This window comes from Oncorhynchus keta, chromosome 26 (assembly GCF_023373465.1).
Source record: "Oncorhynchus keta strain PuntledgeMale-10-30-2019 chromosome 26, Oket_V2, whole genome shotgun sequence".
In the NCBI taxonomy this organism is placed as follows: Eukaryota; Metazoa; Chordata; class Actinopteri; order Salmoniformes; family Salmonidae; genus Oncorhynchus; species Oncorhynchus keta.
This window is the reverse complement of record NC_068446.1, coordinates 42840514-42950513: the sequence shown is the minus strand read 5'-3', so window position 1 is coordinate 42950513 and position 110000 is coordinate 42840514. Positions and strand designations below refer to the sequence as shown.

The 110000-nt window shown below is 43.2% G+C and overlaps 2 protein-coding genes and 1 long non-coding RNA gene across 6 annotated transcripts in view; 1 reads left to right on the top strand and 2 right to left on the bottom strand.

The window, feature by feature from the left end:
• Positions 1 to 12639: 12639 nt before the first annotated feature.
• Positions 12640 to 88331, bottom strand: kcnc1b (potassium voltage-gated channel, Shaw-related subfamily, member 1b). 3 transcript variants are annotated; one of them, XM_052480968.1, is made up of 4 exons: positions 86536 to 88331; positions 59664 to 60648; positions 33412 to 33588; positions 12640 to 13645 (listed from the first exon to the last, which is right to left on the bottom strand). In XM_052480968.1, the coding sequence occupies exons 1-4, from the start codon at positions 87115 to 87117 to the stop codon at positions 13512 to 13514; spliced, it is 1878 nt and encodes a 625-aa protein (XP_052336928.1). In that variant the 5' UTR covers positions 87118 to 88331; the 3' UTR covers positions 12640 to 13511. The 3 variants fall into 3 exon arrangements, with proteins under 3 accessions (XP_052336928.1, XP_052336929.1, XP_052336927.1); XM_052480969.1 differs by lacking the exon at positions 12640 to 13645 and adding an exon at positions 16231 to 18967 and having other exon boundaries at positions 59805 to 60648; positions 86536 to 88329; XM_052480967.1 differs by lacking the exon at positions 12640 to 13645 and adding an exon at positions 16231 to 18967 and having other exon boundaries at positions 86536 to 88326.
• Positions 28872 to 31924, bottom strand: LOC127912141 (uncharacterized). 2 transcript variants are annotated; one of them, XR_008080993.1, is made up of 4 exons: positions 31793 to 31924; positions 31144 to 31743; positions 29597 to 29696; positions 28872 to 29048 (listed from the first exon to the last, which is right to left on the bottom strand). It is a non-coding gene; the product is annotated as an uncharacterized LOC127912141 (long non-coding RNA). The 2 variants fall into 2 exon arrangements; XR_008080994.1 differs by having other exon boundaries at positions 31394 to 31743.
• Positions 88332 to 104527: 16196 nt separating the features above from the next.
• The window catches only part of LOC118372665 (CD81 antigen-like), a 17382-nt gene continuing 11909 nt past the window's right edge, over positions 104528 to 110000 (top strand). The window contains exons 1-2 of the mRNA XM_052480975.1: positions 104528 to 104746; positions 107268 to 107382. Coding sequence (XP_052336935.1) covers positions 104681 to 104746; positions 107268 to 107382 — 181 coding nt within the window. The 5' untranslated portion in view covers positions 104528 to 104680. The remainder of the gene's footprint in view (positions 104747 to 107267; positions 107383 to 110000) is intronic.

Genomic DNA, 110000 nt, shown 5'->3' with positions numbered 1-110000 from the left:
AACAGGAGATCTACTCTCCACGAGAACAGGAGATCTACTCTCCACGTGAACAAGAGATCTACTCTCCACGTGAACAAGAGATCTACTCTCCACGAGAACAGGAGATCTACTCTCCACGTGAACAAGAGATCTACTCTCCACGTGAACAAGAGATCTACTCTCCACGTGAACAAGAGATCTACTCTCCACGTGAACAAGAGATCTACTCTCCACGTGAACAGGAGATCTACTCTCCACGTGAACAGGAGATCTACTCTCCACGTGAACAAGAGATCTACTCTCCACGTGAACAGGAGATCTACTCTCCACGTGAACAAGAGATCTACTCTCCACGTGAACAGGAGATCTACTCTCCACGAGAACAGAAGATATCTACTCTCCACGTGAACAGGAGATCTACTCTCCAAGTGAACAAGATATCTACTCTCCACGAGAACAGGAGATCTACTCTCCACGTGAACAAGAGATCTACTCTCCACGTGAACAGAAGATATTGGGATACATATGTATATGTGTACAGACTGCAGTGACCATGCAGGTTTTAGATTGCTGGCAGGTTGAATGTATCACACTGTTATTAGCTGCCTGCATATCTGTGTGAGATCTTGGTCTGGGAGACAGACAGCATATGTCTGTTCCCTCTGCTGGCACGGAACCCAGAGGCTTTTCATCCATCGGTCGGTAAAGATAGAGGGAGACGGAGAGATAAAGGAATTGAATAAAGGAAATCCCTCGATGAAAGAAACAGAGAGACCGAAACGGGGAGGACTGAGAAACGGAAACAGACCGAACATTTGGGATAGGTAGAAAGAAGGCTTGAAGATGTGATCTGCGTGTGTGTTACCCTCGATGAAAGCAGGAGACAAAGCTCCGCTTCTGTTGCCTTGGCGACGGGACTTATTAGGTAACTGAACTGTGTTGCCATGGCACGTGTCTCCACGGTGTGATGCAGCCCTGTCCTGACAACACCCACTACCAAACCAACACTCACTCACCAGCTCCCTGAGAGAGAACAGGGAAGGAGAGGACAGCTCTACAGTAGAGTGTCTGGAACTCTGTGTGTGTGTGTGTGTGTGTGTGTGTGTGTGTGTGTGTGTGTGTGTGTGTGTGTGTGTGTGTGTGTGTGTGTGTGTGTGTGTGTGTGTGTGTGTGTGTGTGTGTGTGTGTGTGTGTGTGTGTGTGTGTGTGAGTGTGAGTGTGTGTGTGTGTGTGTGTGTGTGTGTGTGTGTGTGTGTGTGTGTGTGTGTGTGTGTGAAGTGTTCGGGTGGAAACGGTGTTTCGTCATGTGTACGAATGATATCTCTAAAGACGTTTGCTCCAGTGTTTTTATACCCATTCGATGTCTGGTGGCAGTAAGATCTGTTTGGTTGTCCTGGCAGCAAGATCTGTTTGGTTGTCCTGGCAGTAAGATCTGTTTGGTTGTCCTGGCAGTAAGATCTGTTTGGTTGTCCTGGCAGTAAGATCTGTTTGGTTGTCCTGGCAGCAAGATCTGTTTGGTTGTCCTGGCAGTAAGATCTGTTTGGTTGTCCTGGCAGTAAGATCTGTTTGGTTGTCCTGGCAGTAAGATCTGTTTGGTTGTCCTGGCAGCAAGATCTGTTTGGTTGTCCTGGCAGTAAGATCTGTTTGGTTGTCCTGGCAGTAAGATCTGTTTGGTTGTCCTGGCAGCAAGATCTGTTTGGTTGTCCTGGCAGCAAGATCTGTTTGGTTGTCCTGGCAGCAAGATCTGTTTGGTTGTCCTGGCAGCAAGATCTGTTTGGTTGTCCTGGCAGCAAGATCTGTTTGGTTGTCCTGGCAGCAAGATCTGTTTGGTTGTCCTGGCAGTAAGATCTGTTTGGTTGTCCTGGCAGTAAGATCTGTTTGGTTGTCCTGGCAGTAAGATCTGTTTGGTTGTCCTGGCAGCAAGATCTGTTTGGTTGTCCTGGCAGCAAGATCTGTTTGGTTGTCCTGGCAGCAAGATCTGTTTGGTTGTCCTGGCAGTAAGATCTGTTTGGTTGTCCTGGCAGTAAGATCTGTTTGGTTGTCCTGGCAGCAAGATCTGTTTGGTTGTCCTGGCAGCAAGATCTGTTTGGTTGTCCTGGCAGCAAGATCTGTTTGGTTGTCCCGGCAGCAAGATCTGTTTGGTTGTCCTGGCAGCAAGATCTGTTTGGTTGTCCTGGCAGCAAGATCTGTTTGGTTGTCCTGGCAGCAAGATCTGTTTGGTTGTCCTGGCAGCAAGATCTGTTTGGTTGTCCTGGCAGCAAGATCTGTTTGGTTGTCCTGGCAGCAAGATCTGTTTGGTTGTCCTGGCAGCAAGATCTGTTTGGTTGTCCTGGCAGCAAGATCTGTTTGGTTGTCCTGGCAGCAAGATCTGTTTGGTTGTCCTGGCAGCAAGATCTGTTTGGTTGTCCTGGCAGCCAGATATTTTTGGTTGTCCTGGCAGCCAGATCTGTTTGGTTCTCCTGGCAGCCAGATCTGTTTGGTTCTCCTGGCAGCCAGATATGTTTGGTTCTCCTGGCAGCCAGATATGTTTGGTTCTCTTGGCAGCCAGATCTGTTAGGTTGTCCTGGCAGACAGATCTGTTAGGTTGTCCTGGCAGCCAGATCTGTTAGGTTGTCCTGGCAGCCAGATCTGTTTGGTTCTCCTGGCAGCCAGATCTGTTAGGTTGTCCTGGCAGCCACCTAGTGATGTATAACCAACTAGTGTTGTATAACCAACAACCAACTAGTGTTGTATAACCAACAACCAACTAGTGTTGTATAACCAACTAGTGTTGTATAACCAACTACCAACTAGTGTTGTATAACCAACTAGTGTTGCATAACCAACTAGTGTTGTATAACCAACTACCAACTAGTGTTGTATACCCAACTAGTGGTGTATAACCATCTAGTGATGTATAACCAACTACCAACTAGTGTTGTATAACCAACTAGTGATGTATAACCAACTAGTGTTGCATAACCAACTACCAACTAGTGTTGTATAACCAACTACCAACTAGTGTTGTATAACCAACTAGTGTTGTATAACCAACATAACCAACTAGTGTTGTATAACCAACTAGTGGTGTATAACCAACTAGTGGTGTATAACCAACTAGTGGTGTATAACCAACTACCAACTAATGTTGTATAACCAACTAGTGTTGTATAACCAACTAGTGTTGTATAACCAACTAGTGGTGTATAACCAACTAGTGTTGTATAACTAGTGTTGCATAACTAGTGTTGCCTACGGAGCTGTGAGGGGAACGGCACCTCAGTACCTCCAGGCTCTGATCAGGCCCTACACCCAAACAAGGGCACTGCGTTCATCCACCTCTGGCCTGCTCGCCTCCCTACCACTGAGGAAGTACAGTTCCCGCTCAGCCCAGTCAAAACTGTTCGCTGCTCTGGCCCCCCAATGGTGGAACAAACTCCCTCACGACGCCAGGACAGCGGAGTCAATCACCACCTTCCGGAGACACCTGAAACCCCACCTCTTTAAGGAATACCTAGGATAGGATAAGTAATCCTTCTCACCCCCCTTTAAGATTTAGATGCACTATTGTAAAGTGACTATTCTACTGGATGTCATAAGGTGAATGCACCAATTTGTAAGTCGCTCTGGATAAGAGCGTCTGCTAAATGACTTAAATGTAAATGTAAATGTAAATGTATAACCAACTAGTTCTGTATAACCAACTACCAACTAGTGGTGTATAACCAACTAGTGTTGTATAACCAACTACCAACTAGTGTTGTATAACCAACTAGTGATGTATAACCAACTAGTGTTGTATAACCAACTAGTGTTGTATAACCAACTGGTGTTGTATAACCAACTAGTGATGTATAACCAACTAGTGTTGTATAACCAACTACCAACTAGTGTTGTATAACCAACTAGTGTTGTATAATTAACTACCAACTAGTGGTGTATAACCAACTAGTGATATATAACCAACTAGTGTATAACCAACTACCAACTAGTGGTATATAACCAACTAGTGTTGTATAACCAACTACCAACTAGTGGTGTATAACCAACTACCAACTAGTGGTGTATAACAAACTCGTGTTGTATATCCAACTAGTGACGTATAACCAACTAGTGACATATAACCAACTAGTGTTGTATACCCAACTACCAACTAGTGGTGTATAACCAACTAGTGTTGTATAACTAACTAGTGTTGTATAACCAACTACCAACTAGTGTTATATAACCAACTAGTGTTGTATACCCAACTACCAACTAGTGTTGTATAACCAACAACCAACTAGTGTTGTATAGCCAACGACCAACTAGTGTTGTACAACCAACTAGTGTTGTATAACCAACTACCAACTAGTCCAACTGACCAGTCTGTTAGCTCCAACTGACCAGTCTGTTAGCTCCAACTGACCAGTCTGTTAGCTCCAACTGACCAGTCTCTGTTAGCTCCATCTGACCAGTCTGTTAGTTCCAACGGACTAGTCTGTTAGCTCCAACTGACCAGTCTGTTAGCTCCAACTGACCAGTCTCTGTTTGCTCCAACTGACCAGTCTCTGTTAGCTCCAACTGACCAGTCTGTTAGCTCCAACTGACCAGTCTCTGTTAGCTCCATCTGACCAGTCTGTTAGCTCCAACTGACCATTCTCTGTTAGCTCCAGCTGACCAGTCTGTTAGCTCCAACTGACCAGTCTCTGTTTGCTCCAACTGACAGGTCTCTGTTAGCTCCAACTGACCAGTCTGTTAGCTCCAACTGACCAGTCTCTGTTAGCTCCAACTGACCAGTCTCTGTTAGCTCCAACTGACCAGTCTGTTAGCTCCAACTGACCAGTCTCTGTTAGCTCCAACTGACCAGTCTCTGTTAGCTCCAACTGACCAGTCTCTGTTAGCTCAAACCTACCCGTCTTTGTTAGCTCCAACTGACCAGTCTGTTAGCTCCAACTGACCAGTCTCTGTTAGCTCCAACTGACCAGTCTCTGTTAGCTCCAACTGACCAGTCTGTTAGCTCCAACTGACCAGTCTGTTAGCTCCAACTGACCAGTCTCTGTTAGCTCCAACTGACCAGTCTGTTAGCTCCAACTGACCAGTCTGTTAGCTCCAACTGACCAGTCTGTTAGCTCCAACTGACCAGTCTGTTAGCTCCAACTGACCAGTCTCTGTTAGCTCCAACTGACCAGTCTGTTAGCTCCAACTGACCAGTCTGTTAGCTCCAACTGACCAGTCTGTTAGCTCCAACTGACCAGTCTGTTAGCTCCAACTGACCAGTCTCTGTTAGCTCCAACTGACCAGTCTGTTAGCTCCAACTGACCAGTCTGTTAGCTCCAACTGACCAGTCTCTGTTAGCTCCAACTGACCAGTCTGTTAGCTCCAACTGACCAGTCTGTTAGCTCCAACTGACCAGTCTCTGTTAGCTCCAACTGACCAGTCTGTTAGCTCCAACTGACCAGTCTGTTAGCTCCAACTGACCAGTCTGTTTGCTCCAACGGACCAGTCTGTTAGCTCCACCAGATCCGTTTATGTTGTCTTCTCTTAGCCTGGTCACACCAGATCAGTTTGTGCTGTCTTCTCTCAGCCTGGTCACACCAGATCAGTTTGTGTTGTCTTCTCTTAGCCTGGTCACACCAGATCAGTTTGTGCTGTCTTCTCTCAGCCTGGTCACACCAGATCAGTTTGTGCTGTCTTCTCTCAGCCTGGTCACACCAGATCAGTTTATGCTGTCTTCTCTCAGCCTGGTCACACCAGATCAGTTTGTGTTGTTTTCTCTTAGCCTGGTCACACCAGATCAGTTTGTGCCGTCTTCTCTCAGCCTGGTCACACCGAATCAGTTTGTGTTGTCTTCATCTTAGCCCGGTCACACCAGATCAGTTTGTGCTGTCTTCATCTTAGCCCGGTCACACCAGATCAGTTTGTGCTGTCTTCTCTCAGCCTGGTCACACCAGATCAGTTTGTGCTGTCTTCTCTTAGCCTGGTCACACCAGATCAGTTTGTGCTGTCTTCTCTCAGCCTGGTCACACCAGATCAGTTTGTGCTGTCTTCTCTCAGCCTGGTCACACCAGATCAGTTTGTGCTGTCTTCATCTTAGCCCGGTCACACCAGATCAGTTTGTGCTGTCTTCTCTCAGCCTGGTCACACCAGATCAGTTTGTGCTGTCTTCATCTTAGCCCGGTCACACCAGATCAGTTTGTGCTATCTCGCCAACCCCTATGGTCTGGGACCAGGCAAGTAATCTCCTGTCTTGTTATTTGACTGACTGACCACTATCTCCTCTCTCCTCTTCAGGCATTCGCCTGCTCTCCTGTGTGTGGAACGGACATGGAATGTGTCGGGACGGTTCTGAGGACAGACGTCAGACGTCAACCACAGTCCATTCCTGCCCTCGGGGCCTCTTCCGATTGGCTGTGGAGCTGGTCACTCAATGGCGTCGTGTGCTGTGAGGACAGGCGAATAGAAGTCTACAGAGGACGTGGAGATAGAACAAGCTACACTAGTATGAAACTAGCGCGTTTGAGCTAGCTTATCAGGCCTGTACCCTTGGCAACATGGCCGCTTCTGCCACAGATTCAAACCCAATGTCCTTTCTATTGTATTAGCTCTATGGCAGAGGAAAGCCAGCTGGGTCTGTGGCATGAGAGTAATATGCATTGATAAGGAATGAATCATGGTAATTCAGTCTCTGAGAGTAATATGCATTGATAAGGAATGAATCATGGTAATTCAGTCTCTGAGAGTAATATGCATTGATAAGGAATGAATCACGGTAATTCAGTCTCTGAGAGTAATATGCATTGATAAGGAATGAATCATGGTAATTCAGTCTCTGAGGGATGTAGTCTCTGTGAAAATCTGGGAGGAGGAAATTGTAAATGATGTGGGTTGAAGCTGAGCAAAATAAACAAAGCAGTAATAAAATCTGGGGGGGGGGCAGAGTAACACAAAACATGATGCACATTTTTTATTTAGTATGAACTGTAAATAATAATACCCTTTGTAACTTAAAAATATATATATATATATATCGATGGCACACTGCCTCAGTTCTAGGAGCCCATACACAGAAAGCAGCCTGAAGTAGGAGTGCTGATCTAGGATCAGTTTAGCCTTTTAGGTCAGAAATAATAATATTACATGGACTGGGGGGGGGGTGATCTGTTCCCAGATCAGCAGTCCTACTCTGACCAGGTCTGTATTGACACAGTAAAACGCCCTAATAAATATTGTTGTGGTGAGTGATGTATAGTCGGGGACAGAAGCCAACATTTTTCCCACGCCGGGCCAGAGCAGCCCGTCCCATTAATGGATATGATTTGATAAGTCCCTCCCTGGACAGATGGATAACAAGTCCATACGTCCCTCCCCTGACCCCCGTAACAAGTCCATACGTCCCTCCCCTGACCCCGTAACAAGTCCATACGTCCCTCCCCTGACCCCCGTAACAAGTCCATACGTCCCTCCCCTGACCCCCGTAACAAGTCCATACGTCCCTCCCCTGACCCCCGTAACATGTCCATACGTCCCTCCCCTGACCCCCGTAACAAGTCCATACGTCCCTCCCCTGACCCCCGTAACATGTCCATACGTCCCTGACCCCTGTCCATCGTCCCTCCCCCCCGTAACAAGTCCATAACGTCCCTCCCCCTGACCCCGTAACAAGTCCAAGTCCATAACATGTCCGTCCCTCCCCTGACCCCGTGACCCCCCGTAACATGTCCATATGTCCCTCCCTGACCCCGTCCCTCCCCTGACCCCCGTAACATGTCCATACGTCCCTCCCCTGACCCCCGTAACATGTCCATATGTCCCTCCCCTGACCCCCGTAACATGTCCATAGTCCATAACAAGTCCCTCCCCCCTGACCCCGTAACATGTCTGCATGTCAGATGAACAAGTCCAATACATGATGTCCGTATGACCCTATGACCCCCCCATCTCCCTCCCTCCCATGTCATGTCCATAAGTTCCTCCCTGAATGTCCATAAGTCCCTCCCTGACCCCCGTAGTCCTGTACGTCTAGACCCCAAGTCCAATACATGATGCGTATGACCCTATGACCCCCCCCTCCCCCTCCCATGTCTTCCCAGAACGTACTGTACGTCTAGCCCAAGTCCAATACATGATGCGTATGACCCTATGACCCCCCCTCTCCCCTCCCATGTCTTCCCAGAACGTACTGTACGTCTAGCCCAAGTCCAATACATGATGCGTAAGACCCTATTGCCCTATTGGGATATTATGTTTTGGTGATTTTGCCCAGCCCTACATCCATATCCACACACACACACACACACACACACACACACACACACACACACACACACACACACACACACACACACACACACACACACACACACACACACACACACACACACACACACACACACAATACCCCATAATGACAATGCAAAAACAGATTTGTAGAAATGTTTGCTAAAGAAATTATTATAAAAAAAACTATTATTCAGATCCTTTACCCAGTACTTTGTTGAAGTACCTTTAGCATTGATTACAGCCTTGAGTCTTCTTGGGTTTGACGCTACAAGCTTGGCACACCTGTATTTGGGGAGTTTTTCCCGTTCTTCTCTGCAAATCCTCTCAAGCTCTGTGAGGTTGGATGGGGAGCATCGGTGCACAGCTATTTACAGGTCTCTCCAGAGATGTTCTCTCGTGTTTAAGTCCAAGCTCTGGCTGGGCCACACAAGGACATTCAGAGACTTGTCCCGAAGCCACTCCTGTGTTTTCTTGGCTGTGTGCTTAGGGTTGTTGTCCTGTTGGAAGGTGAACCTTCACTCCAGTCTGAGGTCCTGAGTGCTCTGGAGCAGGTTTTCATCTCCCTGTACTTTTTCACCGTTCACCTTTCCCTCGATCTTGACTAGTCTCCCAGTCACTGCCGTTGAAAAACATCCCCACATCCCTATCCCTATGCTTCACCGTAGGGAAGGTGCCAGGTTTTCTCCAGACGTGACGCTTGGGATTTAGGCCAAAGAGTTTAATCTTAGTTTCATCAGACCAGAGAATCTTGTTTCTCATGGTCTGAGAGTCCTTTAGGTGCATTTTGTGCAAACTCCAAGTGGTCTGTCCTGTGCCGTTTACTGAGGAGTGGCCTGATTGGTGGAGTGCTGCAGAGATGGTTGTCCTTCTGGAAGGTTTTACCATCTCCACAGAGGAACTCTAAAGCTCTGTCAGAGTGACCATCGGGTTCTTGGTCACCTCCCTGACAAAAGCCCTTCTCCCCCTGATTGCTCAGTTTTGCCGAGTGGACAGCTCTAGGAAAAGCCTAGGTGGTTCCAAACTTCTTCCATTTAACAGTGATGGAGGCCACTGTGTTCTTGGGGATCTTCAATGCTGCAGAAATGTTTTGGTACCCTTCCCCAGATCTGTGCCTTGACACAATCCTGCCTCGCAGCTCTACAGAGAATTCCTTAGACCTCATGGCATGGTTTTTGCTCTGACATGCACTGTCAACTGTGGGACCTTATATAGACAGCTGTGTGCCTTTCCAAATTATGTCCAATCAATTGAATTTACCACAGGTGGACTCCAATCAAGTTGTAGAAACATCTCAAGGATGATCAATGGAAACAGGATGTACCTGAGCTCAATTTCGAGTCTCATAGCAAAGTGTCTGAATATGTATGTCAATCAGTTGTATTTCTGTTTTTTATTTGTAATAAATTAAAAAGAGTTTTCACTTTGTCATTATGGGGTATTGTGATGTCATTATGGGGTATTGTGATGTCATTATGGGGTATTGTGATGTCATTATGGGGTATTGTGTGTAGATTGATGAGGAAAACATTTATTTAATCAATTTTAGAATAAAGCTGTAGAGATCATACAGTTAGCAGAATATGCTACAATTTCATTGTGTAAGTTTATCTGTGCAAAGAAATGACGATTTGAGACTGGTAGGGAGCCTAAAAACATTGATGTCACTGACATATGAAATGATCAACATAATCGACCAAATTGACATAAAAAGAAGATGAACAAAGAACCTTCTTCAAAAAAAGAAATCAACACACTGAAAAATAATGATGTGTTTTTTTTATTTCATTTTTTCTCTCCACTATTTATTGTACAAGTCTGACTCTGAACTGGTCAGAACTGGTCTGAACTGGTCAGAAAACAATACACAGAAATCCTTAAACAACAAACCAGTTGAAACGATCACTGAAGGGAACGAACACCTTGTTTGTTTTTAATTAAATAACTATACGCACAAAATGTATGTTGTTCAAACCAAACACACACTGTTCCCGTGTCACAAAACAGCATTTAGTGGCCTGTTTGTGGTGTTAATGATTCTGTTATAAAGGATTACTGCTGGGTCGTATTCATTAGAGCATGCAACGGAAAACGTTTCAAAACATTTTACAACGGAAACACAAATGTGGTTTTATCATTGGACAATGTGAAGTCCCTCCACGTTTCACTCTGTCTACTTCCGTTTGCTTCCTAATGAACACGACCCTGTTGTTTGGTCCATGATGGACACCATAGTTCCCTCCCATTGTGCTCAGTGAGTTCCATTGGCAGCCATTGGTCCAGCTGTGTTCTGTCAGGAAGCACATCGACATCAGTAGGCAGTGTTTTTTTAGTTGGTTTCATAAAAAAATGTTGGTCCCTTAATTAACCACTGGATAACTAGTGTATTTAATATTACAAAGGATGTAAATTGGTTGATAACACTTTTACTTAAAGCCTGCAGGTATAATGCATTATGACGTGGTTATACAGCAATGTCTTATCATCTCATTGTGACCAAATAAGTCATTTAGAGTGGGGTTGTACATATTACACATATAGAAACACAAGATGTTATAAGCCTTATAATGAGACATTATAAAAGTGCATATATGCTTATAAAGAAGTAATAAAGTATTATCCCTGCAGACAGTAGGCGAAGTATTACCAAATGTATGTTTTTACAACCAAATGACTAGTACTTTTTTAAATTATTACTTTTTGTATGTTTATTAACCTTTGAATATCTATACATGTTGAGTTTGTTATACTGCCTTGCCTGCCTGTTATTATTTGTTTTGAATGTGACCCTAACAGTGGAACAGGTTGCTTCCGGAAGCTCTTCTATTATTACTGACCATCGACGTGACTGACAGCTGAACGACCACACTGACTGGTCATCGATGTTGGTGAAGACAACATGGACGATTCAATAAAACTTTTTCACTACGATGAGCGACAATATTCTGGCTATGATTTAAGGTTAGGTTGGTTTTTACCTATTAAGTGCCCTCAAATGCTAAAAGTAAATAAAAAAATTTAAAAAACATAAAAAAAATGTGTGTTGCACATGATTGTCTGTTGAAAATGTAGGGTGACTGTAGCTAATTTGGTATTTTCATCCTACAGACATGACATTGAATAAGATGTACTCGATGTTACTCAACTGCAATCTTATGTTGATACTTGATATGCATAAATGTGTGTGGCATTTTCTATCAGGAAGTTAGCCCTAAAGGGGGATTTGCTTAACCAGCAGATCTGGTCGTTGTAATGCCTTGGCTTAGTGATCAACAGAAGAGGAATTTGTGGTGTGTTTTTATTAATAATGATATTGAATGTTGTTGTGTTTGGTCTCCTATGTGGATATACAGTATTTCATATATTGTGTTTGGTCTCCTATGTGGATATACATTATTTCATATGTTGTGTTTGGTCTCTTATATACAGTATTTAGTTCCTAACTTTGATATATTCAATTATAATGAAAGGAATGTTGAAGTTCACAGGCGCAACCAGTGCAAAAGGCTATTATTGTTGTTAATAATATTTTCATTATTGTTATTGTTATTATTAATATTATCCTGATTGTTATTATTGTTATTATTAATTGTATTATTATTATCATTATTGTTATTATTCATATTCTCCCCATTATTGTTATCATTAATAGTATTATTATTATCATTAGCGGTATTGTTATTATTGATATTATTATTATCATTATGATTATTGTTATTATTCATATTAATATTATCCCCATTATTATTATGGTCATTATTAATATTATCATTAACATTATTATTGTTATTATTAATATTATTATTATCATTAGTGTTATTGCTATTATTAATATTATTATCATCATCATTGTTATTATTACCATTAGTGTTCATTGTTATTATTAATGTTATCATTATCATTATTGTTATTATTGATTGTATTATTATCATTATTATTAATATTATCATTATCATGATTGTTATTGTTATTCTTAATATTATCCCCATTCTTATTATGGTCATTGTTAATATTATTATTAACATTATTATTGTTATTATTAATATTACAATTATTATAATTCGTGTTATTGTTATTATTGATATTATCATTATCATTATTGTTATTCTTAATATTATCCCCATTCTTATTATGGTCATTGTTAATATTATTATTAACATTATTATTGGTATTATTAATATTATAATTATTATCATTAGCGGTATTGTTATTATTGATATTATTATTATCATTATTGTTATTGCTATTATTAATATTAATATTATTATCATTATCATTGTTATTATTATAATTATTGTTAATTGCTATTATTCATGTTATCATTGTCATTATTGTTATTATTAATAGTATTATTATTATTATTATTATTAATATTATTATTATCATTATTGTTAATAATTATTGTTAATAATATTATCCTCATATTATCCTCATTTTGGGAGGCAGCGTAGACTAGTGGTTAGAGCGTTGGACTAGTAACCACAAGGTTGCAAGATCGAATCTGACAAGGTACAAAATCTGTCATTCTGCCCGTGACCATCATTGAAAATAAGAATCTGTTCTTAACTGACTTGCCTAGGTAAATAAATATGAAGACTTGCTGATAATTTTTTGGGGAAGGGGTGATAGAAATACAATCTCATTAAAGAATCTCATTCTAGAATCTCATTCTAGTTCTATGGATATAAAAAGAATCTCATTCTAGAATCTCATTCTAGTTCTATGGATATAAAAAGAATCTCATTCTAGAATCTCATTCTAGTTCTATGGATATAAAAAGAATCTCATTCTAGAATCTCATTCTAGTTCTATGGAAACAAGTAATCGAAGTAAACACGTTCTTTAAAAAAAACAGAAGCAGCACACAAATATTTGATAATCACTCCCAAAAACATTTGAGAGTACGAGTAGTAGTACACAACTTCTGCACACAAAAGCGTATATACAGGCACATACACACCAAAGAATAGGCACAGGGCATCACAACACATTACAGCACAATAACCAGTCACAGATACTGAGCTACATGAGGCTTGACAACAACACTCCCTCTGTACCACACCGATGCTGAGTTAGGATGTGTCTTAAAACAAAATGGCACCCTATTCCCTATGTAGTGCACTGCTTTTGACCGAGGGCCTGCATACAGTAGGTGGGAATAATCCTGTTCAAAAGTAGTGCCCTACATAGGGAATGAGGTGCCATTTGGTTTGTGATGTACATGTTGCCAGTGTAACACCCATTTGTTAAAAACTGCTAATTTTATACACACAACAAACAAGGCTACTGTATTATCAGATGGGGGGCTGGTGTTGCGGTGAGGGGGTCTTATTATGGGACAGACATATCGTGGTGGGAACACCATGGTTCATTACACAAACTGAGTCTGATGCTGCTGGTCTGCTCCGAGGCTGTCGCTGGGTAGTCTCTACAAACATATCAAAAACAAAACAACACAGACAATTATTACAACAAATGACATATTTCTGATGGAGATGGTTGATAGGTAGACTTGGATATCTCTACTAGAACAGTGTAGAGGACAGGTAGACTAGGATATCTCTACTAGAACAGTGTAGAGGACAGGTAGACTAGGATCTCTACTAGAACAGTGTAGAGGACAGGTGGACTAGGATATCTCTACTAGAACAGTGTAGAGGACAGGTAGACTAGGATATCTCTACTAGAACAGTGTAGAGGACAGGTAGACTAGGATATCTCTACTAGAACAGTGTAGAGGACAGGTAGACTAGGATATCTCTACTAGAACAGTGTAGAGGACAGGTAGACTAGGATATCTCTACTAGAACAGTGTAGAGGACAGGTAGACTAGGATATCTCTACTAGAACAGTGTAGAGGACAGGTAGACTAGGATATCTCTACTAGAACAGTGTAGAGGACAGGTAGACTAGGATATCTCTACTAGAACAGTGTAGAGGACAGGTGGACTAGGATATCTCTACTAGAACAGTGTAGAGGACAGGTAGACTAGGATATCTCTACTAGAACAGTGTAGAGGACAGGTAGACTAGGATATCTCTACTAGAACAGTGTAGAGGACAGGTAGACTAGGATATCTCTACTAGAACAGGTAGACTAGGACAGGTAGAGGACAGGTAGGATATCTCTACTAGAACAGTGTAGAGGACAGGTAGACTAGGATATCTCTACTAGAACAGTGTAGAGGACAGGTAGACTAGGATATCTCTACTAGAACAGTGTAGAGGACAGGTTGACTAGGATATCTCTACTAGAACAGTGTAGAGGACAGGTACACTAGGATATCTCTACTAGAACAGTGTAGAGGACAGGTAGACTAGGATATCTCTACTAGAACAGTGTAGAGGACAGGTAGACTAGGATATCTCTACTAGAACAATGTAGAGGACAGGTACACTAGGATATCTCTACTAGAACAGTGTAGAGGACAGGTAGACTAGGATATCTCTACTAGAACAGTGTAGAGGACAGGTAGACTAGGATATCTCTACTAGAACAGTGTAGTGGACAGGTGGACTAGGATATCTCTACTAGAACAGTGTAGAGGACAGGTAGACTAGGATATCTCTACTAGAACAGTGTAGAGGACAGGTAGACTAGGATATCTCTACTAGAACAGTGTAGAGGACAGGTAGACTAGGATATCTCTACTAGAACAGTGTAGAGGACAGGTACACTAGGATATCTCTACTAGAACAGTGTAGAGGACAGGTAGACTAGGATATCTCTACTAGAACAGTGTAGAGGACAGGTAGACTAGGATATCTCTACTGGAACAGTGTAGAGGACAGGTCCACTAGGATATCTCTACTAGAACAGTGTAGAGGACAGGTAGACTAGGATATCTCTACTAGAACAGTGTAGAGGACAGGTAGACTAGGATATCTCTACTGGAACAGTGTAGAGGACAGGTAGACTAGGATATCTCTGCTAGAACAGTGTAGTGGACAGGTAGACTATGATATCTCTACTAGAACAGTGTAGAGGACAGGTAGACTAGGATATCTCTACTGGAACAGTGTAGAGGACAGGTAGACTAGGATATCTCTACTAGAACAGTGTAGAGGACAGGTAGACTAGGATATCTCTACTAGAACAGTGTAGAGGACAGGTAGACTAGGATCTCTACTAGAACAGTGTAGAGGACAGGTGGACTAGGATATCTCTACTAGAACAGTATAGAGGACAGGTAGACTAGGATATCTCTACTAGAACAGTGTAGAGGACAGGTAGACTAGGATATCTCTACTAGAACAGTGTAGAGGACAGGTAGACTAGGATATCTCTACTAGAACAGTATAGAGGACAGGTAGACTAGGATATCTCTACTAGAACAGTGTATAGGACAGGTGGACTATTATATCTCTACAGGAAGTGTGTAGAGGACAGGTGGACTATGATATCTCTACTAGAACAGTGTAGAGGACAGGTGGACTAGGATATCTCTACTAGAACAGTGTAGAGGACAGGGGACTAGGATATCTCTACTAGAACAGTGTAGAGGACAGGTAGACTAGGATATCTCTACTAGAACAGTGTATGGCGGCGGGTGGTGGAATGACAGTAAATAAAATGCGCCCTGCTTGTCATCATGGTAAAGGTGTCAGTTTGACCATGTATCTCACATGCTTGTCATCAAGGCAAAGGCATCAGACGGAGATGTACTGTTTGTTTCCGAAAGGCTGGATTGTTGAGAATGTTGATACTCATGCCCACATCATGCTGTTGTTGTGTCAGAGGTTCAGTCAGTAGTTGCCATGCTTTGTTTGGACAGCACTCTTTGACCCCACACCATAGGCTATACAACGGACTGGCTAAATGCTCACGAAAAGGTTACAAACATGAATGCATGTTTTGTCTGTTAAATAAAAAACACAGTCTAAAACACTGTTGTATACAAAATTTATTTCATGCAATGATTTTTTTTAACTTTACATTTGGTATTTGAATACTTTTCTTTTGCATAATGTAAAATACATGCTCCCCCCCCACCCCCCACCCAAAAAAAAAACATACTGTACTGTAACCTTAGATAATTGCATTACGTACGAACATATAGTTCACCTGTATCTCTTTTGATATTTAATCTTCACAAGGGTTTTAACAATTAACATCAAGCACCACCACAGAAGAGTCATGATCAGACAAAAGGAAATGGAAAGCCCAAATAAAGCGGTATATATCTTTTATTAGGATTTCATTTGTCTGATAAATAAGTCAACTCGAGACTTGATAAAGTGCTTTTTGTCTATGTTTTACTGCCTAAGTACAGGTGTAAACGATACATCATCATGTCTGCAGAATGTGTATCATTATGTATCGTTAAACTGCAAAACAGTTCATATTATCTCACTAGTAAATCTTAATGAAGTCTGGTATATTAAGTCAAGTGTTACTCTTTTGAAAGTAGGTTCCTATATAAAAAAATGATTTCCTAAAACCACACAGTAAGTAAACAATACATGAATTTGGGAAAGGCAAAACATGGCAGCTACACGAATAGTTCTGCTATGAGTCTCTTGCTATAGGATAAGCTGCTTCAGAATGTGTATAATAGAAGAAGAAGAAGCTTTTGAAAGAACGCAACATGTTTTTCTTACTTGTGACACAGTTAGCTTCTCGTTGAACATAATCTCATGCAACACATGCAAATGAAACGTAAAAGTTTAGTTTCTGTTGACAAAAACGCATCATCGTCACTAGTCTCAGAAAAATGATCTTTCTAGAATCATCATCATTCTAGATCTCTTCATCATTCTAGAATCATCATCATTCTAAATGTCTTGCTCATTCTAGAATCATCATCAGATCTCTACTCATTCCAGATGTGAAATCTACTCTCAGAGATATAAAGTCTTTGTCTCATCATACACATCATGTATTCAGAACTTCTTCACTTTGCAACAAGGAAATACTTCATGGGAGATACTCAACAACCCCCTGCATCCCAAATGGCACCCCATTCCCTATAAAGTGCACAACATTTGACCAGGGCCCATAGGGTCTCTGGTCTAAAGTAGTGCACTATGTAGGGAATAGGGTACCAGTAGTGCACTATGTAGGGAATAGGGTGCAAGTAGTGCACTATGTAGGGAATAGGGTGCAAGTAGTGCACTATGTAGGGAATAGGGTGCCAGTAGTGCACTATGTAGGGAATAGGGTGTCATTTGGGACACCAGCAAACAGCAGGCAGCTGTTCGCTCCCAATAAGTAAAACCATAGCTTCAGCATCATAAACATTTTAAAGCAGGGGTTAAATACATCTTATGAAATTGTCTTTATTTCACAAGTTTTGTTATAAAAAAGCAGATGAGAAAGTTGTTAATATAGAACAAAAAAAAGTATGAGAAATCAAAAACAACAGAGCAACAGGCAATGATAGAAAGGTCGAACAAATAGACAATAGGGGATAATATCCTGTAGAATCACATATCAGACTAGTATATCATCATCAATGCTTTACTGGAGCTATCTCTGCCTCTGAACTAGGCAATCCATGCAAAGAGGCCCATGTGACAATGTACTGGAGCTGCTGAGACTCCCATGCTAAGACCTTGTCTTGGGAGCAGTTGTACCATTATTTCAATTTGGAGATAAATTGGAGACGGGAAAAAAAAAGAAAAGCAGAAAAGGAACGCGGGAGTAAGGGCAAGAGTAAAACCAAAGAGAGGAGAGAGCAGTAGAGAGAAGGGAGAGCAGTAGAGAGAGGGGAGAGCAGTAGAGGGAGGGGAGAGCAGTAGAGAGAGGGGAGAGCAGTAGAGAGAGAAGAGAGCAGTAGAGAGAGGGGAGAGCAGTAGAGAGAGGAGAGAGCAGTAGAGAGAGGGGAGAGCAGTAGAGAGAGGGGAGAGCAGTAGAGAGAGGGGAGAGCAGTAGAGAGAGAAGAGAGCAGTAGAGAGGAGAGAGAGGGGAGATCAGTAGAGAGAGGGGAGAGCAGTAGAGAGGGGAGAGCAGTAGAGAGAGGAGAGAGCAGTAGAGAGAGGGGAGAGCAGTAGAGAGAGAAGAGAGCAGTAGAGAGAGGAGAGAGCAGTAGAGAGAGGAGAGAGCAGTAGAGAGAGGGGAGAGCAGTAGAGAGAGAAGAGAGCAGTAGAGAGGAGAGAGAGGGGAGAGCAGTAGAGAGAGGGGAGAGCAGTAGAGAGAGGGGAGAGCAGTAGAGAGAGGAGAGAGCAGTAGAGAGAGGAGAGAGCAGTAGAGAGAGGGGAGAGAAGTAGAGAGGGGAGAGCAGTAGAGAGAGGGGAGAGCAGTAGAGAGAGGGGAGAGCAGTAGAGAGAGGAGAGAGGAGTAGAGAGAGGAGAGAGAAGTAGAGAGAGGAGAGAGCAGTAGCGAGAGGTCAGGTCACATAGTGATAGGATTTGTCCAGAAACAACCCCTAGAGATCTGAGAGGATTGGAGAGGTGTAACTACGCAATAAAATATGGTGACAACTCCACCTTGCCCTCTGATAGGCTAGGTGGCGCTATCACCATATTGCCTACACCTATCCAATCCTCTCAGATCTCCACAAGTGTCTAGTGGGTTGTCCGCGGCTACCGTTAGGGGTTGATTCTGGACAGGACCAAAGTGTCCTGGTGAACCATGCTAGAGTTCAGAGAATGGATGGGATGGGGGAGTGGGAGTGCTGGATGAGACAGGATGGACTGCAGGGTAGCGCGGCAACGCAGGAGGACGACACTCCAGAGGTGTCATGGCCGCCCAGGCCACTCACGCTCATGCCAGACATGCTGTTTAGGGCGCTCCAAGGCTTGTCATAACCTTCAGTTGGAAAACAGAGAGTGTTTTGAGTACAGTACAGTGCAGCATGTTTTGAGTACAATGCACTGAAAGATTTGAGTACAGTACACTGAAGATTTTAAGTACAGTACACTGAAGGTTTTAAGTACAGTGCACTGAACATTTTGAGTACAGTACATTGCAGTGTTTTGAATACAGTACACTGCAGTGTTTTGAGTACAGCACATTGCAGTGTTTTGAGTACAGTACACTGAAAGTTGAGTACAGTGGACTGAAATTTTTGAGTATAGTACATTGCAGTGTTTTGAGTACAGTACACTGAAAGTTGAGTACAGTGGACTGAAATTTTTGAGTATAGTACATTGCAGTGTTTTGAGTACAGTACAATGCAGTGTTTTCAGTAGAGTACACTGAAAGTTGAGTACAGTGGACTGAAAGTTTAGAGTGTTGTACATTGCAGTGTTTTCACGACAGTACATTGTAGTGTTTTCACTCAAGTACAAGCCAATACATTTCTGAGAATGTGTCAACATTTCTTTGTATTTCTTACAACCTGTTGCTTTCTTGTTTTAGTTTTTCTCCAAACACAAAAGTCAACAGATTTCAGTTAGTCAGTGAGGTCAACGAAAGCATTATCGTCCATCGTGCACGACATGCATCAGATGGAGCAGGAGATAGTTCAGCTGAATGCATGCAAAGGTAGGTACTGGAATGGTTTAGAAGAGCAGACAACAAGTTGACAGACACCTACGCCACCTGAGTGGGGAATAATATCCTGGCAGCTACAATATATTGGAGAATATCCTGGAAGTTACAATATATTGGAGAAAATGTTGGCAACTACAATATATTGGAGAATATCCTGGCAGCTACAATATATTGGAGAATGTCTTGGCAGCTACAGTATATTGGAGAATATCCTGGAAGTTACAATATATTGGAGAATATGTTGGCAACTACAATATATTGGAGAATATCTTGGCAGCTACAATATATTGGAGAATATCTTGGCAGCTACAGTATATTGGAGAATATCTTGGCAGCTACAATATATTGGAGAATATCTTGGCAGCTACAATATATTGGAGAATATCTTGGCAGCTACAATATATTGGAGAATATACTGGCAGCTACAATATATTGGAGAATATCCTGGCAGCTACAATATATTGGAGAATGTCCTGGCAGCTACAATATATTGGAGAATATCCTGGCAGCTACAATATATTGGAGAATATCTTGGCAGCTACAGTATATTGGAGAATATCCTGGCAGCTACAATATATTGGAGAATATCTTGGCAGCTACAATATATTGGAGAATATCCTGGAAGTTACAATATATTGGAGAATATGTTGGCAACTACAATATATTGGAGAATATCTTGGCAGCTACAGTATATTGGAGAATATCTTGGCAGCTACAGTATATTGGAGAATATCTTGGCAGCTACAGTATATTGGAGAATATGTTGGCAGCTACAATATATTGGAGAATATCTTGGCAGCTACAATATATTGGAGAATATCTTGGCAGCTACAATATATTGGAGAATATGCTGGCAGCTACAATATATTGGAGAATATCCTGGCAGCTACAATATATTGGAGAATATCTTGGCAGCTACAGTATATTGGAGAATATCCTGGCAGCTACAATATATAGGATAATATCTTGGCAGCTACAATATATTGGAGAATATCCTGGCAGCTACAGTATATTGGAGAATATCTTGGCAGCTACAGTATATTGGAGAATATGTTGACAGTTACAATATATTGGAGAATATGTTGGCTGTCTGCTACAGTATATTGGAGAATATGTTGGCAGCTACAGTATATTGGAGAATATGTTGGAAGCTATAGTATATTGGAGAATATGTTGGCAGCTTCAATATAATGGGGAATATGTTGGCAGCTACAATATATTGGAGAATATCTTGGCAGCTACAATATATTGTAGAATATGTTGGCAGCTACAATATATTGGAGAATATCTTGGCAGCTACAATATATTGGAGAATATCTTGGCAGCTACAATATATTGGAGAATATCTTGGCAGCTACAATATATTGGAGAATATCTTGGCAGCTACAATATATTGGAGAATATCCTGGCAGCTACAATATATTGGAGAATATCTTGGCAGCTACAATATATTGGAGAATATCTTGGCAGCTACAATATATTGGAGAATATGTTGGCAGCTACAATATATTGGAGAATATCTTGGCAGCTACAATATATTGGAGAATATCTTGGCAGCTACAGTATATTGGAGAATATGTTGGTAGTCTGCCACAATATATTGAATAATATGTTGACAGTTACAATATATTGGAGAATATGTTGGTAGTCTGCTACAGTATATTGGAGAATATGTTGGTAGTCTGCTACAGTATATTGGAGAATATGTTGGCAGTCTGCTACAGTATATTGGAGAATATGTTGGTAGTCTGCCACAATATATTGAATAATATGTTGACAGTTACAATATATTGGAGAATATGTTGGTAGTCTGCTACAGTATATTGGAGAATATGTTGGCTGCTACAATATATTGGAGAATATACTGGCAGTCTGCTACAGTATATTGGAGAATATGTTGCCAATCATTTACAATATATTGGATAATATGTTGGCAGTCATATACAATATATTGGATCATGTGTTGGTAGCTACAGAATACTGGAGAATATGTTGGCAGCTACAGTATATTGGAGAATATGTTGGCTGCTACAGTATATTGGAGAATATGTTGGTAGTCTGCTACAGTATATTGGAGAATATGTTGGTAGTCTGCTACAGTATATTGGAGAATATGTTGACAGTTACAGTATATTGGAGAATATGTTGGTAGTCTGCTACAGTATATTGGAGAATATGTTGGTAGTCTGCTACAGTATATTGGAGAATATGTTGGTAGTCTGCTACAGTATATTGGAGAATATGTTGGTAGTCTGCTACAGTATATTGGAGAATATGTTGGTAGCCTGCTACAGTATATTGGAGAATATGTTGGTAGTCTGCTACAGTATATTGGAGAATATGTTGGCTGCTACAGTATATTGGAGAATATGTTGGTAGTCTGCTACAGTATATTGGAGAATATGTTGGTAGTCTGCTACAGTATATTGGAGAATATGTTGGTAGTCTGCTACAGTATATTGGAGAATATGTTGGCTGCTACAGTATATTGGAGAATATGTTGGTAGTCTGCTACAGTATATTGGAGAATATCTTGGTAGTCTGCTACAGTATATTGGAGAATATGTTGGCTGCTACAATATATTGGAGAATATCTTGGTAGTCTGCTACAGTATATTGGAGAATATGTTGGCAGTCTGCTACAGTATATTGGAGAATATGTTGGTAGTCTGCTACAGTATATTGGAGAATATGTTGGTAGTCTGCTACAGTATATTGGAGAATATGTTGGTAGTCTGCTACAGTATATTGGAGAATATGTTGGTAGTCTGCTACAGTATATTGGAGAATATGTTGGTAGTCTGCTACAGTATATTGGAGAATATGTTGGCTGCTACAATATATTGGAGAATATCTTGGCAGCTACAATATATTGGAGAAGATCTTGGCAGCTACAATATATTGGAGAATATGTTGGCAGCTACCATATATTGGAGAATATGTTGGCAGCCTGCTACAGTAAAGTATAGAATATGTTGGCATTTACAATACATTGGAGAATATGTTGGTAGTCTGCTACAGTATATTGGAGAATATGTTGGTAGTCTGCTACAGTATATTGGAGAATATGTTGGTAGTCTGCTACAGTATATTGGAGAATATGTTGGCAGTCTGCTACAGTATATTGGAGAATATGTTGCCTGCTACAGTATATTGGAGAATATGTTGGTAGTCTGCTACAGTATATTGGAGAATGTGTTGGCTGCTACAGTATATTGGAGAATATGTTGGCTGCTACAGTATATTGGAGAATATGTTGGCTGCTACAGTATATTGGAGAATATGTTGGTAGTCTGCTACAGTATATTAGAGAATATGTTGGCTGCTACAGTATATTGGAGAATATGTTGGCTGCTACAGTATATTGGAGAATATGTTGGTAGTCTGCTACAGTATATTGGAGAATATGTTGGCTGCTACAGTATATTGGAGAATATGTTGGTAGTCTGCTACAGTATATTGGAGAATATGTTGGTAGTCTGCTACAGTATATTGGAGAATATGTTGGCTGCTACAGTATATTGGAGAATATGTTGGTAGTCTGCTACAGTATATTGGAGAATATGTTGGTAGTCTGCTACAGTATATTGGAGAATATGTTGGCTGCTACAGTATATTGGAGAATATGTTGGTAGTCTGCTACAGTATATTGAAGAATATGTTGGTAGTCTGCTACAGTATATTGGAGAATATGTTGGTAGTCTGCTACAGTATATTGGAGAATATGTTGGTAGTCTGCTACAGTATATTGAGAATATGTTGGTAGTCTGCTACAGTATATTGGAGAATATGTTGGTAGTCTGCTACAGTATATTGGAGAATATGTTGGCAGCCTGCTACAGTATATTGGAGAATATGTTGGTAGTCTGCTACAGTATATTGGAGAATATGTTGGTAGTCTGCTACAGTATATTGGAGAATATGTTGGCTGCTACAGTATATTGAGAATATGTTGGTAGTCTGCTACAGTATATTGGAGAATATGTTGGCTGCTACAGTATATTGGAGAATGTGTTGGTAGTCTGCTACAGTATATTGGAGAATATGTTGGCAGCCTGCTACAGTATATTGAGAATATGTTGGCAGCCTGCTACAGTATATTGGAGAATATGTTGGTAGTCTGCTACAGTATATTGGAGAATATGTTGGCAGCCTGCTACAGTATATTGGAGAATATGTTGGTAGTCTGCTACAGTATATTGGAGAATATGTTGGTAGTCTGCTACAGTATATTGGAGAATATGTTGGTAGTCTGCTACAGTATATTGGAGAATATGTTGGTAGTCTGCTACAGTATATTGGAGAATATGTTGGCAGTCTGCTACAGTATATTGGAGAATATGTTGCCAATCATTTACAATATATTGGATAATATGTTGGCAGTCATATACAATATATTGGATCATGTGTTGGTAGCTACAGAATACTGGAGAATATGTTGGCAGCTACAGTATATTGGAGAATATGTTGGCTGCTACAGTATATTGGAGAATATGTTGCCAATCATTTACAATATATTGGATAATATGTTGGTAGTCATTTACAATATATTGAGAATATGTTGGCAGTCTGCTACAGTATATTGGAGAATATGTTGGTAGTCTGCTACAGTATATTGGAGAATATGTTGGTAGTCTGCTACAGTATATTGGAGAATATGTTGGTAGTCTGCTACAGTATATTGGAGAATATGTTGGTAGTCTGCTACAGTATATTGGAGAATATGTTGGTAGTCTGCTACAGTATATTGAGAATATGTTGGTAGTCTGCTACAGTATATTGGAGAATATGTTGGTAGTCTGCTACAGTATATTGGAGAATATGTTGGTAGTCTGCTACAGTATATTGGAGAATATGTTGGTAGTCTGCTACAGTATATTGGAGAATATGTTGGTAGTCTGCTACAGTATATTGGAGAATATGTTGGTAGTCTGCCACAATATATTGAATAATATGTTGACAGTTACAATATATTGGAGAATATGTTGGTAGTCTGCTACAGTATATTGGAGAATATGTTGGTAGTCTGCTACAGTATATTGGAGAATATGTTGGTAGTCTGCTACAGTATATTGGAGAATATGTTGGTAGTCTGCTACAGTATATTGGAGAATATGTTGGTAGTCTGCTACAGTATATTGGAGAATATGTTGGTAGTCTGCTACAGTATATTGGAGAATATGTTGGCTGCTACAATATATTGGAGAATATCTTGGTAGTCTGCTACAGTATATTGGAGAATATGTTGGTAGTCTGCTACAGTATATTGGGGAATATGTTGGTAGTCTGCTACAGTATATTGGAGAATATGTTGGCTGCTACAGTATATTGGAGAATATGTTGGTAGTCTGCTACAGTATATTGGAGAATGTGTTGGCTGCTACAGTATATTGGAGAATATGTTGGTAGTCTGCTACAGTATATTGGAGAATATGTTGGCTGCTACAATATATTGGAGAATATCTTGGCAGCTACAATATATTGGAGAAGATCTTGGCAGCTACAATATATTGGAGAATATGTTGGCAGCTACCATATATTGGAGAATATGTTGGCAGCCTGCTACAGTAAAGTATAGAATATGTTGGCATTTACAATACATTGGAGAATATGTTGGTAGTCTGCTACAGTATATTGGAGAATATGTTGGTAGTCTGCTACAGTATATTGGAGAATATGTTGGTAGTCTGCTACAGTATATTGGAGAATATGTTGGTAGTCTGCTACAGTATATTGGAGAATATGTTGGCTGCTACAGTATATTGGAGAATATGTTGGTAGTCTGCTACAGTATATTGGAGAATGTGTTGGCTGCTACAGTATATTGGAGAATATGTTGGTAGTCTGCTACAGTATATTGGAGAATATGTTGGTCTGCTACAGTATATTGGAGAATATGTTGGTAGTCTGCTACAGTATATTAGAGAATATGTTGGCTGCTACAGTATATTGGAGAATATGTTGGCTGCTACAGTATATTGGAGAATATGTTGGTAGTCTGCTACAGTATATTGGAGAATATGTTGGCTGCTACAGTATATTGGAGAATATGTTGGTAGTCTGCTACAGTATATTGGAGAATATGTTGGTAGTCTGCTACAGTATATTGGAGAATATGTTGGCTGCTACAGTATATTGGAGAATATGTTGGTAGTCTGCTACAGTATATTGGAGAATATGTTGGTAGTCTGCTACAGTATATTGGAGAATATTTTGGCTGCTACAGTATATTGGAGAATATGTTGGTAGTCTGCTACAGTATATTGGAGAATATGTTGGTAGTCTGCTACAGTATATTGGAGAATATGTTGGTAGTCTGCTACAGTATATTGGAGAATATGTTGGTAGTCTGCTACAGTATATTGGAGAATATGTTGGTAGTCTGCTACAGTATATTGGAGAATATGTTGGTAGTCTGCTACAGTATATTGGAGAATATGTTGGCAGCCTGCTACAGTATATTGGAGAATATGTTGGTAGTCTGCTACAGTATATTGGAGAATATGTTGGTAGTCTGCTACAGTATATTGGAGAATATGTTGGCTGCTACAGTATATTGGAGAATATGTTGGTAGTCTGCTACAGTATATTGGAGAATATGTTGGTAGTCTGCTACAGTATATTGGAGAATATGTTGGTAGTCTGCTACAGTATATTGGAGAATATGTTTGCAGGCTGCTACAGAATATTGGAGAATATATTAGCAGTAAAGTATAGAACATGTTGTCAGTCTGCAGCAGTATATTGGAGAAAATGTTGTCAGTGTCCTGCAGTATATTGGAGAATATGTTGGTAGTCTGCTACAGTATATTGGAGAATATGTTGGTAGTCTGCTACAGTATATTGGAGAATATGTTGGTAGTCTGCTACAGTATATTGGAGAATATTTTGGCTGCTACAGTATATTGGAGAATATGTTGGTAGTCTGCTACAGTATATTGGAGAATATGTTGGTAGTCTGCTACAGTATATTGGAGAATATGTTGGTAGTCTGCTACAGTATATTGGAGAATATGTTGGCTGCTACAGTATATTGGAGAATGTGTTGGTAGTCTGCTACAGTATATTGGAGAATATGTTGGTAGTCTGCTACAGTATATTGGAGAATATGTTGGCAGTCTGCTACAGTATATTGGAGAATATGTTGGTAGTCTGCTACAGTATATTGGAGAATATGTTGGTAGTCTGCTACAGTATATTGGAGAATATGTTGGTAGTCTGCTACAGTATATTGGAGAATATGTTGGCTGCTACAGTATATTGGAGAATGTGTTGGTAGTCTGCTACAGTATATTGGAGAATATGTTGGCAGCCTGCTATAGTATATTGGAGAATATGTTGGCAGCCTGCTACAGTATATTGGAGAATATGTTGGTAGTCTGCTACAGTATATTGGAGAATATGTTGGCTGCTACAGTATATTGGAGAATATGTTGGTAGTCTGCTACAGTATATTGGAGAATATGTTGGTAGTCTGCTACAGTATATTGGAGAATATGTTGGTAGTCTGCTACAGTATATTGGAGAATATGTTGGTAGTCTGCTACAGTATATTGGAGAATATGTTGGTAGTCTGCTACAGTATATTGGAGAATATGTTGGTAGTCTGCTACAGTATATTGGAGAATATGTTGGTAGTCTGCTACAGTATATTGGAGAATATGTTGGCAGCTACAATATATATTTTTTATTTTTTTATTTTACCCCTTTTTCTTGCGATGAGACAAGGATTTCCTGAGCAGGCAGTTAACCCACTGTTCCTAGGCCGTCATTGAAAATAAGAATTTGTTCTTAACTGACTTGCCGGGTTAAATAAAGGTAAATAATTAGTAGTGCAGATATACAAGGCAGCTACATACACCTTACAGCCAGTAAAATCACAAAACATACACAACACCTTCTTCCTTCATACACAAGCAAGCATTTTATTTCATATAAAAATTATAAATTTGGTTGTCTTGTGCCTCTTGTTTTTCTTCATAAAAGCCTTTCCACCAAGAGAGTGGGGCTCTCTCTTCATCATAGCTGCAATGCCACCTCCAAAAGCATCGCGTTAAAATACAAGTGGTGTGCTTTATTCTATTCAATGGCAGGATGCTAAGACTCCCTCTAAGCATTTAACCCACTATTATACCTTCAGGCCTGCCTAAGGGAATGTTACCGTCTGTCTTGATGTATTAACCCACTATTATACCTTCAGGTCTGCCTAAGGGAATGTTACCGTCTGTCTTGATGTATTAACCCACTATTATACCTTCAGGCCTGCCTAAGGGAATGTTACCGTCTGTCTTGATGTATTAACCCACTATTATACCTTCAGGTCTGCCTAAGGGAATGTTACCGTCTGTCTTGATGTATTAACCCACTATTATACCTTCAGGCCTGCCTAAGGGAATGTTACCGTCTGTCTTGATGTATTATGTATCTAGTTTTTTTAAGAGGCCAAGGGATCCTTGGTGTCAGATTACGTGTTAAAATACTGGGTATGCATCCCAAACTGCACCCTATTCCCCTTTTAATCGTGCACTTCTTTTGATTGGGGGCTCTGGTCAAATGTAGTGCACTATATAGAGAATAGGGTGCCATTTTGGGACACATGACTTGTCCCTTTGCACCACCTGAATCTGATGGTCTCGTGGGCTATTCAATAATTCCCAGTAATGTCCTGCCCTGAGTTTAAAGAGTTGGTTGACGACCTAGGGTGTGGTGGGTGCTGCTCTGGGACTTTAAAGAGTTGGTTGACGACCTAGGGTGTGGTGGGTGCTGCCCTGGGAGTGTAAAGAGTTGGTTGACGACCTAGGGTGTGGTGGGTGCTGCTCTGGGAGTTTAAAGAGTTGGTTAACGATAGGATGTGGTAGGTGCTGCTCTGGGAGTTTAAAGAGTTGGTTGATGACCTAGGGTGTGGTGGTTTCTGCTCTGGGAGTTTAAAGAGTTGGTTGACGACCTAGGATGTGGTGGGTGCTGCTCTGGGAGTTTAAAGAGTTGGTTAACGACCTAGGGTGTGGTGGGTGCTGCTCTGGGAGTTTAAAGAGTTGGTTAACGACCTAGGGTGTGGTGGGTGCTGCTCTGGGAGTTTAAAGAGTTGGTTAACGACCTAGGGTGTGGTGGGTGCTGCTCTGGGAGTTTAAAGAGTTGGTTAACGACCTAGGGTGTGGTGGGTGCTGCTCTGGGAGTTTAAAGAGTTGGTTAACGACCTAGGGTGTGGTGGGTGCTGCTCTGGGAGTTTAAAGAGTTGGTTAACCACCTGGGGTGTGGTGGGTGCTGCTCTGGGAGTTTAAAGAGTTGGTTAACGACCTAGGGTGTGGTGGGTGCTGCTTTGGGAGTTTAAAGAGTTGGTTGATGAACTAGGGTGTGGTGGGTGCTGCTCTGGGAGTTTAAAGAGTTTGTTAACGACCTAGGGTGTGGTGGGTGCTGCTCTGGGAGTTTAAAGAGTTGGCTGACGACCTAGGGTGTGGTGGGTGCTGCTCTGGGAGTTTAAAGAGTTGGATGACGACCTAGGGTGTGGTGGGTGCTGCTCTGGGAGTTTAAAGAGTTGGTTAACGACCTAGGGTGTGGTGGGTGCTGCTCTGGGAGTTTAAAGAGTTGGTTAACGACCTAGGGTGTGGTGGGTGCTGCCCTGAGAGTTTAAAGAGTTGGTTGACGACCTAGGGTGTGGTGGGTGCTGCTCTGGGACTTTAAAGAGTTGGTTGACGACTAGGTGTGGTGGGTGCTGCCCTGGGAGTTTAAAGATTTGGTTGACGACCTAGGGTGTGGTGGGTGCTGCCCTGAGAGTTTAAAGAGTTGGTTGACGACCTAGGGTGTGGTGGGTGCTGCTCTGGGAGTTTAAAGAGTTGGTTGACGACCTAGGTGTGGTGGGTGCTGCCCTGGGAGTGTAAAGAGTTGGTTAACGACCTAGGGTGTGGTGGGTGCTGCTCTGGGAGTTTAAAGAGTTCACAAAACGACCTAGGGTGTGGTGGGTGCTGCTCTGGGAGTTTAAAGAGTTGGTTGACGACCTAGGGTGTGGTGGGTGCTGCTCTGGGAGTTTAAAGAGTTGGTTGACGACCTAGGGTGTGGTGGGTGCTGCTCTGGGAGTTTAAAGAGTTTGTTAACGACCTAGGGTGTGGTGGGTGCTGCTCTGGGAGTTTAAAGAGTTGGTTGATGACCTAGGGTGTGGTGGGTGCTGCTCTGGGAGTTTAAAGAGTTGGTTAACGACCTAGGGTGTGGTGGGTGCTGCTCTGGGAGTTTAAAGAGTTGGTTAACGACCTGGGGTGTGGTGGGTGCTGCTCTGGGAGTTTAAAGAGTTGGTTAACGACCTAGGGTGTGGTGGGTGCTGCTTTGGGAGTTTAAAGAGTTGGTTGATGAACTAGGGTGTGGTGGGTGCTGCTCTGGGAGTTTAAAGAGTTTGTTAACGACCTAGGGTGTGGTGGGTGCTGCTCTGGGAGTTTAAAGAGTTGGTTAACGACCTAGGGTGTTGGGTGCTGCTCTGGGAGTTTAAAGAGTTGGTTAACGACCTCAGGGTGTGGTGGGTGCTGCTCTGGGAGTTTAAAGAGTTGGTTAACGACCTAGGGTGTGGTGGGTGCTGCTTTGGGAGTTTAAAGAGTTGGTTGATGAACTAGGGTGTGGTGGGTGCTGCTCTGGGAGTTTAAAGAGTTTGTTAACGACCTAGGTGTGGTGGGTGCTGCTCTGGGAGTTTAAAGAGTTGGTTAACGACCTAGGGTGTGGTGGGTGCTGCTCTGGGAGTTTAAAGAGTTGGTTAACGACCTAGGGTGTGGTGGGTGCTGCTCTGGGAGTTTAAAGAGTTGGTTGACGACCTGGGGTGTGGTGGGTGCTGCTCTGGGAGTTTAAAGAGTTGGTTAACGACCTAGGGTGTGGTGGGTGCTGCTCTGGGAGTTTAAAGAGTTGGTTAACGACCTAGGGTGTGGTGGGTGCTGCTCTGGGAGTTTAAAGAGTTGGTTAATGACCTAGGATGTGGTGGGTGCTGCCCTGGGAGTTTAAAGAGTTGGTTGACGACCTAGGGTGTGGTGGGTGCTGCTCTGGGACTTTAAAGAGTTGGTTGACGACCTAGGGTGTGGTGGGTGCTGCCCTGGGAGTTTAAAGAGTTGGTTAACGACCTAGGGTGTGGTGGGTGCTGCCCTGGGAGTTTAAAGAGTTGGTTAACGACCTAGGGTGTGGTGGGTGCTGCTCTGGGAGTTTAAAGAGTTGGTTAACGACCTAGGGTGTGGTGGGTGCTGCTCTGGGAGTTTAAAGAGTTGGTTAACGACCTAGGGTGTGGTGGGTGCTGCTCTGGGAGTGTAAAGAGTTGGTTAACGACCTGGGGTGTGGTGGGTGCTGCCCTGGGAGTTTAAAGAGTTGGTTAACGACCTAGGTGTGGTGGGTGCTGCTTTGGGAGTTTAAAGAGTTGGTTAACGACCTAGGGTGTGGTGGGTGCTGCTCTGGGAGTTTAAAGAGTTGGTTAACGACCTAGGGTGTGGTGGGTGCTGCTCTGGGAGTTTAAAGAGTTGGTTAACGACCTAGGGTGTGGTGGGTGCTGCTCTGGGAGTTTAAAGAGTTGGTTAACGACCTAGGGTGTGGTGGGTGCTGCTCTGGGAGTTTAAAGAGTTGGTTGACGACCTAGGGTGTGGTGGGTGCTGCTCTGGGAGTTTAAAGAGTTGGTTAACGACCTAGGGTGTGGTGGGTGCTGCTCTGGGAGTTTAAAGAGTTGGTTAACGACCTAGGGTGTGGTGGGTGCTGCTCTGGGAGTTTAAAGAGTTGGTTAACGACCTAGGGTGTGGTGGGTGCTGCTCTGGGAGTTTAAAGAGTTGGTTAACGACCTAGGGTGTGGTGGGTGCTGCTCTGGGAGTTTAAAGAGTTGGTTGACGACCTAGGGTGTGGTGGGTGCTGCTCTGGGAGTTTAAAGAGTTGGTTAACGACCTAGGGTGTGGTGGGTGCTGCTCTGGGAGTTTAAAGAGTTGGTTGACGACCTAGGGTGTGGTGGGTGCTGCTCTGGGAGTTTAAAGAGTTGGTTGACGACCTAGGGTGTGGTGGGTGCTGCTCTGGGAGTTTAAAGAGTTGGTTGACGACCTAGGGTGTGGTGGGTGCTGCTCTGGGAGTTTAAAGAGTTGGTTGACGACCTAGGGTGTGGTGGGTGCTGCCTGGGAGTTTAAAGAGTTGGTTGACGACCTAGGGTGTGGTGGGTGCTGCTCTGGGAGTTTAAAGAGTTGGTTAACGACCTAGGGTGTGGTGGGTGCTGCTCTGGGAGTTTAAAGAGTTGGTTAACGACCTAGGGTGTGGTGGGTGCTGCTCTGGGAGTTTAAAGAGTTGGTTAACGACCTAGGGTGTGGTGGTTTCTGCTCTGGGAGTTTAAAGAGATGGTTGACGACCTAGGGTGTGGTGGTTTCTGGGTCTGAGGACCTCGTGGCTGAGGAATGTAATTGTTATTCTTACATTTTCTTTTGTTCTGTATTTCGATTGTTGTTTTGTTTCACATTGTTTTCGATTGTTGTTTTACTGTGATCAGGGAACCCTTGAGAATGAGACCCTGGGTTTTCCCAGAATGTGTGTGTGTGTGTGTGTGTGTGTGTGTGTGTGTGTGTGTGCGTGTGTGTGTGTGTGTGTGTGTGTGTGTGTGTGTGTGCGTGTGCGTGCGTGCGTGCGTGCGTGCGTGCGTGTGCGTGTGCGTGTGTGTGTGTGTGTAGGGCTGGGCAATATCACCAAAACATGATATCCCAATATGTTTCTCATTTTGGGCAGTATTGTGGTATTCTATGTTCCAGAATAATACAAGTTTGCAATATGTTTTATCAATAGTGCATGTTCCTTATATGGTAACACATTAGATCTACGTATTTTTTTATGTATGGATGGTTTTCTACTCAACCAAACTAGGACAAAGCTGACACTTTTCATTCAAATTAGCACTTTATCAAAAATATTGTTATAGACGATATTGTAAAAAAAAATCCATACCGGTATACCAGTATTCACAATATATTGCCAAGCCCTATGTGCGTGTTTGTGTGTTGCACGTGCACATGCGTGTGTGTGTGTGTGTGTGTGTGTCTACACATGCATGTGCGTCTGTCTGTGTGTCAGGTTAGCGGTTTTCGTCATGAATATTGTTCTGGAAGCAGCTCCGCAGAATCACTAGCTAGTACAGCCACAAAGTCATCAAATCCGATTTTAAGCCTAATGCATAACCCTAGCCTTAAAGGGGAAAATTCAACTTCATTTTCATTATCTCCAGTATCACTCCAACATATGTCAAAATGTCACGTTTCTATGTTTTGTAGTCAAAAAGATAGAGGAATGTTTACACCTTCCTCTATCCAATGACATTCATCTGTGTGAATCATGCTATTTTAACCAATTATGAGGAGGTATTGCCTACTAATTGGTTGTGATGTCATTGGAGATACTATTATTTAGAAATGTGCCATTTTCACATTAGTTGATGTTGGGAAGGTGCAGGAGATGAATGAATCTGATTTTTTTTAAATACCAACAAGCACATTTTTATTTTCATATATGTTTTACAATGAGGCCAATTTTAACTTTGCAGCTGGCCTATCTAAGTGGAAATCGCTCAGTTCTGGCTCCAGGACAAGACTCGTGACAATAAAGGTCAACCTGCGTCTGTGTGTGTTGGGCGACGGGTTGACGATGTATAATGAATAATCAAGTCGTAGGGTATGCAACACGTTTGATAGTGGCCTGTGCTTGGCTGTTACAGTACGTAACTCTCCTCCCTCCTCCCCATGTGTGGTTGGGCTGTATTTGGCTGTTACTGTAGGTGTACGTACCCCTCCTGACTCTACCCCCTGTGTGGTTGGGTCGTTCTGCAGCTGTGGTGACAAGACAACAAGGCCGTTCTCTCTCACTGGGGCTGAAGATCTCCTCTGGCGAGATGGCCTGGTCTATATGAGGACAGTCCTCATTGGCTAGAGCTGCATTGGCCGCCTCCCCATTCAGCTTGGAATCTTCAGACAGACACACAGGAGATTCCATAGAAATAGAAATAGAATTAGAACAGGAGATTCCATGGAAATAAAATTTGAATTAGAACAGGAGATTCCATAGAAATAGAATTTGAATTAGAACAGGAGATTCCATGGAAATATAACTAGAATTAGAACAGGAGATTCAATAGAAATATAATTAGAATAGGAGATGTCATAGAAATAGAATTAGAACAGGAGATTCCATGGAAACAGAATTAGAACAGGATATTCCATGAAGAGAATCAGAACAGGAGATTCCATAGAAACAGAAATAGAATTAGAACAGGAGATTCCATAGAAATATAAATATAATTAGAACAGGAGATTCCATAGAAACAGAAATAGAATTAGAACAGAAGATTCCATAGAAATAGAAATAGAATTAGAACAGGAGATTCCATGGAAATAAAATTTGAATTAGAACAGGAGATTCCATAGAAATAGAATTTGAATTAGAACAGGAGATTCAATAGAAATAGAAATAGAATTAGAACAGTAGATTCCATAGAAAAATAATTAGAACAGGAGATTCCATAGAAACAGAAAAAGAATTAGAACAGGAGATTCCATAGAAACAGAAATAGAATTAGAACAGGAGATTCCATAGAAATATAAATAGAATCAGAACAGGAGATTCCATGGAAATACAATTTGATTTAGAACAGAAGATTCCATGGAAAAACAATCAGAACAGGAGATACCATGGAAACAGAATTAGAACAGGAGATTCCATTGAAACATAATTAGAACAGGAGATTCCGTGGAAATAGAATCAGAACAGGAGATTCCATGGAAATAGAATCAGAACAGGAGATGCCATTGACACATAATTAGAACAGGAGATTCCATAGAAATATATTTAGAACAGGAGATTCCATGGAAATATAATTTAAACAGGAGATTCCATGGAAATAGAATCAGAACAGGAGATTCCATGGAAATAGAATCAGAACAGGAGATCCCATGGAAATAGAATTTAAACAGGAGATTCCATGGAAATAGAATTAGAACAGGAGATTCCATGGAAATAGAATCAGAACAGGAGATTCCATGGAAATAGAATCAGAACAGGAGATTCAATGGAAATAGAATCAGAACAGGAGATGCCATGGAAATAGAATTTAAACAGGAGATTCTATGGAAATAGAATTAGAACAGGAGATTCCATGGAAATAAAATTTAAACAGGAGATTCCATGGAAATAGAATTAGAACAGGAGATTCCATGGAAATAGAATTAGAACAGGAGATTCCATGGAAATAGAATCAGAACAGGAGATTCCATGGAACTAGAATCAGAACAGGAGATTCCACAGAAATAGAATCAGAACAGGAGATTCCATGGAAATAGAATCAGAACAGGATATTCCATTGAAACAGAATTAGAACAGGAGATTCCATGGAAATAGAATCAGAACAGGAGATTCCATTGAAACAGAATCAGAACAGGAGATTCCATTGAAACATAATTAGAACAGGAGATTCCATGGAAATAGAATCAGAACAGGAGATTCCATGGAAATAGAATCAGAACAGGAGATTCCATGGAAAGTAGATTCAGAACAGGAGATTCCATGGAAATAGAATCAGAATAGGAGATTCCATGGAAATAACATGTAAACAGGAGATTCCATGGAAATAGAATCAGAAGTAGAACAGGAGATTCCATGGAAAAAGAATCAGAATTAGAACAGGAGATTCCATGTAAACAGAATGTGAACAGGAGATTCCATGGAAACAGAATTAGAACAGGATATTTCATGAAAAGAGAATCAGAACAGGAGATTCCATGGAAATAGAATTAGAACAGGAGATTCCATGGAAATATAATTAGAACAGGAGATTCCATGGAAATAACATTTAAACAGGAGATTCCATAGAAATATATTTAGAACAGGAGATTCCATGGAAATAGAATCAGAAGTAGAACAGGAGATTCCATGGAAACAGAATCAGAGTTAGAACAGGAGATTCCATGGAAACAGAATGCGAACAGGATATTCCATGGAAACAGAATTAGAACAGGAGATTCCATGGAAACAGAATTAGCACAGGATATTCCATGGAAACAGAATTAGAACAGGAGATTCCATGGAAACAGAATTAGAACAGGATATTCCATGAAGAGAATCAGAACAGGAGATTCCATAGAAACAGAAATAGAATTAGAACAGGAGATTCCATAGAAATATAAATATAATTAGAACAGGAGATTCCATAGAAACAGAAATAGAATTAGAACAGAAGATTCCATAGAAATAGAAATATAATTAGAACAGGAGATTCCATGGAAATACAATTTGAATTAGAACAGGAGATTCCATAGAAACAGAAAAAGAATTAGAACAGGAGATTCCATAGAAACAGAAATAGAATTAGAACAGAAGATTCCATAGAAATAGAAATAGAAATAGAACAGGAGATTCCATAGAAATATAAATAGAATCAGAACAGGAGATTCCATGGAAATACAATTTGATTTAGAACAGAAGATTCCATGGAAAAACAATTAGAACAGGAGGTTCCATGGTAATAGAATCAGAACAGGAGATACCATGGAAACAGAATTAGAACAGGAGATTCCATTGAAACATAATTAGAACAGGAGATTCCATGGAAATAGAATCAGAACAGGAGATTCTATGGAAACAGAATTAGAACAGGAGATTCCATGGAAATAACATTTAAACAGGAGATTCCATGGAAATAGAATCAGGAGTAGAACAGGAGATTCCATGGAAACAGAATCAGAATTAGAACAGGAGATTCCATGGAAACAGAATGCGAACAGGATATTCCATGGAAACAGAATTAGAAAGGAGATTCCATGGAAACAGAATTAGAACAGGATATTCCATGAAAAGAGAATCAGAACAGGAGATTCCATGGAAATAGAATCAGAACAGGAGATTCCATGGAAACAGAATCAAAACAGGAGATTCCATGGAAATAGAATCAGAACAGGAGATTCCATGGAAATAGAATCATAACACCTAGAAGAACATAAGAAAATACATCTGGGAGATACAGACAACAGAATCAAACACTGATCAAATAAAGCATTTTAGGAAATTCTGCTGTTCCAACTGCCAAACAAAAGACTAGAGTCGATGAATGCAACAAGTAGAGATATGGGCATCCAATTCAATTCAATACAAAGTTATGTATTCCCTGAGAAGCTAACCTCCAATCGATGCTGAGGTCTGGCTAAAGTTAACAATATGTGGTTTAGAAACAAACCACTATATTGCCAGTTTAATTATCCCACCTTGAAAATCTCATAAAATGGGGTACAAAAGCTTTGTCAAGTGCTACATTCTATACTGCACATATCCTAGCTTGCTATCATATCCTAGCATGCTATCATATCCTAGCATGCTATCATATCCTAGCATGTTTCAAATAACATATTACTGACTCAATCAATTATAATAGCACTGATTTGGACAGTCAACAGTATGATTTGAAGCATGCTGCATTAGGGTATTACAGTGTGAACAGTAGTATTAGTGCGTAATGGTGCATGGACTCAGATGGTTAGTGGGTGTAGTGGTGGGTGTATGGATGGTATTTTAGTATGGTACGTGGGATGGTGTCAATGTGAAAAAAAAAACATGTTAGCCTAAAACATCAACCCACTTGACAAGTAGTACCCTGGTACCTCAGTAAAAGCCTAGTACCTCAGTAGCAGCCTAGTACCTCAGTAGCAGCCTAGTACCTCACTAGCATCCTAGTACCTCAGTAGAAGCCTAGTACCTCAGTAGCAGCCTAGTACCTCAGTAGCAGCCTAGTACCTCACTAGAATCCTTGTACCTCACTAGCATCCTAGTACCTCAGTAGAATCCTAGTACGTCAGTAGCATCCTAGTACCTCAGTAGCAGCCTAGTACCTCACTAGAATCCTAGTACCTCACTAGCATCCTAGTACCTCAGTAGAATCCTAGTACCTCAGTAGCATCCTAGTACCTCACTAGCATCCTAGTACCTCACTAGCATCCTAGTACCTCAGTAGAAGCCTAGTAGCTCGGTAGAACCTGTGAGTGTAATCAATGATCAGTACTAATGTATCATATAGGTGCTAAAACAGAGCTGCCCAACTCTGTTCCTGGAGAGCTACCCTCCTGTAGGTGTTACTCCAACCCTGTTCCTGGAGAGCTACCCTCCTGTAGGTTTTAACTCCAACCCTGTTCCTGGAGAGCTACCCTCCTGTAGGTTTAACTCCAACCCTGTTCCCGGAGAGCTACCCTCCAGTAGGTGCTACTCTAACACTGTTCCTGGAGAGATACACTCTTGTAGGTTTTACTCCAACCCTCTAGGTTTTACAGGGTTGGAGTAAAACCTACAGGAGGGTCTCTCTCCAGATACAGGGTTGGGGTAAAACCTACAGGAGGGTCTCTCTCCAGGAACAGGGTTGGAGTTAAACCTATAGGTGGGTAGCTCTCCAGGATCAGGGTCGGAGTTAAAACCTACAGGAGGGTAGCTCTCCAGGAACAGGGTTGGAGTTAAAACCTATAGGAGGGTAGCTCTCCAGGATCAGGGTTGGAGTTAAAACCTATAGGAGGGTAGCTCTCCAGGAACAGGGTTGGAGTTATAACCTATAGGAGGGTAGCTCTCCAGGATCAGGGTTGGAGTTAAACCTATAGGAGGGTAGCTCTCCAGGATCAGGGTTGGAGTTAAACCTATAGGAGGGTAGCTCTCCAGGATCAGGGTTGGAGTTAAACCTACAGGGGGGTAGCTCTCCAGGAACAGGGTTGGGTAGCCCTGCTCTCTCACACCTTTGTAATAGCACTGCAATATCTACAGTAACAACATTGTTGTTATTGATTCCAAATTATTACATGGTAACAATTATTAACTTTGTACCGGAACTTTAGTTTACAGAATCCCTTACATACCTTTAAATGAACTTAACCAGGTAAGTTGACCGAGAACACATTCTCGCTTACAGCAACGACCTGGTGTATAGTTAGAGTGGAGGGAATGGGGGATGAATGAGCCAACTGTAAGGGGGGGAGGGTGATTAGGTGACCATGATGGTATGAAGGCCAAGTTGGGAATTTAGCCAGGACACCAGGGTTAACACTCCTACTCTTACAATAAGTGCCATGGGATCTTTAATGACCACAGAGATTCAGGACACCTGTTTAACGTCCCATCCAAAAGACATCACCCTACACAGGGAAATATCCCCAATCACTGCCCTGGGGCATTGGGATATTTCTTTAGACCAGAGAAAAGGGTGCCTCCTACTGGCCCTCCAACACCACTTCCAACACCATCTGGTCTCCCATCCTGGGACCAACTAGGACCAACCCTGCTTAGCTTTAGAAGCAAGCCAGCAGTGGGATGCAGGGTGGCATGCTGCTGATCAAATTACCTTGATATAAGGCTTAATTATCATCACCATCCTCATCATCACACGTGACAGATCTATAGAGGTGTGTGACACTGATGCAGACGCCAGACAGGATGTGTGAGTTCTAGGAAGGGTGTGAGTCCTAGGAAGGGTGTGAGTTCTGGGAAGGGTGTGAGTTCTAGGAAGGGTGTGAGTTCAAGGAAGGGTGTGAGTTCAAGGAAGGGTGTGAGTTCTAGGAAGGGTGTGAGTTCTAGGAAGGGTGTGAGTTCTGGGAAGGGTGTGAGTTCTAGGAAGGGTGTGAGTTCTAGGAAGGGTGTGAGTTCTGGGAAGGGTGTGAGTTCTGGGAATGGTGTGAGTTCTAGGAAGGGTGTGAGTTCTAGGAAGGGTGTGAGTTCTAGGAAGGGTGTGAGTTCAAGGAAGGGTGTGAGTTCTAGGAAGGGTGTGAGTTCTAGGAAGGGTGTGAGTTCTGGGAAGGGTGTGAGTTCTAGGAAGGGTGTGAGTTCTAGGAAGGGTGTGAGTTCTGGGAAGGGTGTGAGTTCTAGGAAGGGTGTGAGTTCTAGGAAGGGTGTGAGTTCTGGGAAGGGTGTGAGTTCTGGGAAGGGTGTGAGTTCTAGGAAGGGTGAGTTCTAGGAAAGGTGTGAGTTCTGGGAAGGGTGTGAGTTCTTGGAAGGGTGTGAGTTCTGGGAAGGGTGTGAGTTATGGGATGGGTGTGAGTTCTAGGAAGGGTGTGAGTTCTGGGAAGGGTGTGAGTACCTAGGAAGGGTGTGAGTTCTGGGAAGGGTGTGAGTTCTGGGAAGGGTGTGAGTTCTGGGAAGGGTGTGAGTTCTGGGAAGGGTGTGAGTTCTAGGAAAGGGTGTGAGTGGGTGTGAGTTCTGGGAAGGGTGTGAGTTCTGGGAAGGGTGTGAGTTCTGGAGAAGGGTGTGAGTTCTGGGAAGGGTGTGAGTTCTGGGAAGGGTGTGAGTTCTAGGAAGGGTGTGAGTTCTGGGAAGGGTGTGAGTTCTGGGAAGGGTGTGAGTTCTGGGAAGGGTGTGAGTTCTAGGAAGGGTGTGAGTTCTAGGAAGGGTGTGAGTTCTAGGAAGGGTGTGAGTTCTAGGAAGGGTGTGAGTTCTAGGAAGGGTGTGAGTTCTGGGAAGGGTGTGAGTTCTGGGAAGGGTGTGAGTTCTGGGAAGGGTGTGAGTTCTAGGAAGGGTGTGAGTTCTAGGAAGGGTGTGAGTTCTAGGAAGGGTGTGAGTTCTAGGAAGGGTGTGAGTTCTAGGAAGGGTGTGAGTTCTAGGAAGGTGTGAGTTCTAGGAAGGGTGTGAGTTCTAGGAAGGGTGTGAGTTCTAGGAAGGGTGTGAGTTCTGGGAAGGGTGTGAGTTCTAGGAAGGGTGTGAGTTCTGGGAAGGGTGTGAGTTCTGGGAAGGGTGTGAGTTCTAGGAAGGGTGTGAGTTCTAGGAAGGGTGTGAGTTCTGGGAAGGGTGTGAGTTCTAGGAAGGGTGTGAGTTCTAGGAAGGGTGTGAGTTCTAGGAAGGGTGTGAGTTCTAGGAAGGGTGTGAGTTCTAGGAAGGGTGTGAGTTCTAGGAAGGGTGTGAGTTCTGGGAAGGGTGTGAGTTCTAGGAAGGGAAGGGTGTGAGTTCTAGGAAGGGTGTGAGTTCTGGGAAGGGTGTGAGTTCTGGGAAGGGTGTGAGTTCTAGGAAAGGTGTGAGTTCTAGGAAGGGTGTGAGCTCTAGGAAGGTGTGAGTTCTGAGAAGGGTGTGAGTTCTGGGAAGGTGTGAGTTCTAGGAAGGGTGAGTTCGGAAGGGTGTGAGTTATGGGATGGGTGTGAGTTCTAGGAAGGGTGTGAGTTCTGGGAAGGGTGTGAGTTCTGGGAAGGGTGTGAGTTCTAGGAAGGGTGTGAGTTCTGGGAAGGGTGTGAGTTCTGGGAAGGGTGTGAGTTCTGGGAAGGGTGTGAGTTCTAGGAAGGGTGTGAGTTCTAGGAAGGGTGTGAGTTCTAGGAAGGGTGTGAGTTCTAGGAAGGTTGTGAGTTCTGGGAAGGGTGTGAGTTCTGGGAAGGGTGTGAGTTCTGGGAAGGGTGTGAGTTCTGGGAAGGGTGTGAGTTCTGGGAAGGTGTGAGTTCTGGGAAGGGTGTGAGTTCTAGGAAGGGTGTGAGTTCTAGGAAGGGTGTGAGTTCTAGGGGGTGTGAGTTCTGGGAAGGGTGTGAGTTCTAGGAAGGGTGTGAGTTCTAGGAAGGGTGTGAGTTATGGAAGGGGGTGTGAGTACCTAGGAAGGGTGTGAGTTCTGGGAAGGGTGTGAGTACCTAGGAAGGGTGTGAGTTCTGGGAAGGGTGTGAGTTCTAGGAAGGGTGTGAGTTCTGGGAAGGAGGGTGTGAGTTCTGGGAAGGGTGTGAGTTCTGGGAAGGGTGTGAGTTCTGGGAAGGGTGTGAGTTCTAGGAAGGGTGTGAGTTCTAGGAAGGGTGTGAGTTCTAGGAAGGGTGTGAGTTCTAGGAAGGGTGTGAGTTCTAGGAAGGGTGTGAGTTCTGGAAAGGGTGTGAGTTCTGGAAAGGGTGTGAGTTCTGGAAAGGGTGTGAGTTCTGGGAAGGGTGTGAGTTCTAGGAAGGGTGTGAGTTCTAGGAAGGCGGCACTGAGTCGTGGGCTACGTCCTAAATGATACCATATTCCATACATAGTGCAATGATTCTGACCAGGGCCCACTGGACTATAGGGAACAGGGTACCATTAGGGCCGTGGTATTGCGAACTGGTGCATTACTCATGGTCATACTCCATATCTCCCTCTTTACTCCCTTTCTCAGAGTCTCAATCTGTAAGTCATACAGCTTATTGATCCTTGAATGAGAGATTAATTTGTTTAAATCGGATGTGGCTGAGTCATCTGATTGAGACAGGAGAGGGAGGGCGTTTACAGACAAACAGTGAGACAGCAGAACGATGATGGGAAGTTGCAGGACAGTTGAGAACAGAGAACAGATAAGAGAGGAAGAGGACAGAGAAGAGAGAAGAGAGGAAGAAAACAGAGAAGAGGGGAAGAGAACAGAGAACAGAGGAAGAGGACAGAGAAGAGAGGAAGAGAACAGAGAAGAGAGGAAAAGAACAGAGAACAGAGAAGAGAGGAAGAGGACAGAGAAGAGAGGAAGAGGACAGAGGAGAGAGGAAGAGGACAGAGAAGAGAGGAAGAGAACAGAGAAGAGAGGAAGAGAACAGAGAAGAGAGGAAGAGAACAGAGAACAGATAAGAGAGGAAGAGAACAGAGAAGAGAGCAAGAGTACATAGAAGAGAGGAAGAGGACAGAGAAGAGAGGAAGAGTACAGAGAAGAGAGGAAGAGGACAGAGAAGCGAAGAAGAGGACAGAGAAGAGAGGAAGAGGACAGAGAAGAGAGAAGAGAGAAGACTGTCCCCCTTTAGTTTACAGGTTAGAAAGACATCTATCATGGTGGTCTATAAGACAGACTGTCAGCCTATAGACCGCTGTCATGGTGGTCTATAAGACAGACTGTCGGCCTATAGATTTCTATCATGGTGGTCTATAATACAGACTGTCGGCCTATAGACATCTATCATGGTGGTCTATAAGACAGACTGTCGGCCTATAGACCTCTGTCATGGTGGTCTATAAGGCAGACTGTCGGCCTATAGACATCTATCATGGTGGTCTATAATACAGACTGTCGGCCTATAGACATCTATCATGGTGGTCTATAAGACAGACTGTCAGCCTATAGACCGCTGTCATGGTGGTCTATAAGACAGACTGTCGGCCTATAGACTTCTGTCATGGTGGTCTATAAGACAGACTGTCGGCCTATAGACTTCTATCATGGTGGTCTAAGATACAGACTGTCAGCCTATAGAAATCTATCATGGTGGTCTATAAAACAGACTGTCAGCCTATAGACATCTAACATGGTGGTCTATAATACAGACTGTCGGCCTATAGACTTCTATCATGGTGGTCTATAAGACAGACTGTCGGCCTCCAGTATAGACATCTATCATGGTGGTCTATAATACAGACTGTCAGCCTATAGACTTCTATCATGGTGGTCTATAAGACAGACTGTCGGCCTCCAGTATAGACATCTATCATAGTGGTCTATAATACAGACTGTCGGCCTATAGACTTCTATCATGGTGGTCTATAAGACAGACTGTCGGCCTCCAGTATAGACATCTATCATGGTGGTCTATAATACAAACTGTCGGCCTATAGACTTCTATCATGGTGGTCTATAATACAGACTGTCGGCCTATAGACCTCTATCATGGGGGTCTATAATACAGACTGTCGGCCTCCAGTATAGACATCTATCATGGTGGTCTATAATACAGACTGTCAGTCTATAGACATCTATCATGGTGGTCTATAATACAGACTGTCAGTCTATAGACTTCTATCATGGTGGTCTATAATACAGACTGTCGGCCTATCCACATCTATAATGGTGGTCTATAATACAGACTGTCAGCCTATAGACATCTATCATGGTGGTCTATAATACAGACTGTCGGCCTCCAGTATAGACATCTATCATGGTGGTCTATAAGACAGACTGTCAGCCTCCAGTATAGACATCTATCATGGTGGTCTATAAGACAGACTGTCGGCCTATAGACCTCTGTCATGGTGGTCTATAAGACAGACTGTCGGCCTATAGACTTCTATCATGGTGGTCTATAAGACAGACTGTCGGCCTATAGACTTCTATCATGGTGGTCTATAAGACAGACTGTCAGCCTATAGACCTCTGTCATGGTGGTCTATAAGACAGACTGTCGGCCTATAGACTTCTATCATGGTGGTCTATAAGACAGACTGTCAGCCTATAGAATTCTATCATGGTTGTCTAAGATACAGACTGTCAGCCTATAGACATCTATCATGGTGGTCTATAAGACAGACTGTCGGCCTATAGACTTATATGGTGGTCTATAATACAGACTGTCGGCCTATAGACTTCTACCATGGTGGTCTATAATACAGACTGTCGGCCTATAGACATCTATCATGGTGGTCTATAACACAGACTGTCGGCCTATAGACATCTATAATTGTGGTCTATAATACAGACTGTCGGCCTCCAGTATAGACATCTATCATGGTGGTCTATAACACAGACTGTCGGCCTATAGACATCTATCATGGTGGTCTATAAGACAGACTGTCGGCCTATAGACATCTATCATGGTGGTCTATAATACAGACTGTCGGCCTATAGACTTCTATCATGGTGGTCTATAATACAGACTGTCGGCCTATAGACTTCCTCTATCATGGGGGTCTATAATACAGACTGTCGGCCTCCAGTATAGACATCTATCATGGTGGTCTATAATACAGACTGTCAGTCTATAGACATCTATCATGGTGGTCTATAGATACAGACTGTCAGTCTATAGACTTCTATCATGGTGGTCTATAATACAGACTGTCGGCCTATAGACATCTATAATGGTGGTCTATAATACAGACTGTCGGCCTATAGACATCTATCATGGTGGTCTATAATACAGACTGTCGGCCTCCAGTATAGACATCTATCATGGTGGTATAGACATAGACATCTATCATGGTGGTCTATAAGACAGACTGTCAGCCTATAGACATCTATCATGGTGGTCTATAAGACAGACTGTCGGCCTATAGACATCTATCATGGTGGTCTATAATACAGACTGTCGGCCTATAGACATCTATCATGGTGGTCTATAAGACAGACTGTCAGCCTATAGACATCTATCATGGTGGTCTATAAGACAGACTGTCAGCCTATAGACATCTGTCATGGTGGTCTATAAGACAGACTGTCGGCCTATAGACTTCTATCATGGTGGTCTATAAGACAGACTGTCAGCCTATAGAATTCTATCATGGTGGTCTATAGATACAGACTGTCAGCCTATAGACATCTATCATGGTGGTCTATAAGACAGACTGTCGGCCTATAGACATCTTATATGGTGGTCTATAATACAGACTGTCGGCCTATAGACTTCTACCATGGTGGTCTATAATACAGACTGTCGGCCTATAGACATCTATCATGGTGGTCTATAACACAGACTGTCGGCCTATAGACATCTATAATTGTGGTCTATAATACAGACTGTCGGACTCCTATAGACATCTATCATGGTGGTCTATAATACAGACTGTCGGCCTATAGACATCTATCATGGTGGTCTATAAGACAGACTGTCGGCCTATAGACATCTATTATGGTGGTCTATATGGTGGTCTATACAGACTGTCGGCCTATAGACTTCTATCATGGTGGTCTATAATACAGACTGTCGGCCTATAGACATCTTTCATGGTGGTCTATAACACAGACTGTCGGCCTCCAATATAGACATCTATCATGGTGGTCTATAATACAGACTGTCGGCCTATAGACATCTATCATGTGGTCTATAATACAGACTGTCGGCCTATAGACATCTATCATGGTGGTCTATAAGACAGACTTTCGGCCTATAGACTTCTATCATGGTGGTCTAAGATACAGACTGTCAGCCTATAGACTTCTATCATGGTGGTCTAAGATACAGACTGTCAGCCTATAGACATCTATCATGGTGGTCTATAAAACAGACTGTCGGCCTAGACTTCTATCATGGTGGTCTATAAGACAGACTGTCGGCCTCCAGTATAGACATCTATCATGGTGGTCTATAATACAGACTGTCGGCCTATAGACTTCTATCATGGTGGTCTATAAGACAGACTGTCGGCCCAGTATAGACATCTATCATGGTGGTCTATAATACAGACTGTCGGCCTATAGACATCTATCATGGTGGTCTATAAGACAGACTGTCGGCCTATAGACTTATATCATGGTGGTCTATAAGACAGACTGTCAGCCTATAGACCTCTGTCATGGTGGTCTATAAGACAGACTGTCGGCCTATAGACGTCTATCATGGTGGTCTATAAGACAGACTGTCAGCCTATAGAATTCTATCATGGTGGTCTAAGATACAGACTGTCAGCCTATAGACATCTATCATGGTGGTCTATAAGACAGACTGTCGGCCTATAGACTTATATCATGGTGGTCTATAATAATACAGACTGTCGGCCTATAGACTTCTACCATGGTGGTCTATAATACAGACTGTCGGCCTATAGACATCTATCATGGTGGTCTATAACACAGACTGTCGGCCTATAGACATCTATCATGGTGGTCTATAATACAGACTGTCGGCCTCCAGTATAGACATCTATCATGGTGGTCTATAACACAGACTGTCGGCCTATAGACATCTATCATGGTGGTCTATAATACAGACTGTCGGCCTCCAGTATAGACATCTATCATGGTGGTCTATAATACAGACTGTCGGCCTATAGACATCTATCATGGTGGTCTATAACACAGACTGTCGGCCTATAGACATCTATCATGGTGGTCTATAATACAGACTGTCGGCCTATAGACATCTATCATGGTGGTCTATAAGACAGACTGTCGGCCTATAGACATCTATCATGGTGGTCTATAGTACAGACTGTCGGCCTATAGACTTCTATCATGGTGGTCTATAATACAGACTGTCGGCCTATAGACATCTTTCATGGTGGTCTATAACACAGACTGTCGGCCTCCTATAGACATCTATCATGGTGGTCTATAATACAGACTGTCAGCCTATAGACATCTATCATGGTGGTCTATAAGACAGACTGTCAGCCTATAGACCTCTATCATGGTGGTCTATAAGACAGAATGTCGGCCTATAGACTTCTATCATGGTGGTCTATAAGACAGACTGTCGGCCTATAGACATCTATCATGGTGGTCTATAGATACAGACTGTCATGGTGGTCTATAAGACAGACTGTCGGCCTATAGACATCTATCATGGTGGTCTATATATCATGGTGGTCTATAATACAGACTGTCGGCCTATAGACATCTATCATGGTGGTCTATAAGACAGACTGTCGGCCTATAGACTTCTATCATGGTGGTCTATAAGACAGACTGTCAGCCTATAGACCTCTGTCATGGTGGTCTATAAGACAGACTGTCGGCCTATAGCTTCTATCATGGTGGTCTATAAGACAGACTGTCAGCCTATAGAATTCTATCATGGTTGTCTAAGATACAGACTGTCAGCCTATAGACATCTATCATGGTGGTCTATAAGACAGACTGTCGGCCTATAGACTATGGTATATGGTGGTCTATAATACAGACTGTCGGCCTATAGACTTCTACCATGGTGGTCTATAATACAGACTGTCGGCCTATAGACATCTATCATGGTGGTCTATAACACAGACTGTCGGCCTATAGACATCTATAATTGTGGTCTATAATACAGACTGTCGGCCTCCAGTATAGACATCTATCATGGTGGTCTATAACACAGACTGTCGGCCTATAGACATCTATCATGGTGGTCTATAATACAGACTGTCGGCCTATAGACATCTATCATGGTGGTCTATAAGACAGACTGTCGGCCTATAGACATCTATCATGGTGGTCTATAATACAGACTGTCGGCCTATAGACATCTATCATGGTGGTCTATAAGACAGACTGTCGGCCTATAGACTTCTATCATGGTGGTCTAAGATACAGACTGTCAGCCTATAGAATTCTATCATGGTGGTCTAAGATACAGACTGTCAGCCTATAGATATCTATCATGGTGGTCTATGAGACAGACTGTCGGCCTATAGACCTCTGTCATGGTGGTCTATAAGACAGACTGTCGGCCTATAGACTTCTATCATGGTGGTCTATAAGACAGACTGTCGGCCTATAGACTTATATCATGGTGGTCTATAATACAGACTGTCGGCCTATAGACTTCTACCATGGTGGTCTATAATACAGACTGTCGGCCTATAGACATCTATCATGGTGGTCTATAACACAGACTGTCGGCCTATAGACATCTATAATTGTGGTCTATAATACAGACTGTCGGCCTCCAGTATAGACATCTATCATGGTGGTCTATAACACAGACTGTCGGCCTATAGACATCTATCATGGTGGTCTATAATACAGACTGTCGGCCTATAGACATCTATCATGGTGGTCTATAAGACAGACTGTCGGCCTATAGACATCTATCATGGTGGTCTATAGTACAGACTGTCGGCCTATAGACTTCTATCATGGTGGTCTATAATACAGACTGTCGGCCTATAGACATCTTTCATGGTGGTCTATAACACAGACTGTCGGCCTCCAATATAGACATCTATCATGGTGGTCTATAATACAGACTGTCGGCCTATAGACATCTATCATGGTGGTCTATAATACAGACTGTCGGCCTATAGACATCTATCATGTGGTCTATAATACAGACTGTCGGCCTATAGACATCTATCATGGTGGTCTATAAGACAGACTGTCGGCCTATAGACTTCTATCATGGTGGTCTAAGATACAGACTGTCAGCCTATAGAATTCTATCATGGTGGTCTAAGATACAGACTGTCAGCCTATAGACATCTATCATGGTGGTCTATAAAACAGACTGTCGGCCTATATACTTCTATCATGGTGGTCTATAAGACAGACTGTCGGCCTCCAGTATAGACATCTATCATGGTGGTCTATAATACAGACTGTCGGCCTATAGACTTCTATCATGGTGGTCTATAAGACAGACTGTCGGCCTCCAGTATAGACATCTATCATGGTGGTCTATAATACAGACTGTCGGCCTATAGACATCTATCATGGTGGTCTATAAGACAGACTGTCGGCCTATAGACTTATATCATGGTGGTCTATAAGACAGACTGTCGGCCTATAGACATCTATCATGGTGGTCTATAATACAGACTGTCGGCCTATAGACGTCTATCATGGTGGTCTATAAGACAGACTGTCAGCCTATAGAATTCTATCATGGTTGTCTAAGATACAGACTGTCAGCCTATAGACATCTATCATGGTGGTCTATAAGACAGACTGTCGGCCTATAGACTTATATCATGGTGGTCTATAATACAGACTGTCGGCCTATAGACTTCTACCATGGTGGTCTATAATACAGACTGTCGGCCTATAGACATCTATCATGGTGGTCTATAACACAGACTGTCGGCCTATAGACATCTATAATTGTGGTCTATAATACAGACTGTCGGCCTCCAGTATAGACATCTATCATGGTGGTCTATAACACAGACTGTCGGCCTATAGACATCTATCATGGTGGTCTATAATACAGACTGTCGGCCTCCAGTAGACATCTATCATGGTGGTCTATAATACAGACTGTCGGCCTATAGACATCTATCATGGTGGTCTATAACACAGACTGTCGGCCTATAGACATCTATAATGGTGGTCTATAATACAGACTGTCGGCCTATAGACATCTATCATGGTGGTCTATAAGACAGACTGTCGGCCTATAGACATCTATCATGGTGGTCTATAGTACAGACTGTCGGCCTATAGACTTCTATCATGGTGGTCTATAATACAGACTGTTGGCCTATAGACATCTTTCATGGTGGTCTATAACACAGACTGTCGGCCTCCAATATAGACATCTATCATGGTGGTCTATAATACAGACTGTCAGCCTATAGACATCTATCATGGTGGTCTATAAGACAGACTGTCAGCCTATAGACATCTCTGTCATGGTGGTCTATAAGACAGAATGTCGGCCTATAGACTTCTATCATGGTGGTCTTTAAGGCAGACTGTCCGCCTATAGACCGCTGTCATGGTGGTCTATAAGACAGACTGTCGGCCTATAGACTTCTGTCATGGTGGTCTATAAGACAGACTGTCGGCCTATAGACATCTATCATGGTGGTCTATAATACAGACTGTCGGCCTATAGACATTTATCATGGTGGTCTATAAGGCAGACTGTCGGCCTATAGACATCTATCATGGTGGTCTATAATACAGACTGTCGGCCTATAGACATCTATCATGGTGGTCTATAAGACAGACTGTCAGCCTATAGACCGCTGTCATGGTGGTCTATAAGACAGACTGTCGGCCTATAGACTTCTGTCATGGTGGTCTATAAGACAGACTGTCGGCCTATAGACTTCTATCATGGTGGTCTAAGATACAGACTGTCAGCCTATAGAATTCTATCATGGTGGTCTAAGATACAGACTGTCAGCCTATAGACATCTATCATGGTGGTCTATAAAACAGACTGTCAGCCTATAGACATCTAACATGGTGGTCTATAATACAGACTGTCGGCCTATAGACTTCTATCATGGTGGTCTATAAGACAGACTGTCGGCCTCCAGTATAGACATCTATCATGGTGGTCTATAATACAGACTGTCAGCCTATAGACTTCTATCATGGTGGTCTATAAGACAGACTGTCGGCCTCCAGTATAGACATCTATCATAGTGGTCTATAATACAGACTGTCGGCCTATAGACTTCTATCATGGTGGTCTATAAGACAGACTGTCGGCCTCCAGTATAGACATCTATCATGGTGGTCTATAATACAGACTGTCGGCCTATAGACTTCTATCATGGTGGTCTATAATACAGACTGTCGGCCTATAGACCTCTATCATGGGGGTCTATAATACAGACTGTCGGCCTCCAGTATAGACATCTATCATGGTGGTCTATAATACAGACTGTCAGTCTATAGACATCTATCATGGTGGTCTATAATACAGACTGTATGTCTATAGACTTCTATCATGGTGGTCTATAATACAGACTGTCGGCTTATCCACATCTATAATGGTGGTCTATAATACAGACTGTCGGCCTATAGACATCTATCATGGTGGTCTATAATACAGACTGTCGGCCTCCAGTATAGACATCTATCATGGTGGTCTATAAGACAGACTGTCAGCCTCCAGTATAGACATCTATCATGGTGGTCTATAAGACAGACTGTCGGCCTATAGACCTCTGTCATGGTGGTCTATAAGACAGACTGTCGGCCTATAGACTTCTATCATGGTGGTCTATAAGACAGACTGTCGGCCTATAGACTTATATCATGGTGGTCTATAATACAGACTGTCGGCCTATAGACTTCTACCATGGTGGTCTATAATACAGACTGTCGGCCTATAGACATCTATCATGGTGGTCTATAACACAGACTGTCGGCCTATAGACTTCTATCATGGTGGTCTATAATACAGACTGTCGGCCTATAGACATCTTTCATGGTGGTCTATAACACAGACTGTCGGCCTCCAATATAGACATCTATCATGGTGGTCTATAATACAGACTGTCGGCCTATAGACATCTATCATGGTGGTCTATAATACAGACTGTCGGCCTATAGACATCTATCATGTGGTCTATAATACAGACTGTCGGCCTATAGACATCTATCATGGTGGTCTATAAGACAGACTGTCGGCCTATAGACTTCTATCATGGTGGTCTAAGATACAGACTGTCAGCCTATAGAATTCTATCATGGTGGTCTAAGATACAGACTGTCAGCCTATAGAATTCTATCATGGTGGTCTAAGATACAGACTGTCAGCCTATAGACATCTATCATGGTAGTCTATAAAACAGACTGTCGGCCTATAGACATCTATCATGGTGGTCTATAATACAGACTGTCGGCCTATAGACATCTATCATGGTGGTCTATAATACAGACTGTCGGCCTATAGACATCTATCATGGTGGTCTATAAGACAGACTGTCGGCCTATAGACATCTATCATGGTGGTCTATAACACAGACTGTCGGCCTATAGACATCTATAATGGTGGTCTATAATACAGACTGTCGGCCTATAGACATCTATCATGGTGGTCTATAATACAGACTGTCGGCCTATAGACATCTATCATGGTGGTCTATAAGACAGACTGTCGGCCTATAGACATCTATCATGGTGGTCTATAGTACAGACTGTCGGCCTATAGACTTCTATCATGGTGGTCTATAATACAGACTGTCGGCCTATAGACATCTTTCATGGTGGTCTATAACACAGACTGTCGGCCTATAGACATCTATCATGGTGGTCTATAACACAGACTGTCGGCCTATAGACATCTATCATGGTGGTCTATAGTACAGACTGTCGGCCTATAGACTTCTATCATGGTGGTCTATAATACAGACTGTCGGCCTATAGACATCTTTCATGGTGGTCTATAATACAGACTGTCGGCCTATAGACATCTATCATGGTGGTCTATAAAACAGACTGTCGGCCTATATACTTCTATCATGGTGGTCTATAAGACAGACTGTCGGCCTCCAGTATAGACATCTATCATGGTGGTCTATAATACAGACTGTCGGCCTATAGACTTCTATCATGGTGGTCTATAAGACATACTGTCGGCCTCCAGTATAGACATCTATCATGGTGGTCTATAATACAGACTGTCGGCCTATAGACATCTATAATTGTGGTCTATAATACAGACTGTCGGCCTCCAGTATAGACATCTATCATGGTGGTCTATAACACAGACTGTCGGCCTATAGACATCTATCATGGTGGTCTATAATACAGACTGTCGGCCTATAGACGTCTATCATGGTGGTCTATAAGACAGACTGTCAGCCTATAGAATTCTATCATGGTTGTCTAAGATACAGACTGTCAGCCTATAGACATCTATCATGGTGGTCTATAAGACAGACTGTCGGCCTATAGACTTATATCATGGTGGTCTATAATACAGACTGTCGGCCTATAGACTTCTACCATGGTGGTCTATAATACAGACTGTCGGCCTATAGACATCTATCATGGTGGTCTATAACACAGACTGTCGGCCTATAGACATCTATAATTGTGGTCTATAATACAGACTGTCGGCCTCCAGTATAGACATCTATCATGGTGGTCTATAACACAGACTGTCGGCCTATAGACATCTATCATGGTGGTCTATAATACAGACTGTCGGTCTCCAGTATAGACATCTATCATGGTGGTCTATAATACAGACTGTCGGCCTATAGACATCTATCATGGTGGTCTATAACACAGACTGTCGGCCTATAGACATCTATAATGGTGGTCTATAATACAGACTGTCGGCCTATAGACATCTTTCATGGTGGTCTATAACACAGACTGTCGGCCTATAGACATCTTTCATGGTGGTCTATAACACAGACTGTCGGCCTCCAATATAGACATCTATCATGGTTGTCTATAATACAGACTGTCGGCCTATAGACATCTATCATGTGGTCTATAATACAGACTGTCGGCCTATAGACATCTATCATGGTGGTCTATGAGACAGACTGTCGGCCTATAGACTTCTATCATGGTGGTCTAAGATACAGACTGTCAGCCTATAGAATTCTATCATGGTGGTCTAAGATACAGACTGTCAGCATATAGAATTCTATCATGGTGGTCTAAGATACAGACTGTCAGCCTATAGACATCTATCATGGTGGTCTATAATACAGACTGTCGGCCTATAGACATCTATCATGGTGGTCTATAATACAGACTGTCGGCCTATAGACTTCTATCATGGTGGTCTATAAGACAGACTGTCGGCCTCCAGTATAGACATCTATCATGGTGGTCTATAATACAGACTGTCGGCCTATAGACTTCTATCATGGTGGTCTATAATACAGACTGTCGGCCTATAGACCTCTATCATGGTGGTCTATAATACAGACTGTCGGCCTCCAGTATAGACATCTATCATGGTGGTCTATAATACAGACTGTCAGTCTATAGACATCTATCATGGTGGTCTATAATACAGACTGTCAGTCTTTAGACTTCTATCATGGTGGTCTATAATACAGACTGTCGGCCTATAGACATCTATAACGGTGGTCTATAATACAGACTGTCGGCCTATAGACATCTATCATGGTGGTCTATAATACAGACTGTCAGCCTATCCACATCTATAATGGTAGTCTATAATACAGACTGTCGGCCTATAGACTTCTATCATGGTGGTCTATAATACAGACTGTCGGCCTATAGACCTCTATCATGGGGGTCTATAATACAGACTGTCGGCCTCCAGTATAGACATCTATCATGGTGGTCTATAATACAGACTGTCAGTCTATAGACATCTATCATGGTGGTCTATAATACAGACTGTCAGTCTTTAGACTTCTATCATGGTGGTCTATAATACAGACTGTCGGCCTATCCACATCTATAACGGTGGTCTATAATACAGACTGTCGGCCTATAGACATCTATCATGGTGGTCTATAATACAGACTGTCAGCCTATAGACATCTATAATGTGTTGTCTATAATACAGACTGTCGGCCTATAGACATCTATCATGGTGGTCTATAATACAGACTGTCGGCCTATAGACATCTATCATGGTGGTCTATGAGACAGACTGTCGGCCTATAGACTTCTATCATGGTGGTCTAAGATACAGACTGTCAGCCTATAGAATTCTATCATGGTGGTCTAAGATACAGACTGTCAGCATATAGAATTCTATCATGGTGGTCTAAGATACAGACTGTCGGCCTATAGACATCTATCATGGTGGTCTATAAGACAGACTGTCGGCCTCCAGTATAGACATCTATCATGGTGGTCTATAATACAGACTGTCGGCCTATAGACTTCTATCATGGTGGTCTATAAGACAGACTGTCGGCCTCCAGTATAGACATCTATCATGGTGGTCTATAATACAGACTGTCGGCCTATAGACTTCTATCATGGTGGTCTATAATACAGACTGTCGGCCTATAGACCTCTATCATGGGGTCTATAATACAGACTGTCGGCCTCCAGTATAGACATCTATCATGGTGGTCTATAATACAGACTGTCAGTCTATAGACATCTATCATGGTGGTCTATAATACAGACTGTCAGTCTTTAGACTTCTATCATGGTGGTCTATAATACAGACTGTCGGCCTATCCACATCTATCATGGTGGTCTATAATACAGACTGTCGGCCTATAGACATCTATCATGGTGGTCTATAATACAGACTGTCAGCCTATCCACATCTATAATGGTAGTCTATAATACAGACTGTCGGCCTATAGACTTCTATCATGGTGGTCTATAATACAGACTGTCGGCCTATAGACATCTATCATGGGGGTCTATAATACAGACTGTCGGCCTCCAGTATAGACATCTATCATGGTGGTCTATAATACAGACTGTCAGTCTATAGACATCTATCATGGTGGTCTATAATACAGACTGTCAGTCTATAGACTTCTATCATGGTGGTCTATAATACAGACTGTCGGCCTATAGACATCTATAATGGTGGTCTATAATACAGACTGTCGGCCTATAGACATCTATCATGGTGGTCTATAATACAGACTGTCAGCCTATCCACATCTATAATGGTGGTCTATAAGACAGACTGTCGGCCTATAGACATCTATCATGGTGGTCTAAAAGACAGACTGTCAGCCTCCAGTATAGACATCTATCATGGTGGTCTATAAGACAGACTGTCGGCCTATAGACATCTATCATGGTGGTCTATAATACAGACTGTCGGCCTATAGACATCTATCATGGTGGTCTATAAGACAGACTGTCGGCCTATAGACTTCTATCATGGTGGTCTATAAGACAGACTGTCAGCCTATAGACCTCTGTCATGGTGGTCTATAAGACAGACTGTCGGCCTATAGACTTCTATCATGGTGGTCTAAGATACAGACTGTCAGCCTATAGACATCTATCATGGTGGTCTATAAGACAGACTGTCGGCCTATAGACTTATATCATGGTGGTCTATAATACAGACTGTCGGCCTATAGACTTCTATCATGGTGGTCTATAAGACAGACTGTCGGCCTCCAGTATAGACATCTATCATGGTGGTCTATAATACAGACTGTCGGCCTATAGACATCTATCATGGTAGTCTATAAAACAGACTGTCGGCCTATAGACTTATATCATGGTGGTCTATAAGACAGACTGTCAGCCTATAGACCACTGTCATGGTGGTCTATAAGACAGACTGTCGGCCTATAGACATCTATCATGGTGGTCTATAAGACAGACTGTCAGCCTATAGAATTCTATCATGGTTGTCTAAGATACAGACTGTCAGCCTATAGACATCTATCATGGTGGTCTATAAGACAGACTGTCGGCCTATAGACTTATATCATGGTGGTCTATAATACAGACTGTCGGCCTATAGACTTCTACCATGGTGGTCTATAATACAGACTGTCGGCCTATAGACATCTATCATGGTGGTCTATAACACAGACTGTCGGCCTATAGACATCTATAATTGTGGTCTATAATACAGACTGTCGGCCTCCAGTATAGACATCTATCATGGTGGTCTATAACACAGACTGTCGGCCTATAGACATCTATCATGGTGGTCTATAATACAGACTGTCGGCCTCCAGTATAGACATCTATCATGGTGGTCTATAATACAGACTGTCGGCCTATAGACATCTATCATGGTGGTCTATAACACAGACTGTCGGCCTATAGACATCTATAATGGTGGTCTATAATACAGACTGTCGGCCTATAGACATCTATCATGGTGGTCTATAATACAGACTGTCGGCCTATAGACATCTATCATGGTGGTCTATAATACAGACTGTCGGCCTATAGACTTCTATCATGGTGGTCTATAATACAGACTGTCGGCCTATAGACATCTTTCATGGTGGTCTATAACACAGACTGTCGGCCTATAGACATCTATCATGGTGGTCTATAAGACAGACTTTCGGCCTATAGACTTCTATCATGGTGGTCTAAGATACAGACTGTCAGCCTATAGAATTATATCATGGTGGTCTAAGATACAGACTGTCAGCCTATAGAATTCTATCATGGTGGTCTAAGATACAGACTGTCAGCCTATAGACATCTATCATGGTGGTCTATAAAACAGACTGTCGGCCTATATACTTCTATCATGGTGGTCTATAAGACAGACTGTCGGCCTCCAGTATAGACATCTATCATGGTGGTCTATAATACAGACTGTCGGCCTATAGACTTCTATCATGGTGGTCTATAAGACAGACTGTCGGCCTCCAGTATAGACATCTATCATGGTGGTCTATAATACAGACTGTCGGCCTATAGACTTCTATCATGGTGGTCTATAATACAGACTGTCGGCCTATAGACCTCTATCATGGGGGTCTATAATACAGACTGTCGGCCTCCAGTATAGACATCTATCATGGTGGTCTATAATACAGACTGTCAGTCTATAGACATCTATCATGGTGGTCTATAATACAGACTGTCAGTCTATAGACTTCTATCATGGTGGTCTATAATACAGACTGTCGGCCTATCCACATCTATAACGGTGGTCTATAATACAGACTGTCGGCCTATAGACATCTATCATGGTGGTCTATAATACAGACTGTCAGCCTATCCACATCTATAATGGTGGTCTATAATACAGACTGTCGGCCTATAGACATCTATCATGGTGGTCTATAATACAGACTGTCAGCCTATCCACATCTATAATGGTGGTCTATAAGACAGACTGTCGGCCTATAGACATCTATCATGGTGGTCTAAAAGACAGACTGTCAGCCTCCAGTATAGACATCTATCATGGTGGTCTATAAGACAGACTGTCAGCCTATAGAATTCTATCATGGTTGTCTAAGATACAGACTGTCAGCCTATAGACATCTATCATGGTGGTCTATAAGACAGACTGTCGGCCTATAGACATCTATCATGGTGGTCTATAATACAGACTGTCGGCCTATAGACATCTATCATGGTGGTCTATAAGACAGACTGTCGGCCTATAGACTTCTATCATGGTGGTCTATAAGACAGACTGTCAGCCTATAGACATCTATCATGGTGGTCTATAAGACAGACTGTCAGCCTATAGAATTCTATCATGGTTGTCTAAGATACAGACTGTCAGCCTATAGACATCTATCATGGTGGTCTATAAGACAGACTGTCGGCCTATAGACTTATATCATGGTGGTCTATAATACAGACTGTCGGCCTATAGACTTCTACCATGGTGGTCTATAATACAGACTGTCGGCCTATAGACATCTATCATGGTGGTCTATAACACAGACTGTCGGCCTAGACCGTCGGCCTATAGACATCAATAATTGTGGTCTATAATACAGACTGTCGGCCTCCAGTATAGACATCTATCATGGTGGTCTATAACACAGACTGTCGTCCTATAGACATCTATCATGGTGGTCTATAATACAGACTGTCAGTCGATAGACATCTATCATGGTGGTCTATAACACAGACTGTCGGCCTATAGACATCTATAATGGTGGTCTATAATACAGACTGTCGGCCTATAGACATCTATCATGGTGGTCTATAATACAGACTGTCGGCCTATAGACATCTATCATGGTGGTCTATAAGACAGACTGTCGGCCTATAGACATCTATCATGGTGGTCTATAGTACAGACTGTCAGCCTATAGACTTCTATCATGGTGGTCTATAATACAGACGGTTGGCCTCCAGTATAGACATCTATCATGGTGGTCTATAATACAGACTGTCAGTCTATAGACATCTATCATGCTGGTCTATAACACAGACTGTCGGCCTATAGACATCTATCATGGTGGTCTATAATACAGACTGTCAGTCTATAGACTTCTACCATGGTGGTCTATAATACAGACTGTCGGCCTATAGACATCTATCATGGTGGTCTATAGTACAGACTGTCAGCCTATAGACTTCTATCATGGTGGTCTATAATACAGACTGTTGGCCTCCAGTATAGACATCTATCATGGTGGTCTATAATACAGACTGTCAGTCTATAGACATCTATCATGCTGGTCTATAACACAGACTGTCGGCCTATAGACATCTATCATGGTGGTCTATAATACAGACTGTCGGCCTATAGACTTCTACCATGGTGGTCTATCATACAGACTGTCAGTCTATAGACTTCTATCATGGTGGTCTATAATACAGACTGTCGGCCTCCAGTATAGACTTCTATCATGGTGGTCTATAATACAGACTGTCGGCCTCCAGTATAGACATCTATCATGGTGGTCTATAATACAGACTGTCAGTCTATAGACTTCTGTCATGGTTGTCTATAATACAGACTGTCGGCCTCCAGTATAGACATCTATCATGGTGGTCTATAATACAGACTGTCGGCCTATAGACATCTATCATGGTGGTCTATAATACAGACTGTCGGCCTATAGACTTCTATCATGGTGGTCTATAATACAGACTGTCGGCCTATAGACATCTATCATGGTGGTCTATAATACAGACTGTGAGTCTATAGACTTCTATCATGGTGGTCTATAATACAGACTGTCGGCCTCCAGTATAGACATCTATCATGGTGGTCTATAATACAGACAGTCGGCCTATAGACATCTATCATGGTGGCCTATAATACAGACTGTCAGTCTATAGACTTCTGTCATGGTTGTCTATAATACAGACTGTCGGCCTCCAGTATAGACATCTATCATGGTGGTCTATAATACAGACTGTCGGCCTATAGACATCTATCATGGTGGTCTATAATACAGACTGTCGGCCTATAGACATCTATCATGGTGGTCTATAATACAGACTGTCGGCCTATAGACATCTATCATGGTGGTCTATAATACAGACTGTCGGCCTATAGACATCTATCATGGTGGTCTATAATACAGACTGTCGGCCTATAGACATCTATCATGGTGGTCTATAATACAGACTGTCGGCCTATAGACATCTAACATGGTTTCTTACCTGGAAACTGTACTTCAAAGACGTCGTCGTGTGTCAGAGCCATGTTTTGAGCCAGAGCCAAAACGGGGTGGACTAAGTTCGGGCTTTCAGGAAGGAGCGGTGCTTTATGGGGCGTTGGAGGAGAGTTGATGCTGGACTTACAGTAGTTGGGTGATCCTGGTTGGGGTGCTCGCGGGATATGCTTGTTCTTCTTCTTTGGTAGCTTCTGCTTCGCCATGGCCAGGGAGTAATACATTCCAAAGTTGTTGACGATCACGGGGACGGGCATGGCGATGGTCAGTACACCCGACAGGGCGCACAGCGCGCCGACAAGCATCCCCGACCACGTCTGGGGGTACATGTCGCCGTAGCCAAGGGTCGTCATGGTAACGACGGCCCACCAGAATCCGATGGGGATGTTCTTGAAGTGCGTGTGATCGCTGGCGCGCGGGTCGGTCGGGTCCGCTCCCATCCGTTCGGCGTAGTAGATCATCGTGGCGAAGATGAGGACTCCGAGGGCGAGGAAGATAATGAGGAGGAGGAACTCATTGGTGCTAGCCCGTAACGTGTGACCCAGAACCCTCAGGCCCACGAAGTGACGGGTCAGCTTGAAGATACGCAGGATCCTGACGAACCTCACCACCCTCAGGAACCCCAGAACATCCTTAGCCGCTTTAGAAGACAGCCCACTCAGCCCGACCTCCAGGTAGAACGGTAAAATAGCCACAAAGTCGATAACGTTGAGAGCTTTCTTCATGAACTCCATCTTGTCCGGACAGAATATGACTCGCATCATGAACTCAAAGGTAAACCAGACCACGCAGACGCCCTCGATATAGGTGAGATAGACCACCGTCTCCGTCTCCTGGTACACATGCTCCACCGTCACGTTGTCCACCAGCTCCAGCTCGGTGCGGTTCACGATGGGGTTGAAGAACTCGTGGGTCTCCAGGCAGAAGGTGGAGATGGACACGAGGATGAAGAACAGAGAGGCCAGGGCTATCCACTGTGGAGGAGGGAGAAAAGAGAGGAATGGAAAGAGAGAACAAGGGAAAGAGAGATTATTAGTTGAAGGTTGTGACATAAGGACTTCATAATACAATTATAAGCAGTGCAGAGATGTACAGAAGATGGAGATGGACACCAGAGAGAGAGAGGGGAGGAGAGAGAGGGGAGTGGAGGTAAGAGAAAAGGGGAGGAGAGAGGGAAAGGGGAGGAGAGAGAGAAAGGGAGGGGAGGAAAGAGAGAGGGGAGGAGAGACAGGGGAGGGAGGAGAGAGAGGGGAGGAGGTAAGAGAAAAGGGGAGGAGAGAGGGAAAGGGGAGGAGAGAGAAAAGGGAGGGAGGAAAGAGAGAGGGGAGGAGAGACAGGGGAGTGAGGAGAGAGAGGGGAGGGGAGGTAAGAGAAAAGAGGAGGAGAGAGGGAAAGGGGAGGAGAGATAAGAAGGGGAGGAAAGAGAAAAAGGGGAGGGGAGGAAAGAGAGAGGGAAGGAGAGACAGGGGAGGGAGGAGAGAGAGGGGAGTGGAGGTAAGAGAAAAGGGGAGGAGAGAGGGAAAGGGGAGGAGAGAGAAAAGGGAGGGGAGGAAAGAGAGAGGGGAGGAGAGACAGGGGAGGGAGGAGAGAGAGGGGAGGGGAGGTAAGAGAAAAGAGGAGGAGAGAGGGAAAGGGGAGGAGAGAGAAAAGGGAGGGGAGGAAAGAGAGAGGGGAGGAGAGACAGGGGAGTGAGGAGAGAGGGGAGGGGAGGTAAGAGAAAAGAGGAGGAGAGAGGGAAAGGGGAGGAGAGATAAGAAGGGGAGGAAAGAGAAAAGGGGAGGAGAGGAGAGAGAGGGGGAGGAAAGAGAGCCGGGGAGGAAAGAGAGAGAGAAGGGGAGGGGAGGAGAGAGAGAAAGAGGGGAGAGAGGGGAGGGAGGTAAGAGAAAAGAGGAGGAGAGAGGGAAAGGGGAGAGAGAGAAAAGGGAGAGGAGGAAAGAGAGAGGGGAGGAGAGACAGGGGAGGGAGGAGAGAGAGGGGAGGGGAGGTAAGAGAAAAGGGGAGGAGAGAGGGAAAGGGGAGGAGAGAGAAAAGGGAGAGGAGGAATGAGAGAGGGGAGGAGAGACAGGGGAGGGAGGAGAGAGAGGGGAGTGGAGGTAAGAGAAAAGGGGAGGAGAGAGGGAAAGGGGAGGAGAGAGAAAAGGGAGGGGAGGAAAGAGAGAGGGGAGGAGAGACAGGGGAGGGAGGAGAGAGAGGGGAGGGAGGTAAGAGAAAAGAGGAGGAGAGAGGGAAAGGGGAGGAGAGAGAAAAGGGAGGGGAGGAAAGAGAGAGGGGAGGAGAGACAGGGGAGTGAGGAGAGAGAGGGGAGGGGAGGTAAGAGAAAAGAGGAGGAGAGAGGGAAAGGGGAGGAGAGATAAGAAGGGGAGGAAAGAGAAAAAGGGGAGGAGAGGAGAGAGAGGGGGAGGAAAGAGAGCCGGGGAGGAAAGAGAGAGAGAAGGGGAGGGGAGGAGAGAGAGAAAGAGGGGAGAGAGGGGAGGGAGGTAAGAGAAAAGAGGAGGAGAGAGGGAAAGGGGAGGAGAGAGAAAAGGGAGAGGAGGAAAGAGAGAGGGGAGGAGAGACAGGGGAGGGAGGAGAGAGAGGGGAGGGGAGGTAAGAGAAAAGGGGAGGAGAGAGGGAAAGGGGAGGGGAGAGAGAGAAAAGGGAGAGGAGGAATGAGAGAGGGGAGGAGAGACAGGGGAGGGAGGAGAGAGAGGGGAGTGGAGGTAAGAGAAAAGGGGAGAGAGAGAGGGAAAGGGGAGGAGAGAGAAAAGGGAGGGGAGGAAGAGAGAGGGGAGGAGAGACAGGGGAGGGAGGAGAGAGAGGGGAGGGGAGGTAAGAAAAGAGGAGGAGAGAGGGAAAGGGGAGGAGAGAGAGAGACAAGGAGGGAGAGGAGGAAAGAGAGAGGGGAGGAGAGACAGGGGAGGGAGGAGAGACAGGGGAGGAGAGACAGGGGAGGGAGGAGAGAGAGGGGAGGGGAGGTAAGAGAAAAGAGGAGGAGAGAGGGAAAGGGGAGGAGAGATAAGAAGGGGAGGAAAGAGAAATAGGGGAGAAGCGGAGAGAGAGGGGGAGGATAGAGAGCCGGGGAGGAAGGAGAGAGAGAAGGGGAGGGGAGGAGAGAGAGAAAGAGGGGAGAGAGAAAGGGGAGAAGAAAGGGGAACGAGACCTCCACTCTCTCCCTCCCAATTCCTTTTCTATTTCCCTCTCTCTCTCCTCCCCTCCCCTTTCTCTCTCTCGACCCCTCTCTCTACCCCTCTCTCTATCCTACCCTCCCTCCCCTTTCTCCCTCTCTCCTCCCCTCTCTCTCCCTCTCTATTCCTCTCTCCTCTCCATCTCCATCTCTCTCTCCACCCCTATCTCCTCTCCTCCCGTTCTCTCTCTCTACCCCTCTCTCTCTCCAACCCTCTCTTTCCCCTCTCCTCCCCTTTCTGTCTCTCCACCCATCTCTCTCTCCAACCCTCTCTCTCCCCTTTCTCTCTCCTCTCCTCTCTCTGTCCTCCCCTCCCTCTCTTCCTCCTCCCCTCCCTCTCTCCATCTCCTCCCCTTTCTCTCTTCTCCCCTCCCTCTCTCTTCTCCCCTCCCTCCCTCTCTCTCTCTTACTCCCCTCTCCTTTCTCTCTCCTCCCCTCCCTCCCTCTCTCTCTCCTCCCTCTCTCTCTCTCTTCTCCCCTCCCTCCCTCTCTCTCTCTCTTACTCCCCTCTCCTTTCTCTCTCCCCTCCCTCCCTCCCTCCCTCCCTCCCTCCCTCCCTCCCTCCCTCCCTCCCCTTTCTCTCTCCTCCCCTCCCTCTCTCCCTCCCTCTCTCCCTCCTACCCTCTCCTTTCTCTCTCCTCCCCTCCCTCCCTCTCTCTCTCCTCCCTCTCTCTCTCTTCTCCCCTCCCTCCCTCCCTCCCTCCCTCCCTCCCTCCCTCCCTCCCTCCCTCCCTCCTCCTCTCCCCTTTCTCTCTCCTCCCCTCCCTCTCTCCCTCCCTCTCTCTCTCTTACTCCCCTCCCCTCCCTCCCTCCCTCCCTCCCTCCCTCCCTCCCTCCCTCCCTCCCTCCTCCCTCCCCTTTCTCTCTCCTCCCCTCCCTCTCTCCCTCCTCCCCTCCCCTTTCTCTCTCCTCCCCTCCCCTCCCCCTCTCCCTCGTCCCGTCCCCTTTCTCTCTCCTCCCCTCCTTTCTCTCTCCTCCCCGTCTGTCCAGTCCACATCAATGTAACAGGGAGGTTATAACAGTCTGTCCAGTCCACATCAATGTAACAACAGGAAGGTTATAACAGTCTGTCCAGTCCACATCAATGTAACAACAGGAAGGTTATAACAGTCTGTCCAGTCCACATCAATGCAACAGGAAGGTTATAACAGTCTGTCCAGTCCACATCAATGTAACAGGAAGGTTATAACAGTCTGTCCAGTCCACATCAATGTAACAGGGAGGTTATAACAGTCTGTCCAGTCCACATCATTGTAACAGGAAGGTTATAACAGTCTGTCCAGTCCACATCAATGTAACAACAGGAAGGTTATAACAGTCTGTCCAGTCCGCATCAATGTAACAACAGGAAGGTTATAACAGTCTGTCCAGTCCACATCAATGTAACAGGAAGGTTATAACAGTCTGTCCAGTCCACATCAATGTAACAGGGAGGTTATAACAGTCTGTCCAGTCCACATCAATGTAACAGGAAGGTTATAACAGTCTGTCCAGTCCACATCAATGTAACAGGGAGGTTATAACAGTCTGTCCAGTCCGCATCAATGTAACAACAGGGAGGTTATAACAGTCTGTCCAGTCCACATCAATGTAACAGGGAGGTTATAACAGTCTGTCCAGTCTCTCTTGTTACAGAGTCTGCATCCCAAATGGCACCCTATTCCCTATATAGAGGACTACTTTTGACCAGGGCCCTTTTCCCTATATAGAGGGCATTACTTTAGACCAGAGGATGATAGATGTAATCTAATCTCCTCCATTAGGATGATAGATGTAATCTACTCCTCCATTAGGATGATAGATGATAGATGTAATCTGATAGATGTAATCTACACCTCCATTAGGATGATGATGATAGATGTAATCTACTCCTCCATTAGGATGATAGATGTAATCTACACCTCCATTAGGATGATAGATGATAGATGTAATCTACTCCTCCATTAGGATGATAGATGTAATCTACACCTCCATTAGGATGATAGATGATAGATGTAATCTACTCCTCCATTAGGATGATAGATGATAGATGTAATCTACTCCTCCATTAGGATGATAGATGTAATCTACACCTCCATTAGGATGATAGATGATAGATGTAATCTACTCCTCCATTAGGATGATAGATGATAGATGTAATCTACTCCTCCATTAGGATGATAGATGTAATCTACTCCTCCATTAGGATGATAGATGATAGATGTAATCTACTCCTCCATTAGGATGATAGATGTAATCTACTCCTCCATTAGGATGATAGATGTAATCTACACCTCCATTAGGATGATAGATGTAATCTACTCCTCCATTAGGATGATAGATGTAATCTACTCCTCCATTAGGATGATAGATGTAATCTACTCCTCCATTAGGATGATAGATGTAATCTACTCCTCCATTAGATGATAGATGTAATCTACTCCTCCATTAGGATGATAGATGTAATCTACTCCTCCATTAGGATGATAGATGTAATCTACTCCTCCATTAGGATGATAGATGATAGATGTAATCTACTCCTCCATTAGGATGATAGATGTAATCTACTCCTCCATTAGGATGATAGATGATAGATGTAATCTACTCCTCCATTAGGATGATAGATGATAGATGTAATCTAATCCTCCACTAGTAGAAATGGACTGAAACCTTTCTGTTTCAACACAGAGAAAATGTGTCCTTTCCCACGGCAGTAATGACAAGCAGACGGATACTGTAGAAATGGGATGAAACCTTGGTGGTGACTTCTCTGGGTTGATTTGTCGCGTAGCTTTGTTTGTTTGTGTTTGTGGGTGCTTTGTTTGTTTGTGTTTGTTTGTTTTGTTTTTGTTTGTTTTGTGTTTTTGTTTGTTTTGTTTGTGTTTGTGTTTGTGCTTTGTTTGTTTGTGTAGATTGTGTTTGATGTTAGGTGTTTGTTTGTTTGTTTGTGTTTGTGTTTGGTGCTTTTGTTTGTTTTGTTTGTTTGTTTGTGTTTGTGGGTGCTTTGTTTGTTTGTGTTTGTGTCTGTGGGTGCTTTGTTTGTTTTGTTTGTGTTTTTGTGTTTGTTTGTTTGTGTTGTGGGTTTTGTTTTGTTTGTGTTTGTGGGTGCTTTGTTTGTTTGTTTGTGTTTGTGTCTGTGGGTGCTTTGTTTGTTTGTGTTTGTGTTTGTGGGTGTTTGTGGGTGCTTTGTTTGTTTGTGTTTGTGTTTGTGTTTGTGGGTGCTTTGTTTGTTTGTGTTTGTGTTTGTGTTTGTGGGTGCTTTGTTTGTTTGTGTTTGTGTTTGTGTTTGTTTGTTTGTGTGTGTCTTTGTTTGTTTGTGTTTGTGTTTGTGTTTGTGGGTGCTTTGTTTGTTTGTGTTTGTGTCTGTGGGTGCTTTGTTTGTTTGTTTGTGTCTGTGGGTGCTTTGTTTGTTTGTTTGTGTCTGTGGGTGCTTTGTTTGTTTGTTTGTGTCTGTGGGTGCTTTGTTTGTTTGTGTTTGTGTGTTTGTGTTTGTGTTTGTGTTTGTCGCGTAGCTTTGTTTGTTTGTGTTTGTGTTTGTGGGTGCTTTGTTTGTTCGTTTGTGTTTGTGGGTGCTTTGTTTGTGAAGGTAGTTATGTGTCAACACAAACTCATCTGCAAGAACTGCAGCTTTTCTCAAGTGTAAGACCCTTGTGCTCATAAATGTAGGTCTCAACCCTTTTGTTTGAAGGCAATTCTCGAACTGCTCTCGAAGTATTTAAATCCTCTAGGTCCTAGACCTCTTGAGAACCACACCGTCTGATCAAATAGACCTGCTTGCTCCCTTGCGAACTCGACATGGCTTTGTTACTATGTTTTTTATTTTGTAATTTAGAGAACTGTTGTCTGTATGCCTCTGGGACCAACTCGTAAACCAGAAGGATAACAGTTTAAACAGTGTCATAATCTGAACTCTGGTCAAGAGATAAAGTAGAGTACACTTTCTGAGCCTTTCCCACCAGAACACTTTCTGAGCCTTTCCCACCAGAACACTTTCTGAGCCTTTCCCACCAGAACACTTTCTGAGCCTTTCCCACCAGAACACTTTCTGAGCCTTTCCCACCAGAACACTTTCTGAGCCTTTCCCACCAGAACACTTTCTGAGCCTTTCCCACCAGAACACTTTCTGAGCCTTTCCCACCAGAACACTTTCTGAGCCTTTCCCACCAGAACACTTTCTGAGCCTTTCCCACCAGAACACTTTCTGAGCCTTTCCCACCAGAACACTTTCTGAGCCTTTCCCACCAGAACACTTTCTGAGCCTTTCCCACCAGAACACTTTCTGAGCCTTTCCCACCAGAACACTTTCTGAGCCTTTCCCACCAGAACACTTTCTGAGCCTTTCCCACCAGAACACTTTCTGAGCCTTTCCCACCAGAACACTTTCTGAGCCTTTCCCACCAGAACACTTTCTGAGCCTTTCCCACCAGAACACTTTCTGAGCCTTTCCCACCAGAACACTTTCTGAGCCTTTCCCACCAGAACACTTTCAGCCTTTCCCCACCAGAACACTTTCTGAGCCTTTCCCACCAGAACACTTTCTGAGCCTTTCCCACCAGAACACTTTCTGAGCCTTTTCCACCAGAACACTTTGTCTTTTCCACCAGAACACTTTCTGAGCCTTTCCCACCGAACACTTTCTGAGCCTTTCCCACCAGAACACTTTCTGAGCCTTTCCCACCAGAACACTTTCAAGGCCTTTCCCCTAGACCTCTGAGCCTTTCCCACAGAACACTTTCTGAGCCTTTCCCACCAGAACACTTTCTGAGCCTTTCCCACCAGAACACTTTCTGAGCCTTTCCCACCAGAACACTTTCTGAGCCTTTCCCACCAGAATGAGCCTTTTCCACCAGAACACTTTGTCTTTCCCACCAGAACACTTTCTGAGCCTTTCCCACCAGAACACTTTCTGAGCCTTTCCCACCAGAACACTTTTAGCCTTTTCCACCAGAACACTTTGTCTTTCCCACCAGCACTTTCTGGGCCTTTCCCACCAGAACACTTTCTGAGCCTTTAAACCAGAACATAACAGTTTCCACCAGAACACTTTGTCTTTCCCACCAGAACACTTTGTCTTTCCCACCAGAACACTTTGTCTTTCCCACCAGAACACTTTGTCTTTCCCACCAGAACACTTTGTCTTTCCCACCAGAACACTTTGTCTTTCCCACCAGAACACTTTGTCTTTCCCACCAGAACACTTTGTCTTTCCCACCAGAACACTTTGTCTTTCCCACCAGAACACTTTGTCTTTCCCACCAGAACACTTTCTGAGCCTTTCCCACCAGAACACTTTCTGAGCCTTTCCCACCAGAACACTTTCTGAGCCTTTCCCACCAGAACACTTTGCCTTTCCCACCAGAACACTTTCTGAGCCTTTCCCACCAGAACACGTTGTCTTTCCCACCAGAACACTTTCTGAGCCTTTCCCACCAGAACACTTTCTGAGCCTTTCCCACCAGTACAGCCTTTCCCACCAGAACACTTTTTCTGAGCCTTTCCCACCAGAACACTTTCAGCCTTTCCCACCAGAACACTTTCTGAGCCTTTCCCACCAGAACACTTTCTGAGCCTTTCCCACCAGAACACTTTGTCTTTCCCACCAGAACACTTTGTCTTTCCCACCAGAACACTTTGTCTTTCCCACCAGAACACGTTGTCTTTCCCACCAGAACACTTTGTCTTTCCCACCAGAACACTTTGTCTTTCCCACCAGAACACTTTGTCTTTCCCACCAGAACACTTTGTCTTTCCCACCAGAACACTTTGTCTTTCCCACCAGAACACTTTGGAGGAGCAGTGACTAAATGTCTCAGGTACATTTTAGGGAGTTGGCAATTCACTCAAACAGAGTAAATTATAAATCCACCTCCTTTTTATTGAAAGGCGGTACACTGTTCCGACCAAGATCAAACTCTGTTGAGGGTGCAGGATGGCCTGACTGGATTCAGAGTATATCTCAGTCAAACACTCACATTCATGTTCCCCTTTCGTTGTGCTCTAGCTCGAACGTGCTTGTGCTCAATCCCTCTTTTTTACGCTGCTGCTACTCTCTGTTTGTCATATAAGTATAGTCACTTAAACTATACATTCATGTACATACTACCTCAATTGGGCCGACCAACGAGTGCTTCCGCACATTGGCTAACCGGGCTATCTGCATTGTGTCCCACCACCCACCACCCACCAACCCCTCTTTTACACTACTGATACTCTCTGTTCATCATATATGCATAGTCACTTTAACCATATCTACATGTACATACTACCTCAATCAGCCTGACTAACCGGTGTCTGTATGTAGCCTCGCCTCCTTTATAGTTGGTTAGGAGCCCGTAAAAATGGCAGCCATCCCCTCCTGCGACATTCAGATCATCAGGGTGGATGTCATTGACAGGAACTCTACCACAAAAGTCTCTTTTGAACACTGACTTATCTGGGCACAGCAGAGCGTCAGAGTAGGTGATTAGAGTGACTACCATGCTCATGGGAAACAAGATCTCGGACAAGCCCCCTTTTGTTTCCCCGGCAAGAACCAAATACTGTCGCTAAAACAGAAAGGGAAGTAACAAAAAGTCACTGGCAACAACCAAAATGAAACAGGTGGGTTTTTAGGAGGGGGTTCTGAAAAACACTCATGGGGAGTCCACTGAAAGTTGCCTAGCAACAACAACTGGAGCCTAAAAAGACGGCCACTAAATGTGCCTATAAATTTGCACAAAAAAATCCCACACCAAACTTAAAGACAAGAAGCAAACGAAAAAAAAAAGTGGAAGCAAAATGAAAATCAGACAAAGGAATGTTTTCTAGAAATCAAAATAGGGCAACCAAAGGATCTTTACACCTTCCCACTAATGAGATAGCCACCAGCACAGGTGTACCACATACTGACCGACTCCGCCAGTACAGCGGAGTCAATCACCACCTTCCGGAGACACCTGAAACCCCACCTCTTTAAGGAATACCTAGGATAGGATAAAGTAATCCTTCTCACCCCCCTTAAAAGATTTAGATGCACTATTGTAAAGTGGCTGTTCCACTGGATGTCATAAGGTGAATGCACCAATTTGTAAAATGACTTAAATGTAAATGTAAATGAGGTGACGACAATCGGTGCGCCCTACATGCTAACAAGCTAAACGTGCTGAAGTCCAACCTCAAAACATAAAATGTAAAAACCAAAGCCTGTAACAAATGGAATTAATAGAATAGTCACAAAAATGCAAACCCCTCCCGCCTGGCGCCTCAGACAGGCTAAAGAAAAGACTCAAACCCCTCCCACCTGGCACCCCAGACAGGCTAAAGAAAAGACTCAAACCCCTCCCACCTGGCACCCCAGACAGGCTAAAGAAAAGACTCAAACCCCTCCCACCTGGCACCCCAGACAGGCTAAAGAGAAGACGCAAACCCCTCCAACCTGACACCCCAGACAGGCTAAAGAAAAGAGCGAAACCCCTCCCACCTGGCACCCCAGACAGGCTAAAGAAAAGAGCAAAAACCCTCCCACCTGGCATCTCAGACAGGTTAAAGAAAAGACTCAAACCCCTCCCACCTGGCACTCCAGACAGGCTAAAGAAAAGACTCAAACCCCTCCCACCTGGCACCCCAGACAGGCTAAAGAAAAGACTCAAACCCCTTCCACCTGGCACCCCAGACAGGCTAAAGAAAAGAGCGAAACCCCTCCCACCTGGCACCCCAGACAGGCTAAAGAAAAGACTCAAACCCCTCCCACGACTGGCACCACAGACAGGCTAAAGAAAAGAGCGAAACCCCTCCCACCTGGCACCAGACAGGCAGACACCTGGCCCAGAAGGCTAAAAAAGACTCAAACCCCTCCCACCTGGCACCCCAGACAGGCTAAAGAAAAGAGCGAAACCCCTCCCACCTGGCACCCCAGACAGGCTAAAGAAAAGAGCGAAACCCCTCCCACCTGGCACCCCAGACAGGCTAAAGAAAAGACTCAAACCCCTCCCACCTGGCACCCCAGACAGGCTAAAGAAAAGAGCGAAACCCCTCCCACCTGGCACCCCAGACAGGCTAAAGAAAAGAGCGAAACCCCTCCCACCTGGCACCCCAGACAGGCTAAAGAAAAGACTCAAACCCCTCCCACCTGGCACCTCAGACAGGCTAAAGAAAAGACTCAAACCCCTCCCACCTGGACCCCAGACAGGCTAAAGAAAAGAGCGAAACCCCTCCCACCTGGCACCACAGACAGGCTAAAGAAAAGAGCGAAACCCCTCCCACCTGGCACCACAGACAGGCTAAAGAAAAGAGCGAAACCCCTCCCACCTGGCACCCCAGACAGGCTAAAGAAAAGAGCGAAACCCCTCCCACCTGGCACCCCAGACAGGCTAAAGAAAAGAGCGAAACCCCTCCCACCTGGCACCCCAGACAGACTAAAGAAAAGACTCAAACCCCTCCCACCTGGCACCACAGACAGGCTAAAGAAAAGACTCAAACCCCTCCCACCTGGACCCCAGACAGGCTAAAGAAAAGAGCGAAACCCCTCCCACCTGGCACCCCAGACAGGCTAAAGAAAAGAGCGAAACCCCTCCCACCTGGCACCCCAGACAGGCTAAAGAAAAGAGTGAAACCCCTCCCACCTGGCACCACAGACAGGCTAAAGAAAAGAGCGAAACCCCTCCCACCTGGCACCCCAGACAGGCTAAAGAAAAGAGCGAAACCCCTCCCACCTGGCACCCCAGACAGGCTAAAGAAAAGAGCGAAACCCCTCCCACCTGGCACCCCAGACAGGCTAAAGAAAAGAGCGAAACCCCTCCCACCTGGCACCACAGACAGGCTAAAGAAAAGAGCGAAACCCCTCCCACCTGGCACCCCAGACAGGCTAAAGAAAAGAGCGAAACCCCTCCCACCTGGCACCCCAGACAGGCTAAAGATTTCATATAGTAACTGAACCCCAACCTGGTACCCATAGAGATAGATACGTATATGTTTCAGCCAGCCAGGCAGACTAATGGAATGAATACATCTGGGAGGGGGAGGGGTGTGTGTGTGTGTGTGTGTGTGTGTGTGTGTGTGTGTGTGTGTGTGTGTGTGTGTGTGTGTGTGTGTGTGTGTGTGTGTGTGTGTGTGTGTGTGTGTGTGTGTGTGTGTGTGTGTGTGTGTGTGTGTGTGTGTGTGTGTGTGGTCTGTGTCTCTGTTGCTAAGTGAGACAAGTCAGGGTATGATTGAAACTGAGTGGTGCTTGATACTCCAGCGAGTAAATGCAACACACACACACACACACACACACACACACAATTAGCGTGCCATACTCACATACAGTACAGAGAATACCATGCAAATTACCCCCTTCCCTTTAGCATAAGGTCATTCAGTTGATACTATAAAAATGCTACTTAAAATGAGTCATGTTTGCATATTAACACATAGTAAATAACATGCAAATCACCCCTTAAACTTTAGCATAAGCTCACTTGGAGTAAGTACCAAGTAAGTACCATACCAAATGATGTATATAAACCCTGGATGACTGACAGGGGCGCTGTATTGAAGCCAACGTGCAGCCATCTTGGTATTCCTCTATATACAGTGCCTTGCGAAAGTATTCGGCCCCCTTGAACTTTGCGACCTTTTGCCACATTTCAGGCTTCAAACATAAAGATATAAAACTGTATTTTTTTGTGAAGAATCAACAACACGTGGGACACAATCATGAAGTGGAACAACATTTATTGGATATTTCAAACTTTTTTAACAAATCAAAAACTGAAAAATTGGGCGTGTGTAGACAATGTGTAGCTTTCAACTCTCTCGATCACCATATTGTTATCGGCAGACTCAACAGCCTTGGTTTCTCAAATGACTGCATCGCCTGGTTCACCAACTACTTCTCAGACAGAGTTCAGTGTGTCAAATCGGAGGGCCTGTTGTCCAGACCTCTGGCAATCTCTATGGAGGTACGACAGGGTTCAATTCTCAGGCAGACTCTTTTCTCTGTATATATCAATGATGACGCTCTTGCTGCGGGTGATTCCTTGATCCACCTCTACGCATACGACACCATTCTGTATATATCTGGTCCTTCTTTGGACACTGTGTTAACAAACCTCCAAACGAGCTTCAATGCCATACAACACTCCTTCCGTGGCCTCCAACTGCTCTTAAACGCTAGTAAAACTAAATGCATGCTCTTCAACCGATCACTGCCCGCACCCGCCCGCCTGACTAGCATCACTACTCTGGACGGTTCTGACCTAGAATATGTGGACATCTACAAATACCTAGTTGTCTGGCTAGACTGTAAACTCTCCTTCCAGACTCACAAACTCTCCAATCCAAAATTAAATCTAGAATTGGCTTCCTATTTCACAACAAAGCCTCCTTCACTCACTCTGCCAAACAAACTCTCGTAAAACGGACTATTCTACCGATCCTCGACTTCGGCGATGTCATTTACAAATTAGCCTCCAACCCTCTATTCAGCAAACTGGATGCAGTCTATCACAGTGCCATCCGTTTTGTCACCAAAGCCCCATATACCACCTACCACTGCGACCTGTATGCTCTTATTGGCTGGCACTCGCTACATATTCGTCACCAGACCCACTGGCTCCAGGTCACCTATAAGTCTTTGCTAGGTAAAGCTCCGCCTTATCTCAGCTCACTGGTCACCATAACAACACCCACCCATAGCACGCACTCCAGCAGGTATATCTCACTGGTCACCCCCAAAGTCAACACTATATTATAGCCGAAGTTAAGCTTCACGGTCGTTTCCTTGTTTTGTTGGCTACATTTTCTATAAATAAAAGGAATATGTACGCTCACTACCACTTCTTACGACGCCCGTGACACAATGAAAGAAAACCATCTAAATATATGCATATTTGTCTTTTTTAATCTACCAGTTGGTGCTGAAAAAAAATCAGGTTTTCTAGATTATTCTTTACCAATTTTAGGGTTAGGAAAGTGTGTATGGATCATTGTCAAAACAAATGGAGAGCATTTACACACAAAATATATCGATGAATCAAAATCATTAAATATTGGAAGGTGGTGAAAGTCTACAATAAGGAGTTGAACAATAGTCCTATAAAATCTACCATAATCCTCACTAAATCACAGAACTGTATCACAAAGATCCAGTGATTGTGAGCCGTGCGCCAGGCTAATGCTGTTCAAAGGAATGTTTAATGCTGTTCAAAAGACTGTTTACTGCGGTTCAAAAGGACTGTTTACTGCTGTTCAAAGGACTGTTTCAACTAATGACATAAATGACTATTTGTAGTTTTAAAGCAGGCCATGCTACCTGTTGCTTAACAGTGAACACAGTACAGCATCATATGTAACACTTTCAGTGCTTCCAATGAGATCAAGGCTTCTTTCATGTTAGCACTTCAGATACGTCCCTAATAGCACTTTATTCCCTATATAGTGCACTAATTTAGACCATAGGCCTATGGAACCCTATTCCCTATATAGTGCACTACTTTTGTCCAGAGGCCATGGAACCCTATTCCCCATCTAGTCACATGGCTACCCAGACTACTCACATTCCCCCTCCCCCTCCCCTCTCCACATCAATGCCACTCTCTGTTGTTAGCATCTATGCATAGTCACTTTAATTAACTCTACCTACATGTACATACTACCTCAACTAACCGGTGGCCCCACACATTGACTCTGTACCGGCACCCCCCTGTATATATTGTTATTTTTTACTGCTGCTCTTTAATTACTTGTTACTTCTTTCTCTTAATCTTATCCAGATTTTTTTAAACTGCACTGTTGGTTAGGGGCTCGTAAGTAAACATTTCACCAGTTGTATTCAGGTGCATGTGACTAATAACATTTGATTTGATTTGTATATATAAGGAATAGGGTGAGATTTGGAATACAACCCTCATTCCCAGCGATGTCCTTGTGATTCCCTGCCACAGAGGATCAACTCTGACCCTTCTGCCCCGTAGTTGAGTTTATCAGCTCGTAGGCAACATACAGTGTCTTCAAAAAGTATTCAGACCCCTTGACTTTTTCCACATTTCGTTACGTTGTAGATTTTTTTTTCTCCTCATTAATCAACACACAATACCCCATAATGACATCACAATACCCCATAATGACATTACAATACCCCATAATGAAAAAAAAACTAAACATTTAAAAATATATATATTTTCAAATGTGACACTACAAGTTTGGCACACCTGTATTTGCAAACAAACAGACTGAAACAGGGGGAGGGACCTACCTGGGACGTGTCCATTTTAAAACGTTAATGCCCCAATGAACACTACCCGGTATTGGTAATCCCAGTTGATGTTTCTAGGAGTGACAGGCATTAGGCAGCCCCTTACATTAGGCAGCCCCTTACATTAGGCAGCCCCTTACATTAGGCAGCCCCTTACATTAGGCAGCCCCTTACATTAGGCAGCCCCTTACATTAGGCAGCCCCTTGCATTAGGCAGCCCCTTGCATTAGGCAGCCCCTTACATTAGGCAGCCCCTTACATTAGGCAGCCCCTTGCATTAGGCAGCCCCTTGCATTAGGCAGCCCCTTACATTAGGCAGCCCCTTACATTAGGCAGCCCCTTACATTAGGCAGCCCCTTACATTAGGCAGCCCCTTACATTAGGCAGCCCCTTACATTAGGCAGCCCCTTACATTAGGCAGCCCCATTAGGCATTACATTAGGCAGCCCCTTACATTAGGCAGCATTAGGCAGCCCCTTACATTAGGCAGCCCCTTGGCATTAGGCCCTTGCATTAGGCAGCCCCTTACATTAGGCAGCCCCTTACATTAGGCAGCCCCATTTACATTAGGCAGCCCCATTAGGCAGCCCCTTGCATTAGGCAGCCCTTACATTAGGCAGCCCTTGCATTAGGCAGCCCCTTACATTAGGCAGCCCCTTGCATTAGGCAGCCCCATTACATTAGGCAGCCCTTACATTAGGCAGCCCCATTAGGCAGCCCTTGCATTAGGCAGCCCCTTACATTAGGCAGCCCCTTACATTAGGCAGCCCCTTACATTAGGCAGCCCCTTGCATTAGGCAGCCCCTTACATTAGGCAGCCCCTTACATTAGGCAGCCCCTTACATTAGGCAGCCCCTTGCATTAGGCAGCCCCTTGCATTAGGCAGCCCCTTACATTAGGCAGCCCCTTACATTAGCAGTCTTTGCCAGGACAGACAATGAACATGATTCTGGCCTATAGAGATGATCACTAAGGCTTGTTTGGCCCTGGTTTGCTAACGTTGGCTAATCCCTGTTGATGTATGTTGATGCTCCTGGGGAGTCAAAGCTATAAGGCAGCGCTCTACATTAGCAGCATTTACCAGGCCAGTCACTGAACATTCAGGTTTTGCCTATAGAAATGCAATTATTAGATAATGACTAGATTATGTTTCTATGTTCTTGTTCTGGTTGGCTAATTCCAGGCTGTTAATGTCTCTAGGAGTGACAGGGCAGACAGAGGGATGACAGTGGAAGGAGGCGGGTAGCCTAGCGGTTAAAAGCGTATGGGCCAGTAACTGAAAGGTCACTGGTTCAAATCCCTGGGCCAACTAGGTGACACCAACAACAACAAAAAATCTGTTGATGTGCCATTGAGCAAGGCACTTCGCCCTAGTTGCTCTGGATAAGAGGATCTGCTAAATGAGTGGTAAGGGGGCTGTTCCACTGTGATGTGAATAATACAGTCTGTAATTAACAGACATTGATCTAATTAGCCACATGCTGTGCTCTGTCAAACTTCAATCCACTGAGATTGTGTCTTGCTCACACTGAAATTGGTACGGGCGGCTTGAGTGTTGGGCGGGCCAGTAACCGAAAGATCTCTGGTTCAAATCCCTGAGCTGACATGGCGGGAAATCGGTGTTGGGGGGGGGGGTGCTCCCTCTGTCGGTCCATGTGCCCTTGAGCAAGGCACTTAACCCTAATTTGCTCCAGGGTCGCTGTACTACTATGACTGACCCTGTAAAACAAACACATTTCACTGAACCTATCATTTAAAAAATACATGTATTGGCTTTCACACTGAAATATTTGGGTGATGTAGGCTCCTCTCATTGTGTTTAATAATCACCACTCATCAACTGGTCTACCACACAACAACAACCAGTAAGACATGACCAATCAATTAACAACTCATCTCCCCTGTCTACCACACAACAACAGCCAGTAAGACATGACCAATCAATTAACAACTCATTTCCCCTGTCTACCACACAACAACAACCAGTAAGACATGACCAATCAATTAACAACTCATCTCCCCTGTCTACCACACAACAACAACCAGTAAGACATGACCAATCAATTAACAACTCATCTCCCCTGTCTACCACACAACAACAGCCAGTAAGACATGACCAATCAATTAACAACTCATCTCCCCTGTCTACCACACAACAACAGCCAGTAAGACATGACCAATCAATTAACAACTCATCTCCCCTGTCTACCACACAACAACAACCAGTAAGACATGACCAATCAATTAACAACTCATCTCCCCTGTCTACCACACAACAACAGCCAGTAAGACATGACCAATCAATTAACAACTCATCTCCCCTGTCTACCACACAACAACAGCCAGTAAGACATGACCAATCAATTAACAACTCATCTCCTCTGTCTACCACACAACAACAACCAGTAAGACATGACCAATCAATTAACAACTCATCTCCCCTGTCTACCACACAACAACAGACAGTAAGACATGACCAATCAATTAACAACTAATCTCCTCTGTCTACCACACAACAACAACCAGTAAGACATGACCAATCAATTAACAACTCATCTCCCCTGTCTACCACACAACAACAACCAGTAAGACATGACCAATCAATTAACAACTCATCTCCCCTGTCTACCACACAACAACAGCCAGTAAGACATGACCAATCAATTAACAACTAATCTCCTCTGTCTACCACACAACAACAACCAGTAAGACATGACCAATCAATTAACAACTCATCTCCCCTGTCTACCACACAACAACAGCCAGTAAGACATGACCAATCAATTAACAACACATCTCCCCTGTCTACCACACAACAACCAGTAAGACATGACCAATCAATTAACAACTCATCTACCACCCTGTCTACCAATCACACAACAACAACAGCCAGTAAGACATGACCAATCAATTAACAACTCATCTCCTCTGTCTACCACACAACAACAACCAGTAAGACATGACCAATCAATTAACAACTCATCTCCCTGTCTACCACACAACAACAGCCAGTAAGACATGACCAATCAATTAACAACTCATCTCCCTGTCAACCACACAACAACAACCAGTAAGACATGACCAATCAATTAACAACTCATCTCCCCTGTCTACCACACAACAACCAGTAAGACATGACCAATCAATTAACAACTCATCTCCCCTGTCTACCACACAACAACAGCCAGTAAGACATGACCAATCAATTAACAACTCATCTCCCCTGTCTACCACACAACAACAACCAGTAAGACATGACCAATCAATTAACAACTCATCTCCCCTGTCTACCACACAACAACAGCCAGTAAGACATGACCAATCAATTAACAACTCATCTCCCCTGTCTACCACACAACAACAGCCAGTAAGACATGACCAATCAATTAACAACTCATCTCCCCTGTCTACCACACAACAACAACCAGTAAGACATGACCAATCAATTAACAACTCATCTCCCCTGTCTACCACACAACAATCAGTCTACCACACAACAACAACCAGTAAGACATGACCAATCAATTAACAACTCATCTCCCCTGTCTACCACACAACAACAACCAGTAAGACATGACCAATCAATTAACAACACATCTCCCCTGTCTACCACACAACAACCAGTAAGACATGACCAATCAATTAACAACTCATCTCCCCTGTCTACCACACAACAACCAGTAAGACATGACCAATCAATTAACAACTCATCTCCCCTGTCTACCACACAACAACCAGTAAGACATGACCAATCAATTAACAACTCATCTCCCCTGTCTACCACACAACAACCAGTAAGACATGACCAATCAATTAACAACTCATCTCCCCTGTCTACCACACAACAACCAGTAAGACATGACCAATCAATTAACAACACATCTCCCCTGTCTACCACACAACAACCAGTAAGACATGACCAATCAATTAACAACTCATCTCCCCTGTCTACCACACAACAACCAGTAAGACATGACCAATCAATTAACAACTCATCTCCCTGTCTACCACACAACAACCAGTAAGACATGACCAATCAATTAACAACTCATCTCCCTGTCTACCACACAACAACCAGTAAGACATGACCAATCAATTAACAACTCATCTCCCCTGTCTACCACACAACAACCAGTAAGACATGACCAATCAATTAACAACACATCTCCCTGTCTACCACACAACAACCAGTAAGACATGACCAATCAATTAACAACTCATCTCCCTGTCTACCACACAACAACCAGTAAGACATGACCAATCAATTAACAACTCATCTCCCTGTCTACCACACAACAACCAGTAAGACATGACCAATCAATTAACAACTCATCTCCCCTGTCTACCACACAACAACCAGTAACACATGACCAATCAATTAACAACGCATCTCCCCTGTCTACCACACAACAACCAGTAAGACATGACCAATCAATTAACAACTCATCTCCCCTGTCTACCACACAACAACCAGTAAGACATGACCAATCAATTAACAACACATCTCCCCTGTCTACCACACAACAACCAGTAAGACATGACAAATCAATTAACAACTCCAACAATTTCAATAGGAACTGCTTCTCACTTAATAATCCACTGTATTTCTGACCAGAACTGGGTTGTGTATTTGTACCTATAATAACACATTCTTATAAAGCGGGTGATTACATCAAGAGTGTTAACTGCATGTTGATTGGCCCCGTGCCCGGCTCACCTAATCCTGTAATTACACCAATCACCATGTTACACAGCTGCAGGAGCAACATGAGGTGAAACATAAAACATTTTTTTTTAAAGTATTATCATTGCCATCAAGTGGTATTGGACCAGGGCCATGTCAAAAGGAACCTGCCCGTAAAAACAAGTCCAAGTCTCTCACCTCTCCAACTTGTGTTCTGTGTCAGTCTAAAGAGCTGCCTTTAGGTAGACTACATGTTGCTGGTGGACCCACTTCAAAGTTGTGCATACATTCGCCCCAATAGGTCCACACACGATGCAATCGCCATCGCACTGCACACTGCCTTACCCCATCTGGACAAGAGGAATACCTATGTAAGAATGGTGTTTATTGACTATAGCTCAGCATTTAACCCCCAGGTGGTGAAGGTAGGAAACAACACAGGGGCCCCTCAAGGGGGCCCCACAAGGGTGTGTGCTCAGCCCCCTCCTGTACTCCCTGTTCACCCATGACTGCGTGGCCACGCACGCCTCCAACACAATCATCAAGTCTACAGGAAGGAGGTGAGGGTCCTGGTGGAGTGTTGCCAGGAAAATAACCTCTCACTCAAAGTCAAAACGAAAGAGCTGATCGTGAAAACAGCAGAGGGAGAACCCCCCCTATCCACATCAACGGGGCCGCAGTAGAGAGGTTGAAGAGCTTCAAGCGGCCTCTTCAACCTCAGGAGGCAGAATAAATTCTGCTTGGCCACTAAGACCCTCACACCCTCACAACCTCACACCATCACACCCTCACACCCTCACACCCTCACACCGCAAGGCTCTCCAGAGGGTGATACGGCCTGCCCAACGCATCACCAGGGGCCAGGTTCCTGGATGAACCCCCCCCTTCAGACGTTTGAAAAACACAAATAAATAAAACCATAATATTATATAACTATATAAATATAAAAATGTATCCAAAAATAAGACTCATAAATAGCAAACATTTGTGTTGATTTGGCACTGGAGCATCAATACATTATCCATCCCCCAACACTGTCAACCAAGAGTCAAGACTACATTACCCATCCCCCAACACTGTCAACCAAGAGTCAAGTCTACACTACCAATCCCCCAACACTGTCAACCAAGAGTCAAGACTACATTACCCATCCCCCAACACTATCAACCAAGAGTCAAGACTACATTACCCATCCCCCAATACTATCAACCAAGAGTCAAGACTACATTACCCATCCCCCAACACTGTCAACCAAGAGTCAAGACTACATTACCCACCCCCAACACTGTCAACCAAGAGTCAAGACTACATTACCCATCCCCCAACACTGTCAACCAAGAGTCAAGACTACATTACCCATCCCCCAACACTGTCAACCAAGAGTCAAGACTACATTACCCATCCCCCAACACTGTCAACCAAGAGTCAAGACTACATTACCCATCCCCCAACATTGTCAACCAAGAGGCAGGACTAAACCAATTCACCTTGGTGGTGTGCAGACTGGTTTTATATTATTATTAACGATTTCACACAAACCAGAAAATAATGCAACAATATGTCTGTGAAACTATATATTCATAGCATTATGAATTAATTGTGGTTTATTTGGTAGAATTTCGAGGTGTGGCTGATTTGACTAATTACATTAGTACTGTACAAAGTCAGATGTGCGCTATTTGATTGATTCCACCGTCCCCCTACCTCGGGCTTCCAATGGGGAGACCTGAGGTCAACAAAGCCCCGCCCCCTACCTCGGGCTTCCAATGGGGAGACCTGAGGTCAACCTAGCTCCCCCCCCCCTACCTCGGGCTTCCAATGGGGAGACCTGGAGGTCAACCTAGCCCCGCCCCTACCTCGGGCTTCCAATGGGGAGACCTGAGGTCATACCTAAAGCCCGACACCCCCCTACCTCGGGCTTCCAATGGGGAGACCTGAGGTCAACCTAGCCCCTGCCCCCTACCTCGGGCAGGACCAATATCCAGTGAGGAGACCTGAGGTCAACCTAGCCCTGCCCCCTAACTCGGGCTTACAATGGGGAGACCTGAGGTCAACCTAGCCCCGCCCCTACCTCGGGCTTCCAGTGGGGAGACCTGAGGTCAACCTACCCGCGCCCCTCCCCATCTCGTACTTCTGAGTGGGAGACCTTCCCAGGCAGTAGCCTGTCTAGATCACAAACTAGAATCAGGGCTCCCACTCAGACAAGGTTAATTGAGCCACAGTCCCACAGTCCCACACGGTGACATGATATCATTGACCCACAGTCCCACACGGTGACATGATATCATTGACGTGACGTGCTAATGAATGATAGAAAACCGATCACGCAAATGTCACCATTCTGATTTTTTTTTGTGCGGGCGTCCTGTGCCGCCCCTGGCAAGATGCCACCCTGGGCGGCTGCCCATGTCACCTATACCTAAATCCGCCACCACCAGGGGCACACTGCCTGCCCTCCAAGACACCTACAGCACCCAATGTCACAGGAAGGCCAGAAAGATCATCAAGGACAACAACCACCCGGTGCCACAGTCTGTTCACCCCACTACCATCCAGAAGGTCGGTACAGGTGCATCAAAGCTGGGACCGAGAGACTAAAAAACAGCTTCTATCTCAAGGACATCAGACTGTTAAGTAGCCATCACTAGCTGGCTACCACCCGGCTACTAAACCCTGCACCTTAGAGACTGCTGCCCTATATACATAGAATCACTGGTCACTTTAATAATGTTTACATACGGCTTTACTCATTTCATATGTATATAATGTATTCTATTCTACTGTATTTTAGTCAATGCCACTCTGACATTGCTCATCCTAATATTTATATATTTCTTAATTCCATTATTTTACTTTTAGATTTGTGTGTATTTGTCACGGTCGTCCTCCTCTTCATCTGAAGAGGAGAGGCGAGAAGGATCGGAGGACCAAAATGCAGCGTGATATGTGTTCATGTTGAATGTTTAATTAAAGAAAGAACTGAACACTGAAACAAAAAAGGTAAACAAAATAACAACCGTGAAGCTAATGTGAGCTGAAACAAGCCATCAACATAGACAATCACCCACAAACAAACAGTGAAACCCAGGCTACCTAAGTATGATTCTCAATCAGAGGCAACTAATGACACCTGCCTCTGATTGAGAACCATACTAGGCCAAAACATAGAAATACCCAAATCATAGAAAAACAAACATAGACTGCCCATCTGATAAATATGTGACCAACTCACGCCCTGACCAGACTAAATAAATACAAAACAAAGGAAATAAAGGTCAGAACGTGACAGTATTCTTGTGAATTGTTAGATACTACTGTACTGTTGGAGCTACAAACACAAGCATTTCTCTACACCCGATAAATAACATCTGCTAAATATGTGTATGTGACCAATAACATCTGCTAAATATGTGTATGTGACCAATAACATCTGCTAAATATGTGACCAATAACATCTGATAAATATGTGACCAATAACATCTGATAAATATGTGACCAATAACATCTGTGATAAATATGTGACCAATAACATCTGATAAATATGTGACCAATAACATCTGATAAATATGTGACCAATAACATCTGATAAATATGTGACCAATAACATCTGTTAAATATGTGTATGGACCAATAACATCTGTTAAATATGTGACCAATAACATCTGTTAAATATGTGACCAATAACATCTGATAAATATGTGACCAATAACATCTGATAAATATGTGACCAATAACATCTGATAAATATGTGACCAATAACATCTGTTAAATATGTGTATGGACCAATAACATCTGTTAAATATGTGACCAATAACATCTGATAAATATGTGACCAATAACATCTGATAAATATGTGACCAATAACATCTGATAAATATGTGACCAATAACATCTGATAAATATGTGACCAATAACATCTGTTAAATATGTGACCAATAACATCTGATAAATATGTGACCAATAAAATCTGTTAAATATGTGACCAATAACATCTGATAAATATGTGACCAATAACATCTGTTAAATATGTGACCACATAAAACATCTGATAAATATGACCAATAACATCTGTTAAATATGGACCAATAACATCTGTTAAATATGTGACAATAACAATAACCAATAACATCTGTTAAATATGTGACCAATAACATCTGATAAATATGTGACCAATAACATCTGTTAAATATGTGTGACCAATAACATCTGATAAATATGTGACCAATAACATCTGTTAAATATGTGATCTGTTAAAATGACCAATAAACTGATAAATATCTGTTAAATATGTGACCAATAACATCTGATAAATATGTGACCAATAACATCTGTTAAATATGTGACCAATAACATCTGCTAAATATGTGACCAATAACATCTGTTAAATATGTGACCAATAACATCTGTTAAATATGTGACCAATAACATCTGATAAATATGTGTATCTGTTAAATATGACCAATAACATCTGATAAATATGTGACCAATAACATCTGATAAATATGTGACCAATAACATCTGATAAATATGTGACCAATAACATCTGTTAAATATGTGACCAATAACATCTGATAAATATGTAAATATCTGTTAAATATGACCAATAACATCTGATAAATATGTGACCAATAACATCTGATAAATATGTGACCAATAACATAACATCTGATAAATATGATAAATATGACCAATAACATCTAACATCTAAATATGTGACCAATAACATCTGTTAAATATGTGACCAATAACATCTGATAAATATGTGACCAATAACATCTGATAAATATGTAAATATGTGACCAATAACATCTGATAAATATGTGACCAATAACATCTGTTAAATATGTGACCAATAACATCTGTTAAATATGTGACCAATAACATCTGATAAATATGTGACCAATAACATCTGTTAAATATGTGACCAATAACATCTGTTAAATATGTGACCAATAACATCTGTTAAATATGTGACCAATAACATCTGTTAAATATGTGACCAATAACATCTGTTAAATATGTGACCAATAACATCTGTTAAATATGTGACCAATAACATCTGTTAAATATGTGTACGTGACCAATACAATGTGATTTGATTTGAACATCCACCCAGCCAGGTATTCAAACCAAACTAACTGCCAACATCCCAAGTATTCTCATATTGCCAACCTGGGTTGAGGTCAATTCAAACAATGGGAGCAGAATTTGAATAGAATTTGAATTGAAAGAAGTAGAATGTAATTCAAATCAATTCAAACAATGGGAGCAGAATTTGAATAGAATTTGAATTGAAAGAAGTAGAATGTAATTCAAATCAATTCAAACAATGGGAGCAGAATTTGAATAGAATTTGAATTGAAAGAAGTAGAATGTAATTCAAATCAATTCAAATAAGACATGAAACATCTCATTCATTCGACAAAATATTTTACCAAAAACACATGCCACTTATTTATTAAGCAACAAATAAACCATTTCAAATATTAGTTTGATAATAACTCAAAGATGTCACACACTATTTTTTATTTGTCATGAGATGTTAGATTCCCTTCCATAATGCAGTATTTGATCTAGTGCATTCTGGGAAATGTATTCCGATATTTAAAAACATTAAGGGAATTATTAATTATTGTAGACAACACACAACATGATCTTGGAATATTTCCAGACCACTTTAATTATTTAAAATAGTTTTAAGAGAATAAGTTTTAAAAATGAAATGTTTTAACCTTATGCTACATGGTATTGGTAACCCCATATATGTTATCAAAATAAACATTACTATGGTGATGTGTTGAATAAATAAGCTATTTGAATTTCATTTAATCAAATTATACTTCCTTTAATTCAAATTCTATTCAAAATTCTGATTCCTGTGGGGTGTGGCCAATTAAAAGACCAATTACAATTCTATAATTTAAATGGAATTAAAGAACAATTCACAACTCAATTCACAACCCAACATTCCACTCTGGGATTCTATTCTCATGTCCAGGAGTAGCCTGCTGGTTGGCGCTGTCTTGTATACTTCTATGGCCATTGTCACACCAGAATACAGATCTGGCACCAGAATACAGATCTGGCACCAGAATAGTCCAGGAGGTCTCAGCCCAAAGACCCCCTGGACTCATAATGCTATTCAAAATCAGACACATTTTCTCTGTTTGCTTACGGGCATCGTTTAAATCAACACACCGTGGGGATCTCATGTCCAAGAGGTTCTGGGTACAAAGACCTGTAGTACTTTTTCACACTACTGTTCCAATCTGAACCATAGGCCAAATGTGCTGTCTTTGATCTTTTCTTTTTCACATGGTCCTTTACGGCACTGTTCCAGGAACCATTGTGGATGCTTAACTAGGCCAATGCAGTACAGCTCAGCTTGGCTCGGCTCAGCTCAGCTCAGTAAGGTGAAAGGGATATGGGAGTCATGATAGGATGCAGACAGCTTCCTTTGTTTGCTGACATCTAGGAAGTTAATGTAGGCTAGTGGTTATTGGCCTGGTTCTAAATGCCATCTGTCAAATCAGAGGATTCATTGGTCAATATTTCCTCCTGCCTACCTCACTGTTAAAACAGACTCCTGCTGTGGAGCTCCCTGAGGAGTCCCTGGGGAGTAGACTCAGTCTACCTTCTCAAGGTCACTCTCACACAGACCCTCTCCACATCACATGGCTAGAGACACTATCAATCTCCATCTCAATCTCTCATTCATTTATAATTCAAAACATATCCATCATTGTGCTTAACATCAACTGGAGAAGGAGCATGTACGTGTATAAACATGGTGAGGACAGAGGAGAAATCTCTTTCCTACTTACCCGTGCGTATTTAGAGGAGTAGGGGTCTTCAAACAGAGCCCACATGCGTTTCTGCCAGCGGCCCCAAAACCCCCCTGCCTTGGCATCTGGAGAATCCCCCTGTGCCAGCCTCCTTGTCATCTCATCAGCCTCATCACCAACCCCGTCCCCCTGGTCGGCTGCAATCTCCGGGTCTGGATCATCGTTACCAGTCAGGTCGAGCAGGGCCCCCCCGCCAAAACTATCAAGTGCCTCTTCCGCCTCCCGATGCTGGCTATAGGTCATCCAACAGCACGGCTCCACGTCCGTCTCGTCGATGCCCCAGAAGGCCAGTTCCTCCTCATACAGTGGTCCGCAGACATCGGCAGGGCAGTGAAGTTTACCTGTCCGGTAATAATTAAGGATATGGGCGAAAACACCCGGGTGGCGGTCGAAGAAGAATTCCTCATGTTTGTCATCCCAGTCGAAGTGGCTAGGCGCGTCGGGTTCGGCGAGCCAGGATAAACGGGTGCCGGGCAGGGTACGCAGGGTACCGCGATATGTCTGATGTTTGATACCTCCCACGTTTATCACAATGCGATCCTTCTCGTCGCTCAAGCCCATTGCGTCCCTTAGGCATGTCTCCAGTAAGTTCCCGGCATCACAACGGCAACTCTAGGAGCACCGCACGCCTCAACGGGAGGGAGGGAGGGAGAACTCTCGTAAGTGCAACACATGCACACCCAGGATTACCAGGGGAGGGGGAGTAGGATGCTATAGGAAATAGAACAATGCACAAAATAAATCTGCTGCTGCTATTACAGACTACAGACCCTCAAACAATACACGTATAGACCTAATTTAGCACATATTCCCACTGATAATGCCAGATGCTCCAACGGTTCTCCAACCTGTCACGGAAATCAATCAGCAGCCAGACCTACTGGAGGGAGAACATATAATTGCACAAATGATTGTAGTCAATGGCTTCCCATAAACAATGGACGTCACATCGTAGTGGTATACATCCGAGAGATAAAGATGATGATATAATTGTTTTGTTTTTCTTTTTATCCAAATCCAACACAATGACTCTCCTCCTGTTGTGGTGGTTTTGGTATAACCTGTTTATGACATCCACGGGCAGTAAGGTGACTGCTGTGCCAAGGGTGACTGCTGTGCCAAGGGTGACTGCTGTGCCAAGGGTGACTGCTGTGCCAAGGGTGACTGCTTTCCGTGGTTCTGAAAGGACAGCACCAGTCTCTCTCTCTCCCTCCTCTCCGAGACACCCTCCTTGCTATTCAGACTGCTACCCTTCCTCTCATGTATCTACTGTCGCTTACCCCCTCCCTAAAAGAACACAGAAAAATCCAGTTTTCCGTTGAACGAAACCGATAACTGTAAAGATCAGGCGCCGCGCCTTTTATTCTCACGCAGGTGTGTCTGTATGTTAATCTTCAGCCGGTAATTGTTGTTTTCGTGTATGCATTTTGACGGACCGATGCGAGTGATTCCCTCGTGCTTAGAGCCTGCAGGAGGGCGAGCAGTCAACCGTGTTCACGGGTGTGAAGTCTCAAGAAGATAAACGACGGAAGGCAAGAAGGCACGCGCACGTCCTATGTTCTCTGTATTTGTGTGCTCGCGGTGGGTAAGGATTCTCTTTGGAATTGTCACGAACTCGGAACAACGTTGGTTCTGGAAACACCGTAGAGGAAGAAGACGAGGGAGTAGGACTGTCAGTCTAGAGACTCACAATATGTCTAAAAAAACAAACACCGAAAATATAAGCTAACAATAAATCATTGTTGACAGCTGGTTCCCTCTCTTCCTAGTTTCACCTCGTCTCAAATGACATGGAGCATGCCAGGTCATCACCATTGTTCTGTTTTAATTGTCAGTCATGGAGTTCATGCGTTCACTGATTTGTTTGCGTTATTTGCCAGCGAGGCAGCCCCACCCCTTTTCCATCCTTAAGTTCTTTATTTGTTACAGTAGACTTAAGTATTTTGGACCGTTGTCCGAACCGACAGTCTGACGTAGTCAATAGGTTTTTATTTTGAGGGCATGCTGGATATGACCCTTACACCATTAGGCTAAACGCCTAATCCCATCCTGCATCAAACAAGGAAATAAATGTATGTAAATGAATCAAATCAAACTCTATTTATAGAGCCAATTTCGTACAGGGGATGCATTTCATAGTGTTTAACGAAATATTACGCTCAACATTTTTTTTTAATGTAAATGAATATAAACAAAAAAACAAAGAGTTTATGCAAATGTGTTCCCTTTTTATACAACGTGTTTTTGTATGAACAGAGACAGACAACCAATGGTGCCACAACCGCCTCTGATTTCAATTCCCTCTCTCCACCGTATGGTAGGAGGCTATAATAAAATCGTTATGATGTCATTATGCTCATTGCCAACAGAGGTAGTGATATTGCCCATGAACACTGAACAACAATATAAACGCAATATGCAACCATTTCAAATATTTTTACTGAGTTAAAGTTCATATAAGAAAATCAGTCAATATAAATTCATGAGGCCCTAATCTATGGATTTCACATGACTGGGAATACAGATATATACGCATTTGTTGGTCACAGATAACGTCATTTTTTTTTCAAAAGTATGGGCGTTGGATCAGAAAACCAGTCTGTATCTGGTGTGACCACCATTTGCTTCATGCAGCGCGACACATCTCCTTCACATAGAGTTGATCAGGTTGTTGATTGTGGAATGTTGTCCCACTCCTCTTCAATGGCTGTGCGGAGCTGTTGGATATTGGTGGGAACTGGAACACGCTGTTGTACAGGACGATCCAGAGCATCCAAAACATACTCAATGGGTGTCATGTCTGATGAGAATGCAGCTCATGGAAGAACTGGGACATTTTCAGCTTCCAGGAATTGTGTACAGATCCTTGTGACATGGGGCCGTGCATTATCATGCTGAAACATGAGATGATGGCGGTGGATGAATGGCACGACAACGGGCCTCAGGATCTCGTCACGGTATCTTTGTGGGTTCAAATTGCCATTGTTAAAATGGAATTGTGTTCATTGTCTGTAGTTTATGCCTGCCCATACCATAATCCCGCTGTCACAATGGGGCACTCTGTTCACAACATTGACATAAGCGAAATGCATTGCCCAGTGAAGTCGATTTTATTTAAGCTCATGAAACATGGGACCAACATTTAGTTCCCTGTAGGCTACCTCAGTCATCTTAGTGCCTCCTCAATATTACTATGACATTGCACTAGGTGTGCGAACTTGAGTGTTTAGCAACCCAAAAGTTGCATGTTTGTATCTCATCATGGACAATATTAGCTACTTAGCAACTACTTACTACTTTACAGATACTTTGCAACTACTTAGCATGCTAGCTAACCCTTCCCCTAACCTAACCATAACCCCTAAACCTAGCTAACGTTAGCCACAACTAATTGGAATTTGTAACATATACACTACCATTCGTTTGGGGTCACTTAGAAATGTCCTTGTTTTTGAAAGAAAAGCAATTTTTTTGTCCATTAATATCAAATTGATCAGAAATACAATATAGACATGGTTAATGTTGTAAATTACTATTGTAGCTGGAAATGACAGATTTTTTCATGGAATATCTACATAGGTATACAGAGGCCCATTATCAGCAACCATCACTCCTGTGTTCCAATGGCACGTTGTGTTAGCTAATCCAAGTTTATCGTTTTAAAAGCCTAATTGATCATTAGAAAACCCTTTTGCGATTATGTTAGCACAGCTGAAAACTGTTGTCCTGATTAAAGAAGCAATAAAACTGGCCTTCTTTAGACTAGTTGAGTATCTGGAGAATCAGCATTTGTGGGTTCAATTACAGGCTCAAAATGGCCAGAAACAAATAACTTTCTTCTGACACTCATTAGTCTATTCTTGTTCTGAGAAATTAAGGCTATTTCAATGTGATAAATTGCCAAGAAACTGAAGAACTTGTACAACGCTGTGAACTAGTCCCTTCACAGTCCCTTCACAGAACAGCGCAAACTGTCTCTAACCAGAATAGAAAGAGGAGTGGGAAGAATAGGGATGAATATGGATATGAATATGGATGAATATTTTTACTTCAATCATACTGCTCACCCCCGGGGCAGGGCCTAATTCCAGACACTCGGTAGAGAGAAAGACGGCGATATAGAGGTCAAAGTGCGGGCACCATGATGAAACTATGGCGGCCAGTAAATGAACTGCCTCTACCCTCTCTACAATTGGCGAATGTATGAAACATTGGACGAGCTCCGTTTGAGACTATCCTATCAACGGGACCTGAAGAACTGTAACGTCCTATCTTTCTTGGAAACTTGGCTGAAGAAGGTCATAGGTAATATTCTCACTGGTTTTTCTGTGCAGTGGCAGAACAGAACGGTAGCATCAGGTAAGCTCAAGGGTGTGTCTCTTTGTTAACAACAGCTGGTGTGTGCTTGCTGATCTCTAATATTAAGGAAGTCTTGAGGTTCTGCTCGCCTAAGGTAGAGTATCTCATGATAAGCTGTAGACCACACTATTTACCAAGAGAGTTTTAATCTATATTTTTTGTAGCTGTCTATTTAACACCACAAACCGATGCTGACACTAAGACCACACTCAACGAGCTGTATAGGGCGATAACCAAACAAGAACATGCTCATCCAGAGGTAGAGCTCCTAGTGGCCGATGATTTTATACAGGAAAACTGAAATCCGTTTGACCTCATTTCGACCAGCATGTCAACTGTGCAACCAGAGGCGAAAGATCATCTTAACTACACACACAAAGACGCATACAAAGCTCACCCTCACTTTGGCAAATCTGACCATAACTTTATCCTCCTGATTCCTGCTTAAAAGTAAATACTCAAACAGGAAGTACCAGTGACACGGTCAATACAGAAGTGGTCAGATGAAGCCAATCCTAAGCTACAAGACTTTTTCCTTTAGCACATACTGGAATATGTTCCAGGACTCATCCAATGGCAGTTTACCACATCAGTCACCGGTTCATTAATAAAGTGCATTTAACGATGTTGTCCCTAAAGTGACAATACTTAAATATCTCAACCAGAAGCCATGGATTACAGGCAACATCCGCACTGAGCTAAAGGCTAGAGCTGCTGCTTTCAAGGAGTGGGACACTAAACTGAACACTTAGAAGAAATCCTGCTATGCCTCCGACAAACCATTAAACAGGAAAAGTGTCCATACAGGACTAAGATCGAATCCTACTACACCAGCTCTGATGCTCGTCAGGTGACAGGGCTTGCAAACTATCACGGATTACAAAGGGAAACCAGCCAAGAGCTGCTCAGTGATGCAAGCCTTCCAGGCATACAAAGTGCCTTTTATACTCGCTTTGAGGCAAGCAACACTGAACCATGCGTGAGAGCACCAGCTGTTCCGGACAACTGTGTGATCACGCTCTCCATAGCCAATGTGAGTAAGACGTTTAAACAAGTCATTATTCACAAGGCTGCAGGACCAGACGGATTACCAGGACATGTACTCAGAGCATGAGCTGACCAGCTGGCAAGTGACTTCACTGACATTTTCAACCTCTCCCTGACCCAGTCTGTAATAACTACATGTTTCAAGCATAGCACCATAGTCCCTGTGTCCAAGAACTCCAAGGTAACCTGTCTAAATGACTATCGCCCCTTAGCACTCACATCTGTAGCCATGAAATGCTACCCTGCACCCACTCCAATTCGTATACCGCCGAACAGATCCACAGATGACGCAATCGATATTGCACTCCACACTGCCCTTTCCCACTTGGACAAAAGGAACACCTACGGTAGAATGCTGTTCAATGACTACAGCTCAGTGTTTAACACCGTAGTGCAGTCCAAGCTCATCACTAAGCTAAGGATCCTGGGACTGAACGCCACCCTCTGCAACTGGATCCTGGACTTCCTGACAGGCCACCCCCAGGTGGTGAGGGTAGACAACAACACATCCACCACACTGATCCTCAACACGGGGGCCCCTCAGGGGTGCATGCTTAGTTCCCTCCTGTACTCCTTGTTCATACTTACTGTATGACCTGGCAAAGATATACAGGCGTGCCATGAACACTTGCCGGCATCTAGTTGATCTAGGGTGTAAATCATTAGTTAATCAACAGTTGCAAACAATAGTTTCTATTGGACAAATTCAGGTATGTTTATCCCCATTTCTGTGTCTCCTTCCATTTAAGAAATGTTTTTCAACAGAATGGGCAGAATGAATATACCCCGGGTCGAGCCTAAACACAGTTCACTTCCATAGCAGCCAAGTTGTATTCCGTCTCGCATCTATGCACTCTCCTCCTCTAACCTTTTCCCTTCATTTGTGGACTTCAATTCACAAGACATCAGCTGTATGTGAAAAAACCTTTCCAAGCCAAAACATATAACCACTAAACACGGCCTACATAGTTGTCACCATATTAGCTAAAGTAACGTCATAGTCAACATAGCTAATATAACTAATGCATTAGTAAACCTGCTACAATCATGCAGTAATGTTAGTGTACAGTCAGTAAGCAGTTACACCGGTGGGCCCCGTTGACAAAACGTTTTTAAAACCAAAAGCTTACACTGGAAGAGTTCCAGTGTTGTGTTGGATAGTTATAGCCAGCTAGCTAACATAGCATCCCTCTGTTATAGACAGCTAGCTAACATAGCATCCCTCTGTTATAGACAGCTAGCTAACATAGCATCCCTCTGTTATAGCCAGCTAGCTAACATAGCATCTCTCTGTTATAGCCAGCTAACTAACATAGCATCCCTCTGTTATAGCCAGCTAGCTAACATAGCATCCCTCTGTTATAGCCAGCTAGCTAACATAGCATCCCTCTGTTATAGCCAGCTAGCTAACATAGCATCTCTCTGTTATAGACAGCTAGCTAACATAGCATCCCTCTGTTATAGCCAGCTAGCTAACACAGCATCTCTCTGTTATAGCCAGCTAGCTAACATAGCATCCCTCTGTTATAGCCAGCTAGCTAACATAGCATCTCTCTGTTATAGACAGCTAGCTAACATAGCATCCCTCTGTTATAGCCAGCTAGCTAACACAGCATCTCTCTGTTATAGCCAGCTAGCTAACATAGCATCCCTCTGTTTGAACAGAGTGTTTGAGTAGGCTAAACTAGCTAGCTGCATTTGTTAGCTAAGTAGGTGAAGCTGAAAAAAAAATGTAATCGCTCTCTCTTGCTTCTCCTTTTTTGAAAAAATTAATTTGTTAAAAACTGTTCAACAACACACCATATTTTATGCACTGCAGTGCTAGCTAGCTGTATCTTATGCTTTCAGTACTATATTAATTATCTGATCCTTTGATTGGGTGGACAACATGTCAGTTCATGCTGCAAGAGCTCTGATAGGTTGGAGGACATCCTCCGGGAAGTTGTCATCATTACTAAGTAGTCTATGGATGGGGGTGAGAACAATGAGCCTCCTAGGTTTTGTTTTGAAGTCAATGTTGGATGACATAAGCCAGCTGGCCTCAGCTACACCATGGTGCTACCCTACAGAGGGATGTTGAGGCTACTGAAGACCATTGCAAAACAGTGTGTTTTAATCAATTATTTGTTGACGTGAATATATCTAAAAAAGGATAACTTTAACGTTTTACAGTTTTTATTTACAGTGGGGCAAAAAAGTATTTAGTCAGCCACCAATTGTGCAAGTTCTCCCACTTAAAAAGATGAGAGAGGCCTGTAATTTTCATTATAGGTACACTTCAACTATGACAGACAAAATGAGAAAGCAATTCCAGAAAATCACATTGTAGGATTTTTCATGAATTTATTAGCAAATTATGGTGGAAAATAAGTATTTGATCAATAACAAAAGTTTATCTCAATACTTTGTTATATATCCTTTGTTGGCAATGACAGAGGTCAAACGTTTTCTGTAAGTCTTCACAAGGTTTTCACACACTGTTGCTGGTATTTTGGCCCATTCCTCCATGCAGATCTCCTCTAGAGCAGTGATGTTTTGGGGCTGTTGCTGGGCAACACAGACTTTCAACTCCCTCCAAAGATTTTCTATGGGGTTGAGATCTGCAGACTGGCTAGGCCACTCCAGGACCTTGAAATGCTTAATATAATAATAATGTATGCCATTTAGCTGACGCTTTTATCCAAAGCGACTTACAGTCATGTGTGCATACATTCTACGTATGGGTGGTCCCGGGAATCGAACCCACTACCCTGGCGTTACAAGCGCAATGCTCTACCAACTGAGCCAATTTCGAAGCCACTCCTTCATTGCCCGGGCGGTGTGTTTGGGATAAATGTCATGCTGAAAGACCCAGCCCCGTTTCATCTTCAATGCCCTTGCTGATGGAAGGAGGTTTTCACTCAAAATCGAACGATACATGGCCCCATTCATTCTTTCCTTTACACGGATCAGTCGTCCTGGTCCCTTTGCAAAAAAACAGCCCCAAAGCATGATGTTTCCACCCCCATGCTTCACAGTAGATATGGTGTTCTTTGGATGCAACTCAGCATTTTTGTCCTCCAAACACGACGAGTTGAGTTTTTACCAAAAAGTTATATTTTGGTTTCATCTGACCATATGACATTCTCCCAATCTTCTTCTGGATCATCCAAATGCTCTTTAGCAAACTTCAGATGGGCCTGGACATGTACTGACTTAAGCAGGGGGATACGTCTGGCACTGCATGATTTGAGTCCCTGGCGGCGTAGTGTGTTACTGATGGTAGGCTTTGTTACTTTGGTCCCAGCTCTCTGCAGGTCATTCACTAGGTCCCCCCCGTGTGGTTCTGGGATTTTTGCTCACCGTTCTTGTGATCATTTTGACCCCACGGGGTGAGATCTTGCGTGGAGCCCCAGAGCGAGGGAGATTATCAGTGGTCTTGTATGTCTTCCATTTCCTAATAATTGCTCCCAGAGTTGATTTCTTCAAACCAAGCTGCTTACCTACTGCAGATGCAGTCTTCCCAGCCTGGTGCAGATCTACAATTTTGTTTCTGGTGTCCTTTGACAGCTCTTTGGTCTTGGCCATAGTGGAGTTTGGAGTGTGACTGTTTGAGGTTGTGGACAGGTGTCTTTTATACTGATAACAAGTTCAAACAGGTGCCATTAATACAGGTAACGAGTGGAGGACAGAGGAGCCTCTTAAAGAAGTAGTTACAGGTCTGTAAGAGCCAGAATTCTTTCTTGTTTCTAGGTGACCAAATACTTATTTTCCACCATAATTTGCAAATACATTAATTAAAAATCCTACAATGTGATTTTCTGGATTTGTAATTTTTTTTTGTCTGTCATAGTTGAAGTGTACCTGTGATGAAAATTACAGGCCTCTCTCATCTTTTTAAGTGGGAGAACTTGCACAATTGGTGGCTGACTAAATACTTTTTTGCCCCACTGTATATGAAATTCTCTGAGGAGGATCCTCCTCCTGCGGAGCCTCCACGCCTACTAGCTGATAAACTAAACTGTATATCAAAAGGGTCAGAGTTGAGCCTCTGTAGCTGTGGCAGGGAGGCAGGAGGACGTCGCTGGGAATGATGTCTGTATTCCACATGGCACTCTATTCCATATATAGTCCACCACCAACAGAGCCCTAGTCAAGAGTAGTGCACTATATAGGGAATAGGGTCCCATAGGCCTATGGTCTAAATTAGTGCACTATATAGGGAATAGAGTGCTATTAGGGACGTATCTGAAGTGCTAACATGAAAGAAGCCTTGATCTCATTGGAAGCACTGAAAGTGTTACATATGATGCTGTACTGTGTTCACTGTTAAGCAACAGTGGTGGGCCTGACTGATTTGTTTCAGTTCTGATGGTGGGCCTGACTGATTTGTTTCAGTTCTGATGGTGGGCCTGACTGATTTGTTTCAGTTCTGAGGGTGGGCCTGACTGATTTGTTTCAGTTCTGATGGTGGGCCTGACTGATTTGTTTCAGTTCTGATGGTGGGCCTGACTGATTTGTTTCAGTTCTGATGGTGGGCCTGACTGATTTGTTTCAGTTCTGATGGTGGGCCTGACTGATTTGTTTCAGTTCTGATGGTGGGCCTGACTGATTTGTTTAAGTTCTGAGGGTGGGCCTGACTGATTTTTTTCAGTTCTGATGGTGGGCCTGATTGATTTGTTTCAGTTCTGATGGTAGGCCTGGGTTTTTAGCAGTTTAATTAAATGTATTCCGTGCGCGCAAGGGAACCACACCTGTAAAGCCATTTACACACCTGCATAAGATACGTCTCAATACCAACTACTGAGAAGAGCGTAGGAAAGGCATTTCCTAAGTCTGAATCGGGCCCAATGTGCACTACTGTTAACTGGAACCCTATGGGCTTTGGAGAGTAGTGCACTATATAGGGAATAGGTTGCCAGCCCTGGTCAAGAGTAGTGCACTATATAGGGAATAGGTTGCCAGCTCTGGTCAAGAGTAGTGCACTATATAGGGAATAGGTTGCCAGCTCTGGTCAAGAGTAGTGCACTATATAGGGAATAGGTTGCCAGCTCTGGTCAAGAGTAGTGCACTATATAGGGAATAGGTTGCCAGCCCTGGTCAAGAGTAGTGCACTATATAGGGAATAGGTTGCCAGCTCTGGTCAAGAGTAGTGCACTATATAGGGAATAGGGTGCCAGCCCTGGTCAAGAGTAGTGCACTATATAGGGAATAGTGTGCCAGCTCTGGTCAAGAGTAGTGCACCATATATAGGGAATAGGGTGCCATTTAGGATGCCAACAATATGGTATTTCTATTCCCATCAGCTTTTAAAGTGACGCATGGTACTTAGGCTATATTGAGGTAAGCAATCCATGGTACTCAGGCTATAGTGAGGTAAACTATCCATCGTACTCAGGCTATAGTGATGGGATTAAACACCTCCCTCTTCATCTGGGTCCTGGACTTTCTGATGGGCCGCCCCCAAGTGGTAAGAGAAGGTAACAACATCTACCACGCTGATCCTCAACACCGGGGCCCCTCACGGGTGTGTGCTCCGTCCCCTCCTGTATTCTCTGTTCACCCACGACTGCGCATGACTCCAACACCATCATTACATTTTCCGACAACATGACAGTGGTAGGCTTGATCACCGATGACGATGAGACAGCCTATAGGGAGGAGAGACGTTGTAGCCGTGTGGTGCCAGGACAACAACCTCTCCCTCAACATGACATCAAGACAAAGGAGATGATTGTGGACTACAGGGAATGGAGAGCCGAGCACGCAACGGGGCTGAAGTGGAGCGGGTCGAGAGCTTCAAGTTCCTTGGTGTCCAGCTCGGCGGCAGGGTAGCCTAGTGGTTAGAGCGTTGGACTAGTAAACGAAAGGTTGCAAGTTCGAATCCCTGAGCTGACAAAGTACAAATCTGTCGTTCTGCCCCTGAACAGGCAGTTAACCCACTGTTCCTAGGCTGTCATTGAAAATAAGAATTTGTTCTTAACTGACTTGCCAAGTTAAATAAAGGTTAAATAGAAAGGATCAATTGTGGTCCAAAACACACCAACACAGTCATAAAGAAGGCACAACAATGCCTCTTCCCCCTCAACAGGCTGAAAATATTTGGCCATAGGTACTCAGATCCTCAAAAAGGTTCTAGTTGCGTCACTGCCTGGTATGGAAACTGCTTGGCATCTGACCTCAAGGAACTACAGAGGGTAGTGCATACGGCCCAGTACATCACTGGGGCAGAGCTCCCTGCCATCCAGGACCTCTATACCAGGCGGTGTCAGAGGAAGACCTTAAGAAATTGTCAAAGACTCCAGCCATCCATGTCATAGACCAGGGGTGGGCATTTACAGTCCTCAAGGGCCACCTGATTGGTGTCCCAGCCCCAGCTAACAGACCTGACTCCAATAATCACCTGATGATATTCAGTTTAGAATGGCATTTGATTAATCATCTGTGTTTTGCTAGGGATGTAGAAAAAGTGAAATCAAGTGACACCCTTGGAGTTGCCCACCCCTGTCATAGACGGTTCTCTGCTACTGCAAAGCAAGTGGTACCGATGCACCAAGTCTGGAAACAACAGGCTCCTTAACAGCTTCTACCCCCAAGCCATAAGACTGCTGAACAGTTAATCAAATGGTCACTGGACTATTTACATTGACACCCACTATTATAATATTTGTTTGACTCTTGCACTGGCTCTATGCACACTCACACACTCTGCTGCGACTCTGTTTATTATGTCTCCTGATTACCTCGTCACTTTTACCCCCACTGATATGTACATGATGTATTACCTCAATTACCCCGTACCGCCTGCACATTGACTCAGTACTGGTACTCCTTGTATGTAGCCTGGTTATTTTATTGTGAGGAAGTAGCAAGCATTTTTGAAATGGTCTGTTTGAGATACAAGTTTGAAGTGGGGTTTTTGAAGTGTTTTTTTTTTCCTCGTCAAGTTAGCTTTGGCCACAAATACGAGTATAGGATAAGTCATCATTATTTGGGTATGAGTTAACAGAATATGAACTTTTAAAAGTGAGATTTTTCCCTGAACAGTTTAAAACTGTAAAATGTTCCTCTCAGCCTCATGACAAAATGTGTAGAGTAGCAGGAAATGTATTCTAAAACTGCAAAACGTTGTCTCATAGTAAAATTTGAAGAATAGCACGAGACGAGCTATAAAACAGCACATTTTTCTCTGCCCCGTGGCAAAATCTTTAAAGGTGCAAAAATCCACATCCTTCCAATTATACTGTGTTTTAAAAATACCCCTCAATACACCCCTCAAAAGAGGCATAAAAAAGTAATGTCAAAATGTGCAGAATTGCCGGAAATCTAATTTTAAAATATCAACAACAAAAAATCTGGGTGAAGGACCTCCCGGACACCGCGTTTACCATAGCCACAGGAAGTGGGGGGCTCCTCGAGTTTGAGGAACGGGCCAGTCAGCGAAGGTGGAAATCTTGAATGATGTTGAGATCCAGAATGTCCTCCACCGGAACACAACAGCGCTCCTCTGGACCGTACCCCTGCCAGTCCACCAGGTACTGGAGCCAACCCCCACGACGTCAGGAGTCCAGTAGGAATCTGACGGCATAGGCGGGACTTCCTTCGACTTCCAGGGGAGGCAGAGAGGGGTGTTGTGGGGAACAGCCTCAGCTAAGGGACCTGGAACCACCAGCCTGAGAAGGGAGACATGAAAGGAAGGTGAGATACGGTAGTCACTTGGGAGCTGTAATCTATGTCACCTTGTTGACCCTCCGGAGAACCTTGAACGGCCCCACAAACCGGGGGCTCAGCTTCTTGCAGATGCGATCACCAGGATGGAACACGGGTTCCTCCCTGCGGCTGCGATCCGCCTGCTCCTTCTAATGATGGACGGCGCGCTGGAGTCTCACGTGGGCGTCGCTCCATACTTCTTCTGTGCTCCTGAACCACTCATCCACAGCAGGAGCTTCGGTCTGGCCCGGTGTCCACGGAGTCAAGGCCGGCTGTTAGAGGGTAACACACTGGAAGTGAGTCAGCCCAGTGGAGGATTGATGTAATGAATTCTCATCGTACTCCACCCAGAGAAAGAATCGGTCCCACTCCCCCTGCCAGTCCTGGAAGTGGCTACTCAGGAACCTTCCCAGCTCCTGGTTCATCCTCTCCACCTGCCTGTTAGACTGAGGCTTATACCCGGAAGTGAGGCTGACGTGACCCTGAGCTTCTCCATGAAGGCTTTCCATAAGCGTGATGTGAATTGGGGGCCACGGTCGGACACGATGTCTACCGGAAGGCCATAATGCTGGAAGACCTGCTGGAACGCTGGAACAGTAGGAACAGTAGGGAAACCAGAGAGAACTCAAGAGGGGGCGGGGAAAGCAGATCCTCCGGCATTCGGGACATGCATTGTTTCCCTACTGCCATGGGTTCAGGCTCTGATACAGAGTGGTCACTGAGGGAAGGAGAGAAGGAGAGAAGGAGGGAAGGAGATAAGGAGAGAAGGAGGGAAGGAGAGAAGGAGGGAAGGAGGGAAGGAGAGAAGGAGAGAAGGAGGGAAGGAGGGAAGGAGAGAAGGAGAGAAGGAGGAAAGGAGAGAAGAAGGGAATGAGAGAAGGAGAGAAGGAGAGAAGGAGGGAAGGAGAGAAGGAGAGAAGGAGAGAAGGAGAGAAGGAGGGAAGGAGAGAAGGAGAGAAGGAGGGAAGGAGAGAAGGAGAGAAGGAGGGAAGGAGAGAAGGAGAGAAGGAGAGAAGGAGAGAAGGAGAGAAGGAGAGAAGGAGAGAAGGAGGGAAGGAGAGAAGTGACGAGGGTATCGACGCTCCCAAAGTAGGCCATCGTGATGAGTGCGTCCAAGGACAGGTTGTTGTCGTCTCGACATGCCAGTTCAGTCTGGATCTCCTTGCGCAGTCCTCTTCTGAAAATCTTACAGAGCGCCGGCTTATTCCATCAGCTGGATGCTGCTACTGTCTGGAAGGTGAGTGCGTCTTATCATCCTGCCGTAGTTGAAATAGGTGCTCACCTCCCTCTCTAACCTCCAGTGGATGATCGAAGATACCACTGAACAGAGCCTTGAACCCCTCATACGATTCCAGCACCTCCTCTCCTCTCTCCCAGACGGCCGAAGTTTGGTATGCAACATCTGCATACCAAACATTTGAACTCAATCCGTTTAGTTGGGAATATGCATTTTGATCTTGTTGAGTTATACCTCACCAAGTAGCTTACAGGGTTGTTTTGAGTGATGTGAGCAAATGATGATAACAAAGTGTCAATCACCATTCAATAACCATTCAATCACCATTCAATAACCATTCAATAACCATTCAATCACCATTCAATAACCATTCAATCACCATTCAATCACCATTCAATCACCATTCAATAACCATTCAATCACCATTCAATAACCATTCAATCACCATTCAATAACCATTCAATCACCATTCAATAACCATTCAATCACCATTCAATCACCATTCAATCACCATTCAATCACCATTCAATCACCATTCAATAACCATTCAATCACCATTCAATAACCATTCAATCACCATTCAATAACCATTCAATCACCATTCAATCACCATTCAATAACCATTCAATCACCATTCAATAACCATTCATCTAACCATTCAATCACCATTCAATAACCATTCAATCACCATTCAATAACCATTCAATCACCATTCAATCACCATTCAATAACCATTCAATCACCATTCAATAACCATTCAATAACCATTCAATCACCATTCAATAACCATTCAATAACCATTCAATAACCATTCAATCACCATTCAATAACCATTCATCTAACCATTCAATCACCATTCAATAACCATTCATCTAACCATTCAATCACCATTCAATAACCATTCAATCACCATTAAATAACCATTCAATAACCATTTGTTTTAGTGTCAATAACCATTCAATAACCATTCAATCACCATTCAATAACCATTCAATCACCATTCAATCACCATTCAATCACCATTCAATCACCATTCAATCACCATTCAATCACCATTCAATAACCATTCATCTAACCATTCAATCACCATTCAATAACCATTCAATCACCATTCAATAACCATTCAATCACCATTCAATCACCATTCAATAACCATTCAATCACCATTCAATCACCATTCAATAACCATTCAATCACCATTCAATCACCATTCAATCACCATTCAATCACCATTTGTTTTAGTGTCAATCACCATGCAATCACCATTTGTTTTAGTGTCAATCGAAGCACATATGTTGTCTAGTGGTATGCTGTACAGTACTATCCTATTATATCTGGTTCTGTTATGTAGTTTACTGTCTTCATGAGATCTTGCAGACATTTTGATATGGCTCCAATGGGTGGAAAATAAATCCATATTTGTTTACTTGTTGAATACTTGTTTGTAATGGGATAACTAACATGCAACCTTACCAAAAAAGGTTTTAACAAACTGGGCAACCTAACAGTTTTAACAAAAATGAACAAAAAATTCCAGCCACTATACCCTACCAACCACTATACCCTACCAACCACTATACCCTATCAACCACTATACCCTACCAACCACTATACCCTACCAACCACTATACCCTATCAACCACTATACCCTATCAACCACTATACCCTACCAACCACTATACCCTACCAACCACTATACCCTACCAACCACTATACCCTACCAACCACTATACCCTACCAAACACTATACCCTACCAACCCTACCTACCACTATACCCTACCAACCACTATACTATCAACCACTACCAAACACTATACCCTACCAAACACTATACCCTACCAACCACTATACCCTACCAACCACTATATACTCTACCAACCACTATACCCTACCAACCACTATACCCTACCAAACACCACTATACCACCTACCTACCAACCACTATACCCTACCAACCACTACCAAACACTATACCCTACCAACCACTATTCCCTACCAACCACTATACCCTACCAACCACTATACCCTACCAACCCAAACACTATACCCTTACCAACCACTATACCCTACCAACCACTATTCCCTACCAACCACTACCTAACCACTATACCCTACCAACCACTATAGCCCTACCAACCACTATACCCTATCAACCACTATACCCTACCAAACACTATACCCTACCAACCACTATTCCCTACCAACCACTATACCCTACCAACCACTATACCCTACCAACCACTATACCCTACCAACCACTATACCCTACCAACCACTATACCCTACCAACCACTATACCCTACCAACCACTATACCCTATCAACCACTATACCCTACCTACCACTATACCCTACCAACCACTATTCCCTACCAACCACTATACCCTACCAACCACTATACCCTACCAACCACTATACCCTACCAACCACTATACCCTACCAACCACTATACCCTACCAACCACACTATACCCTACCAACCACTATTCCCTACCAACCACTATACCAACCCTACCCCAACCACTATACCCTACCAACCACTATACCCTACCAACCACTATACCCTACCAACCACTATACCCTACCAACCACTATACCCTATCAACCACTATACCCTACCAAACACTATACCCTATCAACCACTATTCCCTACCAACCACTATACCCTACCTACCACTATACCCTACCAACCACTATACCCTATCAACCACTATACCCTACCAACCACTATACCCTATCAACCACTATACCCTACCAAACACTATACCCTATCAACCACTATACCCTACCAACCACTATACCCTACCTACCACTATACCCTACCAACCACTATACCCTACCAGCCACTATACCCTACCAACCACTATACCCTACCAACCACTATACCCTATCAACCACTATACCCTACCAACCACTATACCCTACCAACCACTATACCCTACCAACCACTATACCCTACCAACCACTATATCCTACCGACCACTATATGACTCAGCTATTCCTGACTTCTATAGCCTATAAGATGATAAGAGAGCCAAGCCCTGCTGTCCATGTCTATACCACTTGGTGGGCATCACCCTGCTCTACCACCCTCACCACTTGGTGGGCATCACCCTGCTCAACCACCCTCACCACTTGGTGGGCATCACCCTGCTCTACCACCCTCACCACTTGGTGGGCATCACCCTGCTCTACCACCCTCACCACTTGGTGGACATCACCCTCTTCTACCACCCTCACCACTTGTTGGGCATCACCCTGCTCTACCACCCTCACCACTTGGTGGGCATCACCCTGCTCTACCACCCTCACTACTTGGTGGGCATCACCCTATTCTACCACCCTCACCACTTGTTGGGCATCACCCTGCTCAACCACCCTCACCACTTGGTGGGCATCACCCTATTCTACCACCCTCGCCACTTGGTGGGCATCACCCTATTCTACCACCCTCACCACTTGGTGGGCATCACCCTGTTCTACCATCCTCACCAATTGGTGGGCATCACCCTATTCTACCACCGTCGCCACTTGGTGGGCAGCGCCCTTCTCTCCATGTCTATACCACCTCAGTCTCCAGTCTGGCTTACACACTCATTAGTAGAAGGAGGAGTTTCTCGAGTAGAAGGAGGACAGACCTCGAGTTCCTCTGTCGCAGATGTTAAGTTGCTATAAAGGAGGAGAATCTCTTAACGGTCCTTCTTCTTAGAATCTTGGACATAATCTTGGTATCACGCGTGCACCTTAATAATTAATTTATCTTTTTAAGAACGGACCTGAACACTCGAGCATCATGACAGTAGTGGGCTGCACATTGTGCATTAAATTCATGCTATTTTTCTTTAATTTTGTTTTCTGGGTGAGTTGAGACTTTTTAAAATGTTTTTAATTTTTTTATTTTATCTCATCATTTTTAAACAATGTTACTTTATATGGATTATTATCGACACACTTCTTCAATCTGTGGTCGATAAAAGTGCATCTTAAATCTTTTAAATCTTCTTAAATCTTTTAGCTTGTTACAGAACTTAAGTCATACTCCAACTGTTGTGATTACCAACCTGTCTATTTCAGATCAGCCACAGAGTATCACTGAGGTACTGATGAGCTCCTATTCAATACTACTTTCATATAGGTATATATCCTATGAGACTATATCACAAACTGTTATATCGTGTGAGGTTCTCTCGTAGGATAGGCCTATATTTTTCAATGATCCCAACTGAAGATTTAACCGTGTGAAAACTGTAGTGGCTCAAAATAGTAAGCCTGTCCTAAAGGAGATACCATACACTTTTCAATAATTCCCTACACAAAACACATACAATCCAACAACAATTGGATTGTAGAATTTATATATTGAGACATAAAAGCCTAGTATTTTGCTGTTGCTCACAACAGAAACACGGAGATAGTTTGTGCGTGTGTGTGTGTTGTAGTAGGAAGCATGCGAGTGTGACTCCATCCAGTTTTTACCAGATGTTCCAGGCAAATGGGGAGCAGACCTGCATGGCTTCAAATAGTACTTGGCATCATTCCGATACTTTCAGCGCTTGCTTCAGTTTGCCTGATGAGCCAGGAGGACTGGGTAGGCTTTAAAAAAAAAAAGCTATTCTATTGTTTCCATTGCACCAAATATTCTCAATCAAACTTAGTAAAAGTATTTGAAATGTTTTCAATTACCATTTGAACCCAGGTCTGATTTGGAAGATTGGGGGGAGGGAATATTTCTTTTTATTGACATTTCCTTTGTTCCGACATGCTTCCTTTTTCAAATGAACTGCAGTAGCTAAGATGTTGTGATGGTTTGCTCAGGTTCAGGCTCAAATGAAGAGTCTCGTTCCAAAACTCTATATATCCATTTTTCAGAAATGTTGGTAAATTAGCTTTTTATTGTTTTGAAGAATTTAGGAAGTAGATTTGGCGTGTTTTTTCACTATATATAATCATCACATGGGGTTGTTCAATGACTGACATGAATTGATTTGAAATATATCAGTTGATGGTTTCATTTCAGAGAGACAAATAATCATGTTTGTTTGCAAAAAAAGCTATATATCTGCCTCACTCTCAAAGAAATAAGTAGCACTGTTGGGTTTTACACAGTCAAATGGAACAATTAACTACATTTTCAATAAAGAACTGTACAAATGATATAAATATATATATATTTTTTTTTTAATGAATCAATACATTAATATGAGATATGTATGTAAAACATTTACATTTCACATTTCTAATTTAGCAGATGCTCTTACCCAGAGTGCCTTACAGTTAGTGCATTGATCTTAAGATATCTAAATGAGACAACCACATATCACAGTCTAATATACAGGATACAAACATTCCATTCCAGCTAAACAATCGATATACAGTATAGTGTTTTGCAAAACATTATTATTATTATTATTTTAATACACATCTAAAATCTATAAATAAAACCTCCTGAGAACAGTAATATTTTTACACACACATGAAGGTACCCATAAGCAATCATTTCTTACGGAAAAAAACAACAATGTGAAAAATTGGTGGATTACAGGGTTTTGGATCTAACTCCCTCAAATGTAGAATTACTTGGTATGATGTAGTCTACGGTCAAAGTATGTTGACTTGGTAGTGTTGAGGCTGGAGAGGCTTGTTGGTACCCAGTGCGATTCTGCAAGCATTTTTCCCCCTCTTGCTTTTTATTCAACCCTATTTTAGGGGGCTCCTTATCATTAAAAGTCACACAGCATATCCTGGAGCCTAGCTTCTCTGTGATATACTGTTGTTTTTACTGGTGAGCTGCTAGAATGGCAGTCTCTCTCTCTCTATAACTCTCTTCACACTGGGGATTCGATTTCCTGCTTATTTGGAGAGGACAACGGAGCCACAAGCTAGGCTTTCACCAACACTGACAGAGGGTGACTGTTGGAGAGGGTGACTGTTGGAGAGGGTGACTGTTGGAGAGGGTGACTGTTGGAGATGGTGACTGTTGGAGAGGGTGACTGTTGGAGAGGGTGACAGATTGGAGAGGGTGACTGTTGGAGAGGGTGACAGATTGGAGAGGGTGACTGTTGGAGAGGGTGACTGTTGGAGATGGTGACTGTTGGAGAGGGTGACTGTTGGAGATGGTGACTGTTGGAGAGGGTGACTGTTGGAGAGGGTGACTGTTGTCACAAAGTGCTTTATAGTACCCCCCCCCCCCAGCATAGCAGAGAATACAAACTAACAGGAAGACTGTGTAAACTGACTCTCTGTCTGTCTGTCTGTCTGTCTGTCTGTCTGTCTGTCTGTCTGTCTGTCTGTCTGTCTCTCGCTGTCTGTCTGTCTGTCTGTCTGTCTGTCTGTCTGTCTGTCTGTCTGTCTGTCTGTCTGTCTGTCTGTCTCTCTGACAGTTGGCTGGAGGTGTGATATTGGGAGTGGCTCTATGGCTTCGTCATGACAACCAGACCAGCAGTCTTCTCATGCAGCAGTTTGAAGATCAGCAGGCTCCCAGCACCTTCTATATCAGTAAGTATCTACAAACCATTTCAATATTGTTGTTGTTTCAATATCTGAGTGTGAACCCTGGGGTGTGTTGGGTTGTGTCCCACCCCTAGGGGTGTGTTGGGTTGTGTCCCACCCCTAGGGGTGTGTTGGGCTGTGTCCCACCCCTAGGGGTGTGTTGGGTTGTGTGTGTGTGTCTCCCAGGTCCTGCAGAGTCAAGGTCTACTGAATTATTTCACCCATCACCTACTTCTCTCTCAGCGTCTTCTACCTCTGACCCCTAGTGCACAATTAAAAATATACATGGCAATATACAGTACATGGTAAATATACATGGTAATATACAGTAAATGGTAAATATACATGGTAATATACATTACATGGTAAATATACAGTAAATGGTAAATGTACATGGTAAATACACATGGTAATATACAGTACATGGTAAATATACATGGTAAATACACATGGTAGTATACAGTACATGGTAAATACGCATGGTAATATACAGTACATGGTAAATATACATGGTAATATACAGTACATGGTAAATATACATGGTAATATACAGTACATGGTAAATATACATGGTAATATACAGTACATGGTAAATATACATGGTAATATACAGTACATGGTAAATATACATGGTAAATATACAGTACATGGTAAATATACATGGTAATATACAGTGCATGGTAAATATACATGGTAATATACAGTACATGGTAAAAAGTCATGGTATTATACAGTACATGGTAAATATACATGGTAATATACAGTACATGGTAAATATACATGGTAATATACAGTAATATAATATACAGTACATGGTAAATATACAGTACATGATAAATATACATGGTAATATACAGTGCATGGTAAATATACATGGTAATATACAGTACATGGTAAAAAGTCATGGTATTATACAGTACATGGTAAATATACATGGTAATATACAGTACATGGTAAATATACATGGTAATATACAGTAATATAATATACAGTACATGGTAAATATACAGTACATGATAAATATACATGGTAATATACAGTACATGGTAAATATACATGGCAAATGTACAGTACATGGTAATGTAGTTGGTAATATACAGTACATGGTAAATATACATGTTAAATATACATGATAATATACAGTAATAGAATATACAGTACATGGTAATATACAGTAATATAATATACAGTACATGGTAATACACAGTAATATAATATACAGTACATGGTAAATATACATGGTAATATACAGTACATGGTAAATATACATGGTAATATACAGTACATGGTAAATATACATGGTAATATAAAGTACATGGTAAATATACATGGTAATATACAGTACATGTTAAATATACATGGTAACATACAGTACATGGTAAATATACATGGTACATATACATGGTAATATACATGGTTATATACAGTACATGGTAATATACATGGTAAATATATATGGTAATATACAGTACATGGTAAATATACATGGTAAATATATATGGTAATATACAGTACATGGTAAATGTACATGTTCTGAACGTTTTCAAAGGTCTGTGTGTTGGCTTCTTCTATTTTGTTAGTTGTGGTAGTAAAATGTACACACTGTACGCCCATTAATTCAAACTTCTCCACTCCCATACTTACCGCAGCTAAGTGTACAGAGAGGATAAAACTCTTTTTATATCAGAGAACAAACCAACCCAGCCCAGCAGGGCTCTGATGATTGGAAGGGTACGGCAGCAGGGTAGGCCAACCCAAAGGAACATCAAGAGAGGCTTTCTTCTCTCCTACCCCTCAAACACACGCCCTTGCATAATTCAAATAAACCGTTGTACATCTGGGCTTGTTATAAATTAGAGTTGAGAGAGGATGTTTTTAGCTTGCCTGGAACAGCAAACTGGTGTTTATGTAGGAGAATATATAAATAAATATACACCGACTCCTAGGCTCCCCTCCTACCAGACCAGCTGAACTAGTTAGTTATTGCTGCAAGGACAGTGTGTCCGAGCTTTCTCAGACTGTGTGTCTTGGGGAAGTCATCTGTAATTGTCGTCTGTCTTTTTGTGAAGGTGGACTCTGTAGTTGATTCGGTCAGACTAGTGGGTGGAGAGGGTTGAAGAAGTGCCGCTGATGATCAAAGCCTTGATGTTGACCTGCTATATGTCATTTAAAAAAAAAATTGGAAACAGAATATTTGATTGGCAGAATAATTTGAGTCTGGGGTTATAGTTATCAACTATTAATCAAATAATTTACACAACATGCAGCATGGTCACCCGTTCCCTCTCTCAGCAGGGTGTGTGTGTGTGTGTGTGTGTGTGTGTGTGTGTGTGTGTGTGTGTGTGTGTGTGTGTGTGTGTGTGTGTGTGTGTGTGTGTGTGTGTGTGTGTGTGAGAGAGAGAGAGAGAGACAGACTCCGTGAGCATAGTCTTGTTATTGAGAAAGCCTATGGCGACCTATGTGCCCAATGCCCTCAAAATGAGGTGGAACCTGACCTACACTTCTTATTCTCCTGTCAAATCTATGGCCACATTACAGACACACATTTCACACAGACCCACAAAGAATTTGAAAATAAATCAAACCGTGATGAACTCCCATATCTGTTAGGTGAAATACCGCAG

Coding starts and splice junctions, on each gene's coding strand:
- kcnc1b (XM_052480967.1), bottom strand. CDS start 87,117: ATGGGCTTGAGCGACGAGAAGGATCGCATTGTGATAAACGTGGGAGGT. Junction 33,589..59,663: donor CTTTGAAGTACAGTTTCCAG/GTAAGAAACCAT, acceptor GTCTGTCTGAAG/ATTCCAAGCTGAATGGGGAG. Junction 18,968..33,411: donor AGGGGGTAGAGTCAGGAGGG/GTACGTACACCT, acceptor TTCCAACTGAAG/GTTATGACAAGCCTTGGAGC.